At 38.0% G+C, this 144,179-nt stretch overlaps 2 protein-coding genes across 3 annotated transcripts; both read left to right on the top strand.

Moving 5' to 3' along the window:
* The first annotated feature begins 10,281 nt into the window (after positions 1-10,281).
* Positions 10,282-11,044, top strand: TPD52L3 (TPD52 like 3). The gene has a single exon (XM_043891101.1). The coding sequence runs from the start codon at positions 10,433-10,435 to the stop codon at positions 10,997-10,999; it is 567 nt and encodes a 188-aa protein (XP_043747036.1). The 5' UTR covers positions 10,282-10,432; the 3' UTR covers positions 11,000-11,044.
* A 50,356-nt stretch (positions 11,045-61,400) lies between these two features.
* On the top strand, positions 61,401-132,768 carry UHRF2 (ubiquitin like with PHD and ring finger domains 2). Of its 2 annotated transcripts, XM_043890727.1 has the most exons (16): positions 61,401-61,910; positions 68,239-68,472; positions 76,710-76,969; positions 96,721-96,939; positions 107,064-107,173; positions 109,031-109,217; positions 114,494-114,617; positions 115,017-115,124; positions 117,348-117,452; positions 119,301-119,407; positions 122,818-122,980; positions 123,661-123,801; positions 125,591-125,684; positions 126,012-126,169; positions 130,649-130,747; positions 131,747-132,768. In XM_043890727.1, exons 1-16 carry the CDS (start codon positions 61,758-61,760, stop codon positions 131,891-131,893), a joined length of 2,409 nt encoding a protein of 802 aa, XP_043746662.1. In that variant the 5' UTR covers positions 61,401-61,757; the 3' UTR covers positions 131,894-132,768. The 2 variants fall into 2 exon arrangements, with proteins under 2 accessions (XP_043746662.1, XP_043746664.1); XM_043890729.1 differs by lacking the exon at positions 96,721-96,939.
* The last annotated feature ends 11,411 nt before the right edge of the window (positions 132,769-144,179 follow it).

The raw sequence follows: 144,179 nt of genomic DNA, 5'->3' as shown, positions 1-144,179 counted from the left end.
CAGTCTTCAGACTCTAATACTGACGCGCTCACCACTCAGTCATTTAACTCGATATTGAAAAGTATGTTAAGTCAGTAATGTCATGTTGATAGTATCCTTGATATAATGTGATGAGAATGACACTCTCCTTTTATCCTCTCCCAAACATCAGACAACCTTAAACTGATAGACTTCTACAAAACACTTGACTAACACTACTCAAAATAGTCAATAGCCTCAAAAACAAGTCCAAAAAATTGTCACAGGTCAAAGGAAGCTAAAATGGCACTAGGACTAAATGTAATGTGGTACAAATTGTGGATGAAATTCTGGAATAGAAAATGGACATCAGGGAATAATTAGAGGATTCAAATTGTGGAATTTACTTAACAGAAATATGCCAGTGTTGGTTCCTTGGATGTGGCAAATGTAGCACAGTAATATAAGACACTAATAAGAGAAAACTGAGTAAGTGAATATAGGAATGCTCTGAACTATTTCTGCAACTTTAATGTAAATCTAAAAAAATATATATACAAACAGCTTATTCAGCTCAATATTAAAAAAACAAATAACCCAATTTAAAAGTGGGTAGAAGATCTTCTTTCTCCAAAGAAGACATATAGATGGCTAAAAAGCACATGAAAAGATAGTCAACACCACTAATTATTAGGGAAATGCAAGTCAAAACTATAATGAGGTATCATCTCACCCCAGTCAGAATTGTCATCATCAAAAATATACAAACAATAAATTCTGAAGAGGGTATGAAGAAAGGGGAACCCCTCTAGCACTGTTGGTGGGAATGTAAATTGGTGCAGCCACTCTGGAGAACAGCATGGAGATTCCTTTAAAAACCAAAAACAGAGCTATCATCTGACACAATAATCCCACTCTTGAGCATGTATCTGGAGAAAACCTTGGTTCAAAAAGAATAGCCAGGACATGGAAGCAACCTAAATGTTCATCAACAGAGGAATGAATAAAGAAGATGTGGCACAGGGACTTTCCTGGTGGTTCTGTGATTAAGACTCGGTGCTTCCACTGCAGGGGGAACAGGTTTGACCCCTGGTCAGGGAACTGAGATCCCACATGCTGCACAACACGGCCAAAAAACAAAAGAAGAAGATACAGTACATATATACAATTAAATAATACTCAGACCGAAAACAGAACAAAGTAACGCCATTTTCAACAATATGGATAGACCCTGAGATGGTCATACTCAGTGAAGTCAGACAGAGAAAGACAAATACCATATGCTATTGCTTATATGTGGAGTCTATTTTTTTAAGAAAAGGATACAAATAAATTTATCTACAAACCAGAAATAGAGTTAAAGATGTAGAAACCAAGCTTAATGGTTACCAAGGGAGTAAGGGGAAGAGGGATAAATCTGGGAGATTGGGGTTGACATATACATACTACTATATATAAAATAGATAACTAATAAGAAACTATTGTATAGCACAGAGAACTCTATTCATCACTCTTATTGGTTTACACGGGAAAAAAAATCTAAGTAAGAGTGGGCAAATGTATAATTGATTCACTCTGCTATACACCTGAAACTAACACAACATTGTAAATCAACCATATTTCAATAAAATTTTTAATTACAAAAACATTTTTAAAATGTGTGTTACAAATAAAAATGACCTGCATAAACTCCTTTTTTTAAAAATGTAAATCTAAAACTATTCAAAAACCAAAGGCTATTTCTTTTAAAATATATAACCAAATGTATGATTTTTTACTTGCCATCTCCACTCATCTTTTGAGGTACTTCTTGGTGAGATATCCAACAGATAAGCAGCTAGCATCAGAAAAACACAAAGAGGGAAACAAATGAGAGATTTTCTTTCCATGCCAGGAAAAAACTCCTGGAAAAGAAAGTGGGTTTTATCTTGTTGGTCTTAGGGAAAGTACTCTGGAATCTAGCCAAAAGACCTGAAGGCAAATGAAAATAATCTGTATTTTTCCATATCTCTTTTACCAACAAGGATATGATTCGTGCCCTACCCCCAACCTAGTTCAGTTCAGTTCAGTTCAGTCGCTCAGTCATGTCCAACTCTTTGCGACCCCATGAATTGCAGCACGCCAGGCTTCCCTGTCCATCACCAACTCCCGGAGTTTACTCAAACTCATGCCCATCGAGTTGGTGTGCCATCCAGCCATCTCATCCTCTGTCGTCCCCTTCTCCTCCTGCCCCCAATCCCTCCCAGCATCAGGGTCTTTTCCAATGAGTCAACTCTTCGCATGAGGTGGTCAAAGTATTGGAGTTTCAGCTTCAGCATCAGTCCAATGAACACCCAGGACTGATCTCCTTCAGGATGGACTGGTTGGATCTCCTTGCAGTCCAAGGGACTCTCAACAGTCTTCTCCAACACCACACTTCACAAGCATCAATTTTTCAGCACTCAGCTTTCCTCACAGTCCAGCTCTCACATCCATACATGACCACTGGAGAAACCATAGCCTTGACTAGATAGACATTTGTTGGCAAAGTAATGTCTCTGCTTTTTGATATGCTATCTAGGTTGGCCATAACTTTCCTTCCAAGGAGTAAGCGTCTTTTAATTTCATGGCTGCAATCACCATCTTCGGTGATTTTGGAGCCCCAAAAAATAAAGTCTGACACTGTTTCCACTGTCTCCCCATCTATTTCCCATGAAGTGATGGGACCAGATGCCATGATCTTAGTTTTCTGAATGTTGAGCTTTAAGCCAACTTTTTCACTCTCCTCTTTCACTTTCATCAAGAGGCTTTTTAGTCCATCTTCACTTTCTGCCATAAGGGTGGTGTCATCTGCATATCTGAGGTTATTGATATTTCTCCCAGCAATCTTGATTCCAGAAAGGACATTTTTTAACAATGGAATTCCCATATTTCCTGTTTATTAGAGTTACTAGTATACAAAACAGACCTTTCATACAATCTTTACAGGCACCAAGTATAACTATGCAGTTTTATTCAATAGTATTTTGGATACTCCAGAAAACCAATTCTGACTAAACCCTGAGATGACAGCAGGAAGTCCCCTCTGTTAATTCAAGGAGAAATTCCAAACCAGAAGGTAGTGGAAGATAGGTGGGCAAGAGTTGACCAGGAAATAACCATTCCAGGCAGAAAGAGTGACATGTGTCAAGGCCTATAGGCAAGATGATACAGTAAACTTGAAATTTTCAGAACTGCAATAATTTAGCCCTGGAGTATAAAGTGTATGATGGAAAGTGAAAGAAATGAGGCTGGAAAGATAACACCTCAAATATGTTTCAGGATACATTTCAGGAAAGAAGAGTCTACTATGAACAAATGCAGTCACGTGTGCAAGAAAACATTAAATGTATATGCAGGAAGAGACGGGATAGGCCTCTGATCTGGGGGTGGTATACCAGAAAAACTCACCTTCTAGTCACTCAGTATCTTGGTAAAGAACTTTCATAAATAAAATGTTCAAATACAATGTGTTATAGGCATACCAAGGACTACTATACAGCAGTGAAAAATGAATAAATTATAGCAATAACACCAAAGTGAATGAATCTTAAAAACAGTGGACAAGTCACAGAAGAATACATAAGGTATGATTCCATTTATATAACATTCAAAAATGGTGACAGATGTTAACTAGACTTATTATAGTGATCATTTCACAATAAAGTTGCTTCTTGAACAACATGGAGGTTAGCGATGCCAATCCCCACACAGTTGAATATCTACATACAGTTTACAGTTGGCCCTACGTATCTGTGGTTCTACAACTATCAATTTTTCGGTGCTCAGCTTTCTTTACAGTCCAGCTCCCACATCCATACATGACCACTGGAAAAGCCATAGCCTTGACAAGACGGACCTTTGTTGGCAAAGTAATGTCTCTGCTTTTTAATATGCTATCTAGGTTGGTCATAATTTTCCTTCCAAGGAGTAAGAGTCTTTTAATTTCATGGCTGCAATCACCATCTGCAATGATTTTGGAGCCCCCAAAAAATAAAGTCTGACACTGCTTCCGCTGTCTCCCCATCTATTTCCCATGAAGTGATGGGACCAGATGCCATGATCTTAGTTTTCTGAATGTTGAACTTTAAGCCAAAATTTTCACTCTCTTTCATCAAGAGGCTTTTTAGTTCCTCTTCACTTTCTGCATATGGTGTCATCTGCATATCTGAGGTTATTGATATTTCTCCCGGCAATCTTGATTCCAGCTTGTGCTTCTTCCAGCCCAGTGTTTCTCATGATGTCCTCTGCATATAAGTTAAATAAGCAGGGTGCTGTAGCAGGTATTTAATAAATGCTAACTTCCTCTGTCCCTTCTTTCAGAAAGAGAAGAGGAATCAGTGCAAATGAAGGTCCATTTGGAATTCCAATAGAAGAATCAAGCACAGCCGTTAGTGTTTATACTTTGCTTCATTACTACTGTATTTCTTCACTTCTAATAGTCACATTTTGTGACATTTTAATGTTTCTAAAATTGGGATTGAATGATTTAATCAGCAGGATTTAATACAGGTTTTTCCTCCTAGAAACCTCTTATTAAAATGAAGATGTGTCTTACAATTGATTGTGTCTCAGAATCAAGGAAATAAGGTAATTAAGCTGTTGCTATAGAAAGCATGACAATTTTAAGACAAGAATAGCTAAGCAACTATGGAGTAGAGTCCAGGCCTTAGGCTTTTTGTGTTATAACAAATTCACCACAATAGCCATAACCTTTAAAAGACTGAATTTTCTATTGGTTGTAGCCTGATTGTTTCCAGGCCTCTGCAGCCTATGGATACAAGTGAGTCAAACTGCTTTGGCTCCCATGTTTCACTAGTTCTAAATCCTCAGGGCCAAGCTTCAGGACTTAAGCACATCTTCCACTGCCAAGTCTCCCCAGTTATTTCTTGAAGTCCTCTATGCTCAGGATCAGCCTTTACATGAGATTCTAATCTGTTCTCCCTGTAGATGTCCAGTCTTCAAAATCTCAACATCCTCCAGACAAATTTTCCTGCTTAGTTAAAGTGTCAAGTAATCTGGGTCCCTTATACACATTTTAACAGCAGTCTGTGCCTTTGTTGAAACTGCATGTACTTCAGGAAGTGTGTTACTTGGGGAAGAGGGTGATAGTGAGAAGCAAGTGTGTCAAAATGTCTTTCAATAATCCCCTGCTTCCTCTTTAAGGAATCCTCCTAGTTCTTAGATCCTGACTGCTGCTGCTGCTAAGTCGCTTCAGTCGTGTTCGACTATGTGCGACCCCATAACGGCAGCCCACTAGGCTCCACTGTCCCTGGGATTCTCCAGGCAAGAACACTGGAATGGGTTGCCATTTCCTTCTCCAATGCATGAAAGTGAAAAGTGAAAGTGAAGTCGCTCAGTTGTGTCCGACTCTTCGTGACCCCGTGGACTGCAGCCTACCCGGCTCCTCCGTCCATGGGATTTTCCAGGCAAGAGTACTGGAGTGGGTTGCCATTACCTTCTCCTAGATCCAGACTAGAGAAACACAAAAATCCCTGGGTTCCTTGGCAGAGCACAGACAACCTATTTCTCTCAGCCCATAACTAATCAAGTCTTTTCTGGCTCATATACCAGCTTCACATACATTCTTCTCTTGGATGACTCCCTGTTGTCACTCCCAGGACTTACCATCCAACATACTATCTTTCATCATGTAAGAAGAAAATAAAATAAAATAAAAACTTCTGGAAAGGGAGAATCTGTTCCCTACACTTTCCTCATCCAACTGGAAAAAAAAAAAAAACAAATGAGAACATATTCTGTTGTGAAAATCCCCCTAAAGTCTGCTCATATTGCCCTTTATTTAGCTTACTTTTGGGGTTGCTTTGTCTTTTATCTTCAGCATTAAGAGGAGAGTTTCTCATTTAGAATCTGGGAAAATGCCTGAAAACGCTAATGTTTCTGCAAGTATCAAAACAAAAGTCCATTCTCTGGAACAAAATAGTGGTTAAAGAGCCCTTACTATTCTTTGTTGTTGTTTAGTCACTAAGTCATATCTGACTCTTGTGACCCCAGGGACTGTAGCCCACCAGGCTCCTCTGTCCATGGGATTTCCCAGGCAAGAATACTGGTGAGGGTTGCCATTTCCTTCTCCAAGGGATCTTCCAAACCCAGGGACTGAACCTGAGTCTCCTACATTGACAGGTGAATTCTTTACTATTGAGTGACCAGGGAAGTCCAACTACCCTTTGTAGGTCTTTATATAGCCTTCACATTCCCAACAAGAAAAATATTCATTTTTAATCTAGGGAAGTTCCTATATCTATTTTTAAATTAATTTATTTAATTGGAGAAGTTCCTATATCTTTTGATCATTTTCCTTTCCCTTCTTTCCACCCTTCCACCTCCCTGTCAATTCCTCTTCTTCTCCTTCTGAGGAGCCACACACAAAATTCCTCCTAATAAGCCACTTCATCTCATACATATCATCTATTGCAAAATGGAAGAGGGAGAACACTAGTTCTTCAGATTCAACCAGATTCTGAATTTCAATTTGATTCCTCCAAGGATTCTTGCTACAATTATATACACCACCAAAGACAGTGAATAACTCTCCAAATAAAATAAGCTCCTATTTAATTCCTGAGAGTATGTTTGGGCTTCAGAGAGGAAAATCCTACTCTATAATATACCTCATTATTTTTTTAGTTAATTAGTCCATGTAGAAGGGATACTGAAAGGAAATGCCATCCTGGTTCTAAATGAAGACCAACTCAACTGCTGAACTGTGAGGATTATTACCAATAACTCAAGCAGCTGTGAACTGCGGCAAATAAATCAGTTCATGCTGGAGAATATCTATGCAGAGGGTGACTCACTGCATACATTACTGATGGAGCTGGGCTGTGATGTGAGATAGTTATGAAAATAACTTACAAACTGAAATCAAATATAATATTATGGCTTTCCACAGAAAAGCCTAACTACCAATTTTCTCCTCCTACTCTTGAAACATTCTGACTGGATTAGGCTTTCAACTATATGTCTTATTTTAAGGCCCAATTAAATATTTGAACATTTTTCTGGTATTCAGCTAAAATGAACAAAATATTCATGATAGTATTATAGTTCTGTCATCATAGAAATAAAACCCTAGGGAAATCACTATGGTTAAATCTAGCAGTGCAAACGATCAGACTACAGGGTGAGTTATCACTTCTTTAGAAGCAATCTTAACCACCGTTGTGGATTATTTTACGAGTTGATATAATCAGGAAGCTCTATATTGACCTTTCATAACAAAAGAAGTTATGAAAGGGGTTTCCCAGGTGGCACTTCCAACCTGCCAATGCCGGAGATTTAAGAGATGTGGGTTCAGTTCCTGGGTGGGGAAGATCCCCTGGAGAAGGAAATGGCAACCCACTCTAGTATTCTGGCCTGGAGAATCCCATGAACAGGGAAGGCTACAGTCCACAGGGTCACAAAGATTCGGGCAGGACTGAAGCGACTTAGTCTGTAACACAGTGCAACAAAAGAAGTAGTGAAAATCGCTGACACTGGTGCAAGTCCCGAACCATTTCTAGACTCAAGTATCAATTAATACAATATCACTCCTTCCATCCCCAAAACAACCCAGACCTGGTGAGTGGTATAACTCTGCTTTTACATTCAAGTTTTACTAACTCATTTCTAAAAGATAACATATAGGCTTCTAAACGGTAAAAGAAAAACAATCATTTTGTTGTATCATTTACCTTTACAAAGGATTGGTATAAATCCACCACTCTTACTAGAGAAATAATTCAAATTTTTATTTTCACTAAAAATGGGTCAATAATGTCTTCCTTGGCAACAAAAGATAGCAAACCACTGTAGGAATAAAAATAATTTTCAAGATCTCTTTTCAGAGGTTACTGAATCAAATATTTCGACTGGTTTTAGTACATGTGTGTGCATACTGAGTTGCTTCAGTCGTGTCTGACTCTTTGCAACCCTATGGACTGTAGCCTGCCAAGCTCCTCTGTCCATGGGATTCTCCATGCAGCAATGCTGCAGTGGCAAGAATAGTGAAGTGGGTAGTCATTCCCTTCTTCAGGGGATGCTCCCGACCCAGGGATTGAACCCAGCTCTCCCATATTGCAGGCAGGTTCTTTACCATCTGAGCCATCAGGGAAGCCCCTTTTAGTGCATAAATAGCATCAGAAAGCTTTCAGTTTCAGATGAACAGTTTTGTGAGCCCTGCTGTATAATACAGATTTTTTCATTGTCTAATCTAGAGATGTGAGCTTCTAAAGCCATGAGGCAGTAGCTCAGCATTTTACATCTTAAAAAAACAGTTTATTCAAACAGTTTGTTAGAATCACTATAAATCAATTGAAATTTCATTTGATAGATCTATGTTTCCAAAATACATGAGTTTTTTGTATGTGGTTATGCATAAGCATAATAACATGGATTATTTCATTGTGTTACCTATTTTTCCAGGTCTACTCAGGTCAGAACATTACTAGTTAGGAGGCCCCCTTCCAGAGGCTATATTTTGATACGGAATCTGGAAACAAAGTTGCTCAGAGAGGTCAGGTCAATTTTGTATGAGAGAAACCATTACTCTACAAAAAGAATCAAACTTAACAAAAGATTTCATACACTAAACTAAAGGGCGAGGAAACAGAAAAATAAGAAAATAGGCAGTGAGGTTGGTGGCTGCAACAATTCAGAGGATAATCAAGTGCAAGCTCAAATGCAGTGATTTGAAATAGACAAATGTGTGCTCCACATTATTTAGCTTAATTCGGAGGTTTCTTTGCCCTTCACCTTCAGTTTTGAAAGAAAAGTACTGGTTCAGAGTCAGAACATTCCTGAAACCACTAGTGTTTCTGCAGGCAATGAAGGAAGAGTCTACCCTATGGAATAAAACAGTTTTTAAGCAGTCCTTACTGCCCTTTTCAGGCCTTTATACATACAGGAAAATCCCTTATCAGCCTTCATGTTTCCACAAGGGCAATCCTCATTTTTTTAAATCTAGGGAGGCACATGCTTCAAGGTAAGCCAATAATAAACATTACTGAACTATATGAAAGGATTATTAAATATAAAGCCAAAGGTTTGTGGTTGGTTTGGATGCCCAGCTAGATGCTTCATTGTAGCTATATAGACATGAGTATGGCAAATCGCTGAAATCTGCTGAGGATCAATCATATCACCTTCCACAAGATCATGCTTATAAGAATTACCAGAATATCCAACAAAACCACTAGAAACTAAGACCTGCCTCAAGGCTATCCTCTGGGAACGGGCAGTCAGGTAATGAGCTAAGTGATACCTAGCCACCTGCCCTCACTGGACTGAAGTCCTGATTTTTCCACTCTATAAGTTACCAGCTCTGATTGAAGTAGGGGATATACTACTACTACTTTTCTTTGCAGACCACCTCCCACAACTGATAACTGTGTATGTGGACAGACATGCCTTCAGAAATGTAAGGGGATGCTTGGAAAAGAAAAAAAAATTGAAAACCCATGCATATATCTGCATATATCATATTTCTTCTGTCTTAAATTCTCATAATACAGTAACCTTTTCTTTTCTTAAGCTTAAACTTGACACAAATATTATAAATTTACTAATTCTCACTCCCTTTCCTTCCTCAAAATAACAGACAGCTGTGACTGGTCAGGATCATTTTCTAAGCTCTACCACCCCAAGCCTCTGGCACTGTTGATACTCCATGCCATGGGGGCACTGTTAAATTTAAGAGCTTTGAGGGGCCTTCAAATACACTTTATAAGTGGTGCCAGAAGTTTCTCAGGCCTCGTTGGGAACTTGGGAAGGGAAAATTGGGAGGGTACCAACTGGAGTTCTAGACTCCCTGTCCCACTTTGAGGCGGTTTTCATTTATTTCATGTATGAGGCTTTGTTATAAATCTGTTAGCACAAAAAAGTTCAACTGATTTTCAGAGTTTTTAAAATGGCTGCTGTGATGGAAAGAGGTCCGTACACGGAGTCAGATTTGGTTTGAAGGCCAGAACCAGTCACCTACTGAGGTAGGAGGGAAAGTTCCTCTCCCTGACAACTGCTGCAGTATCTACCTCACAGGGACGTTGTGATGTCGAAACCACTATGAATACTGGAGGCGCAGGTACTGAGCCTAAGTTCCGCCCTCCGCCACCTTCAGGCCAGAAGTCCGACCTCCACCACCCCAACCCAACTACCCTACCCTCCGGCCACCCCCCTACCCCCACCCCCACCCCCACCCCACAACCCTAGCCGGAAGTGGACCCTATAAACCAAGGCATCTACTCCGCAGCCAGGACATTCACTCATTGGCCAAGGCGTCCGTTCTACCAGCCAAGACATGGATCCTTCCTGCCTAGAGTCCCACCCCACCCTAGAGTCTGACCCGGAAGGCCTAGACTTCAACTCTGCTGGCCAAGACTGTTTCTCCTCTGGTCACGAGTTCGACTCTCTCTACCAAGAACTGGACCTGGACTCTCTTAATGAAGATCTTTCTCAGTCTATGCCAGACGCCTTGACAGAGACCTCTGCAGGCCCTTATGAATCCCACTCGACTGCCAAACCAGAGGATCTTACTGAGGCAGAGCAGAAGGAGCTCAAATCTGAGCTCGCTAAACTGGAGGCAGAAATTGTAACACTACGCCAGGCGCTGGCAGCCAAAGAAAGACGCTGCGTGGAGCTCAAGAGGAAGCTGGGCCTTACAGCCTTAGTGGGGCTGAGGCAGAATCTGTCCAAGAGCTGGCACGACGTTCAGGTCTCCAACGCCTACGTGAAACAAAAGACGTCAGCTGCCCTGTCCACCATGAGCTCTGCCATCTGCAGGAAGCTTGGAGACATGAAGAAATCAGTCACATTCAGATCCTTTGAAGGTCTTATGGGGACAATCAGGTCCAGAGTCGCGGGTAGCAGAGAGCTTGGCCGTGACTGTCTTCCTTCTTCAGCGGGGAGTGGGGATGATCCACTCCCAGTTTCTGGGAGTAGGGATGATCCGCTCCCGGTGTCAGGGAGTGGGAATGATCCAGTTCTGGCAAGTAGGGATGACCTACTTCCCTTTCTGGAGCCAGAATGAACTCCTTGGTTAACTTGCCTGGTCACCTAACCAGTGCAAGAACTCCCTTCCATGATCCCAACTGCAATTCTGCCCATCAAAAACAAGTAACCAAACCACAATGGTAAAGTGAATTTAGGAAATGGAGAGAGTCCGGTTTTGAGAAAAGCAATCCCCGTTTGTACATAGATATTTGCTACTGTTGAGATAAAAAAGTCCAACGTTTTGTACCCAGTTGTTTTACACTGAAGTTTGTAGATGAAATGTATCACTATACTAGCCTTCCCGGGGTTGCATTTAAATGGACAGGAGTATGGTTCCAGAGGGATTTTAGGCCAAAGCCAAAACTTTTTTTTTTTGAAAAAACTAGTGCACAAAAAGGGCAAAATAGGCTTCTGTTTAGATCTAGGAACAAAGTATGAAAGAACTGCAAGTTTCTTTCCTCCTTTCTCTAAATCTTAGAAAGAACTTTGAAAGGTCTGCCTGGCCTATGATTTTTATTTTTTAAAGGTGATAAAACTGTTGTTTTTCTCTGAGACCCTCAGAAAGGGGGAAAATACTAGTAGACTAACTGGTACAGGATACTATGACTTTTATAAAATGATTTTTTTTAATTGCTAATTAAGCAAAGTAGCTTCAATTTAGGGATTGTCAACTACTTTGGACTCAAGCTGAAATTGCAACTTTATTCTGCTTTGTGCTTTGTTTATAATCTTTTTATATATGAAAATGAGGGCCTTATAATTTAATCATTGTGGCTATGTGTCTCTGCCACAGCATGCTACCTATAAAAAAAGAATATTGTTTCTTTGTTCTGCAGCAATTCCTAGTTATCATTTTCAGTTGAGAGACTGAGGGAAAAGAGCATTGCCAAATTCAAGAAAGGTAAACCTCTGTCTTAAGTGACATTTAAGACAGACTGTCTTTCCCCTGAAATTCTGGCCATTATACCTTTGAATGGACCTAACTGATTGTACATCACTGGTCATTTTGACTCCAAGTTTGTACTTGTTTATAAGCACTTGTTTGTACTAATCCCGAATGAGAAGGAAACAAAAACCCAACTCTCAGGGGATATCAAGATAATAGGACCCTGTAGGACCTGGTTTGGGTTTATTTGAACTTTCTCATATCTGATTTTCATAGGAGCTACTTTTTTTTTTTTTTCTATTTTCAACTGTCAGGATCTGGCAGCTTCTTTCACTCCTCCTGTAACACTGCCTGGATTAAAAGCTTATGTTTTATATTGGCTTTTAGCAGGGGTCTAGAGTCTTTATTTTCTTGGATATATATATTGATAACGTCTCATCGCCTAAAAGTAGTCCCTACAATGTAATAAAGTGATCCTGTTTTGTTGATTTTTGACTGCTTCACCTATATTCTTTTGGTTTGACTATAAGCAAAACAAAATACCACTATAAATACAAAAGCATTTGGTAAACTATAAAGTCACTGATACAAAGTCCACTTATTCCTGAAAACAAAGTTTTGCTTGGATTAAAACAAGATGTTCAACTTGTCTTACAAGTTGTGTTTTAATTTGTTGTAGTTTTTAAAATTTGGGGCTTATTTATTTTCGGCTGTGCTCAGTCTTCGTTGCTCTCTGCAGGCTTTCTCTAGTTGAAGTGAGTAGGGGCTACTCTGTTGTGCACAGGCTTCTCATCATGGTGGCTTCTCTTTTTGTGGAGCATGAGCTCCAGAGCACCTGGGCTTCAGTAATTGCATTGCATGGGCTCAGTAGTTGCAACTCATGGGCTCCAGAGTGCAGGCTAAGTAGTTGTGGTACATTGCCCTGAAGCATGTGGAATCTTCCTGGACCAGGGATTGAACCTGTGTCCCCTGCATTGACAGGCAAATTCTTTACCACCAGACCACTGGGGAAGTCCAATTTGTTGTAATTTTATGAGTTGAAGAACTAGAGAGAAACTTGCAGAATTCATGAAGCCAAAGTAGCCCAACAGGCAAAGTCTTTGACCCCATATTACAGAAAGCCTTGTGTTAGAGAAAATCTCCAGCTAACATGATGGGCCAAACCCAGAATATGTTCTGTTTTATTTAGTAATTTATACAATTGCTATAATAGTTTCCCCCAATAAATCCTCAACTCCTGAAAGTAGTGAAGAACACAACTATTTTTGTTTATCATTGTATTCCCATGCCAGGCTTAGGGTAGATGTTCAATAAATACTTGTTGCATAAATGAAGGAATCAATATCACATACTTCAGATATAAAATCTTGAATCCAAGAGATTATCAACAACATGAACTCGTTGACAAGTTCCTCCTGCTTTTAAAGCATTTTACTTCCCTATCCAGAGATAATTTGAGATCCTACTATGTGTCAGGCACTGTGCCAAGCTCTGAAGGCACAGAAATTTATTAGTCATGGACCCTGCTCTCATAAAACATTTTCAAATCATTGCAACTCATTGCAGTAGATGCTAAAATAGAAGATACCTATAAAGAAAGAATGTTCAACTCTGCCTTGGTAGATCAGAAAAGAATTCAGAGTCAAAGTCTTAGAGGACTAGTAGGAATTTGTAAGATATAAAAGAGTAGAACATTCCAGACAATATCCAGAGGAACTAAGTCATGAAGGAATGTAATAGAATAGTATGTTCCAGGAAATACCAATAGGTCATTGTGGCTAGAGAGAGGGGGGAAGTGGTGAGAGATGAGGATGGAGAAATAAGCAAAGGGCAAGATCATAAATAGTCTTATATACTGACATTAGTATTTAATTCTGTAGGAAATGAGGAGTTGAAGGTGTTTAAGTCAAATTCATGTTTTAGATGTACCACTCTGGTCACCATAGAAATAGATTAAGTATTTAAGAGATATTAGAAAGATGGTAACGACAACCCTATGTGCAAAACAGAAAAAGAGACACAGAAGTACAGAACAGACTTTTGAACTCTGTGGGAGAAGGTGAGGGTGGGATGTTTCAAAAGAACAGCATGTATATTATCTATGGTGAAACAGATCACCAGCCCAGGTGATATGCATGAGACAAGTGCTCGGGCCTGGTGCACCGGGAAGACCCAGAGGAATCGGGTGGAGAGGGAGGTGGGAGGGGGGATCGGGATGGGGAATACGTGTAACTCTATGGCTGATTCATATCAATGTATGACAAAACCCACTGAAAAAATAAATAAATAAATAAAGGGAAAAAAAAAGATATAATCTCTAAAACTTAGGAAGAAACTGCATAGGAGAGAGGGACAGATAGATTTGCAAGTTGATAAAGATGTAGAATTGAAAAGACTTGATACTGATAATGCTGGAGCTGAACATTCATTTTGCTTTGACTCTTTTATTGGATTTCAGCATACCTGCATCAACAGCCACAGACACCAAACAAAATGCCTCCATGAGCTTGCGGACTCTGGATCAAAAGTTTCCTCCAGATTTTCTTTCTTCCACTTGCCTCTACCCTTCCGATACATTGCCGACCTTCATTTTCTAGCCTGTTCACCTTTATAATTTGATCACTTCTGCTCATCTAGCCATATCTGGATTTTGTAGCCTAGCATCAGTCTGTTTCAGTTTAGGGCACTTCAGGATGCAATTTGCAATAGTGCTCAATATATGAACCCTCAAAGATAACCCATCTGACTCAATTTCTGAGAACCTTTGGTTGGGAGTGATATTGGAACAAAAGTCCCTGAGTTTCTTGGTTTTCTTGGTCTTCCACTGCTCACATAAGTGAAGGGCTGGAGTGGAAGATAGAGACAAGGTTGAAAGTTCTAACTCCCACAGATGGCACTCTCCATGCAGTTAGCAAGGATGGGAGTATAGTACCAAACCCTTGTTCATTAGCATCATACATACACCAGCATATTGCAAGCATCACTTCCAGAGAAATTCACTTGCACTTATGGAGTCTACTTTATTCTTATCTTCATATTTGAGAGAAAATATATCACATACCTACTCTCATGAATTGCATGAACTGCAGAGAGGTCAGCGGTAATCTAGAACTGTGTAGGTCTTCTGACAGTGCTAGCCAATGTGCTTGATGGCCCTCCCCATTAAAGGGACAATGATGCCATTTGTTGATTCTGCTAAGGAATGAGATCAGTTGCCTCTGGGACATGTAATTTCAGTTCTTGTCCATGAATTCCAACATAAGAAATACTGATGATTGCCACGCTATCAAAATTACTGGGGCTTCCCAGCAGCTATTAATATCTGAGACTATGTCCCACTCCTTTTGACCAGATCTATTGCTGGGAGGCTCAGTGATGCCATACCTTCCAGTGCCTAGAGCCTCATTCACATAAGGCAAGTGAAAAGTGGAAGAATGCCCTCAAAATGATGCACCTTGGCCAGCTACTATGACACATTATCATGGCACTTGGTCATCTCTCAGAAATTACTAAGCAGATCCCTAGAACAGTCAAAAATATCTGGAGATTCCTGAGAATTCACCAGGTAATTTAAAAGTTCTTTCCCTGTGTAACTACACAACAACCCAAATAAATGATTACCTCAAGAAAAGAAATGGGTTCTTCTGGAAGTTGTAGGTTTCCATCACCTCTACCCCAATACTGACTACCTTATCTCAGGCCCATGGCACTAAAACTTTCAGCTAATTGGATAAAAAATGCTTACCTAAGTTAGAGGAACAATTCACAGACTTAGCTGAGCCAAACTTTCATTCTAGAACATTAGAACTAAGAAATTAAAAGATTCAATTACATTGAAACTGGTCCATACAGTCACATAGATTTTTCGTATTTAATTTCATAGTATGACTTCAAATAGCCTAATATTGACCTGGAAACTTGTATTGTAACCCAGGCCACCCACCCTTGTGACCAACTGGCTACAAACCTTCAGGGATTTCTTAGTACTCCTTGAAATACCATAATTAATTGGAATAACTCACCGAACTCAGGGAAGCCCTGTGCTTGTGATTAAAGTTTTATTATAAAGGATATAAATTGGGATTGACCAAGTGAAGAAGCACCAGAATGAGACCTTAGAGGAAGCCTGACGCTTCCATGTCTTTAGGATGCATCATCCTGACAGCACATAAATATATGATTACCAATCTGGCAGGTTCACTTGTACAGCTTCAGGTGACCAGAGTTCTTATTGGGGTTTCATTACATGGGTATGATTGATTGAATTATTGGCCACATGATGGAACTCAATCTTCAGTCCTCTTCTCTCTCCAGAGATTGGGAGGTCAGGCTGATATAATGTGACTCAACTCTCCAAACCTTAATCACATGGTTGGGTCTTTCCAGCACTGCTGCTGCTGCTGCTAAGTCACGTCAGTTGTGTCCAACTCTGTGTGATCCCATAGATGGCAGCCCAACAGGCTCCTCTCTCCCTGGGATTCTCCAGGCAAGAACACTGGAGTGGGTTGCCATTTCCTTCTCCAATGCATGAAAGTGAAAAGTGAAAGTGAAGTAGCTCAGTCATGTCCGACTCTTAGTGACCCCATGGACTGTAGCCTACCAGGCTCCTCGGTCCATGGGATTCTCCAGGCAAGAGTACTGGAGTGGGTTGCCATTGCCTACTCCACCAGCACTGCTAGCCCCCGTCTTGAACCTATTGAGGGACCTATCACGAATAACGACAATAGTCCTTTCACTTGGACTCGGGAAATTCCAAGGATTTAGAGGCTCCTTACTAGGAATCAGAGACAAAGACCAGCCAATATTTTTTTATTATACAGAAAAACAAGCAATAGGAGGCTGCTCTACAAAATGGTCCCTCAATCTCCACAAACACAAGCAAAAGTCATTGTGCCTCCATGCTAGCCCGTAAACACTTCTTAGAAATAATTTAGCTGGTCAATGTTTCTTACTGCCACAAAAATCTCATATAATTCACAGCATTGCTTCACCATACAGATTTCCATTACAATTTTTTTTTTCTGGCTCCATAAAATCCCCATGGTATTAAGTACCATAGAAGAGGGAGCCAAGGTACCAATCAACAGGTGTTTAATATTTCTATGTGCCCTGGCTTCCCAGCCCAAGTTTTTAGGACTAGGAGATAATATTTAAGAGTAGGTAAAGATTTAGATTGACTTGGCTCAGCAAGGATTCATGGAAGGCAGGATGAATATGAGGAGATGGGAATAATTAAATGTCTTCTTCCATAGGATAGATAAAGGTAGATAAATATGCTAAGGAAAACATATTTAAGTTTTATGCAGGAATGAGTGGGGTAGAGGTCTCCTCTCTAGTAAAGCCTCAACCCAATGGTCACTGGTGCCTTTGAAGGTATTTTATACATGTCCACTGTAGTCTGTGTCTTTTCTAGGTGCTGATCATTGGGTTTGTTTCTAATGATCAGGAATTTGGGGTAAATAAGTCTGGAAATCAGTCTCCCACTGTAGAATTATCCTAGACCCTGGCCAGGGACTTTCATGAGGCTCTCCTGATGGGGTTGGGTGGGGAATCTAGGGGAGTGGGATGAAGATTTGCAGCAGCCATCCTGAACACCATCTCAATTTGTTTCTAGCACGCTGTCATACTGAACTCTCCTCCTTCCTCTGTGCTCTTCCCCGCCTCTGTCTGACTCCCAACTTTTGATTCTATACCCCCAACTTTAAGCCTACCTTTGGCTATATGGATTTGTTATTCAAATCAGGTGTTCTCATCAAATGGCCCTTATCTTTTCCCAGTGGACTTAGTTTACCTTTCAATCTGTGACTTTGTGTTGCTGCCTATGAAAGCCTGATAAGCCCACCTGAACTTTATAGGAGAGGAGATCGGCACACATTTGGAGGCATGAGATTGGCTAGTTTGTAATGTATATAGTTGCCAGGAAGGCAAACATTTATAACAGTAACATACTATTTACTATGGACCATAAGTTTTCCCAATTTCATTTCATTTTATTCATTTAATCCTTAAATGAATAATAATTCATTTAATTATCTGTGAGGTAGATTATTATTCCAATTTTACAAATTATGAAACCAAAATGCAAAGAAGTAAAGCAACTTTCCAAAAAATATACAGCTAGTAAATGGCAGAGCCACATGCATGCCAGGAAGAGAAGTCTCCTCAGAAACCAACCCTAACAGCATCCTGCTGTTAGATATCCAGCCTCCAGACCTATGAGAAAACAAATGTCCACAATTTGAGCCATCCAGTCTATGCTATCCTTTTATGACAGCCCTACCAGACTAACCTTCAAATTTTTACTCAAAAACAACCCCTTTGGCCACCCTATATGTACAGTTTTAACCACTATATCCCTGTTTCTGGGTTTAGCATCATATGTCACAGATTATATTTTTGCAATCTGTTTATTGTCTGCCTCTTCCACTAGAACGTGAACTTCATAAGTGCAAGATTTTTGTCATATTGTTCACTAATATATTCCCTGTGTATAATGAAGTGTCTGGCACAAATTAAGTGTTTAGTAAATAAATGAAAGGAGGAAAGAGAATCCAGGAACTGACTGGCTCCATTCTCCTCATATCTCACCAAACTCCACAGGACAGAAAGGAGGCAGGGCTGGGACAATAAATGAAACCTTGTCTGTATGTAGAATGGTTTCAGCATGATGACAAATACCAACCTCTACAAACAATCAGAGTAGCCAGAGTCAGAAAAGCAAACCAAAGAGACATCTAAAATCACTAAAAACTTAAGGGCATCTAGGCAACCAATGACTAACTCTACCCTATACCTGCTTGTTAAGGCTCATGACTGGGAGCTTCCCTGGTGGCTCAGATGGTAAAGCATCTGCCTACAATGTGGGAGACCCCGGTTCAATCCCTGGGTCAGGAAGCTCTCCTGGAGAAGGAAAGGGCAGCCCATTCCAGTATTCTTGCCTGGAAAACCCATGGATGGAGGAACCTGGTAGGCTCCAGTCCACGGGGTCGCAGAGAGTCGGACACAACTGAGCAACTTCACTTTCAATGCTTGTGACTTTTACTTCTGCTTATTTTACCTACTCAGATGTCTGTCTTCAGAATGCTTCTGCCTCCAGAAGCCTTCTCACTCTTACTTTAGCACTTTTGTCCTTAGCTAAGGCAAGATTGGTGGTGATTTGAGGAATGATATGCAAGTTTACCCAGGGTCTTCAAAAATTTCCTTCCCTTAAAAGCTCGAGAGTCCTAGAAAAATAAATGCTTATAATGTTCACTCAGGTAGCAGCTAGGAGTCTCTCCAGGCTCTACCAGGAATCCCTTGCTTCCGCCTAGCTTCCACTACTGTCTATAGCTCATTCCTGGCAACCTGATTTTCACCTCTCTCCCCGTTCTCTTTTGATGGCATCTTAGTTTTGGTTTCATCCCTGGATGCTTCTCTTGAATTACCTTAAGCACTTTACTCAGAAGTCTCTTAGCATATGAATCCAGCATCCTGGAATTCTGCTCCTGAAGAAGTGGATTCAAAGCAGCAATAAAGAGAAGGGGCTTCCCAGATGGTACTAGTGGTGAAGAACCCACCTGCCAATGCAGGAGACACAAGAGATGTAGGTTCAATCCAAGGGTCACAAAGATCCCCTGGAGTAGGAAATGACAACCCACTCCAGTATCCTTGCCTGGAAAATTCCATGGACAGAGGAATCTGGCGGGCTATAGTCCATTGGGCCATAAAGAGTCGGACGTGACTGAGAGACTTAGCACCAACAAAGAGAAATTCTGTAACACCCCTATCTCTCAGCCACCTCCCCTCTACTCATAGCTTTCCTTCAACACTAGGGGGTGCTAGTCACACTGTCATTTTACCCTGTTAAACCTCCAACCATCAGTTACATTTCTTAATATGTTTATGGCTAAAGACTAAATCCATGGCCCTTCTTGAAATATGGATAAATCTTGCACCTGTTCCTTATGTGATAGAAGAGAACTTACCATTAACTAGGGTTTTGACCTTAACCTGTAGAACCTACTTGAAATACTGAGAATAAGGTCAGGGGGGAATTTCTTTTGCTAACTCCATAGAGTATCTGATTCTATGTGTTCTGTGTATTCATTTCAGGACTAGGCAAGGAGAGGGGACTGCTTGTTCTGATGCAAAATGAGAAGAGAGAAACCCTTCTTTGAAGAAAGAGGTTGTTTGTGGCAGTGGAGGGAGAAGGAACAGGATCAATTATTGGGGTTGGTGGATGGAAAGAAAGGAAAAGAGGAGGGGCACACAGGCTGAGGACTGGGGGGTGGATGGAGTGCAGGCACAGTGGGATCCGAGGGCCACCTGTGCCTGGGAGCCTTGGACATGTATCGCCAGTTGGCTGGGGTGCTGTGGGACAGGAGTGTCACATGCTATTTTGAGGTGGTGGTGGTTATGGAAAGGAGGGAGGAGAAGCAACCTAAAAGTTCATTGTCAGAGGAAGGGATAAAGAAGATGTAGTACATATATCAATGTAATACTCAGTTCAGTTCAGTCACTCAGTCGTGTCCGACTCTTTGCGACCCCATGAATCGCAGCACACCAAGCCTCCCTGTCCATCACCAACTCCCGGAGTTTACTCAAACTCATGCCCATCAAGTCGGTGTGCCATCCAGCCATCTCATCCTCTGTCGTCCCCTTCTCCTCCTGCCCCCAATCCCTCCCAGCATCAGGGTCTTTTCCAGTGAGTCAACTCTTCGCATGAGGTGGCCAAAGTATTGGAGTTTCAGCTTCAGCATTAGTCCTTCCAATGAACACCCAGGACTGATCTCCTTCAGGATGGACTGGTTGGATCTCCTTGCAGTCCAAGGGACTCTCAAGGGTCTTCTCCAACACCATGGTTCAAAAGCATCAATTTTTCGGCGCTCAGCTTTCTTCACAGTCCAACTCTCACATCCATACATGACCACTGGAAAAACCATAGCCTTGACCAGATGGACCTTTGTTGGCAAAGTAATGTCTCTGCTTTTTAATATGCTATCTAGGTTGGTCATAACTTTCCTTCCAAGGAGTAAGCGTCTTTTCATTTCATGGCTGAAATCACCATCTGCAGTTATTTTGGAGCCCAAAAATAAAAAGTCTGACACTGTTTCCACTGTCTCCCCATCTATTTCCCATGAAGTGATGGGACCAGATGCCATGATCTTAGTTTTCTGAATGTTAAGCTTTAAGCCACCTTTTTCACTCTCCTCTTTCACTTTCATCAAGAGGCTTTTTAGTTCCTCTTCACTTTCTGCCATGAGGGTGGTGTCATCTGCATATCTGAGGTGATTGATATTTCTCCCGGCAATCTTGATTCCAGCTTGTGCTTCTTCCAGCCCAGCGTTTCTCATGATGTACTCTGCATATAAGGTAAATAAGCAGGGTGACAATATACAGCCTTGACATACTCCTTTTCCTATTTGGAACCAGTGTGTTGTTCCATGTCCAGTTCTAACTGTTGCTTCCTGACCTGCATACAGGTTTCTCAAGGGGCAGGTCAGGTGGTCTGGTATTCCCATCTCTTTCAGAATTTTCCACAGTTTATTGTGATCCACACAAAGGCTTTGGCATAGTCAATAAAGCAGAAATAGATGTTTTTCTGGAACTCTCTTGCTTTTTCGTAATACTACTCAGCCATTAAAAAGAATGAAATAATTTCATTTGCAGCAACATGGATGAATCTAGAGATTACCATACTAAGTCAGACAGAGAAAGTCAAATACCATATAATATTGTTTATATGCAGAATCTAAAAAAAAAAAGAAAAACATTTCCCAGGTGGAACTAGTGGTAAAGAACCTGCCTGCCAATGCAGGAGAAGTAAGAGACGTGAGTTCAATCCCTGGGTCGGGAGGATCCCCTGGAGAGGGCATGGCAACCCACTCCAGTATTCTTGCCTGAAGAATCCCATGGATAGAGGAGCCTGGCAGGCTATAGTCCATAGCGTTGCAAAGAGTTGGACATGACTGAAGTGACTTAGCATGCACACACATACGCAGAATCTAAAAAAATGATACAAATGAACTTACACTTAGAAAACAACCTCATGGTTACCAAAGGGGAAAGAAAGAGAAGAGGAATAAACTAGGAGTCTGAGACTGACATATACACATGACTCTATTTAAAATAGATAACCAGCAATGACATATTGTACAGCACAGGGAACTCTGCTAAATATTCTGTAATAATGTAAATAGGAAAATAATTTGAAAAAGAACAGGCACATGTGTATGTATAACTCAATCACTTTGCTGTACACTTGGAACTAACACAGCATTGTTAATAAACTATAGTTCAATATAAAATAAAAATGTTTTTAAAAGGAAAGTTAAAAAAAGAAAGTATATCAGGAACTACTCCGAAGCTAAGCAAGGGAGAATTCTCACAACACATCATCCTCTGGTCCCCAGACTCTGAGAGCCTCCAGCTCCACACCTCATTACCCTCCTTTCAATCATCTCTTAGGGAAATTCTTTGCCGTAGGCAACAGAGGCTCAGAAATGGAGGATGGGAAGGACAGAAGAGGCTCCATTCCTGGCATCCATAGTTAGATCCCTGAACATATTTCCCTGTAAAAATACTGCTCATTGAATGGCCACATAATATAGTTCTGTTGGAACTTTACTTCAAAGTATTATGGGTTAAATATAACTAACCACCATGTATAATATGGTTTCTATGGAGAATGCATTTTGAGTTCCACATAACTCACTTCTACAAACAAACCACTGGAATTCTGGCATTCCAACAGGACTGACTGTGCAACTCTCAAATGAGAGAGGAAGATAAATTAATGTGTTTTGGGACTGTTGACTTCATCAGACAAGGAAAGACTTTGTGTCCTTTTTGCTTGAGAGCTTTCTTATATTGCCTCCTGATCATTCTAGAGATAAAGAAATACAAGAGAACAAGTAAAATATAAGAGAATGAGTAAAAATCAGAAGGAAATCTAATTTTAGCTTCTTTGGGTATTCTGATAATGAAAACTACTAAAGTATACCAAATAAAAGTGAGATCAGTAAATTAAGTTTATCTAAATTCAGATTATTAAACTGTACTTTAACCACTTTAGTATAATTGTATGTGTGCATGCACATACACACAGATTAGGGAGAAACGGAGAAAATTATTCGTGCAGTTATTCTTAGTGAAACTGAAAGTTTAGTTAACCTTGAAAAGATGCCATTATTAAGTGAGCTATAGCTCATTGTTTATGTGCAAGTTAGCCACCAGATCACATGTATCCTTTTTGGGGGCCCTTAGCAAAATTAAACATTTAACTTCTAGTACACGGAAATATTTTTACATTTTTTTCTGGTAAAAGAAACCCCATGCTTTGAAAATGCAAGAGATGAAACAGACTTTTAAAAATTATTCTTCAGTAATTAACATTTTTACATAAAAGAAATGTCCTGCAAATATTTAAAGAACATTCATAAGTGTCAGGACAGAGATGAAAAAAAAAAAAAGTCCAGTAAACCTTGATATCACACATTTGAGCACTTCCTATGTGCTAAGGGATTTACTTCTATTACGTTCTTTAATCCTCACTAAAGGAAGAAATTAACTCCCACATTTCATCAATGAGAAACTTAAGGCAGAGAGACTAAAGAACTTGCCCAAGTCTTCGAAGTCTGCAAATAACAGAATGGACACTTGAATCCAGGTGCAGATAACTCACAGCCAGGTTCTCAGCTACTCTGCTGCCTCACAAATGGCAGAAGTCCAAGTGCCACTATTAAACATTAGCCATTATTACCAAGAATTGCCCACGGGGATCTTTGTAGTGCAAGTATCATGTGCAAAACACTCCCAAAGGGTTTCTCTTTAGAAAAGAGTACACTTGCCAGAGGAAGGTGTTTCTGAATATCATTACCAGTAACAAATCCTTAAACTTAATCTATACTTTTTGGGCAATAAACAATCTAAACAAGTACCATTTTTAGAAATAAGCCATGACTAATGCAATCTGCATAAAAATAAGCATAATGTCTTGGAGGGACATAGATGCCCTGCTTGGGGGAGCTGGCAAACAGAGGTGGACAGGCAAACACAGGGGCACAAGAGTGTTTACATGTGTGTGCACCTTGAGGCACAGTTCTGTTATCATCCAAGAGAAAAAGGGAGTCATGGTCTGTTCCATCTCTAGCCTTATACAGAAGCTTGTTAATATTGGGAGCTTCAAGTCTAGTAACCTGAACTAGTTCATTGCATAACCCACTCTTGAGGCTCTGGCTAAACTGTGGTGGAAGTTTGGATCCTTTCCCCCAAGAGAGTCCATAAAGCTTAAGAGCTGTCAATTCTTTCTCCTGGCAGCTGATCAATGTCTATCAGTTCTTGTGGGTAGACCTTCATTGCTTCCTCTTCCCTCCTGGGAAATGACTGCTAGGCTTCTAAAGCTATCACCCTCCATGTCTCCTAAAATGTAGTATTTCAGAATTGCAATCAGTGTGCACCCAACAGTATTACCCACCCCAACTCCCCACCAGTTCCCAACCAAAGCTCTGGATATTCATGAATTATTATGACTACTTAATCCCAGTGAGCTCTACTGAATTGCCTCTAAATTTCTCTGGATGTGTGAATAAGGAAAGGCTTAGCTGCTCAGAACAGTTGCTAGACTCAATATCCGTGAAAGCAGGGTCTGAATCTGCATCTCAGCCTCCACTGACTGGATGGATCCAGCAGAAATCTGTCCTCAGGATTTTGAATTTTCCTTTTGTAGCGTCATAGTCCCCACACCTAGGGACAGAGGAGCCTGGTGGGCTACAGTCCATGGGATCATAAAAGAGCTGGACATGACTTAGTGACTAAACAATAAGGGAGTAAAGAAAAGCAGAGACATTGCCTTCTTGCCAGGGCGAACAAACAGGTGCTCTGAATCCAGTGGTTCATAACAAAATGCTCAATTTCTCCTTGCTTGGAGGCAGAAGTTGTTCTAGCTAGGATAGAAGTTAGATTCCAAGTGGTCAGAACTGGAACAGTGTTTGCCATGTGACATCAGGAGGTCAGTTGGGCCAGTTAAGTCACAATCCAGTAGGGAAATCTTACATTTGAAAGCTGGCAAGACAAATAGCTAATATATAACCCAAAGGCCAGAAATTAGTATTTCAAAACAAAGACTTGAGAATCAGACAAACTGTGATTCAGTTTGTTACACAGGAAGGTAGAGAGCAAAGAAAGGTATCTAAGGGCACTGTTGTAAAGAACCTTAGAGTGTTTGTAAGTGAAAAAGAAAGTGAAAGTGAAGTTGCTCAGTCATGTCTGACTCTTTGCGACCGCATGGACTGTAGCCTAACAGGCTCCTCCGTCCATGGGATTTTCCAGGCAAGAATGCTGTAGTGGGTTGCCATTTCCTTCTCCAGGACATCTTCCTGACCCAGGGATTGAACCCAGGTCTCCCTCATTGTAGGCAGATGCTTTACCATCTGAGCCAAACGATATACAGGCAGGTTTGTCAGGTTTACGGCAAAGTATGCATACTTCTTGCTCCTGCCCAGCCTTCACATGAGTTGGAACAGTTTCAGGCCCAGGAGTATGCATCAGTGGGTTACACTATAGAAAACTCCTTCCTCAGAGCTGTGATATTACCTTGGCTCCTTCTGAATATTTTTGTCTACTTTTACCTATATTTGACCACAGACCAGCTGAAATCTCAAGTTCCTTCTTTCAGATGTTCTGCCTAAAAGCTTTGCAGATAAGTCTCAAGGTCCCAATCAACTCTCACTTAAAGCTTTGCAGACCTAACTGCAGGCTGACTGGCAAAGAAGATATGATAGAACAAAAATCTGAAAGCCTTTTTATGGTCTTCAAAGCTTAGATCATCAGTCTCAACTTATTATAGCTTCCCATGCTTACCTCCTTCTAGCTTCACTAGTCTTTTTGTCCCCTGATCATTCCAAGCTCCCCTTCCACTCCTAGACCCAGGCCCTGCCTCAAGTCCTGTACTCTATAGGGTTCCATCTACCTTTCCTTCATTCATGTCCTTCCCTGTAGGGTGAGGTCACAAGACAATGGAGATGCCACTGAGACCCAGTGCCTCCCATCCTTTCAGATCACACTTGGGATTCCTAGGACCACAGAAGGCTCTGGCCAAACAGCCTTCAACCTGCCCCTAGAACCTGCAAGGAGGTTTTCCCTACCTTCATCCTCCTGAGAGAACCATCCCCACCTCTAGATTCTCTGTTATGTAGCATATCTTGGAATATAGTGACACAATGTAGTTATTGAACAAACAAATATAATTATTCAACATATTTGGTTAGAAATATGAAGAGTTAAATTAAAAGCAGTGCCTTCAGCTGTGCCCTGCCTGAACATCAACTCACTAAAACTTCATTAAACCAGAAAGTCAGGGAAACTCAGAGCTCAAGTTACTCCTAAGACAACTTTAGTTTTTGTCTCTTTTGATGAAAACCCAGGAACTTGCTCCTAGTCTTTCAATATATGCAGTGCTTCAAGGTTTGAGGATTAAACCCAGCATTTCACAAGTTCATTGCCAAATCAGTGCTACAACACAAACTTTATCATTGACAGTAAAGACTGTCTTTTTAAAATATTTTCCAAGTCAGAATGTCAATCATATTTGGACTGTGGTACAGAGATGAGAATATTTAGTATCTGCAATCTTAAAATAATTGCTCATGGACACTGGCTTGCTGATACAAACTAAATGATAAATGTAAATTAAAATGACCAGATGCTATATGGCTATTCAGAAGGTCTGTAAGGAGAAGTGCAGCTCTCTTTCAAAACTTACCTCTGCTTATCTACATATTTATGTTTTCTAGGTTAAACCACTTGGAGTGTGTGGAGATCCATTTTCTTAACTCAAATTTATTAGAAAAGAGCATGAAGTAAAACTTTCTCCTAACCCTTCATTGAGGATTCAGTCCCAGGGTGGCAAGAATGAAGGGAAAAAGCAAAGACGGCAAAGAAGAAAAAGGTAATAGACTCTTTCTCGTATTTACTGAGCTCACTAGACCTTTAAAAGAGACTTCACAAGTTGTTTGGTAACGTAGGATATCTCCAGGAAGGCATTTTTGGAATTATTGCATTTTGGAATCTTTGAAGGGCAAGAAATTTATCTTTCAGCTCTTTTTCCTTGTCCGGTTTCCCATAGGACATTAACTCAGTGCTGTTCTTGCCATGTAAAGACAAAGAGATTTTGATACTTCCTATTGGGGACTGGAAGAAAAGCATTTATTAACCAATACTTGCATGGCAAATGCCAGAGGATAAATTGATATGATTTTGTAAAGATAACCATATCCTGCCCACTAGCCATTACTGGGACTGTCACCAGACTGGATGAATGGGGACCCACCATCATCCACCATGATCCATATGGTTTTGAGAGGACATAGAAGTGAACTGAAAGGGAATATGATGGGTACCACCATCCCTGCATCCTTCCAGTCCAATAGTAGCACTAATTACTGCAATCTTTCCTCAGGTGAGACATTTGTTTCTAATTTACATTCTTGAATGGGAGGGTGGGAATGGTCAGTTTCTGGAACTTCCACTTAGCTGTTCTAAAAATAATGGTCCTTAATCTACATAGTGGAGGGAAGATATCTGATATAAGAGTTCTGATATCTATTCCAGCTGACACCTACTCCATTTATATATTCAAGGACTAGGGAAATAACCACAGACTACAGGGCCAGTCTGCTGACTCAGTTGTCCTACTGAATTGGACTTGGGCTAATACCCGGTTTATCATCTGGCTACAGTAACTTCTGCTCTAACTAGAAGGCCAGGATAGCATTTTGGGTCTCCTAATATCAGTGTCGGGCTTCCCTAGTGGCTCAGATGGTAAGAATCCACCTGCAACGTGAGAGACCTGGGTTCGACCCCTGGGTTGGGAAGATCCCTGGAGGAGGGCATGGCAACCCATTCCAGTATTCTTGCCTGGAGAATACCATGGACAGAGGAGCCTGGAGGGCTACAGTCCATGGGGTTGCAAAGAGTCGGACACGACTGAGTGACTAAGCACAGCACAGCACAATAGCAGTGTCAGTGCCAGCTCAAACCCCATATCTAACAGATTTGAAAAGCCTGAGTAGTTGCCCTTTCCTCTGGAACAGTTACTCCAATAAATGACCAAAGGTCCCCTTAGGGAAGAATCAGAAAAGACATTTATCATATATATCTACGGTGACACTGACAGACTCTTCCTCATGGGGACAGGTCTCCCTTTCAGTAAATGAACTCTAGGTCTATAATCCTATTTAGTTCTAGAAACTGGATGAGTTTTTCACTGTGGCACTGACGTCAGCTTTCCAGCTCTCAATTTTCTATTACACAAATCAAACAATGCCCAGGTCAGTTCTCCATCTATCTTACCCCTAAAATCACCATAGATCCATGTAGGCCAAGTCACTCTGATTTCTACTCTGACTTTGATGCCCGTTGTTGTAATTGTGTCCATTGTGACTCTGAGAATTAAGTCCTGCCACTGGTCTCTGTCATTCTGAAATCCCACCAGCCTCATTAATATCAGGCAGCTTAACTTCTATGCAATTACAGTCATGGCCAGCAGAGAACAGGCACCACCAAGCTTCCTAAAGAAACTGAAATACCTAGCACTAGTATATTTCTTATTGCTGTAGAGATGGGAGTGAGCTCTGCACCCTTCCAGGGGATATAATCAGTGATAAGCTCTCCAGCTGTACATAGTAAATCCATTCTAATGTTCCTTGTCTGGAGCTGCCAATGAGGTGTAGTAGAGGCAGTTTTTGAGAACAAGCATCACCTTGTTAGGCACCTTTTGGTGAGATCATTGCACAGCCTCTAGGAAAGGAAAGAGGAGGCTGGTTCCCTTTGGCAAAGAAAGCAGGTAGATTCCACTGGCCCAGAAACATTCCAGGAAATTTTTTTTAGTTCTTTCTTAGGTATATCCACTCAAATATCTTCACTACAGACAAGTCTTCCTGCCCTCTTTCCCACCTGGGTCCTGAGATTTTCATATAGCATATTCATGGATGCTACAAATTTAATTTCCCTTTACCTCTCTACTGTCTTTATAATTATAATCTGTATCTGATTTTCAACTCATTCTACTCTGAGACCAGACTGCTATTGACACCTTTGGTTTTCAGAGGATCCTTTAAGTTAGCAAGGAGCTGCCCTGAGTCTATCATTTTCTTTTAATAAGACTTGCACTGCCACCAAAAGCAGCCACCCCACATAACAAATCTCATAATTACCATTTACCACATTATGATCTCATAGTGCCTTGCCTTCTGCCTTGCATCTCCTTCCAACTAATCATGGGTGAAATTTCATTAATTGTGACCTCACTGCCAGGGGTTATTATTACCCTTACTACCACTGAGCAGTGGGGTCTCTATTGCCTTTAGTCAAGTAGGCAATTCAACTCCAAAATTCCATCCTGAGAGTTTGCTTCTTAGGACTAATCCTGGAATCTGTTGGGGCATCCCAGGTGGCACTAGTGGTAAAGAACCCACCTGCCAACACAGGGTGTCATAAGAGACACAGATTTGACCCCTGGGTCAGGAAGATCCCTTGGAGAAGGGCGGGGCAACTACTCCAGTATTCTTGCCTGGAGAATCCCATGGACAGAGCAGCCTGGTGGGCAGTAGTCCATAGAGTCACAAAGAGTCCAACTTGACTGAAACAACTTGGCACACACATATGCACACACTGGAATCTGTTTTCTTCGCCTCAGTTCCAACTGAGTCTAGGCTTTTGTGCAATTGTTTTATTGGGAGTGCAATTCTACAGAAGCAAGAGGAAAAAAGAGAAGTCAGCCAGGGAAGGAGAGGAGGTAAATACAAAGTAGAGCATTAATAAGTTGACCATAGCTCCATAAGGCATACAATGAAATGTCCAGTCATCATGGGACCTCTCTAGAAAAACCGTAAGAGCTACAGTGTCTTGAAATTACCTGTTAGGGAAAAGAAAGGTGGGCAATTTATCTACTGATTGCTTTCTGTTTCCTACTCTCTTCAGACAAGATTGCCTCATATAGCATTAATGCCCCTTCTTCCACATTCCCTCTAAACATCTACTGGTTCCAGATCGATCAAACAGGTCATAGAGTTACTGTGATAAGCAGTGAAGAACCTTGGAACATAATGGATCTATGAAGACAGATATATAGTCTAGGTCTTGCATAGCCATAGCACAAGTAGGGAGAAATGTTCTCTCACAATTTTGAGCCATTCAAAATTATTGTTAAAACTCTCAAAGAGGAACAAAGTTGGATATGAATTAAAGGCAGTAAAAACAGATTTACTCAGTACCTACTGCTATAGTTAAGAGAGACCAATGTAAACCAAGCTCAACTTTGATCCATGTAGAGGTGACTGGGCATTTTAAAGGGAGAAAGATGAAGTGGAGAGAGGGAGAAAGTAAGTAGAAGCTCAACAAAGTCAGGGAAGAGGAAAATTATATTTTAAAAATGGGTAGCGAGGTTGGTCTATAGGATCACAAAAAGTCAGACACTACAGAAGCAACTTAGCATGCACAAACACATGTACATTTAGTCCCACACTCCTCTAAGAAGCCTGGAGGCTTTAACAGTTCCTGCCTGACTTACAGATGGAAACCTCAGCCACCTTAAAATAAGACCCCTACTTTAGCCTTCTAGAGCCACATGTAGTCTCTTCAGTTTTCAACTCTGTCCAGACCTCTAGCCATTCTCTTCTGACTCCACTGACTCCAGCAGGCCAGTCCTGACTCACCAAGCTAGTTCAGTGTCCCAGAGCCCCAGTTGGGAAAAAAAAGTTCAGAAATCCCAGTAAGAAGATTATCTTCCTTTGCAATTGAGTACCATCTCCTCAATCCTGAAAAAAAGCACCATCTCCTCAACCCTGAAAAAAACAGCAAGAAAAACTGTAAAACATCTCCTCAACTCCTGACTCTTCTCTGAAAGACACTGCAATTAACTTTAATTAAGCTTCTAAACCTCCAAAGGTGTGAAATAACTCTGGTTTCTTATTGTTCAAAGAGAAATTGGTATTTTGTTGCTGTTGTTGCTGCTGCTGTTTGGGGGGATATCAGGCATTGCCACCTACTTATTATAAATTCATGTTTTAGTCTCACTGACTTCATTTAACTGGCTGCTGGTTTATTTAAAGTCAGTTTAACAGCAAAGCAACTTATGTAAAAACTGAGAAGCTGCCCCTCTGAAATTGTTTAATACAGATATAGAGCCAGCAATCGGAGTTACCTCTGAATCCTAATTCAACTCTGTGAAAAACTTACCTGGTGTGGCTTCAGAGGCTCTACTCCCTACTGCAAAGATGCATTTGGACTTTTCAAACATCTAGCTTCAAATTTTTTAAATAAATCTGAATATTAGATTGTCAAAAATCTCTATCATAGGAAACCTGAACTGAGAGAATTCTTTTCCAAAGAGTTATTTCTCTAGTAATACTCTATTGGATCAAGGAGGGTAAATGACCTGGATAGGTTATATCTTATCTCAACCAAATTTTGTTAGAAGACTGTGGGCAAATGAGAAATTTTGCCCATTTGCTCATATTTAACTCATCCTTGAGTTAAACATTTTGACTCATCCTTGAGTTAAATATTTGGACTAATTGCCCACCTAAGAAATGGTTGGTTGGTATTTTACACACACACACACACACACACCACACACACACATATATATATGACATTTTCTTCAACCAATTGCCTGTCAAAGGGCATTTGTGTTTCCGTGTATTGGCTTGTAAACAGCATTGCTGCATCTTTTCAAATTAGAACTTTTGTCTTTTTGCATATGTACTCGGGAATGGGATTGCTTGATATGACAGCTCTATTTTTAGTTTTTTAAGGAACCTACTATACTATTCTCCAGAGTGGCTGTACCAATTTACATTCTTACCAACAGCATAGATAGATTCCCTTTTCTCAACACCCTCTATGGCATTTATTATTTGTAAACTTTTTGATGACAGCCATTCTGATAGGTGTGAGGTGATAGCTCATTGTGGTTCTGGTTTGCATTTCTCTAATAATTAGAGGTACTGAGAATATTTTTATGTGCCCATTGGTCACCTCGATGTCTTCTTTGGAAAAAATATCTGTTTAGGTCTTCTGCCCATTTTTTGATCAGCTTATTTGTTTTTTCAATGTTGAGTTATATGAGTTGTTTGTATATTTTGGATATTAACCCTTTGTCATTGTATTGTTTACAATATTTTTTCCCAATGCATTTTTGTTTGTAGTTTCCTTTACTATGCAAAAGCTTTTAAGTTTGCTTAAGTCTCATTTCTTAAAATTTATTATACCTTAGAGACTGATCTAAGAATACATTGCTATGATTTATGTCCGATAATGTTATGTCTATGTTCTCCTCTAGGATTATATGGTTTTAGGTCTTATGTTTAGGTCTTAAACCACTTTGAGTTTCTTTTTTTATATGGTGTGAGGGAGTGCTCTAATTTCACTGATTTACATGTAGTTGTCCAACTTTTCCAAGGGCTTCCCAGGTGGCTTAGTGGTGAAGAATCAGCCTGCCAATGCAGGAGACACAGGAGACATAGGTTTGATCCCTAGGTCAGGAAGATCCCTTGGAGGAGGAAATGGCAACCCATCCCAGCATTCTTGCTTGGAGAATCCCATGGACAGAGGAACCTAGTTGGCTACAGTCCATGGGGTTGCAAAGAGTCAGACATGACTGAACAACTGAACATGCACACATGTCCAGCTTTTCCAACAACACCTGTTGAAGAGACTGTCCTTTCTCCATTGTATTGTATCTTCTTGCCTCCTTTGTCATAGATTAACTGGCCATAGGTGTATGGGTTTATTTCTGGACTCTATTCTGCTCCATTGACTTCATGTCTATGGAAGGGTTACGCCTCCAGCTTTGCTCTTTTTCCCCAAGATTGCTTTGGCAATTCTGAGTCTTTTGTGGTTCCATATAAATTTTAGCATGATTTGTTCTAGTTCTGTGAAAAATGTTGTGAGTATTTGATAGGGATTGTATTAAATCTGTAGATTGCTTTGGGTAGCATGGTCATTTTAATAATACTAATTCTTCCAATCCAAGAGCATGGATAATCTTTCCATTTCTCTGAATTATCTTCAATTTTCTTTATTAGCGTTTCACAGTTCTCAGCATATAGGTATTTCATCTCCTAGGTTAAGTTTATTCCTAGGTATTTTTTTATGTGACTTTAAACTGGATTTTTTTTTAAATTTCTCTTTCTGATATTTCTTAATTAGTGTAAAGAAATGGACAAATTTATGCTTTTAATCTTGTATGCTGCTACATTGCTGAGTTCATTAGTTCTAATACTTTTTGTGTGGAGACCTTGCGGTTCTGAGTATCATGTCATCTACAAATAGTGTTCTGGACAGAGGCATAGCAATCCACTCCAGTATTCTTGTCTGGAGAATCCCCATAGACAGAAGAGCTTGGCGGGCTACAGTCTATGGGGTCACAAAGAACTGGACACAACTGAGTGACTAAACACAAATAGTGTCCATTACCTCTTCTTTTCTAATTTGGCTAACTTTTACTTCCTTTTCTTGTCTGACTGCTATGGCTAAAACTTCCAATACTGTGTTGGATAGAAGTGGTGAAAGTAGAGCATCTTTTCATGTGTTTGTTAGCCATCTGTATGTCTTCTTTGGAGAAATGTCTGTTTAGTTCTTTGGCCCACTTTTTGATTGGGTCTTTTATTTTTCTGGAATTGAGCTGCAGGAGTTGCTTGTATATTTTTGAGATTAATTCTTTGTCCATTGCTTCATTTGCTATTATTTTCTCCCATTCTGAAGGCTGTCTTTTCACTTTGCTTATAGTTTCCTTTGTTGTGCAGAAGCTTTTAATTTTAATTAGGTCCCATTTGTTTATTTTTGCTTTTATTTCCAATATTCTGGGAGGTGGGTCATAGAGGATCCTGCTGTGGTTTATGTTGGAGAGTGTTTTGCCTATGTATTCCTCTAGGAGTTTTATCATTTCTGGTCTTACATTTAGATCTTTAATCCATTTTGAGTTTATTTTTGTGTATGGTGTTAGAAAGTGTTCTAGTTTCATTCTTTTACAAGTGGTTGACCAGTTTTCCCAGCACCACTTGTTAAAGAGATTGTCTTTTCTCCATTGTATATTCTTGCCTCCTTCGTCAAAGATAAGGTGTCCATAGGTGCATGGACTTATCTCTGGGCTTTCTATTTTGTTCCATTGATTTTTATTTCTGTCTTTGTGCCAGCACCACACTGTCCTGATGACTGTGGCTTTGTAGTAGAGACTGAAGTCGGGCAGGTTGATTCCTCCAGTTCCATTCTTCTTTCTCAAGATTACTTTGGCTATTCGAGGTTTTTTGTATTTCCATACATACAGATGACTAACAAACACATGAAAAGATGCTCAACATCACTCATTAGCAGAGAAATGCAAATCAAAACCACAATGAGGTACCATTACACGTCAGTCAGGATGGCTGCTATCCAAAAGTCTATAAGCAATAAATGCTGGAAAGGGTGTGGAGAAAAGGGAACCCTCTTACACTGTTGGTGGGAATGCAAACTAGTACAACCACTATGGAGAACAGTGTGGAGAGTCCTTAAAAACTGGAAATAGAACTGCCATATGACCCAGCAATCCCACTTCTGGGCATACACACTGAGGAAACCAGAATTGAAAGAGACATGTGTAGCCCAATGTTCATCACAGTGCTATTTATAATAGCCAGGACATGGAAGCAACCTAGATGCCCATCAGCAGATGAATGGATAAGAAAGCTGTGGTACATATACACAATGGAGTATTACTCAGCCATTAAAAAGAATACATTTGAATGAGTTCTAATGAGATGGATGAAACTGGAGCCCATTATACAGAGTGAAGTAAGCCAGAAAGAAAAACACCAATACAGTATACTAATGCATATATTTGGAATTTAGAAAGATGGTAATGATAACCCTGTATGTGAGACAGCAAGAGAGACACAGATGTATTGAACAGTCTTTTGGACTCTGTGGGAGAGGGTGAGGGTGGGATGATATGGGAGAATGGCATATGTGAAACGAAGCAGCAGTCCAGGTTCAATGCATGATACAGGATGCTTGGTGCTGGTGCACTGGGATGACCCAGAAGGATGGGATGGGGAGGGAGTTGGGAGGGGGGTTCAGGATGGGGAACACATGTACACCCATGGCAGATTCAAGTCAGTGTATGGCAAAACCAATACAATGTTGTAAAGTAAAATAAAGAAATAATTTAAATAAAATTTTTAAAAGAAAGTGGTGAAAGTAGGCATCCTTGTCTTGTTTCTGAATTTAACAGGAAGACTTTTAGTTTTTCACCAGTAAGTATTAAGTTGCCTGTAAGTTTGTCATAAATGGCTTTTATTGTATTGAGATAGATATGTTCCCTCTAAACCCACTTAAAGGAGAGTTTTTGTTATGAATATATGTTGAATTTTGTCAAAGTCTTTTTTTGCTTCTATTGAGATGATCATGTGCTTGTCTTTCCTTTTGTTAATGTGTTGTATCACACTGATTTGCATATGTTGAAGCATCCTTGTGACTCTGGAATAAATCTTGATGATGGTGATGATCACGGTGATCATGACTTGATCATGGTGTATGATACTTTTTTGTAGTGTTGGATTATGTTTGCTAATATTTTGTTTAGAATTTTTGCATTTATAGTCACCAAAGATATTGGCCCGTAATTCCCTTTTTTTAGTGTCTTTGGTTTTGGTATCAGGGTGACAGTGGTTTCATAGAAGGAATTTGGGATTGTTTTCTCCTTGTAAGTCTTTCAGAATTGTTTGAGAGGGATAGGTATAAGTTCTTTTTTATATGTTTCATAGAGTTCTCCATTGAAGCCATTCAGTCCTGAACTTTCATTTGCAGATTTTTTTTTTTTTTTACAGGTTCTATTTCACTTCTGGTGATCAATCTGTTCAAATTATCTGTTCTTCATGGTTTGGCTTTAACAGGCTGTATGTTTCTAGAAACTTCTTCTAGGTTGTCCAATTCTTTGGTTTAAAACTGCTCATAATATTCTCCTTTATTTTTGTATTTCTGTATCTTTATGTTGTTGTTTTTCTGTAGTATCAGTTGTTATTTTTCTTCTCTCATTTTGTTTATTTGGGTCCTCTCTCTTGGTGAGTCTGACTAAAGGCTTTTATAAAAATAAGCTTTTATTTATCTTTTCAGAAACCAGTTCTTGGTTTTATTGACCTTTCCTATTGTTTTTGATCTCTAATTAAGTTATTTTCTCACATGATTATTATTTCCATCCTGCTGCTGGTTTTTGCTCTTCTTTTTTCTAATTCTTTTAAGTGATAGATTATTTTCTTGTTGTTTTTTTTTTTTTGAGAAAGACCTGTATCACTATGAACTTCCCTCTTAGAACCAATTTTGCTGCATCCCATAGATTTTGCAAGATTGTGTTTTCATTTTCATTTGTCTTGAGATATTTTGTCATTTCTTCTTTGATTTCATCATTGACCCATTGGTTTTTTACTAGCATGTTGTTCGTCTCCATATGTTCATTCTTTTCCTGTTTTTCTTTCTCTGCTTGATTTCTAGTTTCACACAGTTGTGGTCAGAAAAAAATCTTGAAATGATTTCTATCCTTAAAGTTTGTTGAGGTTTACTTTATGATCTAATATGTGGTCTATCCTAGAGAACATCCCATGAGCACTTGAAAAGAATGTGTATTCTGGTTGTTTTCCTTTTTTTTTTTGAAGGGGGTGGCTGTGGTGTCCAGTAGAAATTGATTAGATCTAGTTGGTCTATTGTGTCATTTAGGACCTCTGTTACTTTATTTATTTTCTTTATGAGTGATCTGCCCATTGATGTCACAGAGGTATTAACATCTTCTACTCTTATACTATTGTCGATTCCTCCCTTTATGTTTTTTGGCGTTTATTTTATATATTTAGATGTACCTATATTTTTGTTGTTGTTTAGTTGCCAAGTTGTGTCCAACTCTTTGCATCCCCATGAACTGTAGCCGGCTAGGCTCATCTGTCCGTGGGATTTTCCAGGCAAGAATACTGGAGTGGGTTGCCATTTCTGGTACATACATATTAACAAATGTAATATTCTCTTCTTGTACTGGTCCCTTTATCATTATATAATGCCCTTCTTTGTCTTTCTTCACAGCCTTTGTTTTAACTCTCATTTGTCTGATATGAGTATTGCTATCCCTGCTTTCTTGTAATTTCTATTTGTATGAAAAATCTTTTTCCATCCCCTCACCTTCAGTCTGTGTGTCTTTCACCCTGAAGTGAGTCTCTTGTAGGCAGTATATTGTAGGTCCTTGGTTTAAAAAAAAAAAAAATCCAACCTGCCATTTACGTCTTTTGATTGGAATATTAAGTTCATTGACATTTAAAATAATTATTGATAAGTATATTCTCATTGCCATTTTAATCCTTGTTTTCCAGTTCTTCTTTGCTCATTCCCTTTTTTGTTTTTCCTTTTGTGGTTTGATGGGGTTTTTTGTAGTATACTTGAATTCCTTTCTTTTTTATTTATGTGAATCTATTGCATATTTTTGAACTCCCATAGTATAGAGTTCAAGTGTGTTGTGACTCAATACTATATCCACTCCCTTTAAACTGATAATCATTCAAGTTCAAACATTCTAAAATATCTACACTTTTACCCTCCCCTCCCCCATACTTCATGATTTTGGTGTCATATTTTTACATCTTCATGCTTATTTTTCACTGCTAATTGTAGTTGTAATTTGCTTTTACAATTTATTTATTTAATATGTGTAAAGGCTTATTTAAATGATCTTCAGTCCTCTTATATATGTGTCTTTCCCATTATGATTTTCCCTTTCCTATGGAATCTTGCTTCTTTTTTATTTCGCAAAGATCCTTCAATAGTTCTCTTAGGGTAGGATTAGTGTTGCTGAGTTCTTTCAGTTTTTTCCTTGTCTGAGAAATTATTTCTCTCTCCTTCTATTCTAAATGATAATCTTTTAGGATAGAGCACGCTGGTTTGTAGGTTTTCCCTTTTCAGGACTTTGACATATCATGCTACTCCCTGCAATAGGTTTTTTATTATTGCTTTATAGGCTTTTGAAGTGCATTTATTTACCAGAGTCAGAGTGGGAAAAAATGAAATGGGAATGACTTTCTCCTGATTTTCATAAGCCATTCTAGAAGCTATTACAGTGAAGCATATGGGTATATAACCATTTCCTTTGCCTCAGAAAACATCATTGAGCAGTAATAGCAAAAATATCTTTCCTGGATGATTTTCAACAAAATTACAATATTTACAGTAGATAATATCTGTGGTTATAGCTGCTGGGAGAAAAGGAATAGATTGTAAATTTTTCTAACCTGAATTTTTAAAAGCAAATTAAAAACTTCTTTTATATCTGTAACTTTATGTGATCAAGATATCATATTTTAAACCTCAATGAAAGGTTTGGATTTTCAAAATAGGGAGAATTTCTGAGAACAAGCACACCAAAACTTGCCAACACACAGGAGCCACTCCAGATTTGTGGACAAACCAGCCAAGCAACCACAGGCTTCTTTGCTTGTATGCACATCATGAAGGCCAAATAAGAACAATTATTTTTCAAAGAGATTCAGTATACTCTTCCTTATTTCTCTAAAGCCAGTATCTATTCTTAAGATAAAATATACATATAGATTCTATCTCTTTAGGTTATGTATACAAAACTCTGTCTTTTCTTACCACCTATTTTTGGAAATTATTAATTTGAATTATTGAGTTTTGTGTTTTTTAAGGAAAACATTTCATCTTAACTATCTAGCTTTAGAAAGCAAAGTTCTTTATTTAAGCTATTTTAGGATTTAATCTGATTTATTAAAAAGAAAAGGAACTCTGAGAATAATCTCATCTAGAGTTTTTTTTGCAAAGTAAAAAGGACAAGACCATTGTATTATTTCTCACAGTGTTTTCTCTAGGCAGTGTTTTTTTTTGTTGTTGTTATCTATTTGCCAGTGTGCTAACATTTTTAGATAATTGTGTTTTCTAAGATTAATATTGATTCAGTTCAGTTCAGTTGCTCAGTCGTGTCCGACTCTTTGCAACCCCATGAATCACAGAACGCCAGGCCTCCCTGTCCATCACCAACTCCCGGAGTCTACCCAAACCCATGCCCATTGAGTCGGTGATGCCATCCAGCCATCTCATCCTCTGTCATCCCCTTCTCCTCCTGCCCCCAATCTGTCCCAGATTCAGGGTCTTTTCCAATGAGTCAACTCTTCGCATGAGGTGGTGGTTATACTTCATTCAGCTGTTAGCAATCTGAAGTTCTACCTGGCTGAAGCAAATGTTAAATTCCTAAATTAGTTCTGGATTGGTTTGTCTGTTTTTTAAATAGCAATTCACCCTTTATTTAAGGTATTTTACTGCTTGTGATTAGTAGTAAGTTGTAATATTAAAAGGAAAGTGGATAACAAGACAATTTTAAGTTCATGGTATAGCATCATCCCATAGACTCACTGTATCCCCCTCCCCAGAATTTATCTGCTGAAGTCCTAATCCCCAGGGTGATGGTATTTGGAGATAAGCCTTTAAAGAGGTAACTAGGTTAAATAGGTCAAGAGGGTAAGATTCTAATCCAACATGATATCCTTATAAGAAAAGAAGGAAACACCAGGAATGCACCTAAACAGAAAAAAAGACCATGTGAACATACAGTGAGAAGGCAGCTATTAGAAAGCCAGGGAGAGAGGGAGAAACCAAACCTTGGACACCTTGATCTTAGACTGCCATCCTCCTAACTGTAAGAAAATAAATTTCTTTTGTTTAAGTAACCCAAGTTTGTGGTGTTTTGTCATGACAACGTTAGAAAACTAATACAACATCTGAGGCATTTAAATCACCAAGTACTTTTAAGTCATAGATAAATGTCTACAAATGATAATAAAAAAAAAAAACCCACAGGAATCTTGCAAATAATTTAACAGAAAAATAATAAATTGGTTCTATACACAATAGCAAATAGAAAGACCATGTGTCTAGATGCTTTAATGACTATACCATGGTTAAACTGATTGCTCCAAAGCTAGGCTACATTCAGAGTAACCAACTTAATCACCATATATGGGTTGGGACTCAGCCCAGAAAAGATACAGAGAAATCATACTTCCTCTGTGAACCACTACTACCTCTCTTATTGTTTTGATTGGACTTCTTTCTTCAAAGGAGACATGCAGGGGCATCTATTCTATTTCTACTTAGCTTCCCAAACTATGGGACATATAAAAACCCTCAAGCAATATTTTAAGGGTTGATTTGCTAAAGTTACTGAATATAAAATCTGACAAGGCCATGACCCTATCTCAATTACATCCACTGTCCTTGAGTTTCTTTTGACCTCTTTGACAATTATAATTCATTCAGCATATATGCTGACTTTGGATAAAGTAGTTGAAGATAATTTCAATGCAATGATTTCAGTCACATTCATTCCTAATCCATTATTTTCCACCACCGATCTATGATTAATTCAGAATAGCTGAAAAACCTCAAGGAATATATTTTTAATATGATCCTACTTTTAAAAATTCACACTTTTCTTCAGTTTGTCCCCATAATTATGATATCAGGAAGCTAAATGCAAATGTATTTTGGCTTTTAATTTTTGACTTTTTAAAACTATATGCATGGGCTATCTCAACACATGGAAAAAATAAAAATCCAGTAGCTCTTATTCTTTCATATCTTCTCATTCACATGTCATCCCAGTCTCTTTATCAAAGATCCTATACCACACTGTGAGCCAAGTGTCTGCTCATTCTCCCCCAGCTTTTTCACTCCTGCCTCACCTCAGGAGATTGTCTCTCATCCCCTCCTGCATTTGTCCATGCTATAGCAGCTTCTCTGTGGTCACATAACTCCTAACCACCACCTCCATAGTGAGGTTTGTTTCACTTCACTACTGGTGGCTTTGTGAAGTCTAGGATCACCATCCTCCCTCACTACATCCTGTTTATCTAGTTACATTGGTCCCAGGGAGAAGTGAGGTGGTAAGGCTACTCTTCTGTTTACTGCCTTGTCTTCTTAATTCCCTGCCCACTGTCCCCACAACACCAAGCACGTAAGGCTGCAGAATGAGTACTATGCTTTCCTGAAAAATTGTGGGAAATATAGAGTGAATTACAATATAGGAAAAAACATAGAACTGGATGATATAGGTCTAAAGGAACAGAAATAAGGGTCCCCTTGGACCAGCACTTTAGTTCTAGACTTGCTTTGACTAACCTCCTTCATAGTTCACTTTTACCCTTGTTTCCTCTTCACAATGTGGTATTAACCCACTTTAGAAATATTCTAGTCCCTAACACACAAGTGACTTCCTAGTCCTAGGCTCTCTGCCTTGTATCTCACCTCCATCTAGGGAAATTCATCTGAAGCTGAACATTTCCCCAAATCTGCATTGTTATCCAGAATAATAGCCCTTGGGATCTTCAGCAGAATTTTGGGACTCAAAGCCTACACCCTTTCATGAAACTTCTGCTGTTTTAGAGAACAGTTATGCCTCCTCACTCTTACTAAGGGAGTTTAGTAGAAAACACACATGCATACATGTACACATTAGTGTGAACAGAGCATATGAACACACATGGTTACACAAATGCATACATATTCATACATGTGTATATGTGCCATACCTTTCCCAACAAATAGAACAACCAATCTCTCATCAATATTCTTAATTCATGAAACTGTAGAACACTTAGGAAGCTTTTATTTATTTTGTATGTGTGCTATTTTTTGGTGTGTTTTTGTCTTTTAAGAAGCTTTTAAATTTAGTTTGTCTTATAATTTTGACTAGATCAAATTCTTATACTGGACTTCCTCCTAATTAATCTCTGAAAGAGGAGGAGGAATAGCAGAAAACTTTAATTTCGATAAACAGATCAACCTGAGGCCATGAGTAAGATTTATATTTTCATTTATAACACCACTAGATAGAATTTTAAAAACCACTTTTTCTAAAAAGAACATCTATATAAGTATGTGTATAATTTATATGTATGGTAAAGTGAATACATCATGAGTATATAGTTCACTAAATTTTTACATATCTAAACCCTGCTGTGGCTCCTACCCAGATCAAAACACAGAATATTACCAAAACCCAGAAGTTTCACTTTTACTGTTAACAATTAACATTACAAATTCTTTTACTCCCCAAAGGTTTGACATCTAACAATATGGACTAAATTTGCATCTTCTTGAGCTTTATATGATCTAATATCCATTGGATCATAGATAAAGCAAGAGAGTTCCAGAAAAACATCTATTTCTGCTTTAATTCTTAAAAAGATGGGAATACCAGACCACCTGATCTGCCTCTTGAGAAATCTGTATGCAGGTCAAGAAGCAACAGTTAGAACTGGACATGGAACAACAGACTGGTTCCAAATCGGGAAAGGCTGTATATTGCCACCCTGCTTATTTAACTTATATGCAGAGTACATCATAGGAAACACTGCGGGGATGAAGCACAAGCTGGAATCAAAATTGCCAGGAGAAATATCAATAACCTCAAATATGCAGATGACACCACCCTTATGGCAGAAAGTGAAGAAGAACTAAAGAGCCTCTTTAGTGAGGCTAAAGTGAAAGTGAAAGAGGAGAGTGAAAAAGTAGGCTTAAAACTCAACATTCAGAAAACTAAGATCATGGCATCTGGTTCCATCACTTCATGACAAATAGATGGGGAAACAGTAGAAGCAGTGTCAGACTTTATTTTTTGGGGCTCCAAAATCACTGCAGAGGGTGACTTCAGCCATGAAATTAAAAGATGTTTGCTCCTTGGAAAAAAAGTTATGACCAACTTAGACAGCATATTAAAAAGCAGAGGCATTACTTTGCCAACAAAGGTTCATCTAGTCAAAGCTATCGTTTTTCCAGTAGTCATGTATGGATGTGAGAGTTGGACTATAAAGAAAGCTGAGCACTGAAGAATTGATGCTTTTGAACTGTGGTGTTGGAGAAGACTCTTGAAAGTCCCCTGAACAGCAAGGAGATCCAACCAGTCCATCCTAAAGGAAATCAGTCCTGAATATTCATTGGAAGGACTGATGCTGAAGCTGAAACTCCAATACTTTGGCTACCTGATGTGAAGAACTGACTCATTGGAAGAGACCCTGATGCTGGAAAAGACTGAGGGCAGGAGGAGAAGGGGACGACACTACAATTTTTTTCATCCATTCTCCTATTTATAGACATTCAGGCAATTTACAATCTGACGCTATTATAACTAAAGCTACTATAAACATTCTTATATACATTTTTTAAAACATATACACTAATTTCTATGCTCAGGTTTCAAATTTGATTGAATTAATTTGTACTCTCACTAGCAATGTGTTAAAATCCAGTGGCTCTATATTCTGGCTAACACTCAGCATTTTTAATCTTTTTATCTTGAGTCCATTCTACTGAGACTTGTGATAAGTTTTAAGAAACTAAATATTGTGATATTCTTAAAAGTAGTTTTTATTTTTATGGATAAAAACAAAAAAAATTTTTCTGAAGTCTTTCAGATTTTATCATAATATATTCTGAGAGGTCACTCAATAAATTATCTAATTTCATCTTACAATTAGATGAAATGATACTTGATCACAAATTTCAGATAGATCAGTTTAGGAGCATCACCCAGTAATGTGACAAAAAATTTCAGCCTGTACCAGCACATATATGTGCACACTTATAGCAATAATCTGTGCTAGACTGAAATACTGGAAGATTATGAGAAGCAGAGTAACAAAATTACTAAAGCCATAAAATATTATTAATGGGTAATCTATTTTGACTAGGATTGGTAGGAGATGGTGTTTCAGATTAATTTTAAAATGGCCATAATTATTTCCCTCTCTATCCCTTTGCAATGAGTCGTTGCAGCGCCTCCTTTTAAGAGAAGGAGTCAATTTTCCCTTTCCTTTAGCTTGGGCTGATATGACTTGCTTTGGTCAATAAAACTGATGAACTGACCCTGTGCCAACTACAAGTCTAGATCTCAAGAGGCCTTGGTGGCTTTCACTGTTTCTTCTAGAACCCTGCACATCCACCATGTGAACAAGCCCAGGCTAGACCCATATGGTGCAGTGACAGATCATCCCAGGTGAGGCCATTCTAGATCCAGCCAGCTGTCATCTGAGAGTTGAATAACTGCTCAACTGGCCTAGACCAAATTGTTACCACATAGAATAATGAATTAAATATTAATAAATGGCTTTTGCTTTAAGCCCAAAGTTTTGAGATGGTCTCTTAGGCAGCAAAATATAACAAATACAAGAGATATACAAGAAGTATATCTCAAGTACTCGATGGGAAAGGAATTCTTAATTATTATTAAGTATTATTCCAAGAAACTCACACTTCTGAACCCTGCCAACAGCTGCTGCTGACAGTGACAGTCAACATTCACTAAATGGTAATGTTAAGTATTATATGTATCTTATTTATTACATGATATCTTATTTATTCTTACCACAGATCTACTAGGTATCTAATCAGCTATAGTTGAGGAAACTGAAATTTGCTTCACAGTTGACTCCAAAACTGAACCCAAAGCTTAAGTTCTGAACCATTGTATCATCAGCTGAGAGCAAGTAGTTTAACCCAATACTACCTTTCCTGCTCATCTTGATTTACATATAGAAAATTGATAGCCAAGAAAAGTTATGATTTGCCCAAAGCAGTTCCTTCTAACTCCCAGTATAATATAGTCTTTTGCTAAAATTCTTTGTAGTCTATAAATTGCATTAATGCTTATGATAAAAAAACATTGTGGTAGTTTGTAAACAAAATATGTAAGCTAAATATTCTAGAAAAATTCTCTTCAAAAACCTACAAGAAATAACAAAATTTCTTCCCTGTGTGGAAACTTTATAAAATGTGATTTTAATAGTATGTTTTGGGAAGGGGTTGCTAGAGGTATCTGGTTTACTCACATTGTATAAATAGCATTTTAGAAGTTTGTTTTGTTTAGTTGCTTAGTTGTGTCTGACACTTTTGCCACCCCATGGACTGTAGCCTGCCAGGCTCCTCTGTCTCTGGGATTTCCCAGGCAAGAATACTGTAGTGCATTGCCATTTCCTTCTCCAGGATATCTTCCTGACCTGGGGATTGAACCCACATCTGCATTGGCAGGTGGATTCTTTACCACTGAGCCACTCAGGAAGCATGAGTGGGATTATGATACCCTTTTCAGATACAGAAATCAAAGCTCAGGGAAATTAAGTAAGTCACCCAATGCCATAATACTGGTAATGAGCTGAACCCAGATTCAAATTCAGGTCTATGTAATTCTAAAGTACCTGTTGTTTCCATCATGCTACATAACTTCATTAAATCTGTATTAAACAAATAATTACTAAATGGATATAGATAAGTTATACAGTATTTCTTACTTATGCAAATCTGCAAAATAAATTTAACATGTATTTTTAACTGGAAATGAGAAGGGGACATATTTTTCTATAGGAAGTATCAATATTTTAAGGTCAATAACTTTTCTTCTTCACAGGCAATAATCCTTATAACAAGCTAAATATTATATTAGTGAGACTGAAACACTATTATTTTTTGTCCAAAATAGTCTAGGAAATAAAATCCATTTTTTATTATCCCAATTTTCTTGTCCTTCATAAATAGTAATAGTTTTGAGGGTGTTCAATACCTTAGAACCTAGGAATTAAGACCATGAGAAAATGTACAGGCAAGTTTTTTCTATGCAAAAATTATAACCACATAAAGGACACAATTTATCTGCCTCCCCGCAAAGAGGAAGTGAGAGGGCATGAAGAAATACTCTCAGGTGAGGTGGGGTAGAATGATGAAGAGAGGTGTCTACTTTTAGAGAATTGCATATTAAGCGAGCTTGCTTTTTTCCAAGCAGACACCTAAATACTAGTTCCTTCCTCCCTCCCTTCCATCTTGCAACAACCACTTGTTAAGTACAACTAGGTACCAAGCACTGAATTCTGTGTTGGAAACAAAGATAAATAGAATAAGTCTCTGTTGTCTCAGTGGAGAAGACAATCATGTAAACAAATAATTACAGCTCTGAATTTAGTGTTAGATGTATGAACTAAGTATGGGAACACAGAAGCAGTCTTTCCTTCAGCTGGGAGGTATCAAGAAAGGCATACTAGGGCAAGTGGCATTTGTGGAAAATCTTAATATATGAATTAAATATATTCATATAGGCAGAGAAGGCATGGTAGGAAGAAGCCAGTCTGAGTTCAAAAGAGGGTGACTAGAGGGGTCTAAAGGTAGATGTTCATTGACCTTTACTCTCAAGAATAAATGATGAAAAGTGGAGTCCAGTGTGGCTTTTCATAAATCAAAACTTTAGTAAATCTGTCAATTTTATTCCTAAATTAGTGTGTCTCAAAATTTCTTCTTAAGGCAAAGAAGCATGATAAGGATGGGGTTGGGAATAGCTTTCAGTGAACACAAGATATCTAAAGTGTCATAAATTGCATACTAGAGCATAGTATGCAAACTATGATCCACAGGCCAAATTCTGTACTGTGTCATCTATTTTTATAACTAAAGAATCAGAACACAGGTACACCATACATCTACATATTGAGTAGAGCTGCTTTTGTACTACAACTGCAGAATAAGTAGTTGAAACAGAGATTGTCTGCCCACAAAATCTAACATATTTACCATCTGAGCCTTTAAAAAACTTTGTATTAAAGCTACATATCTTACATCATGAGTAAGTCTCAGAAAAATAATACTGAGTTTAAAAATAAGTTTCAATGCTATAAAGAATCATTTTGTATAAAGCTGTGTGTGTGTGTGTGTGTGTGTGTTCGTGTGGTTAAGTCATGTCCAACTCTTTTTGACCTCATGGACTGTAGCCTGCCAGGCTTCTCTGTCCATGGGATTTTCCAGGCAAAAATACTGGAGTGTAAAGACAGGCATAACAATAATAAATAAGATAATGTTTATCTCTTTGGAAAATGGAAAGAGGACTGTAAACAGAGAGGGATTTTAACTATTTTAAATGTTTTATTTCAAAAGCAAGGTGCTGAATATGAAAGTGTCTATTATATTATTCTCTGTACTTTTCTTATATGACTGATGCATTTCATAATTTAAAAACTCTTGGTCATACAAAAAAAAAAAAAAAAAGGGGAAAAATCAGATGGAGGAGTTGTGTTCCAGATTCTATCACCCCCAAATGGCTGCAACATCTTTCCTCCTGTATACTCTTACAATGTAGCTTTGACACCCTTCCCATTGAGAGGCAAGGTCTCTATCCCCACCCCCTGAAACTGAATGGGATTTTGTGAATGTTCTGGTCAATATAATATGGTAGAAGTGACACTGGATTAACAGGCAAGTTTGGCCTTGGAGTACAGAATGAAGTACAGCAAGGGCTAACAGTTCTGCCAAGAGAACGCACTGGTCATAGCACACACCCTCTTCCAACAACACAAGAGACGACTCTACACATATACATCACCAGATGGTCAATACCAAAATCAGACTGATCCTATTCTGTGCAGCTGAAGATGGAGAAGATCTATAAAGTCAGCAAAAACAAGACTCGAAGCTGACTGTGGCTCAGATCATGAGCTCCTTATTGCAAAATTGAGACTTAAGTTGAAGAAAGTAAGGAAAAGCATGAGGCCATGAAGGTACGACCTAAATCAAATCCCTTATGATTATACAGTGGAGGTGATGAATAGATTCAAGGGATAAACCTGGTAGACAGAATGCCTGAAGAACTATGGACAGAGATTCATAACATTGCACAGGAGGCAGTGACCAAAACCATCCCAAAGAAAAAGAAATGCAAGAAGGCAAAGTGGTTTTCTGTTGAGGCCTTACAAATAGCTAAGAAGAGAAGCAAAAGGCAAAGGAAACAGGGAAAGATATACCCAACTAAAGGCAGAGTTCCAGAGAATAGCAAGGAGAGATAAGAAAGCCTTCTTAATGAACAGTGTAAATAAATGGAGGAAACAGTAGAATGGGGGAAGACTAGAGATCTCTTCAAGAAAATTAGGGACACCAATGGAACTTTTCATGCAAAGATGGGCACTATACAGGACAAAAATGGCAAGGACCTAACAGAAGAAGAGATTAAGAAGAGGTGCCAAAAATACACAGAAGAACTCTACAAAAAAATGTCTTAATGACCTGGAAAATCACAATGATGTGGTCATTAACCTAGAGCCAGACGTCTTCAACTGTGAATTCAAGGGTGCCTTAGTAAGCATTACTATGAACAAGTCTAGTGGAGGTGATGGAATTCCAGCAGAGCTATTTAAAATTCTAAAAGATGATTCTGTAAAAGTGCTGTACTTAATATGCTAGCAAATATGGAAAACTCAGCAGTGGCCACAGGACTGGAAAGAGTCAGTTTTTCATTCCAATCCCAAAGAAAGGCAATGCCAAAAATGTCCAAACTACCATACAATTGCACTCATTTTACATGCTAACAAGGTAATACTCAAAATCCTTCAAGCTAGGCTTCAACAGTATGTGAATTGAGAACTTCCAGATGTACAAGCTGGATTTAGAAAAGGCAGAGGAACCAGACATCAAGTTGCCAACACCCATTGGATCATATAAAAAGCAAGGGAATTCTAGAAAAACATTTCCTTCTGCTTCATTGACTATGTTAAAGTCTTTGTGTGGATCACAAAAAACTGTGGAAAATTCTTAAAGAGATGGGAATATCAGACCACCTTACCTGTGTCCTAAGAAACATGTTTATAGGTCAAGAAGCAACAGTTAGGACCAGAGGTGGAACAGTGGACTGGCTAAAAACTGGGAAAGGGGTATGACAAGGCTGTATATTGTCAGCCTGCTTATTTAACTTATATGCAGAGTACATCATGAGAAATGAAGGGCTGGATGAATCACAAGCTGGAATCAAGATTATCTGGTCTTGGAAAATTCAAAAAAATTGAAATCATTCCAGTCATCTTTTCTGACCACAGTGCAGTAAGATTAGATCTCAATTACAGGAAAAAAATTGTTAAAAATTCAAACATATGGAGGCTAAATAACACGCTTCTGAATAACCAACAAATCATAGAAGAAATCAAAAAAGAAATCAAAATATGCATAGAAATGAATGAAAATGAAAACACAACAACCCAAAACCTATGGGACACTGTAAAAGCAGTGCTAAGGGGAAGGTTCATAGCATTACAGGCTCACATCAAGAAACAAGAAAAAAGCCAAATAAATAACCTAACTCTACACCTAAAGCAATTAGAGAAGGAAGAAATGAAGAACCCCAGGGTTAGCAGAAGGAAAGAAATCTTAAAAATTAGGGCAGAAATAAATGCAAAAGAAACTAAAGAGACCATAGCAAAAATCAACAAAGCTAAAAGCTGGTTTTTTGAAAAAATAAACAAAATTGACAAACCATTAGCAAGACTCATTAAGAAGCAAAGAGAGAAGAACCAAATTAACAAAATTAGAAATGAAAATGGAGAGATCACAACAGACAACACTGAAATACAAAGGATCATAAGAGACTACTACCAGCAGCTCTATGCCAATAAAATGGACAACTTGGATGAAATGGACAAATTCTTAGAAAAGTATAACCTTCCAAAACTGAACCAGGAAGAAATAGAAGATCTTAACAAACCCATCACAAGCAAGGAAATCGAAACTGTAATCAAAAATCTTCCAGCAAACAAAAGCCCAGGACCAGATGGCTTCACAGCTGAATTCTACCAAAAATTTAGAGAAGAGCTAACACCTATCTTACTCAAACGCTTCCAGAAAATTGCAGAGGAAGGTAAACTTCCAAACTCATTCTATGAGGCCACCATCACCCTAATTCCAAAACCAGACAAAGATGCCACAAAAAAAGAAAACTACAGGCCAATATCACTGATGAACATAGATGCAAAAATCCTTAACAAAATTCTAGCAAACAGAATCCAACAACATATTAAAAAAATCATACACCACGACCAAGTGGGCTTTATCCCAGGAATGCAAGGATTCTTTAATATCCGCAAATCAATCAATGTAATACACCACATTAACAAATTGAAAGATAAAAACCATATGATTATCTCAATAGATGCAGAGAAAGCCTTTGACAAAATTCAACACCCATTCATGATTAAAACTCTCCAGAAAGCAGGAATAGAAGGAACATACCTCAACATAATAAAAGCTATATATGACAAACCCACAGCAAGTATCACCCTCAATGGTGAAAAATTGAAAGCATTTCCCCTGAAATCAGGAACAAGACAAGGATGCCCACTCTCACCACTACTATTCAACATAGTGTTGGAAGTTTTGGCCACAGCAATCAGAGCAGAAAAAGAAGTAAAAGGAATCCAGATAGGAAAAGAAGTAGTGAAATTCTAGCTGTTTGCAGATGACATGATCCTCTACATAGAAAACCCTAAAGACTCTTCCAGAAAATTACTAGAGCTAATCAATGAATATAGTAAAGTTGCAGGATATAAAATTAACACACAAAAATCCCTTGCATTCCTATATACTAACAATGAAAAAACAGAAAAAGAAATTAAGGAAACAATACCATTCACCATTGCAACAAAAAGAATAAAATACTTAGGAATATATCTACCTAAAGAAACAAAAGACCTATACATAGAAAACTATAAAACACTGATGAAAGAAATCAAAGAGGACACAAACAGATGGAGAAACATACCATGCTCATGGATTGGAAGAATCAATATTGTCAAAATGGCTATTCTACCCAAAGCAATCTACAGATTCAATGCAATCCCTATCAAGCTACCAACGGTATTTTTCACAGAACTAGAACAAATAATTTCACAATTTGTATGGAAATACAAAAAACCTCGAATAGCCAAAGTAATCTTGAGAAAGAAGAATGGAACTGGAGGAATCAACCTGCCTGACTTCAGACTATACTACAAAGCCACAGTCATCAAGACAGTATGGTACTGGCACAAAGACAGAAATATAGACCAATGGAACAGAATAGAAAGCCCAGAGATAAATCCACGAACCTATGGACACCTTATCTTTGACAAAGGAGGCAAGGATATACAATGGAAAAAAGACAACCTCTTTAACAAGTGGTGCTGGGAAAACTGGTCAACCACTTGTAAAAGAATGAAACTAGAACACTTTCTAACACCACACACAAAAATAAACTCAAAATGGATTAAAGATCTAAATGTAAGACCAGAAACTATAAAACTCCTAGAGGAGAACATAGGCAAAACACTCTCTGACATAAATCACAGCAAGATCCTCTATGACCCACCTCCCAGAATATTGGAAATAAAAGCACAAATAAACAAATGGGACCTAATGAAACTTAAAAGCTTTTGCACAACAAAGGAAACTATAAGTAAGGTGAAAAGACAGCCCTCAGATTGGGAGAAAATAATAGCAAATGAAGAAACAAACAAAGGATTAATCTCAAAAATATACAAGCAACTCTTGAAGCTCAATTCCAGAAAAATAAATGACCCAATCAAAAAATGGGCCAAAGAACTAAACAGACATTTCTCCAAAGAAGACATACAGATGGCTAACAAACACATGAAAAGATGCTCAACATCACTCATTATCAGAGAAATGCAAGTCAAAACCACAATGAGGTACCATTACACGCCAGTCAGGATGGCTGCTATCCAAAAGTCTACAAGCAATAAATGCTGGAGAGGGTGTGGAGAAAAGGGAACCCTCTTACACTGTTGGTGTGAATGCAAACTAGTACAGCCGCTATGGAGAACAGTGTGGAGATTTCTTAAAAAACTGGAAATAGAACTGCCATATGACCCAGCAATCCCACTTCTGGGCATACACACTGAGGAAACCAGATCTGAAAGAGACACGTGCAGCCCAATGTTCATCGCAGCACTGTTTATAATAGCCAGGACATGGAAGCAACCTAGATGCCCATCAGCAGATGAATGGATAAGGAAGCTGTGGTACATATACACCATGGAATATTACTCAGCCGTTAAAAAGAATACATTTGAATCAGTTCTAATGAGATGGATGAAACTGGAGCCCATTATACAGAGTGAAGTAAGCCAGAAAGATAAAGAACATTACAGCATACTAACACATATATATGGAATTTAGAAAGATGGTAACGACAACCCTATATGCAAAACAGAAAAAGAGACACAGAAGTACAGAACAGACTTTTGAACTCTGTGGGAGAAGGTGAGGGTGGGATGTTGTGGAAGAACAGCATGTATATTATCTATGGTGAAACAGGTCACCAGCCCAGGTGGGATGCATGAGACAAGTGCTCGAGCCTGGTGCACTGGGAAGACCCAGAGGAATCGGGTGGAAAGGGAGGTGGGAGGGGGGATCGGGATGGGGAATACGTGTAAATCTATTGCTGATTCATGTCAATGTATGACAAAACCCACTGAAAAAATAAAAAAATTAAAAAAAAAAAGATTATCAAGAAAGATATCAACAATCTCAGATATGCAGGTGATACCACTTTAACGGAAGAAAATGAAGAGGAACTAAAGAGTCTCTTGATGACAATGAAAGTGAAAGTCACTCAGTCCTGTCCCTCTCTTTGCGACCTGATGGACTATACAGTCCATGGAATTCTCCAGGCCAGAATACTGGAGAGGGTAGCCTTTCCATTCTCCAGGGGATCTTCCCAACCCATGGATCAAACCCAGGTCTCCCACATTGCAGGTGGGTTCTTTACCAGATGAGCTACCAAGGAAGCCCTGAGGGCGAAAGAGGAGAGTGAAAAAATTTGCTTAAAACTCAACATTCAAAAACCAAGATCACAGCATCTGGTCCCATCACTTAATGACAAATAGATGGGGAAAAAGTAGAAGCAGTGACAGATTTTATTCACTTGTGCTCCAAAATCACTGTGGATGGTGACTACAGCATGAAATTAAAAGATGCTTGCTCCTTGGAAGAAAAGCTATGACAAACCTACACAATGTATTAAAATGCAGAGAAGTCACCTTATTGACAAAGGTCCATATAGTCAAAGCTATGGTTTTTCCAGTAGTCATGTATGGGTGTGAGAGTTGGACCATAAAGAAGGCTGAGTGCTGAAGAATTGATGCTTTTGAACTGTGGTGCTGGAGAAGACTCTTGAGAGTCCCTTGGACAGCAAGGAGATGAAACCAGTCAATCCTAAAGGAAATCAACCTTGAATATTCATTAGAAGGACTGAGGCTGGTATTCTCACTGTTAGAATATAATTTGAACCCCTCATCAGGAAGTTGAATGCTAACAGTCTTCAGTGGAGAAATCCAAGCAGATTGACCCAAAACTCTCAGAGAGGTTGAACAATAAGAAGGACCAATCTCACAAGACAAGAGAAGGAATGTGACTGAAAACAGAATAAGTTGCAAGTGTTTAATGAGAATCTCAGGTCCTCACTCCTATTTGAACCATCAGGTATTCCAAAGAACCAGAGAACTCACTTCAAGAAAAATGAGGATTATTCTCTGGACAAAGTGAATGGGAAGGCCTCCAGAGAAACAAGAGGGACAGCTGAAGGGTAAAGAACTCTGACTAAGAGGAAGGATATGGGAAATTTAGGGTCCTAACACTGTCAGTCATTGATTCATGTCCTTGTCCAAGTCATTTTCTTGTTTGTTAAAGAGCTTAGAGCAAAATGACCTATGAAATATATTTCCATAGTAAAAATCTGTGATTCTATTAAAAATAGAAAAAAATTCTAGTACAAATAAGTGATTCTTTAAAATATGGCTAACTTAAGTAATGAATCACAATATGAAGTGTTTTTTAGTCAATGGAAATTCTAGTTCAATTCTTGTACCATGTAGTTCTTTTTAAAATAGCATTAAGACACAAACCACCAGACTAACCTTCAGTTCAGTCGCTCAGTCGTGTCCAACTCTTTGCGACCCCATGAATCGCACCATGCCAGGTTTCCCTGTCCATCACCAACTCCTGGAGTTTACTCAAACCCATGTCCATCGAGTCGGTGATGCCATCCAGCCATCTCATCCTCTGTCATCCCCTTCTCCTCCTGCCCCCAATCCCTCCCAGCATCACGGTCTTTTCCAATGAGTCAACTCTTCACATGAGGTGGCCAAAGTACTGGAGTTTCAGCTTCAGCATCAGTCCTTCCAATGAACACCCACGACTGATCTCCCTTAGGATGGGTTGGTTGGATCTCCTTGCAATCCAAGGAACTCTCAAGAGTTCTCCAACACCACAGTTCAAAAGTATCAATTTTTTGGTGCTCAGCTTTCTTTATAGTCCAACTCTCACATCCATACATGACCACTGGAAAAACCATAGTCTTGACCAGATGGACCTTTGTTGGCAAAGTAATGTCTCTGCTTTTTAATATGCTATCCAGGTTGGTCATAACTTTCCTTCCAAGGAATAAGTGTCTTTTAATTTTATGGCTGCAGTCACCATCTGCAGTGATTTTGGAGCCCAAAAAAATAAAGTCTGACACTGTTTCCACTGTCTCCCCATCTATTTCCCATGAGGTGATGGGACCAGATGCCATGATCTTAGTTTTCTGAATGTTAAGCTTTAAGCCAACTTTTTCACTCTCCTCTTTCACTTTCATCAAGAGGCTCTTTAGTTCCTCTTCACTTTCTGCCATAAGGGTGGTGTCATCTGCATATCTGAGGTTATTGATATATTTCCCGGCAATCTTAATTCCAGCTTGTGCTTCCTCCAGCCCAGCGTTTCTCATGATGTACTCTGCATATAAGTTAAATAAGCAGGGTGACAATATACAGCCTTGACATACTCCTTTTCCTATTTGGAACCAGTCGGCAGGCAGAAACCAAAAGGAAGAAAGAATTCAACCTTGAAGCCTGGGAAAAGGAGACCTCAAACACAAGAAGTTTAAAAAAAATAATGAAAAGGCAGGGAAATACTACACAAATAAAGGAACAAATTAGAAATACAGAAGTCCCAGTAAATGAAAAGGAAATAGGCAAACTACCTGAAAAAGAATTCCGAATAATAATAGTAAAGATGATCAAAAACCTTGAAAACAAAATGGAGAAAATGCAAGAATCAATAACAAAGACCTAGAAGAATTAAAGAATAAACATACAGAGACAAACAATATAATTACTGAAATTAAAAATACTCTGGAAGGAATCAATAGAATATCTGAAGCAGAAGAATGAATCAGTGAGCTGGAAGATAAAATTGTGGAAATAATTTCTGAAGAGCAGAATAAAGTAAAAAGAATGAAAAGAACTGAGGATAGTCTGAGACCTGTGGGACAATATCAAATGCACCAACATTCGAATTATAGGGGTCCCAGAAGAAGAAAAGAGAAAGAAAAGGTATGAGAAAATTTTTGAAGAGATTATAGTTGAAAATTTCCCCAACGAGGAAAAGGAAATAGTCAGTCAAGTCCAAGAGGCACAAAGAGTCCCATACAGGATAAAATAGCATTAGGAATTATAACAGAAAATCTCCCCTTGAGGTACTTTAAATGTTTATTTCCTCCACAAGGAACTAATTAGTGTGGGCCTGTGGAAAACAGTATGGAAGTTCCTCAAAAACTTAAAAATAGAACAAATGTGTAGTTGTTGTTGTTGTTTAGTTGCTAAGTTGTATCTGACTCATGACCCCATGGACTGTAGACTGCCAGGCTCCTCTGTCCAAAGGTTTTCTCAGGCAAGAATACTGGAGAGGGTTGCCATTTCCTTCTCCAGGAGATCTTCCCAACCCAGGGATCGAACCCACATTGGCAGGTGGATTCTCTACCACTGAGCGATCAGGGAAGCCCAGAACTACCATATGACCCAGCAATTCCACTCTTAGATTTTTTTTTCCTTAAAACAAAACACTAATTCAAAAAGATACATGCATCTCAACAATGTTCATAGCAGCATTATATACAATTGCCAAGATATGGAAGCAACCTAAGTGTCCCTCAACGGATGAATGGATAAAGAAGATGTGAGTGATATATCTGTGTGTGTGTGTATATATATGTGTATGTATATATATATATATATACATACATACATATACGCAATGGAAGATTACTCAGCCATAAAAAGGAATGAAATTTTGCCATTTGCAACAAAATGGATGAACTTGGTAGGTATTGTGCTAGTGAAATAAGTAAGACAGAGAAACACAATTACAGTTCAGTTCAGCTCAGTCATGTCCAGCTCTTTGTGACTCCATGGACTGCAGGAAGCCATGCTTCCCTGTCCATAACCAACTCCTGGAGCCTACTCAAACTCATGTCCATCATGTCGGTGATGCCATCCAACTATGTCACGCTCTGTCGTCCCCTTCTCCTCCCGCCTTCAATCTTTCCCAGCATCAGGGTCTTTCCCAATGAGTCAGTTCTTCGCCTCAGGTTGCCAAAGTATTGGAGTTTCAGCTTCAGCATCAGTCCTTCCAATGAATATTCAGGACTGATTTCCTTTAGGATGGACTGGCTGGATCTCCTTGCTGTTCAAGGGACTCTCAAGAGTCTTCTCCAACACCACAGTTCAAAAGCATCAATTCTTTGGCACTCAGCTTTCTTTATAGTCCAACTCTCACATCCATACATGATCACTGGAAAACCATAGCCTTGACTACATGGACCTTTGTTGGCAAGGTAATGTCTCTGCTTTGCAATGCTGTCCAGGCTGGTCATAGCTTTTCTTCCATTTCGCATGATGTACTCTGTATATAAGTTAAATAAGCAGGGTGACAATATACAGCCTCGATGTACTCCTTTCCCGATTTGGAACCAGTCTGTTGTTCCATGTCCAGTTCTAACTGTTGCTACTTCACCTGCATATAGATTTCTCAGGAGGCAGGTCAGGTGGTCCGGTATTCCCATCTTTTTAAGAATTTTCCAGTTTGTTGTGATTCACATAGTCAAAGGCTTTGGCGCAGTCAATATAGCAGAAGTAAATGTTTTTCTGGAACTCTCTTGCTTTTTTGATGATCCAGTGGATGTTGGCAATTTGATCTCTGGTTCCTCTGCCTTTTCTAATGTGGAATCTAAAAAAATAAAACAAACTAGTAAGTATAACAAAACAGATAAAGAGAACAAGCTAGTGGTTACTGCTGGGGAGAGGGTAGGAAGGAGAGGCAAATAGAGGTAGGGGATTAAGAGATACAAACTACTAAAACCAGGGGTGATAAGATTCTAGAATAATTAGTTTTACAATCAATTTTTTTTTCTGTTTTTGCCTCTTTTGATTTGAACGAATATTGAATCATGACTGATGGCATAAACTTTAGTATTTGCTTCTCATCCATGTAAATAATTCCTCTTTTCTTTTCTTGTTCACATCCAGGTTGTTTCAGCTACACATCTGATAATAAGGCGTGGTATGTCAGAACTGTCTCATATTATGATTTTTGTCAGAGAACTTCTATCTTGTTTTTAAAATGGGGCAACTTCCTAAGTAGACAACAGCATTGCAAGGGAAGAGAGAAAATCTTAGTTACAACACGTACTGTGTGAATAAACACAAAAGGATGTATTTTGTTACACATAAAATCATTGTTTGTGGTTATTTATAGGCTAAGAAACTTAGTATACATAAAATCTATGTTTCCAGATGTAATTCATTTGATCTACACAGGACAAATAATACCTTTTCTGGGTCTTTCATCTCTAAGCCCTGTCCTGTCAATCATTTGGGATCTATACTAACTAGATTAACACATATCCTATATAATCCCAGTAGATAACCAGTTTTGACAGTAAATTTCCTCCTCTCCCCACCCCCACCAAGAGATCTCCATGGAAGACCCAGCACATTAAGAAGCACAAATTGTATCATGGAAGTGAGTACCAGAGGTCTTGACCAGTTCTTCCTTCAGAACTTTTTTCAGTTCAGTGCAGTTGCTCAGTCATGTCCGACTCTTTGTGACCCCATGAATCACACCACACCAGGCCTCCCTGTCCATCACCAACTCCCAGAGTTTACTCAAACCCATGTCCATTGAGTTGGTGATGCCATCCAGCCATCTCTTCCTCTGTCCCCCTCTTCTCCTCCTGCCCCCAATCCCTCCCAGCATCAGGGTCTTTTCCAATGAGTCCGCTCTTCACATCAGATGGCCAAAGTACTGGAGTTTCAGCTTCAGCATCAGTCCTTCCAATGAACACCCAGGACTGACCTCCTTTAGGATGGACTGGTTGGATCTCCTTGCTGTTCAAGGGACTCTCAAGAGTCTTCTCCAACACCACAGTTCAAAAGCATCAATTCTTTGGTGTTCAGCTTTCTTTATAGTCCAACTCTCACATCCATACATGACCACTGGAAAAACCATAGTCTTGACCAGATGGACCTTTGTTGGCAAAGTAATGTCTCTGCTTTTTAATGGAATAAGCATCTTTTAATTTCATGGCTGCAGTCACCATCTGCAGTGATTTTGGAGCCCAAAAAAATAAAGTCCACTGTCTCCCCATCTACTTCCCAAGAGGTGATGGGACCAAATGCCATGATCTTAGTTTTCTGAATGTTAAGCTTTAAGCCACCTTTTTCACTCTCCTCTTTCACTTTCATCAAGAGGCTCTTTAGTTCTTCATTTTCTGCCATAAGGGTGGTGTCATCTGCATATCCGAGGTTATTGATATTTCTCCTGGCAATCTTGATTCCAGCTGTGCTTCTTCCAGCCCAGCATTTCTCATGATGTACTCTGCATATAAGTTAAATAAGCAGGGTGACAATATACAGCCTTGACATACTCCTTTTCCTATTTGGAACCAGTCTGTTGTTCCATGTCTAGTTCTAACTGCTGCTTCCTGATCTGCCTACAGGTTTCTTAAGAGGCAGGTCAGGTGGTCTGGTATTCCCATCTCTTTATGAATTTTCCACAGTTTATTGTGATCCACACAGTCGAAGGCTTTTGCGTGGTCAATAAACCAGAAATAGATGTTTTTCTGGAATTCTCTTGCTTTTTCAATGATCCAGCGGATGTTGGCAATTTGATCTCTGGTTCCTCTGCCTTTTCTAAAACCAGCTTGAACATCTGGAAGTTCTCGGTTCACGTATTGCTGAAGCCTGGCTTGGAGAATTTTGAGCATTACTTTACTAGCGTGTGAAATGAGTGCAATTGTGTGGTAGTTTGAGCATTCTTTGGGATTGCCTTTCTTTGGGACTGGAAAACTGACCTTTTCCAGTCCTGTGGCCACTGCTGAGTTTTCCAAATTTGCTGGCATATTGAGTGCAACACTTTCACAGTATCATCTTTCAGGATTTGAAATAGCTCAACTGGAATTCCATCACATCCACTAGCTTTGTTCATAGTGATGCTTTTTTACTTCCCTTCAAAAGTGTGGCCTTGTATTTCCAACTGTCACATAGATATCTCCATCTAGGTATATTTTAGATGCATTTCAAATGCTATACAGTGCAAACAGAACTCACCCTATTTTCCCTATTTGCTTTCTCTTCTAGTCATGAGCATTACCATCTACCAAAACCATCAATTATGTCTCCCAAACTAGAAATGAGCATTATTCTTAGCATTTTCCTCATTCCTCATATCTGCACATTCTGCAAGCCTGATAGGCTTGATTTTCTAGAATACTCTAGAATCTACCCTTTCCTCTCTCACCCACTGCCATAAGTTTCACCAAAACTGACACAATTACCTCTTCAGTAAGCTTTCCGACAGCATTCCACCCCCTGCCCCCCACTTACTTTTTCCCTAAGGCATCCTTCCACATTCCTTCTACTGTCTTTCCAAAGGCCTATTTAATCACATCAGTGAACTCCTGTAAAAACCTTAATTTCTCCCCGGGGTCCACAAAATCTACTGCTTTGAATGCTAAGCTTCACACTCTGCTCTTCTCCGTTTAGTCAAACTTTCTCTTACATGCAATTCCTACTGGACTGAAAAATGCGTACCTTCAGTCTTTGCTTAAGCACTCTCTCCTCTGAGGGCATTCTGTACTTAACTAAATCTTCTCCATAATAAGAGCACAAAAATAATTGATTGTGTGCCAGCTGGGATAGGCACTATGCTGAACTCTCTACACTCTTTAGACATCACAAGCACCATTTTGCATTGAAGAAACTGAAGTAAACAGTCTCTCCAAGATCATATTTTAAGTAAAGAGCAAAACTGAGTTTACAATTCAGGCCTATCTCAATCTTTGAACTGATCATTTAAATACCATCTTCCTTATAGTATACTATTTAATTCAGGTCAAGTTGTACCGCTGTCTTTAAGCTCACAGATTATTCTAGTCCCTCATCTCTAGTCCCTCTAGTCTCTCATGTCTAATTGTTGCTTTAATCAAAAGCAGACTATTTAGTACTAAATTATTCTTTAATATTTTCATGCTTTCTAAATCTTATCTCAATGGGATTGTAAATGCTTTGTAAGCAGAGAATTAGGAAAAAAATGTCTTAATATGCTTCCACAATGGCATAGAATATCCTATAATAGCAAATAGCTATCCCTTATTGAGACAGGTTATAAGCGTGCTTAATAGTTACACATGTAATGAATACTCAGTATTTGCTTTACTTAGGAGGAGACAACATGAATTATATCTAAAAGATACAGCGAATGTAAAATTTCCAACAAGAGCAGAGACCAAGTCTGTATAGGTATTCCATTTTTTTCTGTCCCTCCCCTGTTGGGCCATCTTTTTTTTTTTTTCATATTACTGGCTCTCCATACTGGCAATTATTTCAAGTGGTTATAACAAAAATGCTGCTCTGCCTTTATGCTAATAATTTGCACCAGTCTGAACAGTCAAGTTATGGATTTTGGCAAATATTAAGTTCAAATCTTTTATGTATGTATAATTTTTTCTACCTTTATATGCTCTCTTCCTTCTTATTTGAAGTAAGCACAGTTTGATGTCTTGGGTAACGTGCTTTGGGCCTATTTCTGATATTTATTCCTAGTAGGATCTCTGGACTTCTTCAGAGGTGTGTAATTTTGCATCCTTTAAAAGCATTATCCATGACCCAAATGCTCGCTAACTCAGGTCCACAATCGGTAACCACAAAGGGCCCTCCGGGCGGCGGCACCAACACTTCCGAGGTCTGAGGTCCGGTTGCGAGCGCAGCGGGCCCCAAGAGGACGATCCCAGCAGGCCCTTAGCCTGCCCGCCTAGGGCCGCCACCTCAGCTCAGCGGCGGGAAACCCCAGGATGCGGGTTTCCGCGCGAAGGCAGCATTCGGGCCTGGCGGGAAACGACTTCGCGAAGCAAGGGTCCCCAGGGTCTTTCCTGGGTGGCCTGCCCAGCCAGGCCGCGTGGCTGACAGGGTCTGGCAAAGAGCGGGTTCATTTCCTGACGTGATTTCTCACAAATTTAGGCTGCACCCGCACGCACTCCCCTTTTTCTTGATCACACAAGTGCACGTCAGAATTTCTTATCTTTGGTGTGTTTTTGAGACCACAGAACCGAATCCGCTAAGCCTGAGGAGTCGCTGGCGCCCTGGGTAGCGAAACCTGGACCAAAGCGGGAACCCGTGTGGGCGGCCTTGTAACGGCCAGACACCCGAAGGCTAGAGGGCGTGTCCAAGGCCCAGGTGCAGGCGGAGGCGCAAGTAACGGCTCTCGGCGGCCCCGCCCCTCTGTCCCGTCCTCCCTGCACCCTCCCATTTTAGTTCCCTCTGGTCTACAGCCACTTCCCTAGTCGCTACCTCTTTAAGGCGGAGCCCGGCGTAGATCTCGCGAGATCCGGGTTGGCGCCGTGACCTCCATGTGGGAGCTAGAGCTCTATAAGTAAACACTCCGCGCAGCGCAGACAAGGCTGCTTCCTATTTGTGAGGCGGGGGCTGCAATAGCAACCGAGCTTCCGACTGGTTTCGGTTTCCTTCCCTCTCCAGCTCTGTTGGGTGGGCGCACTGTCTAGGATTCACCGCCGCCTGTCGGGCCCGGCGCCTGGTCAGTCTTCCTCCCTTGTGCGCGCGCTCGCCGGCTAGCCGCTGAGAGCCAGAGCCTCCGGGGAAGCGGCGCGGGCCGGGCGGGGCGCGGCGCCCGGAGCGCAGGGGGAGACAAAGCGGAGCCGGCCCCTTCTCCCGGCGCCGAGATGTGGATCCAGGTTCGCACCATCGACGGCTCGCAGACGCGCACCATTGAGGACGTGTCTCGGAAAGCCACAATTGAGGAACTGCGCGAGCGGGTGTGGGCGCTGTTCGACGTACGGCCCGAGTGCCAGCGCCTCTTCTACCGGGGCAAGCAGGTAAGGCGCGCCCGACGCACTTCTCTGGAAGCCCCAGCAAGGGCAGCGGGATGCTTGGGCTGGGCGGGCCGGAGGGCTTGGTGTACCGCGCGCACAGAGCGCATCTGGCTCCACTTCGGATGGGCAGCCCGCGAGGCTCAGAGTGCGGCCCTGGGCCCGCCTGTGGGGCGCAGCGGGGGCCCGGCCACTCGAGTTGCAGGTGCGCTCGGCGGGGTCGGAGGCGGGGGCGCCCCGAGCGCCGAGACCTACCGCCCTTGCCAAGCCGGTCAGCAGCCGGAGGCACAGCCCGCCTGGGGTCCCTCCTTTCCCGCGCTTGGTGGGGTCCGTGGCCCCTGGAGGGCGGGGAGGGCAGCGGGCTCTGGCGGCCATGCCGAAGTGCGGGTGGGGAGGGCAGGAGGTCCGGCGCCCGGCCGTGCTGACCCGGCTAACGGCTCGTATCGCTTCCGTACCTCAGCCACGCTGCCGACTCCCAAGTGGGAGGGGAAACTTACATATTGCTCCTTATGGGGCACAAGATTCTAAGCCCGCCTCCTCACTGTGGAAGGGATTTGTATACACTGAAGATTCGAAGGGTTTCCAGAACTTCTGCTTCCTCACCCCACCTCCTTTCCTAGAATCGAATCTGTCGTAGGGGAGATTAGAGACCTGCTGAAGAAGCTGTTGGTGTAACCCAGGACCAGGCTTAAACCGCCCAGTTTGGGCCAAGGGGGTGGGTTCGAAGAGTACTGCTTTTCAAAGCAGTACAAAAGATTTGTTTTGCTCTTACCCTTCACCTTCTAATAGAACCCTCACTCAAGCTTTTGATACAGTAATTGGAGCATAGCCAGCGGTACACACTTGAAGGCTGAAAGTGTTTTTTGGCGGTGAGGTTGCCTGTGGGCGTCGCAGGTAGTTGAACCCTATGGCCTTGGTCTGGCCCATTGAAGATTTTTCCTACTCACGTGGTCTGTATCAAGAGACTCAGACCCGTCCTATCTTTATCTTTTTCTTTTTTAAAAAATGTTAATCAACTAAAGAAGTTGGCTTCCTCCAGCTGATCATAGTTTGGCTCCAATCCTGTTGTTTGAAATAAGTGTAACTCTCTTTGATTTGGTAGAAGTAGCCTTTTTTCCCTACAACTTAGTGTTTGAAAGGAATATTTTTCTCCCCTTCGTAGGCTTACCGTTTGAAACTGTCCAGAAACTTTAGAGTAATGAGATTACACTCCGAGAGAGAAAGAGCCACGGATTGTTTTAAGTAAGAAATATCATGGGCTTCCCAGGTGCCTGGGAATGCAGGGTACACGGTTTGATCCTGGGTGGAGAAGATCCCCTGGAGGAGGAAATGGCAACCCACTCCACTATTCTTGCCTGGGAAATCCCATGGACAGAGGAGGCTGGCAGTCCATTGGGTCACAAAGAATGGGACACGACATAGCGACTAAACAACAACAGAAAGAGATGGCATCTTTGATAGTAGTTAGTTTTATATTGATCATCTAGTGTTTGACTTACAAAAACAACTGTTCGGTTTAGTTTAAACTTGGCTTTAAAAATAAATGTATGTGTATTAAACGCTATGCAACTTTATATCACTGTGCCTCCTGTGGCTAATACCTTTTTTATCTTTTGATCAAAAGTGAAAAGCATGTAATCAAGTCTATTGAATTTTATTTTCTAGCTAGGGACAATAGTACATAAATTCCCAGGATACTTTTAACTTCACCAGAGATAGAAATGAAGCATGAAAATGTATTCCCAGGCAACACCTCTTACCATCTAATAATAAAAATACGATAAAAAGAAAATGTGCACCTGGCTGTCTTGAGGGAAAGGAAGGGATTGTGTTAACCTTATGTACCTCTTAGCCCAGGACAGTTGATAACTCTCTGCTTTCTCTATAACGGTAGACAAGTAGGAATTAGGAATGGACCATGGGTTACTACTTAGTTGGAGACAGAAGAAAGATAGTGCTCCAGGTGTTTATTTACAAGCGGACAAGTAGCCATGGGAGTGATTATTATCTCTATTCTCCTTTAGAAATACAATCTACAGTCCTTGGACAGGATAGTTTGTCTGTAGTAGGCTTCTATTGGATTGGTGTCACAGAGCTGCCTTATCCTGTAAAATGCTCTTTTGAGAGTCAAAATGAGAGAGGGCAAAATAGATCGATGCTACCTTTGAGAGTCAAAATGGAGAGAGATCAAGGCTGTAAATTCCAGGTAAAGTAGGGTAACCTCATTTGGATATGCTTCTCTGAGAAGCTGAATTTGCACCCTGGAGGTCGGAATTTTTTTAAGGAAGAGTTATATTGGTGAATCTCTAAATCTTTGAGAAAGAGTTTTGTGCTTATTAGGAAAACACACTACTTCCTCAAGATACCTTACTGCCACACAATGAAAAATATCATAAATAAAAAAACATTTACAGTGTCCATGATGTAAATTACCTCCCCTTCCATCTTTGTATGTTAGGTCTCCTGCTTTTAATCTCTGATAAACAGCAGAATCACTTGGTGGATATTTGTTATAGATGCTCACCTCACCCTAAAACTACGAGTGGTTGAATTTAACAAGACCCCATGGGAAATACTGATGAACACCAGAGTTTGAAAATGCATTTTGTAGGAACTCAGCCTCATACTAGTTTCTTACTGTTCATAGGATGGTCCTGGATCAGTAGGACCAGCAGCATTAGCTTCACCTGACCAGCCGCACTGAACTAGAATCTGTATTTTAACAAGGTCCCCAGGTGGTCGGTATGCAAATGAAGCTTGAGCAGCACTGTAATTGTGTGATTGACTCTACTTTTGAGAGTCAAAATGGAGAGAGAGCAGCAATCTAGGGCTGTAAGTTCCAGTTAAAGTAGGGTAACCTCATTTAGATATTCTTTGAGAGGTTGAGTTTGCTCCCTGGGGGTTTGTTTAAGAAAGAGTTGTATTGGTGGATCTCTAAATCTTTGAGAATCCAGAGCTTTTCCTACTCCGAAAGGATTCTCTTCCCTCTTCTCTTCCCTGTACCACTGTAGGAACTCCTAGAGTAGATTGTAGATGTGAAGCATGAACCAGGAGAAAGACAGTTTCTTTTGCCTCTGTACTGTTTTCACATGCAGTACAAAGTAAAAGTGTTTGCCTACTTGAAGGAGTGGGTGTGTGTGTGTGTATTTGTAGTATATATGCTGTGAAAGATGGATGAAAGTTAGTAATGGTCTCTACCTGCAGCCCTCATTAGTAGCCTCTTGGGAATGACTTCTCTGCCTTCTGAGCCACTGCCATTTGGTGTTTGCCTCCTAGTTTTCCCTTGGATCACAGTTGTAATTCTTACTGTTACCTATAATTTCTTGACTTCAACCTAATTCAAAGAAAAAAATTCTAGGACCATCCCCGCCTCTCTAATATTATAAGTTCTTCAGCCACATCTTCTGGAATGGCAGTTCTCAAACATTTTCTTCTATGAGACATTCATTAGTTAAATGCCTGAAACTCCTAAGTGTAAGTTTCAAATTACCAATCTGTTTCTCCCCTACTCAACATAATTCAAGTGCAGGTAATTTTCAGTCTATACTTTTGTTAAATTTGGGAGGACTTCAGTACTTTTATTATTCATTTGGCTACATGGCTCCTGGAGAAGGGAATGGCTACCCACTCCAATATTCTTGCCTGGAGAATCCCATGGACAGAGGAGCCTCGTGGGCTACAGTCCGTGGAGTGCTGAAGAATCAGACTTGGCCGAATGACTTTCACTTTCAGAATCTTAGTTCCCCAACCAGGGAGAGAACTGCCCATGTCGGTAGAGTCCTAACCACCGGACCACCAGGGAATTCTTGGTGCTTTTAAAATAACAAATCATTCCAACAGTCTTCACAACTCTGCACAATAGCAAAACTCTGTGGAACTTGCTATGCAGTGAATGGATAATCACTATTTCAGGAAAACTTCTGAGAGTGCCTATGAATTAGGAAAGAACTCATCATCTGGGTAAAAGTGGCTATCCTAGCAAGCATAACTGATTGAAGAAAAGTGGTTACAGGTTACTGTGGGCCTGATTTCTACTATATGGTTTCGTGCAGGTATCTTCATTTTGGGGAATGCCCTACCCGTTAATTTTCATGTTCTGTGCTGTTAGTTTTGTGTGGGGGGCGGGGGGGGGGTTGATGAGGTGGGGATGCTGTTGGAGACAGGCAAAATGAAGGTGTGAACGTGTAGTTTTTTGCTTATTGAGGTTTTCCAGTAGTTGAGGATTAGGAGTTCTTATTTTTCTAATTAGATAAGCCATGTTAACATCCTATCCTGATAAGGGCCTATCTGCTTACTGACTTGGGAGATTCCTTAGACTTACTTGAAAGAAGAGTATTAGCTAATCTGTTAGATAATGTACCATTTAATTTCACTACTGGGAAATTTTAATTTCTCAATCCCTTGTTCTGTTTAACAGTTGTGACCACCTGTGATGTGTTCAGTTCAGTCGCTTAGTTGTGTCCGACTCTTTGAGAGCCCATGCACTACTGCACACCAGGCTTCCCTGTCTGTCACCAACTCTCAGAGTCTGCTCAAACTTATGTCCATTGAGTCGGTGATGCCATGCAACCATCTCCCACCCAACCATCTCATCTTCTGTCGTCCCCTTCTCCTCCTGCCTTCAATCTTTCCCAGCATCAGGGTCTTTCCAGTAAGTCAGTTCTTTGCATCAGGTGGCCAAAGTATTGAAGTTTCTGCTTCAGCATCAGTCCTTCCAATGAATATTCAGGACTAATTTCCTTTAGGATTGACTGATTTGATCTCTTTGCAGTCCTGTAATGTGTTGGATTGTTCTAAGTATGTTTTGGGTTGCTTGAATTAAAGGTACCTATTTAATACACTAGTAAGTTTGTCATTCAAAGACAGATTTTTGTTCTGGTTTCTTTGGTTGACTTCTCACATATGGCCTTATTGTGTTAGAGCTGTGGATGGTGACAGATATTACATACAAAGGGGAAAATGACTAGGGATTAAATTGGTTGTGTTTCCTGGGAAATGATAGTTCTGAGCTTTAAGGAGTTTAGTGAAATGGCCAACTGAATTGTATAAAGAAACAAAATGGAGACCTAGTTTCCTAGGGCTTCCATAACAAAGTATCAAACCCTAGGTGGCTTAGGAGGGCAAATTTTGTCCCACAGTTCTGTTAGCTGTAACCCCAAAGTCAACTTGTCAGCAGGGCCATGCTGTACTCTAGGGGAGAATCCTTTCTTGCTTCCTTCAAACAGCTTCTTGATGTTTTGATAGCAATCCTTGGTGTTCTTGGCTTGTAGATACATCATTCCAGTCATGTTACTGTTTTCTCCCCATGTTTGTCTGTCCAAGTTTCAACTTCTTATAAGGACACTAATCATAATGAATTAGGGTCCACCCTTATCTAGTTTTAACTTGATGACCGCTGTTAAGATCCTATTTCCAGATAAATATGTTCACATTCTGAGTTACTTGGGATTAGAACTTCTACATGTTTGGGAGGCATTAGGGTGGGAATGGTGGATGCAATTCAGTCCTTTATAGAAACCTTGCCAAAATATGGATAAGTTACAAAATAATTTATTCACTAGTCATCCTGGAATACCTTGCATAATTCAACTTGATCACCTTTACAGAAAACTTTGAGCAGGTTTGAGTAGCATGAGAAAGCATTGTAATCATTCCTGCTTGAATTTTTTTCTACTTGGTTTTTAAAGTTACTGCTTCAGAAAGATAAAATGGTTAAGTAAATGTGTTTATGAACACCAAGTTATAAAACAATTCACTTTGAAAATTCACGTTTTGTTTCTTCTAGTGGATTCATTAAAATACATAAAACTTGTTGAAGATGAGTTTTTCTGCTTAGATGATGAGATCACAGCAGCAATGATGATATTTCGTTTCAGTGGCTGTCAGTTTTCCCTATAGTTGACATAGAATGATTCCTAAGAGTTTATTGAGGCTCTGAGAAGATGCTTCCCAGGTGGCGCAGTGGTAAAGAATTTGCCTGCCAGTGCAGGAGACACAGGAGATGCGGGTTCAATCCCTGGGTTGGGACAATCCCCTGGAATAGGAAATGGCAATCCAGTCCAGTATTCTTGCCTGGAAAATTCCATGGACGAAGGGACCTGTCAGGTCCATGGGGTCACAAAGAGTCAGACATGACTGACTGCACATACAGACAAACTGAGAAGATGCTGACATCAGAGGCCATAGGAATGGCTTCAAGATCACTAAATTGTAATGCTGGGAATTTTATATTAATAATTTGACTAGGGCATTTGGGTAACTAAGGATGTAAAAAGATCGAGTTTTGAGAGAAGCATTTTAATCTTTTTCTGTCCTTTTTTTTTTTTTTTTCCAGTTGGAAAATGGATATACTTTATTTGACTATGATGTTGGACTTAATGATATAATTCAGCTACTAGTTCGCCCAGACCCTGATCTTCCTAGCACATCAAAACAGACTGATGTACAGGCCAAACCCTGTTCTAATAGTCCACCTAAAGTAAAGAAAACCCCAAGGGTGGGACCTTCCAGTCAGCCATCTACATCAACTCGTGATTTTCTTATTGATCCTGGCATTGGACTATATAAGGTATGTTGTCTTCCTCAGACTTCTTGTTAATTGTGGGAATATAGATGTCTTCTCTTCAGGATGTTGTGAATAAGTAAACATTGATTGCCATTTGAAAGTAGAGATTGGGGTTGTTAATGCTTTAACTTTTAAAAGTAATATTGAAAAAACAGTGAAAGTTGTGTAGACAGACTATACTCAGTGGTTCAGAGCATAAAAGCAAACACCTGTGTAATTCCACCAAAGTTAAGTAGTTGCTTTCTGAAGTCTCTTGTATGTCCCTACCAGAGTACATCTAACTCTCTCCCCCTCAGAAGTAAACTACTTGTTCTGACGTCCATGATCGTTTCATTTTTCTTTAGTGTTACTAGTTATGTATCTCTAAACAACATTTTGTTTTGCCTATATTTGAAATTTTTCACATGTGGCTATATTTTTTCACTGTTTGTATTATTCCATATTATTAACATGCCATAATACATTTATCTAACCCATGATGAATAGATATTTGGGTTGTTTCCAGTTTTAGCTGTTACAAACAGTGCTGTTTTGAGCCAACTATGTGTATCTTGGTACACATGTTCAAGAATTTCTTTAGGAATTTTTCCCTAGAAATAAAAGTACTCATGGAATTTCAATGGAAACCATATCTGTAGACCAGCTTGAAGAATTGACGTCTTTACAATGTTGAGTCCTTCATTATTGAGATGATAGATGTCTCCATTAATTTAGATCTTTGACATCTTTCTCAATTACTTTCCTCTTTACATACCTTTGATTTATTTCTAGTAGCTTTGTTTTTGATGCTATTATAAATGGTTACCTTCTAAAATTTGTTTGTTTGCTATATAGAAATGTGATTGATTTATTGACCTTTGTTATCTAGTAACTTCTTCAAATTCTAATAAATTTTGTAGAAATAACTGACACTTTTGCCTCATCTTTATCCTTACATTTTTTCATAATTCTTAATGGTTGAGGTAAACTGGGACCCAAACTTAATTTTTCAGAGCTTTTTCAAGACTAAAAATTAAAGATTGGTAGACAAAATGAATTACTTAAGAAATGCAAATTGAGATCTGTGAAAAAATGCAAACAGATCCATAAAAACAGAAAGAATCAAAACTGGTGAAGAGATGTATCAAAGCACCTGGTCTGGCTACACTACACTGAATTGCTTTAAACCCATAAAGAATAATAATGATACCTAAATTGAGCCACAAGATTTTAAAAAAGGAAAGCTTTCATTTGTCCTATAAATTTAGTATAACACTGATACTGAAAACATGATTATAAAAGCACATTAGTATCACTACATATTGATGTAAAATCTAAGTTACAGTTTGCAAATAAAATAATAACTATATATTAGAGGAACATACATTGACCAAGTGTGGTTTGTCAGGAAGTGGGATAGTTTATTGTTAGGAAACATCTTAATATAATTCATCATATTAATATAACCAAAGAAAACAAATGATCTAATCTGTTTTCTGCATCTAAATAAAAATTTGAATTTATTTCTGATTAAAAAAAAAAAAATCCTTGATAAGAGGAACAGATGGAATAGATGAATATTTTAAACCATACCCAGCATCATGCTTAATGGTGGGGAAAAACCACAAGCATTCCCGTTAAAGACAGAACCAGACAAAGAAGCCTGTTAATGCTATTGTTTAACATCTTTCTAGAAGTTCTAGATAATACAGATAAGCAAAAAAGAAAATATTGTAAATCTTGGAGAAGGCAGTCAATACTTAGGAATTACCTGGTAAGCTGAGAAAATACATAAGAGCATTATGAGCCATCAGCAAAGTGGCTGTTTAAATATCAATGGCTTTCCTTACTATGGTCATTTAATAAAAGAAAAAAATTATAGTAACAAAGCAAAAGTTGGGAATAAACTTACCTGATATATACAAAACATATAAATTAGTGCCTTATATAATGCTCACAGTTCAGATCAAATTGTTAATATTGAAAGTGTACTTGCCAAATTGTCTATTTCACTCATTGGTTTCATCCCTCTTTCAGTTACCAAAACTTCCTAGTTGATGATTTTTCACATTATTTTAAGAATAAAGTTGTTATTTTAGAACAGTTTTAGATTTACAGCATAGTAGGGAAGATACTGCAGAGTTCCCATATATCCCACACCCAGTTTGCCCTGTTAATATCTTACATTAGTGTGGCACATTTGTTACAATTAATGAACCATATCTCCTTAGCATTTATCTAGTGTCTTTTATGTTCCAGAATCCCATCTAGGTTACCACATTACATTTACATTAGTTTTATACTAAACAGTAGTCTCCTTAGGCTCCTCTTGGCTGTGGCAGTTTCTCAGACTTTTGTTTTGATGACTTTGACAGTTTTGAGGAGTATTGGTCAGATAGTTGTAAAAGGCAACATTAGAATATGTTTTCTTCATCTTTAGACTGAATTTACATACTTGGGGAGGAAGAACACAGAGGTAAAGTGCTATTTTCAATGACGTGTCTAGGGCACTATACCGTTGACATTCTATTTTGTCATTATTTAAGTTTTAAATGAATAGTAACTTACCATTGTGAACCTTAATTATCTGGCTAAGATAGTATTTGTCATGCTTCTTCACTGTCAAGTTACTCTCCCCCATCCCCTTTTGCATACTGTATTCTTTGAGATTAAGTCACTATATGTAGCCAACTCTTAACACATTACTGACTGGGGGATTTTTGCAGCGACTAAGGCCTGTGGCCAGCAATTTGTTATGCAAGTGAATATTGAAACATCCCTGCTGTGATCAGTAACCGTTCAGGTAACAAAAAACATATTCTGCATCTGTGTTTAATAAGTTGTTAAGGAATGGAGAGTTAAGACTCTCCATTGTTAAGGTCGATTATCTGCAAAAGTTATTAGGAATTCTTCTACATGGGAGACTTGTCTCTCCTTCATTTTTTTCGGTCATATATTTACACTAGTATGTATATTTTTTCTCCTGTGTCCTTTCCATGTGCCCCCATTTGGGGTTTCTTTGATTTTTGTTTTGTTAAAACCTTTCTTTCTGGCACTAGAAGGTGCCCCGGGCTCATCTTGTATGTTTTCTGCCCCAGTCCTGCAGTCAACCATTTCTCTAAGGAGGCTTAGTTCCTTTAATTAGAGAATGATATTGGAAGCTAATACTTAGGCTTTAGATATGCTCCTTGCTTCTGGCATGTCCTTATTTTTAGGGCCCTCAGCTGACAGCAAGGAAGTACATGTGTGTATGTGTAATAACTTCTGTATATCCACATATCTATAAATATTTATGTAACCATCTTTGTATATATTATGCTTACATCATTACATTTTAACTTTTTGTAATGTAATGTAACAGTTTAGAAGCTGCTATGTTTGACCTGGTTTGTTTTGGGCCATGTAAGTATAAATGTGTTTTCATAGGAGGACCAGCTTATATATCTGCAAGCCTGAGATTAATCAAAGTTAAACTGTTATGGTCAATTTAAATTCTCTATTTAGCACACTTCTCAATACCCAACTGTGTCCGTTCCCCCAATCTAATTTAGAAGAGCATCATGAGAAACTACTACTCTTAGCAGATCTTTGTGTTTTATTTTCAGTGTTAGCACTTTGCTGTCAACTACTCCAAGTACTTGTTTTTTTTTAAAACATCTCTTATATTTCATATTAGTACATAGCATAGATGTTAAGGACTTGAGCTTTCAACTTTCATCAGACTTGGTTTCAGATTTCAACTGGGCCATATTCTGAGTTGGACAAATTTGGCAAGTAAGTACATTGTCTCCCTTTCCTCATTTAGAAATACACCTGGGGTCAGGCACTTAAACTCTCAAAGGCTAGTTATTTGTAAAGTAATATGTTTAGTCAAAGCCACATTTAACCTTTCTTGTTAGTTAAAGAGTGCCAGTACAGATTTACTTGGTTATTTTTGGATGAAGCTCAGTAATTATTATAGGTATTTGAAATTTTGACTAGTGACTTTCATATAAAAGGAATTATTTCTGGATAATTCAGTCATTGAATATGAAGATATTTAGTATGTATTTGTACTAGGTACTAGAAATGATGGGTAAACAGATGATATTGCCGTTGCATGGAATTCATGGAGTTATACTAAATCTTAACTTCTTTTTGGGCTAGCTTGAAAATGCTTAGAGGCTGCTACTTTTGATTTATTTTAAGTTTGCTTTGAATTTTGTCTGTTTTCCTTAGAGCAAGTCTCTGAATAGTAAGTATATCAAAATTTCATTGTTGTGTCTGAATTATTTAAAATTTAGGAAATTTTTTTTTTCTCTTTTCATGAATTCTTACCTATGTAATTTTTGGTTTATAAAGATTTTGCTTTATGGATGAGCAAACAGATTTAGAGGCTTTCCCTTTGCCTAAAAATATTTTTGGACCTCATGATTAGCAGGCACAAAAAGTATATTAAATATTTTCAGGTAAGCATACATAAAACAGACTGTAACATTTAAACCTTAATATGCAATTTTAATTTGAAGTTATTATCCAATATCAGTCTTGTTTTGCCTTATTTGGTAACTTTGAGCAGTATTTGGTCAGTTGTAGCTATCTTTTCATGTGTAGTAAGAAACTAGATATCACTATCGTGTTTGAAGAGCCTTTGGAAAGTAGTGCAGAGGGCGGGGGTCCTTTTATTCCCATTGTACAACACATTGAATTACTGACTCTAGGAAGTAGTTTATTTTCTGAAACCAGGTGGACTTCTGATGCCTGAATTGGTGTTCTGGTTTTTGTGGAAGCTTTGTATGACTCACATCAGGTCTCACTGTTGAAACGATTCATTATGGCTTAAATAATGACTGTTTAGCATGCTGATAGTAAGCTTTTGGGGTTTGCTTAAGTGTGTGGCACTATTAAACTTTTTTATGTGTCTATGCTCATTTTAGCAAATAAAGGAAAAGGAAAATTATCAGTAATTACTAAGTAAACATCATGGATTTCTTAGTATTTCCTGTCTTTTGTCTAAAGTATTATGCTGCTTTTTTAAATCTTTTTGGTCATGAAATGTAATAGACAATACAAATACAAGTAGAACTTAACAACCTATTATAAAGTCATTGTCCATAAATACCACTCAAATTAAGCAATAGAATAATAGTACCCCAGGAACTTCTCATGTGCCCCCTCTTGATTAAACTCCCTCCTCCCTAGTTACCACTACTACCCAAACTTCTATGGTAATCATTTCTTTGCTTTTTATTAACTTTATCCTATTATTACCATTAAACAACCTGATAATAGCTTTTAACCTGTCTCCATCCCTAATTTTTCTCCATCTGAATTTTATGTAAATAGAACCATGTTGTGTTTTGATTTGTAACTCTGAAGAAACATGGTGTAAAGAGGAATCCTGTTCAGAGTTAGAGAAACCTTTGTTAGCTCCCACTCCTAACTGTATTGGAGAAGGAAATGGTAACCCACTCCAGGATTCTTGCCTGGAAAATCCCATGGACAGAGGAGCCTGGCAGGCTATAGTCCATGGGGTGGCAGAGTCAGACATGGCTGAAGCAACTTCACTCACTTCACTTCACTTCACTTCTAGCTGTATATCTCCTGAGGGCAAATGTTTTTCACTTCTGAACCTAATTAGGAAATAAGAATGACTTTGTATTGTAATTTTTAAAGGAGGTAATGTATATAGCATTAAATGGCTAAGCATGGTATAATAAGACTGAACTATGAGCTTTAATAAGTCTTAACTTTGAACATATATTGGTAATTAGTGGAAGGAGAGTTTTTTCATTTGTTGCTACTGTATGGTTGCTAAGTTAGCACATTATACAAATTGTCACCTAATCTCAATACACTGCAAAGTATGTTACTTTGTAAAAGAAGCTGAGGCTGGAACAGGTTAAGGAATTTGTTCAAGGTTACATTTACTAGGTGATAAGCAAGGACTTAAACCTAGGTTTATGTGCAGAGCTTGTATGTTTTCCACAGACTATACAAAACTATAGCTCACTAAGGTAAATCCTCAAGTATTTGCTGTTGGTGCTATTTTATTTTTTAATAATTTTTCCTTTCCTCTCATGTGTGGAGCTTTTGTTTGGGGTGTTTTTTTTTAATCAAATACTTGAGACATGAAAGACTCTTTTCTAAATGTGGCTATCTGTATATCTCAAAGACAGTAGGAGTTTGGTTCCAAATGACTGCAAAAAAGAGAATACCCCACTAAAGCAAGTAACACAAGTTTTTGGTTTTCCAGTATATAAGAAAATTACATTTACACTATTCTGTAGTCTGTTAAGTGTACAATAGCATAATTTCTTTAAAAAATGTTCATACCTTAATGTAAAAATGCTTTATTGCTAAAAAAAAATAGCCATCATCTGAGCCTTCAGTAAGTCATGATCTTTTTGCAGGTAGAGAGGGTCTTGTGTCCATGTTAATGGCTGCTGACTAATTAAGGTGGTCATGGCTGTGGTAGTTTCTTAAATAAGACAGCAATGAAGTTTGGCCACATTGATTGACTCTTCCTCTCACAAACAAGTTTTCTGTAGCATGCAAGGCTTTGAATAACATTTTACACACTTCTTTCAAAATTGGAGTTAACCCCCTCAAACCCTGCCACTGCTTTATCAACTAAGTTTTATAGTATTCTAAATCCTCTGTCATTTCAACAGTGTTCACCACATCTTCACCAGGAATAGATTCCATCTCAAGACACCACTTTCTTTGTTCATTAATAAGGAGCAACCCCTTATCTATTTGCTTCACTGTGGGATTATAGCAGTTCACCCACATCCTCAGGATCCATTTCTAATTCTAGTTCTCTTGCTATTTCCATCACATCTGCAGTTACTCCCTCTACTGAAGTCCTGGACTCCTCCAAGTTCATCCATGAGGGTTGGAATCAACTTTTTCTAAATCCTGTTAATGTTGATAGATTGGCCTCTTCCCATACATTGCAAATGTCCTTAATGGCATCTAGAATGGTCAGTCCTTCCCAGAAGGTTTTCAGTTAACTTTGCTGAGATCCATAGATGGAATCACTATGGTAGTTATATCCTTAAATAATGTATAGCAATGTGCAGTAATAAGAACATAAGCTTTAAGGTTAAGGTGTCTTCAGATCCTAGTTTTGCATTTTATTAACTTCCATTTGGAGCAGGTTAACTTGTCCGAGCTTTTTGTTTCCTTATCCTGTAAAATACGATTTATTAAGATTGTTAAACCTAACTGAAGTAGCCTTGCATAATATCTAGTATATAGGTATTAACTTTTACTATATACTCACCCCCACCCCACCCTATATGATACCTTAAAGTGATCTTAGCTCTCAGAAAAAGCTAGCTTGATTAGGTGATGATCTTGTATTAGTCATGTCATTTTTTTGTTTTTTGTTTTTTCTTGTTTTTTTGTTTTTAAAGACTTGAAGTTGAAGGAACTTCTCTTGATTATTGCTCCTGAAAGGGCCTTAACCTTTAGACCAGTTCCTTTAGCTTTTTTGATGACATAATTTTTTTTTTTTTGGATGACATAATTTTTTAAAAAAACCAGCTTCTTTAGGTAAATCTGAATTTCTCTGGTGTACCTGTTTTCTGACACCTTGTTTTATACCTTTTGTTAGATTGTATGATTTAGTTCTGGATCATCCACTAGAGTTGACTACATATATTTTGCATCTTTATTGCTCTGTTCTCTTTATATTTGTCCTTTGAGGTAGTAAATAATGCATTTGCTAGTGAATTACTGTTGGTGAAACTTAACCCCATTTTGTATAGGTAGGTTCATTAAATTCTTTCCTTTGTACATGTGCACAAGTCCCTCTTTTATTTTTTGCTTAATACACTGTTTTCCGGTAGGTCTGACTGTAAGTTATCTGAAGGATTCTGAAGAAATTAATGGAACAAATTAGTTTCACAGTCACAATACTCTAAAGTTCTGGCTTTTTGTTAGTGACATTCTTAATGAATAACATGCCAGGATGACTCTTGGGTACACAAGAATTCTATTTTAAAAGTCTAATATAGATAAGGATAAGGGATAGTTAAAGAAAATTCCTATTTCACTGAAGGATATTGGGAGGAAAGTTAATTTTCATATTAGTAAATAACAGATTTGACAGTACAATCCAAAAGAATAGTTTTGTTCTAATCTTTGAAATTACTTTAAACTTTTGTATCTGCAAATATTAACCGTGATAACTCTCAAAATAACTTGAGTTATATTAAGGTTTTTGAAGCAATAGATGAAATTACGCTTCATTAACTGATTTTAAACTTTTTTAGGTAAATGAATTGGTGGATGCCAGAGATGTCGCCCTTGGTGCTTGGTTTGAAGCACGTATACGTAGTGTTACTAGAGCTTCTGATGGACACTCACGTGGCAAAACTCCACTGAAGAATGGCAGTTCTTGTAAAAGGACTAATGGAAGTGTAAATCATAATTCCAAAGAGAACACAAAAAAATTGGACAATGTACCCTCTACATCTAATTCAGATTCTGTTGCTGCTGATGAAGACGTTATTTATCATATCGAGTATGATGAGTAAGTGCTCATGATATTGAGGACTTCATTCATGTTTTTGTTTGCAGAAGCAAAATCTCCCATTTCAAGATTGTTTTCAAATAAGTCTTTCTGAAGAGATCATCTAGGAGTCATGTTTGGTCCAGTACCATTTGTTTTGTTTCTGTTTAGTGGTTATAATATAATAAGAGCTCCTTAACATTCAGCATTTGGCTCATAAGTAGTTTGTTTTTGGTATCCTAATACCTGGCTTAATTTAATATGTAAGGTTTCTCTCTCTGGTCCTCTGGTATGTTAGGGCTTTTGCTATGCATTTTAAGAATATTTTAGAAAATATATAATAACATGGAATGTAATAGTCTTTAGAATGGAGTTGAAATATTTTCTGAAAGCTATTGCTGAGTTAATTCACATAATTCATATAAAGGGTACAATTCACTGTCTTTAATATAGTCACAGAATTGAGCATTATTGCAAACTAATCTTAGAATACTTTTATTTTCCCTCCAAAAAACTATATCAGCAGCAATTACTTCCCAATCTCCGTCTCCCAACCAAACGTTTTTAAATGTTCATGTGAAAACAGTATTAAGAACTTGCTTTGAGGGCCTAGAGGCCCTAGAGGCCTAAGGGCCTAAGGGCCTCTAACACTGAATTATCATCTTCCTTACCTATTTTTAAAATCCTACAATAAAATTTACTATGGTGAAAGATGTAGTATTTATTCAACACTACATAAACTTTTAAGTCTTCACTCAAGTGACATCTTCATATGTGTAGAAAATACGCAACCAAATATTTTATCATATGTGAGTTCAGGATTCTAAAATGGTTGTGATTTTTCTTACAAAAATAGTATAAAAGACATTGATGTTGACACATATTTCCAGGATACCTGGAAAGGACTTGAAAGTGGATCCCTTTTATCTTTTCTGATTCTTCTTATGGCTCTAAGTTGCCAACATGGCTTATTTCAAATGGGCCATCATACTCTTTTTTTTTTTTTTTTTTACCATAGTAGATGATAATAGAACTGGCAGTTAAATGAGTATTAAAATGTGGGATTGGCCAGGACTTGCAATGTTGGTAAATCAAGGCTGGGATAGGAAGGGATTGAAGTTGGTAGGTTAACAGTAACCAGTCTCTGGGTTTATGAGTACCATGGCAAAGAGGCAAGATACCGCATTAGTGGGGGACTTCAGCTATCTATGTATCTGTTGTCAACAAGGAGAGTTCTTGATTTGTTTTGAGTGTTTATTTCTTAGAGAAAAGAACTCAGAAACCAGCTACTTGGGATCTGATTCTGACCCATAAAGGAGTTATTATTTGGCCAAAAATTAATAATTGTATAGAATGGCACAGTGTCGAAATAGGGTGAGTTTTAAACACTAAGTGAACTAAGGCTTACTAAATTTTTACAGGTTTAGGGGCTCTTACTTGGTTTTGGAATAAGACTTTCCAAGGGCTAAGCCTGAGTTTGGTATAATATTAAAGCATAAATCACAGTATCTTAGCATTTATTTGACTATTTATTTATTTGGTTGCACCAGGCTGTGGTATGTGGGGTCTAGTTCCCTGACCAGAGATGGAACCTGGGCCCACTGCCTTGGTAGCGTAAGCCATGGACCACCAGGGAAGTCCCTAGCTATGTTTTAATGTAGGAGAAATTCATCTTGAATAGAGTGAATGTTAGTAAAAGGGAGTGTAAACCCAGAATGCATGAGAAGACTAAAATTATATGTTCAAAATAATTTCACAGGATGGAATTATTTCAGTACTGGCAACTTAAGGAAAACAGTATCTGAACTTTCTTTGAGAAATAAAGTATCAGGAGCTTAGTGGTAAATATCACTTACATCTTCAAAAAGAACAAAGGACTATATGAAATAAAGTCTGAAATAAAATAGATGAGTTTCTGGATAAGAGTCCCAAATAACAAAAGGCTGGTGTAAGCACCTAGAAAGACCCATGACCCCATATGGATGTGATGACAAATCTTGTTAAAATTTCATTCTTCATGGTTACCAGAATAGTTAAAAACTATAGTCAAGTTCATGTTAATTTCAGTAACTTATTAAACAAGTTCTTACTTTCTTGGATGGAGGATGCATTGACAAGAGACTGGCATATATGGCTTAGCAGTAGTAATACAGATTCTTACCGAGTAGTAAGCTCCAACTTAGTCAATAGAATGTAGCTGTCAAATAGTTACACTGTAGGGTGTTTAATTAGAAACAAGATACCTAGATTAAGACTGGTGGTGTTCCTGTTGTACTGGGCTGATTATTCTCTATTTGGATATTTTTAGAACTCAAAATGTAAAATGTAAAACCATCATGAAGAATAGCTGAAAGAACAAAGTATTTAGCTTGAAAAGACTAGGATCGAGATAGCTTTTGTATTTTAAAAGCTCTGGGAGGAAGTCTGTACCACACAGAAAGTAGGTTTCAGGATAACAGGCTTCCCAGGTGGCGCAGTGGTAAAGAATCTACCTGCCAGTGCAAGAGACACGAGAGACATAGGTTCAGTCCGTGGGTCAAGAAGATTCCCTGGAGGAGGAAATGGCAATCCACTCCTGTATTCTTGCCTGGAAAACTCATGGATAGAGGAGCCTGGTGGGCTACAGTCCATGGGGTCACAGAGAGTTGGACACGGCTGAGCATGCACACAGTACACTTTAGGATATAACAGAAGCTTCCTGCCAGCCAGATCTCTAAAGATAGAGAATGGTCTGTCCTGAGAAGCAGACAAAAACAAGCATTGACCATCTTCAATCTTAGATGGGGCATTACTAAATATGTTACATTGCAAACAGAAATAATCCAGTCATTCTAACTTTAATTTTCACTTTCAAAACAGTATTTATCAGACAATTTTTTTGGACTTAATAGATTCTAAGTACATACAAGCTGCATTTATGATTCTGATCTAGTACTATCATTTCTCAATGAATTAATTTCATTTTTTTTCATAGAATAAGTTGAGATTAATCTGCTTGATTATTTCCAAACTCTGAGTGCGGCAGTGCATTTTGAACAACTTGTCATTTAGCCATAGCAGAGGGATGTGGTACTTGGGACCAAGAAATCTGTCAGAAGAATTCTTTGGGAATATGCAGTATTTGTCAGTTTAAAATGGTAGTGTTGAGAATTTAGTTTTATGGTGACCTACAGGTCCTAACATGTTAACCAGACCAGAGTTTAAAACAATTTTTAATCTATGAGAAGTGACAGGCATTACAGATTTATGATATAACTTATAAGGTCCACCAGTCTAGCCCCCAAAGCCAGATCTAATGGTTAACATTGTTATAGAATCTAAATGAAGTCATTTGTTTCCTAATCTTACTTCATTTTTCCTCAAAATTATAGCTACAAATATTCTAAGTTCATAAAAAGCAGGTTATAGTAAGAGATGTATTTGAAATGTTTTAAGGTTTAAAAGTTTTACTGTTTGTAAGAGTCCGTTTTCTATAGATTTTTCGATGAACATAGACTGAATTTAGAGCTTCTTACTACAAATAATGTAAAGCAAAATCATGGAGTTAACATCAGAGTGCCTGATTCAAAAAACTTATTTGTGGTTTTTTTTTTTAATGATTGTTGTTCTGACTCCTCTAGCATCACCCTTGTCTGAGCAAGGGTTTTTAAGAGTTAAACCAACCCATTAAGTACTTTGGGAGAAAGAGTTGGCAGTATAAATATTAAATCTAGACTTTAGAGATTTAGTCCAAAGGATTCTTAAATCTTTTGTAAAGTTTTTTAAATTCTTAAAAGCAGCTATGTTAAGACAAATCACATAACATTCACTTTGCCCATTTAAGTGTAAAATTCAATTTTTTTTTAGTATATTAACAGGATTGTACAACAGTCACCACAGTCTAACAGAGAATATTTTCATCTTCCAAAAACCTCATACCCGTTAGCAGTCGCTCTCCATTCCCCTACTCCTGCCCCCGCCTCCACCAGCCCTTTTCTCAACCCCCATCAGCATAGGCAATCAGGAATCTTCTGACTCTGGATGTGTGTATTCTGGACATTGCATATAAATGGAACCATCTAATATGTGGTCTTTTGTGACTGGCTTTTTTTATTTAGTAAACGTAAAAAGGTTCATCCATATTGGAGCTTGTGTATCAGTACTTTATTCCTTTTTATTGCCAAATAATTTATTGCCAAACCACAGTTTACTTACCCATTTTTCAGTTTATGGGCACTGGTGTTTTCTACTTTTTGCTGCTATGAACCTTCATGTACTATTTTTTGTGGGGGCATTTTAATTTTTTGGTTTGTATGTGGCAGAGGGATTGCTGGGCTGTATGGCAGTTATGTTTCACCTTGGGAAGAAGTGCCAGATTTATTTCCAGATGGCTGCACCATTTTATATTCCCATGAGTTATGTATGGAAGTTCCATTTTCTCCGTATCCTCACCCAAAGCTTAACCACTTCTCGATTAGAGCCATCCTGTAGTGTTGGAGTATAACTGTATTATATGTATATATTTATATATATTTGCATATTTTATATATATATATATATATTTGTCATGTTATAGTATTGTAGGTATAATTGACCTACAACGCTGTATCAGCTACAGGTGTTGAATATAGTGATTCAGTATTTCTATACATCACAAAATGATCTTACTCCTAAAGTGTGTTTGTTGGAGAAGAATTATGCCTGATCGAAACTTTTTTTTCCCTGGTGATATTTTGGCAGAAAATAAAAGGAAGGTAATACAGGAAATTAAAAATGCATGAAGTCATTATGGTCAAAGAAAGAGAACATGAAAATTTCCTTTATTTCCTAGTAATATTGTGCTGTATATTTTGATAGCTTTCTAAAAGTTGTGTTTATTCCCATTAGTTACTCTGTAGTTATTTAAGGTTTAAAATTTTTAAGGGTCCTAAACATTTAAATTCACAAAGCTATAACTGCAGTCTTGTGAGAATAGAGATCCCAAAGCTGTTGTGATGAAGAGCCACGATCTTGACTGATGTGGAAGTAGACTTGAAAAGGGGCAGTCCCTTAGCGTTTCTAGTAGTTTAATATGTCTATAGTGTAGCTTACAGGTATTTACTTAGATTAGCTCTTTTTTAAATTTAGGTTTACTTAATTACACTAACTCTTATGTACCAGACTCTGAGCTAACTTCTTACTTGAATGTTCATGTAATCTTTAACATAATGATAATGTTACATTAACTCCCATATGAAGAGACCAAGACTTATGTAACTTGCCAGAGGTCACATATGTTAAATGGTCTGACTCCAGAGCTTAAGCATTAACCAATATGCATTATTGCTACTGTGCCTAAACATGGTATATGTAGTTGGTAGTAGCCTACGTGACTTCAAAGGTCAACCATTCTGTATGACCTAAAGACTTGCTTTCGACTTTGCCAGGGTTTTAAAGCAGACAGCACTCATACAACTTTGAGTTCAATCCTGGGTATATAAGCAACTGAGGGCGCACTACTGAGTTTAATCTATACTCATCACTTGGCTGCTTTATCATCAGGTAAAGGCTTAAATCCTTACCCTGCTTTTGTTTTAAGAAACATCTGTTCCTTGTGGATTTGGTTTAGATTCATTTTAATTAGGCTAGTGGTTCTCAACCTTACTTCCATGTTGTCTAAGAAGCTTTAAAAATATCAATGCCTAGGACCTACTCCCAGGACTTCCTGTATGACTGATCTTTGGGACTTGCAGGCATCGGTGTCTAAAAAGTTCCTCTGGGATTCTAATATGTAGCCATAGTGAGAACTATGGCCTTAGAACAGTGGTTCTCAAAGTGTAGACCTGGCTGGGAATGTCAGCATTATACTTACTAGAAATTCAGTTCCTTGTACTTACTCCAGATATAATAAATTGATCTCTGTAGATGGCCCTACAATCTGGGTTTTAATATGTCCTCTGGGTGGTTCATATGTATTACTCAAATTTAAGAACCACTCACTCATTGCCTTTTGTCCAGCCTTATCAGTTGCTATCACACACCTGCCTCTAAAGACCAATATGAGGGAAAGGGGTTGATATGACAGTTTAAATATAGTAAATATATTAAAGACTCGAGATGATATACAATACCTGAGGAACCTGAGTGTTCATCTTTTAGTACCTATATAGGTGGCATATGGCTTGTTGATTTTTCCATTTTTGTTTTCATGTAGATAAAATTATTAGTTGTCTTTTTTCTATTAATAAAAGAATTGGATTTCATTCAAGCTAAATGATCTATATCATTTAAATGAGGACCCATATTCCACTATGCAGTCTTTATCTGTGCCAACTTGGCTAACATAGGGAAGCAATGTCCATAATATGTTTGTGGAGAATTTATCTTCTATGATATATTGGTAATTATTTTGTTTGTTCTTTATATATTTTTATATATATATATATTTATATATATATATTTTTATATATATATATATTTATATATATATATATATATATATTTTTTTTTTTAACCGAAGGATAATTGCTTTACAGAATTTTGTTGTCTTCTGTCAAACCTCAACATGAATCAGCCATAGGTACACATACATCCCCTCCGTTTTGAACCTCCCTCCCATCTCCCTCCCCACCCCACCCCTCTAGGTTGATTCAGAGCCCCTATTTGAGTTTCCTGAGCCACACAGCAAATTCCTGCTGGCTATCTATTTTACATATGGTAGTGTAAGTTTCCCTGTTACTCTCTCCATACATCTCACCCTCTCCTCCCCTCTCGCCATGTCTGTAAGTCTATTCTCGATGTCTTTTTCTCCACTGGTAATTTTTTTTAGCCAGTTAATGTTTTATTTTGAGTTTTGTGGCAATTTTAGTATGTTAACATCATTCACATACTGTTTCTTTTGACTTGATAATTTCTCTGAATTCCCCAAACTTCCACTTCCTTAGGGACTCAACCCAGATAAAAGGAACATGGTAGTAGTATTTGCAGAATTAGCTCCAGAACGACTGTTTAAAAGTATACTTTATTTCTTCTCTCTGTTCCATCAACCATTAAGTATTGGTAAATTCTGGAGTGAGGGACAACACTCTATAGTAGTTGAATATTTGCTCTGAGATCTAGTCCTGGCTTTCCTTTTGAATTACACTCTAAAATGCATCTGTGGTTTTAAGACAAGTTTCCTGAATTTGGCTTCACGTTGAATTAGATCTCAGAATCTTCCCATATATTTTCCTGCTTGTAAGGATTCAACATGTACCTTTATAGCTCATTTGAAAAGGTGAATTTGGGACTACTAGTCATGTTACTGGTTTTTTTTTAATTGCTCTGTTAAATTTAGTGGTCTAATTTAGAGATCTTGGTTTATAAATTGGAGCTGATTTCTATAAAGAGAAATGTAAGTTAGAAACCTCTAGTAGTTTGAACTAGGAAGTATATATCTAAAGAGGGAAAATGTTTATGAAAGTTACTTTATTTCTATATCTTAATAATTGTCTGTGGCTAGGCAAAGTTGAAATCTTGAAACATGAGTGTTAAGAGTTTTCATAATGATGTGAAAATTACCGTATAAGCTTTCATGTTCCATAGTGTTCACATTTAGAATAGAAATGTCGGTTTACCTCGGAAACAAACTTCTCATTTTGAATTTTTAGTAAATTATTCTGAAATACCCTTTTTAAAGTATAGTTTAATAATTCTCTTTTTAAAACAATGCTATGTGCCAGGTACTGTATAAGTCCTTTACTTGGATTATTTCATGTAATCCTCGTTAAACTATCAATGGAGTAGATACTTTTCTAAGTGTAAAGAGGGAATAACTGAGATTTAGATAAGTTAGCTAACATACCCAGTATTGAATAGTTGATAAGAGGTAGACTGAGATTTGGAAAAGCACATACTTAGAACCACGCTACCAGACTACCTCTCACTTTGAGAGAAGCCTGCTTATAAAATATTTTAATATATAAATAAATATATAATACTATAAAGCAGTTATGTTTACATATTTAAAATTTTTCTGTCAGTCTCTCCAGTTATACTTTCACAGAGCAGAAACCTTAAATCAATAAACAAATACCTGTGTGCTTTCTTTTTTTCTGTAAGGAAAAATAGATTATTAAACTGCTGTTTTTAACACAGTCTCAAGGCTCTACCCATGGGAATGAGATCAAATGGAACTGTTAAGAGCATCACTTAGGACTTGGAGGGTAACTTATGCTAGGCTACAATTAAAAACCCATCTGGTGAAATGTCTTAGAATAATGTTGTCATTGCCACCAGCAGTCTTTTTAAGATTTTTTTTTTTTTAGTTATTCTGAGCTTGTGGTGCATGCTTTTGAGTAGCCTTAATTATGGCTACTACAAATAGAAGCCAGTGAGCCAATTTTGAATAAAATCAAGTGGTATTTTTAAGTAAAAATTGTTCTATAAAGTAACAAAACTTATTTTCTTGAATGTACTGATGTGATCTGTTTCTAAAAGAGTGTCAAAAATGTTTGAATGATTTCTGGGTTTTCACAGAAGGAAAGGAGTATGATTTTTAAAAATCAGGTCAGAGTGTCATGTTGATCTTGAGTAGGGAGCTATAAATGAGAAGTTAAGTTTCAGAACCTTGGTGCAGTGACAAGTCTGCTTCATTGTTTCTTGGTTGTTGCTGACATGTTTGCCAAAAACTTAGAATATTTCCTCTATGACTTGAAGTGTTCTGAATGGATAAAAATCAAAAGGAGGGCAGAAGTTAGATCTTTAACCTTATTGTTGTTCTTCTCTTGTGTTAAAAGATAACTTAGTGCTTAGAAAAATAACTACAAATATTAGTTAAAATGACTACAGATATCAGTTGATTTCACTTTTTCAAATTTATACATCATTCCTTTATAGTAGTATTTCTCAAAGATGGTCAGCAAAACTGTGGCTTCACCCAGGTAAGGTGTCTGTAGTGCAGTTTCCTGAGGGCTATCAAAGCCCCACGCCCTGCATTGGGTTGGCCTGGAGTAGAGCCCAGGAATCTGCTTTTCAAACAGGCAGCCGGGGCCTTATTAAGTATATAGATCATTGGTTCTGTTATAGGCTGCATAGTTTTCAGGCATTAGGATCAGAAATTTGGTTTGAATTCTAGGTCTTTGGTTACGTTTTTTGCTTTGCTTGGTTTAAACTTTGAGCTTTAATTTCTTCATTTGTAAATATCTACTTGACCGTGTTCTCTTTTTCCCCAACAACCTTGAAAAGTATCCAGTAATAATAGTCAAACTTTCTGCTTTTAATTTATTAATAAGACCAAGTTATTTTGGTAAGTACTCTTAAATAATTTACCTTTGGCATAGGTATTTTTTAACCTAATTACATTGTTCTAACAATTAAAAGTTATACACCATTGTTAACATGTTGCACAAATGAGTTTTATTTCCATGTATGTATTTAAGTCCTACTGTAAGCAGTTTTAAGTAAGTTATTTTTGTCTGTGAGTAAGCTTTACATTTAAGGTGTGAAAGTTAGCAGTGCTACTTATTAGATTAAAAAACGCTCTCTTTTTGCATGTAGTATGACATTAAAGGTTTGCTAAACTAGAACATGCCTCCAGATGAATGTTGTCCTTATTTAAACATTTTAACCCCAGGAAGTCATGTTTTGAAAGAAGGTTGCGGTGATAGTACTTTGCTTAATACAGTTTGAATCTTATAAAATGATTAGTTAGCTTACAAGTCACCTAAGGAAATGTACTTTTACTTTCTTACAACAAACCTGTTGTAAAAATTGTGCTTAATCAATTTCCTTGTAGTTTAATTCCCCAGGTTTTATTCAATGATTTGCTAATTGAGAACACAGTTGGATTTTGTTAAAATGTCACATAGTTCAGGATCATCAAAAGCATATAGTGAAGGATAGCTCTAAAAGATACCTGAAGAGTATGTAGAGCAATGAAAATGTTACTGGGAAGAAATACTTAGGGATATTTAAGGTTTATCTGAGAATATAGCCTGTATAACACCAAAGTGTTTCTCTACTCTCAAAGATGCAAAGTAGCTACCTAGAGTAGTCTGTCTTACATCTCTGTTAGGGTGATAACTTGACTTCAGGTTCTGAGAACAGGAGGGCATGAAGTGTAAGAGAAAAAAAGGACCCTAGTCTCATCTTTACATATCTGTATGTAGGCTTATGGCACAGTCTAGATAAAGTCAGCTTTAATATGTTCCTACCTCTCTGCTTCAGATTTTGAGGGATATCTTGAGCCCTGTTTTAGAATTTTTTTTTAAGCTTCCAGCACTTTCCAGAATATTTCATGCAGTCTCCTCCAGTCTTCCTCAGTGCCAATGCTGGAAGAAGCCAGTGCTTGGACCAATTTGTAGTGCTTATCTTCAGCCCTTTGATGCCATGGGAGGCAGGGAATGCTTTGTTAGACATTGCTTTTTAAGAACACCAAAAACATAATCTTTGAAGTACCTTTTCCTTATCTCTGTATAGAGTTCTTCATTGCCACTTAACTATCCTAAAACACAATGGTCATAGTTGATTTATTACATTTTTTCAAGAGCTTTAGTTATATAAAAGATTTTTTTATTTAATGAGTTGCATGTTTCCAAACATTTGTCAGCCTGTTACATCCCAAACACACCAAAGTTTGAACATAGTACCTGCTTCTTAATGAAAACTTGGTATTTTACAGGTGTAAGTTGTGATAGAAGTATGCACACCTAACTTTCAGAATACCTTAAGTTCTGAGAATATAAGGTAGGGAAGATAATTCTGTATTCCTGAAGGAGGAGAATGCTAGGATACCAGGATAAGTAGGTAGAAAATATGGTGTTACCTGAGGGTAGACTAGTATGGGTGGACTGTAGAAAATACCTGGTCAAAAAAAAAAAAAAAGAAAATACCTGGTCAGTAATAAGAAACCACACTAAAGGTGAATAAAGATTTCCAGTTAAATGTGGCAGATTAAGATGCATGTTTGTCTCCACTCCTTCTTAAACCCTCCTAGAAGACAGTAAAAGAATAAAGGCATAAGCCCCTGAGGACAAAAAACAAATGTGGTAGAAGTAAGACACAGAAGAGAAAACAACAAACTTTTGAAAGGTAAGAAGCTAATGGGTAAATGATGCCTAACTTATCAGGCCATGAAGAGCTGAAACCTGAGTGTAAGCCAACAACAAGCAAGTACATTGGTGTTGAAGAACCTTAGGAAGGTTCAGATCTTGGATTTACCAGGTACTTCGGAGATAACAAAGAGTCGGACACGACTGACCGACTTTGCTTTGCTTTGGAGGTAGGCATATCCAGGGGGCGCAAAGAGTTGGACACAAGCGATAGAGCGCACAGACAAACACACATATGGAAAAAACAGAGAACAAAAAGATTTATTTATATGAAAGAGCATTCTAATCACTTCTACCACATTCAAGGCTTAAACCAAGAAAGAGGAAAACATGGTATTTGGGAAATAGGATTCAACACAGGAAGTAATGATAGGAGATCCCAGTGTGATATCAATGAGGAGCAAGCTGTCCACATAAGAATAGGACAGAGGTATCTAGAAAAAGTTTTGCAACCCAGAAGGTTAGTAGAATACCTGAAATGTCTGAACACAGTGGAGTTTTAACAGCTGTGGCAGAATGGGGATAATTCATGGTGAAAGTGAGAGTGTTAGTCAGTTAGTTGTATCTGACTCTTTGTGACCCCGTGGACTATAGCCTACCAGGCTCCTCTGTCCAAGGAATTCTCCAGGCAAGAATACTGGAGTGGGTTGCCATTTCCTTCTCCAGGGGATCTTACCGGCCTCGAGATCAAACTTGGGTCTTCTGCATTGCAGGCAGATTCTTTACCATATGTAAATAGGAAACTAAGCAACTAGCAACCAAAAAGAAAACTTAAGCACGCAATAGAAGACAAAAGCTGTGGAAGAGCGGATGTATAATTAAAGCATACTTCATTAGTTAGCTGTGAACACTTATTAATATTTAGTCAAGATATATAGAAAAAAATACTGATATGTACAAACAACTCAGTTTGTTTAATGTGCTTAAGAGCAGGCAAGTTCATCAATCCTTGCAAGAGTCTAGAGCCAGGTGATCAGTTTAAGTCATGCTCTGCTGCTTCTTTCCAAATAACCTCTCTGCCTTGTCTGTAAAATGGGGATAGAATAATATCTATCTCTATCCTAAGAGGTAAATAATGTTAACATTTAGAGCAATGCCTTGTGTTAGTAAAGTTTAAGGAAGAGGAGGATGGAGGCAAATGAGCTGTACATGAGGGGTGGGTAGAATAAGTTTGAAGTAAAAAGCAGTGTCAGCATGTTGCTTAAATGTAAATGTGGAGGTGAACAAAAATAGCTAAAAGTTAAACAGTTGCATCTGGGGAATAGAAATCAGAAATGTGATGGCTTGGAACTGGAGGCTGCTTGTCCTCATTGTAAGCCTTGAGTGTTAACTTTGAGTTTCGTACACCTGTGGGAAAACTTCAAAAAAGTAGGAAGATCCTTTTGTTTGAACTTGAAGCCCAAAGCATTTTATTTTTTATAGTAGAAATCTTTGAACTTATGCAGAGGTTGAGAGAAAGTATAATGAACTCATCACCTATCTTCACTCATTATGACCTCCTAGCCAATCTTGTTCAATCCCTGCCAGCATCCCCAGGCACCACCACTGGATTATTTTGGAGCAAGTCCCAAATTTTAAGTGTTTTCAACCAGAAATAGCCTTAGCAGCTATGGTGGGCACACTGCTCAGATCTTCAAGATAGAACTTGTTGACCCACAGGGAATGACTGCAGTTAACTTGACAACTTTTAATCACAGCACTTTTAAGATCTGTTACAGTGTCTGAGCCAAGGCCACACTCTTTCCTAGTTCATCTTGTTGTTGACATCTTAAGAGCATTCAACTGAGAAAATAGCTAAATGGATTCTTTTTAAAGTGTGCAGAAGAGAGCTAATGTCAAGCCAGAGATTTACTACTCTTTGAAAGGTCGGTGTATGGTTTACCTTTGGCTGGTGTTGGGGAGCTAACTTTCAGGAGGATTCTCATTCCTTGATAAAAATGGTATACTGTGCATAAGCTCTACAAAAGAAATATGGATTATGCTGAATACCTGCTTCTGAGAGTCTGGAATTTTGGTATGTGCTAGATATTGAGTGCTGATGTGATCAATTCCTAATAAAACTCTTGAGCATTCTTTACTGCACATCCCTGGTAGACAACATTATAGCACATATGTTGTCAGAATTTCTTGCTGAAGGAATTAAGCACATTTTATGTGACTACTGGGAATGGACTGCTTGAGCTTGTACCTGCATTCCTCTGGACTTAACCTTATTTTTTTTTTTCCTTTGCTGAATTTGCTTTGTATCCTTTCATTATAGTAAATCATAGCCATGGGAAGAACTGTGTGCTCTTCTGTGAGAATGAGACCTGTGAGTTCCCCCAACAAATCACTGAACCTGACGAGGGGACCCCAACACATTAAAAAAAAAAAAAAAAATCCCACCTGAAATTTACAATGGTTCCTTAAAATCAAATAACCAGTCAATGTTCAGACTTATTTGTTTTTAAAACATATTCTTGGAATGTACAAATAAGGATAAAATTAAGTTCATCCATTGCATGTTAAGTCTCAACCTACAGATCCCCCCTACTTTTTTTTTTCCTTACTATTTGTTTATGCAGGTGACAGTTTATTCAGTTTTCCCACAGTTGGGAGTTTACATTTCTGTTAATGTTAGTTTCCTGAAAGCTTATACGGTCATCCCTTGGTATCCATAGGGCATTGGTTCCAGGACCCCAGTGCATACCAAAATCCATGGATGCTCAAGTTTCTTATAAAAAATGACTTTTTGGGGTATAACCTATACACATCCTCTTGTTTAAATCATGTCTAGATGACTTGTAATACCTAATATAATGTTGATATTCTGTAAATAGTTGTAAATACTATATAGTGAAAGTGCTCAGTTGTGTCTGACTCTTACCCCATGGACTATATCCCACCAGGCTCCTCTGTCCATGGAATTCTCCAGGCCAGAATACTGGAGTGGGTAGCCGTTTCCTTCTCCAGGGGAATCTTCCCAACCCAGGGATCGAACTCACATGTCCTGCATTTCAGGCAGATTCTTTACTGTCTGAGCCACCAGGAAGCCCAAATACAATGTAAATGCTGTATCGGGACTTCCCTGATGGTCCAGTGGTTAAGACTCTGAGCTCCTGATGGAGGGAGTTGGTTTGATCCCTGGTTGGGGAACTAAGATCCCACATGCTGTGTGTCCAATAAATAAAACATTTGGGAAAAAATGCTGTATAAATAGTTGTTGGAACCTGGCAAATTGAACTGCTTTTTGGAACTTTCTGGAATTTTTTTCTGGTTATTTTCCAACAGTGATTGGTTGACTCTATGGATGCAGAACCATCCATATATATGTACCTAGAGGTTTGATAGGTTTTAAATTTCATCATTTGATAAGGCTGGTTTAGAGATGGTATTTATTTACCTATTGCATGACACTGAGAAACGTATAATACCTGCTTCCCCGTTCTTTTCTTGTGGTAAGATTTAAGTGTTGTCAGTCTGATAAGTACATTGTGAAATTTCCTGCCAGCTTTTAATGGTTTTAGTAGCCATTAACCTTTACCTTCCCAGGTGGTGCAGTGGAAGAGAATCTGCCTGCCAATGCAGGAGATGCAGGTTTGATCACTGGGCCAGGAAAGACCCCCTGGGAGTAGGAAATGGCAACCTACTCCAGGATTCTTGCCTGGAAAATCCCATGGACAGAGGAACCTGAGGGGCTGTAGTCCATGGGGTTACAAAGAGCTGGACACAACTGAGTGACTGAGCACCCACACAGCCTTTACCTATAGTTGCTATGTAATGAAATGTAAAAATGGTAATATTTCATTCTCTTTCCTTCATACCTATAGCTCTTTCATAAAGGACTTTCCTTAACAGTTGATTCATATACGAAGGGTAGAATAAACTATCAATTGTTGAACTTTTTCAGTGTTCAGAGTGAGTAAATTCCCTAGCATTCTCCAAAGGATCCTCCAGGGTCAGTGAGATTTTTACTAAGTATCATGTGAACTAATGGATTTTAATACTTGCTTTAACCTAACTCAGCTCTTTGTGGTGCCCAAGTTGTCTCATCTCTGGCCTGTGGAAGCTCCTTCAAGTCGAACCTGACTTAATGAGGATTTCTTTACATTCAGGTACAACAGGATGTCCCAAGCTCTCCTGTTTCCTGCCCAGGACTGGATTCAGCCATTTCTTTTTTTTTTTAATTAATTAATTTATTTATTTTACTTTACAACATTGTATTGGTTTTGCCGTACAACATTGTATTGGTTTTGCCGTACATTGACTTGACTCCGCCATGGGTGTACATGTGTTCCCCATCCTGAACCCCCCTCCCACCTACCTCCTCATCCCATCCCTCTGGGTCATCCCAGTGCACCAGCCCCAAGCACCCTGTATCAGCCATTTCTTTAAGGATCTTTGGCTGTTTAGAGTGTATAGTTGGATGTTCATTGATACTTTTTGATCGTGTTTCTAGGTCTTCACATTGGAAACAGCTAGGAAGTTTGTACTGATACTTCCAATTAATTTTAGAGTTGAAAGGCTATCATTTAATCTTTTATTTCTTCTCTTACCCAAGAATCATAGTTATGATAATGTCAGCATTACCCTGCTTTGTTCTACTCATATGATGGTTTCAGATTAATAGTGCTACTATTATTGCAAACAATATTAGTGAAAAGTTGGTGTATTTTTTACTTTGTCCTTAGTAGATAAGTATAACTCCACTAGGAATATAGAGTTAATCTAGTGTATTTTCAAGTCACTTAAGAGTTTGTATTTAAGTCACTTTTTTCATTTTGCTTTTGATCTTTAGCTATTTATCACATTTTGTAAATTTATGATCATGTGAAACATTACGTGGTTCTAAAGGAAAAACGTTGAAATAAGTACATTAAGAAAAGCAGTGTCCATTTTGGTTCCTGCTAGCCTATTTCTTGTCTCTCTTTGTGGTAAATGAGTTTTGGTTTATCCTTTTATCTCAAAATATAAGTATTTGTGTGTGTGATTACATATATACTCACACACATATACACACTTACATATGTACACATATAAGTCAGTCGTGTCTGACTCTTTTGCAACCCCATGGACTGTAGCCCACCAGCCTCCTCTGTCCATGAAATTTTCCAGGCAAGAATACTGAAATGGGTTGCCATTTCCTCCTCCAGGGGATCTTCCCAATCCTGGGATCAAACTCGTGTCTCCCGCATTGGCAGGTGGACTCTTTACCACAGAGCCACCTGGGAAGCTATTCTTCGGGCACAAATACTGGAATGGGTTGTCATGCCCTCCTCCATGGAATTTTCCTGACCCAGGGATTCAACCCAAGTCTCCTCTTTCTCCTGCATTGGCAGGCAGATTCTTTACCACTAGCACTGCATGGAAAGTCCATATACAAATATATTTATTTCAACACATACTTAATTGGTAGAAGATAAATATTGTTTGCATCTTGGGTTTTATGAGTTAATATATCTCTCCGTATATATGTATCACTCCAGCAAATGTCATATTCCTTTCCATTATATAACTGTATCTTGTAGTAAGTAGTTTCCTATTGTGGACATTTGGTTACTTCTAGTCCTGCTGTTACAGATAGTGCAGCTATAAATAGCCTTGTGTATGTGTCTTTTCATGGGGTGTTTTGTTTCTTAATGTTTGGGACAGATTCCTAGAGTAGAATTCCTGGATCAAAAGGTAAATACATAGGCAGTTTTGCTGGGTATTGCCGAATTCCCCTCTTCAAGGAGACCGTACCAGTTTGTATTCCCATCAGCAGTGTTTGAGAATGCCTGTTTTCCTACAGCCTATGAACACATTGTTATCAGGCTTCACAAAATGTTTTAAGTAGATCTGTGTTTTAGAGTCTTTGGCAAAAGTATGGTGGAGTCTAAGGAGTCTAATAAAACAGTGAGATGAATTGGCCTTGACAGCCTCAGAGAAATGCAGGCCTTTACTGAGGATATAGAGTTACATTAAAGAAGTGTTGACAGTACGTGTAAGGAGGACTTAGTAATGATGGGGAAACTGGGGATAACTTCAATTTCTGGGAGTATGGAAAATTTACTGTAAAGAATATTGAGCATCAGCAGATTAGAGGATGGGGGAATTTCTTGAATTTGAGGCGCTCCTGAAATACATGTTAGAGATGTAGTTGGATATATGAATCCGAAGAGAAATTTGGGTTAGAGCATTTTAGTCATCCCTGTGTGATGTTAAGATATGTGTAAATGAAGATGCTGAGGAAAAGAATAAAAATGATAATTGAGCCTCAGCATGTTCTTGACTTTGGTAAAAATAGTTTTATGGGTCCTTTCTATGTCTTCTTACTTAGCAGCTGACTTAACATCTCTGGCGATACTTCATTTTCATGACTTTACGCACTATACATAAGGACTGTGTATTTGTATGTTCTACAATGTAATTCTGTTCTGAAGTCATACAAACTTAGTTTCAGGGCAAACATAGCTTAAATTCCTTTGATGTAGGGAATGGTTTATTTTGACTCATCTCCAGTAAACATGATTTTATATATGGTTTTAAAACTTTTATTTAAAATATTTCCATTCTTGGTATCTAACTTTGGCAATCATAGGCAAATGGAGAGTTCTTGCCAGTGAAATACCCTTTTTTTCCTATATTAATCATACAGGAGTATATGATAATGTCAGGATGTAAAAGTCATGTTACAGCTGAGAAAAGGATCTCCCATAAAAGAATAGTTTTCTATTCTATCATTTATGGCCTTAAGAATATTGAGTCAGGAAACACATTCACTACTTTAGAATTAGAAAAGCCCTGAAATAGCTAGTTAAAATTCTTCACCATTTTAGTTTTCAAAACAACCATATGGGCTAGTTAGTTAACCATTAGGTATGTTTTACACATGAGAGATAGTCATGTGTAAAGTAAATACAGGTAAAACTAAAACAGCGAAGTATGGTAACTTTCCCAAGGATACACAGTAGTAGGAAGCTAAAATGGAATTTAAACCCAGGCAGGTTGAAAATAGAACATATTTTGAGTGAAGAGACAGGATGATAAAGGATTCAAAACCTTATGTAAGTTGAAGGAAATTCATTTATAATATTTTATACTTAAAGGGTGGCAGGGTGACCAACTTAGACTGTCAAGGATTAGGTCTTTAGTGGAGACAGTGTGTAGATTTCTTCCTGGCACTTCAGCTGTGGAACTCATTGTGTTTATCTTTGGTCTAGTATCAAGTATATTCTCTTTCCTATGTCAGAGCTATGTGAAAACAAAGTGACTTTTTTTAGAGTTAGAGCTGCCCTCTTCTCACTTACTGTCCAAGCAGAGGTTGCTTGGAGGCCTGTGGTAAAAGGGAATTGTAGCACTGAGGGTAAATGGACCAGATCCTTTTTAAGTCCCCTTGCTAGTCTGAGGATTTTTTTCTTTTTCTTCTCTGCTTAACTAAAATTTGAAGAAGTTTGATTAAACTGAGTGATTAACTAAAATCCCACCAGGATTAATATCCATTTATTATAAATAAGTTAGACATACTGTGAGAGTCCTAGGCCTGCATAGTACTTGTTTGATTTGGAAGAACCGAGACAAGCTGCTAGAGCTGTTTCCAACTTCAGGCTCACTTACATTTTGAATAGGTCACTCAATTGGTTAAGGGTTAATGGTCTCTTCCCTTAGTTACTACCTTGTTAATGCCGTCAAAAAACGCTGTGATACTGAACAATTCTTGTGTTTCTATATAGCACAGTAGCTTATCAAAGTTGAGTGTGCTTGAGAATTGCTGAGAGGATTTGTGAAAATAGACCACTGGGCCTCACTCCCAGAGTTTGAGTCAGATCAGAAGTGGAGTTAGAAGTTTGCATTTATAACATGTTCCCAAATGGAACCACTGGTTTGAGAACCACTGCTACAGTAGTTTGACCTACCCCAGGAGACTGAGTTTTCCAAGGGCACAAACCAGAAATTACTTGTTTCCTTATCCCTCTATTAGCAAGCAATACATAAAGACAACAGATCTTATTAATGTTATAGAAACCACTGTGGACTGTTACATTGCTATTTTTGCCTGTGGATACCAGATGATAGGCCCCAAATGGAGGAACCTTGTTTTAAGTTCAAGTCAGGTTTAGGTTTGTTAAACCTTTAGAAATTCAAGTAAGATCAAGATTCTACTGGAATTCTTTCGCATGGGCTTCCCAGGTGGCGCTAATGGTAAAGAACCTGCCTGCCAGTGCAGGAGACTTTGAGACGCGGGTTTGATCCCTGGGTCAGGCAGATCCCTGGAGGAGGGCATGTCTCTCCAGTATTCTTGCATGGAGAATCCCATGGACAGAGGAGCCTGATGGGCTACAGTCTAGAGGGTCGCACAGAGTCAGACATGACTGAAGCAACTTAGCACTCACGCATGTTCTTATTATGCATAAAGCAAATGGCAGAGCTGGATCAACTAGTTCCACGTTCAGGAAGAGATCAGCATCTAGTCTTACTGAAGTAATTTTTAAATGTGGGTTAAGAAAATGTAGAAAAGAAGAACTTGGTTTTTTTACCTACCCCTATTCATCATTTCTCACCAACTCCCTCCTCAAGCTAGTTAAGAATGACTTACTAAGATTTTAACAAGACTTGTTTATTCTGGCATTTAAAATCATAAATATCATTTACTTAAGTGCCATGAAGAATAAAAGTATTAGGCTTTTATACATATTGCATGTAATTTTAGTCTTCCATGCTGATAATCATAATCATAAGCAGTATTCTGTGATTCTTTCTCCTCAGATATCCAGAAAGTGGTACTGTAGAAATAAATGTCAAGGATCTTCGACCACGAGCTAGAACCACTTTGAGATGGAATGAACTAAATATTGGTGATGTGGTAATGGTTAATTACAATGTAGAAAGTCCTAGTAATAGAGGATTTTGGTTTGATGCAGAAATCACTACATTGAAGACAATCTCAAGGACCAAAAAAGAACTTCGTGTGACTGTTTTCTTGGGGTAAGATTCTCTTCACTGATGCCATTTAATTACTGAATTAAGGAATGTAATTTTTAAGTGTTAAGCACATGTTCTTTAATTTAAAAAAAAAGATGGAATCCATGAAAGATGGAAATTTCCATACTAGAGGAAAACTTTTTAATAAATTTCTTGAATTTTTTATTAAGAATGACCCTTAAATCTCCATTGCTACTTTAAGGCTGGAGGTATTATTTAAAAGCACCTTGGAAATAATTGAACAGGTTATTAGAGAAATTTTTGCCTACTGTACAGGATTCTACTAGGCTAAACCAATAATATACAGAAGTGTTTCAATAGCTATGTTTGCTGTGAAGATCTGTTGATACAATAGAAATGAATGTCTACCTAGCCACCTGTCTGCTGTACTTGCAAGACTAGCAAAAATTTTCCTTTATAGTAATTTTATTTAACTTAGGAACTTAAAACCTCCTTTGAGAAGAATTTAAAAGGTAAAATGTCACCCAAGATTTCATATCACTCAGATACTTCCATTGTTAATTCTTTAAGAAATACTTTTAGATATTTCCTTCAAGTGATACAAGTACTACGCATTGTTTCAAAGCTACCTTTTTACACTCCGAAAAATGTTGTCAACACTGTTTTGTGTTCAGTTCTTCTGAATAAAATGTATTGGATAAATAGTCACTAATTTACTTTTAAAAAAAAGTCTGCTAAAGTATTTCCAATTCTTTATCATGATGCTTAAGTAAAAACCTTGTGTGTGCGTTTTTGTGCATTTTTCTTTAGAGTGAATTTTAAAAGTACATCTGTTGTGTTGAGCATTGCAGATACTAGAATGACCCTGACAGTTTTCTTTTACTTAAGAGAAGCAGCCAAACTAACATACTTGTTAAATTCTGGTTAAAATTCTGGTTAAATGCATTGTACATATATATGAGGGATACATATATATCTAGTTTAACATTGAGGTGACAAAGCTAAGATTAAGCATCTGCTTATGATGAGTAATATAATGCAGAGGTTGGTAAACTATGGCCCATTGGCTACCTGTTTTATGAAAAGAAATTTTTATTGGAACACAGCAGTGCCCATTTATGTTTTAGCTAAGACTGGCTTTTTTATCTGTGTGCTCAACAGCATTGTTGAATGACTGCAAACATGAAACTTACAGAATTTTAAACTACTTACTCTCTGACCCTTCATGGAAAAAGTCTGCTGACTCCTAAGATAAAAAGATTGTGAGCTTTTATTTTAGAAAACCATTTGAGAACTTTGTGGAAACCTAAATGTGATTCTGTTGTCAGGCTAAGGATGTAATAACTCAATTAACAGATTTCTAAGTAGCTTGAAATTCTGACATGGATACAAATCATGAAGGAAAGGAGAAAGCATCTACATAAATTAGTTATATAGAGATACATAGGTGTAGGAAGTGAAAAAAAAGCATGTATACACAGCAATACTCATAACATTGAGCTAAAAAAGCTTGCTATTTAAAATGTTTTCCTGAGTAATTCTGAGGTAAATTAAAGAGTGGAGCACTCTGGCTTTAGGGACTAGAGATAAGATTGAATGGAAATTATAGATAGGCAAGTATTGACTCATGAGAAAAGGGTGGTATTTGAGGGCTGTCCCAAAATAAAACACACTGTCCTATAAAGGCTTATGTTTGCTGTCATTTAGGTTTTTACTAGACTTGTTAAGGATACAGGAGCCAAATAAGGAGTCACTTTGGCTTGTGGATGGGAAGTTTTTTTCATTGTTAGAAATCTTTTCCCTTCACTGGAAAGAGTTTGGTGCTGTTACAGACAGTGCTTCCATGACATTATACTTCTGTCCTGGTGCTTATGTGTGTAGTTTCTGTTGGGTGGGTCTTGTCTAGAAGTAGAATCACTTGATTGTAGAACTTGTGCATCTCTAATTTTAGTAGATAGAACCAAATATTTAAGTGGTTGTACCAGATTCCACTTTGACCATGGTGAGTTCAAATTGCTCTGCGTTCTTAACCACACTTAATTTTGTCAGACTTGAGTTTTTGGTACTCAGGTGAGTTTCTAATAATATACTGTTGTGGCATTAATTTACGTTTCCCTGACTATTAATGAGATTGAGAACCATATGTTTATTGGCTATTTGGATATCTCTTGTAAGAATCCTGTTTCAAGCATTAAGGATCCTGTTTCAAGCATTGGTGTATGTTGTAGTTAATTAGGTAGTCTCTCATTGAAATTTTAGGAGTTCTAGTTATGGTGACTTGACCATTTCAGTTATATGTGGAGAAAATACCTACTTCAGTTCTGTGGCTTATCTTTTTTTCCCTATGTTTGAATAGTAGTCTTAATTTTAAGTGGTTGAATACTTTCTGTGTCTTGATTTAAGAAACCTTCTGAGGGCTGGTCAGGGTGGGAGATGAGTGAGAGTGGTTAAAAGGTACAAACTTCCAGTTATATGATATATAGGTTCTAGGGATATAATGTACAGCATGGTGACTATAGTTAATAATGTACTGTATATTTGAAAGCTGCTTAGAGAGTAGATCTTAAAAGTTTTCATCACAAGGAAAAAATTTGTAACTGTGGGGTGATGGATGTTAACTAATCTTTTTGCGGTAATCACTTTTCTGTATATCAAGTCATATTGTACACCTTCAGTTCAGTTCAGTTGTTCAGTTGTGGCTGACTCTTTGTGATCCCATGGACTGCAGCACACCAGGCCTCCCTGTCCGTCACCAACTGTTGGAGTCCACCCAAACCCATGTTCATCGAGTCAGTGATGAGCCATCCAACCATCTCATCCTCTGTCATCCCCTTCTCCCACCTTCATTCTTTCTCAGCATCAGGGTCTTTTCAAATGAATCAGTTCTTTGCATCAGATGGCCAAAGTGTTGGAGTTTCAGCTTCAACATCAGTCCTTCCAATGAATATTCAGGACTGATGTCCTTTAGGATGGACTGGTTGGATCTATTTGCTGTCCAAGGGACTCTCGAGTCTTCTCCAACACCACAGTTCAAAAGCATCAATTCTTCAGCACTTAGCTTTCTTAATAGTCCAGTTCTCACATCTGTACATGACTACTGGAAAAACCATAGCTTTGACTAGACAGACCTTTGTTGATAAAGTAATATGTCTGCTTTTTAATAAGCTATCTAGGTTGGTCATAACTTTTCTTCCAAGGAGCAAGCATCTTTTAATTTCATGGCTGCAGTCACCATCAGCAGTGATTTTGGAGCCCCCCAAAATAAGTCTGTCACTGTTCCCATTGTTTCCCCATCTCTTTGCCATGAAGTGATGGGACCAGATGCCATGATCTTAGTTTTCTGAGTGTTAAGCTTTAAGCCAACTTTTTCACTCTCCTCTTTCACTTTCATCAAGAGGCTCTTTAGTTCTTCTTCACTTTCTGCCACAAGGGTGGTGTCATCTGCATATGTGAGGTTATTGATATTTCTCCCAGCAATCTTGATTCCAGCTTGTGTTTCATCCAGCCCAGCGTTTCTCATGGTGTACTCTGTATATAAGTTAAATAAGCAGGGTGGCAATATACAGCCTTGACATACTCTTCCCTATTTGGAACCAGTCTGTCTTTCCATGTCCAGTTATAACTGTTGCTTCTTGACCTGCATACACATTTCTCAGGAGGCAGGTCAGGTGGTCTGGTACACCTTAGACTGAGACAGTTGTATGTCAGTTATATCTCAGTAAAACATGGAGTGGAGCAGAGGGGAGAAACTTCTCCCTACTCGTAGAACATAAAGATATCCTCCATTATTACCTTATAAAAGCTTAATACCACTTTTCTTTAGCTCTTTAATCCACTTGAAGTAGGTTTTTTGGTACAATGTGAAGTAAATATTAGACTTGCCTTAATACATGTGAATAATCATTTTTCCAGGCATCATTCATTTAAAAGGCCATTTTCCCTGTATTGATTTTCAGTATCACCTCACTGAGTGTCTATGTTTGATTCATCCATTCATCCATCTGATCTCTATTTTGTATCATTGGTTTGTTTTGTATATCCTTACATAAGTTTCATACTTTCATAATATGACTGAGCATTCTAGTCATCTTGGTAACGTCTACATAAAACCATTAGGAATTTGATAGGTACAGGATTAAATCTAATCTATGAGTGTGATTTCTTTGCATTTATTTAGGTCTTTAATATGATTTTGTCATGTTTTTATTAGATAAGGCATGTGCACTCAGTAGTGTCTGACTCTGTTATCCCATGGACTGTAGCCACCCCCAGGCTCCTCTGTCCATGAGATTTTCTGGGTAAGAATAATGGAATAGGTTGCCATTTCCTTCTCAAGGAGATTTTCCCAACCCAGGGATTGAACTCATATCCCTGTGTCTTCTGCATTGGTAGGTGGATTTTTTACCCCGATGCCACCTGGGAAGCCCTTTTTATTAGATTGGACCATATGAAATGTTTTTATAGATTCAAAATATTTGAATGTAGACAATTATATGACTCGGCCTGGTAGAATTCTCTCCAGAGGTCTAATCTTATGTGTCTTTTATTCTTATTTAGCTTCAGGTACCACTTGTTGTTATAAATAAATCCTTTTAAATTTCTTTTTTCTTTCTTACTGGTATGTAAATAACCTTTGATTTTGGATCCATTAGCTTTACTATAGTTATTAATTTTAATTTCCATGTAGATTGTTTTGTGGTTTTTATGATTGTAATCATAATCTGTGAATTATGTTTGTGTTATCACTCAGTTGTGTCCAACTCTTTGTAATCCAATGGACTATAGCCCGCCAGGCTCCTCTGTCCATGGAATTTCCCAGGCAAGAATACTGGAGTGATTTGCCATTCCCTTCTCCATGAATTACATTTATGTGTTCTTTTTCCTTTGATCTTTAACTTTTGTCTTCATTAACCAGTTGCCACTTAGTATGTTGTTAGAAGGAGGTGGTGAGAATAGGTATCTTTTTTTTTCCCACCCTGATCACCAAGAAGAAACTTTGTTGAACATTTTACCAGTACTTAACAATGTTTGACAGGTATTTTGTAGGTATGCTTTCCTGGATTTGGCTTGCCAGTATTTTGTGTAGGATTTTTCCATTTGGGTTAGTGAGTGAAATCTGCATTATCTTTCCTATCTAGCTATCCTTTACAAATTATGTTGATTTTATAAAAAATAGTGTGCTGTAATATTTTTCTATTTTATGGTAAAATTTTGTGTCCTTTTCTTGAATGTTTATTAGAACTTCTCAGTTAAGGTCTTTAGGGCTGAGATTTCTTTGTACAAAGTTTTTTTTTTTCCCCCTGTAATGATTATATAGAACTATAAGGTGCAAAGGAAGAAGGACATGATTTTTAATCTGCCTTGGAGATTTGATAAGGGAACTTGGAGTTAAAGTTTATTATTGTTTCTAATTTTTAATATGTGAGTACCAAAAAGTGAATATGCTTAAATTATCTAATTCTAGTTAACATATTCTATTTTTCACTTGTCATTTCTGTTTCTGTTTGAGCTTTGAAGAAAATAAAAGTCTAGGGTTTAAATCCATTTTTCAAAATTTTATTCGCTTACTCTTATATACTTAATACTACATAAAATTATACTAGATTAGTTTCGTAAGTAGAATTTGAATCCTATAGCAAAAAAAAAATATTTAACCTCACTCAAACTATGAATATACTTACCATATTTTGCATCTATTTTATAGGGTTTCATTTACCAAATTTTATCTATACTTGTTTATCATAACATCTGTAGTGATGATCTTATTATTGAATGTACCATTTTTACAGAATATAAACTTGATGTCCATATCAAGTTATAAATCAAAGTTCACTGTATTCCAACCGTATTGGCCTCCTTGTGTTGCTTAATCATACAGACATGCTCCTGTTTCAGAGCCTTTGCCCTTGACCGTTTCCTCTTACTGGTCTACACCACACCAGTATTCATTTGACTGGCTTTGTCTTTTATTTCTTTATTCACATATCACTTTGAAAGACAACTTTTCTTGATCGTGCTATGTAAAATCATACACACCCGGCATGGGTTACTTAAATTCTCCTTTAGTGTAACTTAATTTCTTTATGATACTGATTATCATCTGACATTTGTTATTCTCTCTTGCCCTACTTGTATTAGTTTCCTATTATTGCTGTAACAAATTACCACAGACTTAGTGGCTTAAATTGGAGAAGGCAATGGCAACCCACTCCAGTGCTCTTGCCTGGAAAATCCCATGGACAGAGGAGCCTGGCAGGCTGCAGTCCATGGGGTCGCGACGAGTCGGACACGACTGAGTGACTCCAGTGTTGTTGCCTGGAGAATCCCAGGGACGGCGGAGCCTGGTAGGCTGCCGTCTGTGGGTTCACACAGAGTCAGACATGACTGAAGCGACTTAGCAGCAGCAGCTTAAATAATACAACTTATTATTTTACAGCTCTGTAAGGCAGAAGACTTACAAATTTCACTGGGCTAAAAGTATCAGCAGGGTTGTGTTCCATTTTGGAAACTCTGAAAAAAAAATTTACTTCCTTGCCTTTTTCAGATTCTAGGGATCTCCCAGTTCTTTGGCCTATGGCCTACTTCCTCCATTTTTAAAGCCAACAAAGTTGTATCTTTGACTATTTGTTTTTAGTCACATCTTCCTTCAGGCTCTTTCTTCCCTCTTCTACTTTTCAAGATCCCCCATGATTACCTTTGGTCTATCTAGGTAATCCTATTTAAAGGTTATTAACTTCATAATGTCTGCAAAGTCCGTTTGCCATGTAAGGTAATATATTCATAGGTTCCTGGGCTGATGACAGATATCTTTGGGGCCTGTTATTTTGCCAATCATACCACTAGAATGTTAATGCTTTGATTTTTGTTTTTGTTGCTGTTTGCTGCTGTGTGTCAGACCCTGTTCTAAGAACTAGTTAGAATAGATATTCAGGAAATACAGTATTTCATAGAATCTGAAAGTAACTTTTCTGTATTTTAACGTCTATGAAATTAGGGTGTATCTTAAAATTGCTATTGGACTGACTAAAGTTGGGTTCTTTGAGATACTTGATTTTACTTCTGCTAGTTACCTTGGAGTGCCATCTAACTTGAAGTTAAATTTTCTATATCTAGAAATAGGACTAAAGGAGGTACATAAAGGAGAAAATATAATATGTAACAGCTTTATGGTCTGACACTATAGTTATAACTGTAATACATGGAAGAAATACACAAAGAAATTTTAAAGTATTTTCTATAATCCTGATGACAACTGGTGAAAATGTCTTATGTGTAATGTGGAGTAAAGCAAAGAAGTACTTGTAGCATTCTCATTTAGGCATCCCTGGTGTCTTTGAGAACTAGGATCGTGAAAGAAAGATTCTAGTTTTCTGATCGTGAAGGAAAAGAGAAACATAAATAATTGCTTTGTCAAAAGCAAACTTGCCCTTCAGTCCTGAATTTGAACAGAAAGTGTTTGCATGATCTCATGAGGTATGTTGTATATGTATTAATGTGTACGTCTCAATTTTGTAGCTTTGTCCACTAAAAATGCCTGAAAATAGCAATCAGTCCAGTTGCAGTAAGCTTTTTAGGGCCTAAATTCTGGTCTTGAAATAACCATTTCCACCTAAAAGAAGGCTTCCCAGATAGCTCAGCTGGTAAAGAATCTACCTGCAATGCAGGAGACCCTGGTTTGATTCCTGGGTTGGGAAGTTCCCCTGCGAAGGGATAGGCTTACCCATTCCAACATTCTTCAGCTTCCCTGGTGGCTCAGACAGTAAAGAATCTGCCTGCAATGTGGGAGACCTGGATTCAATCCCTGGGTTGGGAAGATCCCATGGAGGAGGGCATGGCAACCCACTTCAGTATTCTTTTTTTGTTTTTTTGTTTTTGGAGGTGAAGGGATTGTTGAGCAAAAACCACTACAATATTGTAAAGTAATTAGCCTCCAACTAATAAAAATAAATAAATAAATAAAATAAAAATTCACTTCAGTATTCTTAACTGGAGAATCCCCATGGACAAAGGAGCCTGACAGGCTACAGTCCATGAGGTCACAGTCAGTCAGACACGACTGAGCGACTAAGCACACACACACACACACACACACACACACACACACACACACACACACACACACACACACACACACACACACACACACACACACACACACACACACACACACACACACACACACACACACACACACACACACACACACACACACACACACACACACACACACACACACACACACACACACACACACACACACACACACACACACACACACACACACACACACACACACACACACACACACACCTAAAAAACCTGGCTTCCTTGGAGATAGGATGACAGGCCAGAGGCAGAAATGTACAAGAAGAACTAGGAACATCATGTCTCGCAGTTAACAAGGAAGCCCACAAAGACTGCTAAACTCTTGTCAGAAAGATTTGAGAGTCAATTGGAAGATTCCATTGACAGAAGATGAGACAATTTGACCATCTATAAGGCAAATAATAACGAAAGTGGATTGAAACACCTCAAACGTGTAAACTCCTAGTAATATAGAAGCTGACTGGTCACCTACATAGAACGTTTGAGAGCTATTTTTTTTTTAAACTGCTAAAGAAAGCATTCCATTTGTATTTGTTATATGCGTTATACCACTGAGTTACCAAATAATTGATGTGGTCATGTTTCTCTTTATGGAATTATTTCAGCAAATAAGTGAAAAGGGAGTGAAAGAACTAGAATATCAACATTATCCAGTCCCCAGTGAATTAATCTAGTCATTGAGCGTCTGTGGCTGCTATCATCATAGGAAAAGACAACTAAATAATTAGGTGCTTACTGATGAAAATAGACCTGTAGATGATTTTACTCAAAAAATGAACCTATTTGAGTAAACATTGAGAGAAGGGTCAGCAGTTTTATTCTGTAAAGAGCCAGATAGTGAATAGTTTAACCTTTGGCCACCAGATGGTCTCTGTCACAACTGAACTCTGCTGCTGTAGCATGAAACCGGCCATAGAGAATACATAAACGAGTAGGCATTGCTGTGTCCAGTAAAACTTTATTTTTAAAAACATGCCTCAAAGCAACGGTTTTTGACCTTTTCACCAGACCAACTACTGATTTACTGGAAACATAAATGACAGAAAAAACTGAAATAAACTTAGGGAATGTGGATATCAAAATCAAAACCATGAGAAACTGTAGGACAAATGGTGGGGGTTCGTCAACAAGTTATAAGGGAAAAGATTGGGAATTTAGTTTTTGAAACTCAGAACTATATCATATACTTAGGGAGGAAGACAGGTGAGAAGATTGAAGAAAATTAAGGTAAATATGGCTCTTGGGAGGGAGTGAAGAGGTTTTGACTTGGGAGGGAGGATGTGAAGTGCTGAGGGAGTTGATAGTGCTGTCTCTTGTCATGGTTGATTACAAGGATATGTGCCTTTTAATTGGCTAAACTATACATATATCTATAAATTTTCTGCAATTGTTTGCATTCGACATTAAAAGTTTTAAAAGAAAGGTGAAATATTTGAAAAAGTCACCAAGCAAATAGTAACCAAAAAAACCAAAGGTACACTTGTGATACAAAATGCGTTACTAGAGATAGAAAGACATTTCATAAGAACAATTAAGTATTCTTAGTCTGTATGTACCCAATAATATATCTTAAAATATAAAACAAAAGTTGATAGATTAAAAGGAGAATTATATCAATCTATAGTTACAGCAAGAAACTTTGAAGAAGTATATGCAAATAGCTATAAATATGTCTGTGAAAAATGTGACTTAGTATTTGAAAGACTTTTCTTTGTAATGAGGTCATCTGTTTACTCAGAAAAGTGCATGTTTATTGGAAATATGTTTAAATCTTTTGTTTTAATTTGGAGTATCATTTTACCTTATCTTTAAATTTACAAGATAGGTGTCTTCTCACCAAATGGTCTAAGTCTTGATTTTTTTTTTTTCCTAATATTAAACTAAAGTTACATTTTAACTTCAAATATTAATCACTGGACTTTTCCTACTGCTGGAAACAATAATTCAGTGATTAGCTACTACCCCATTTTTAGTAGTGTTCAGTGAGTTTTGAAACTGACTTTTAATTACTATTTGCATATGGTTTAGATTTTGCTGACCTTTCTTCCTTTTTTAAACAGGGGTTCTGAAGGAAAATTAAATGACTGTCAGATAAGATTCATAAATGAAATCTTCAAGATCGAGAAACCTGGAGCCCATCCTCTTTCATTGGCAGATGGAAAGTTTTTAAGTATGGATCTTTCTTACGGGCCGAGACTGCATGTATTGTTCAGGATTGCCATTTTGACTGGCCGGGGAATGACTTTTGAGGAAGCACAAAACTAAAGACCATACAAATTTATTTTCAAGACAGCCATTTTGATATAAGATCAGTTTGGTTTAATGGATTTTTCTCAAATGATAAAATTTGTTTTCAAAGACTATTTTCTCATCTTGGGATTTTATTGCCATTTTCTTGCTGTTTCCTTTATTATAGAGTCTGTCCAGATAAAAAAACCCACTTTGGTAATGTGGCCATTTAAGATTAATATTTAATAATGAGGCTTATTTTTATACTAGTAGAGCCTGAGAAGAATAATGCTGGTTGAGCCCTAAATTTCTGGGAGGTAATGGATGGTTTATGTAATGTTTATGGAATGTAGCCTCATCTCCTCATTGTGTGTAACGTAATTTCATGCAGCTAGTTGGTAACAAAGGTAGGACTGAATTCTAAGTCTTTTCCTTCATAGTTCAGTTGCTATCTTTCCAAATAGGTTACAGTGTTTCATACTCTGTTAATTCTGATTTGTGTGTGTGTGGAGAACAATTCATTGAGCTTTTGCCAGTGTCTCATATATCCTGGCAAAAGACATATTCAAGATTAAAGAGTCCTGCCTATCCTCTTCTTAACCACAGTTTTGCAGAATTAGAACAAGACAAGTCCTTTAACAGATTAATTATTAGACTTCCATGTTACTGGTTTAAGCCATACTCATTTTTTGAGACTGCAGTGCTAATACATCTAGACTTGAATTAAGAACTTTCAGGCATACTGTGTATGATTGTATGGTTATATTCTAGGAATAAGGGTACCTTGTTGAGTAAACTTATTTAATGTGACTTGCTGTCAGTAAAACACAAAAGAAAAATTGACTAGGTTTTTCTTGTGTTTTCTCTCTCAGTATATCTGCATATATATGTTCTTTGCCCAATGCTACTCATGTTCTAGCTACAACTTTGAACTCATGTGTAAGGAAACCATTTCAGAGCCACGGCCAGACTGCCATTGATCTCTCTAAACCAGAAATCTAAACATACCTTCGGCAACATGTCATTCTAGACATCTTTCTTTATCTATATAATTCATCTTGGTGTGTTTATACAGTTTTGTCTAAAAAATTTACTCTGTAGTTCCATTTTGGCTATCTCTATATTATAGTTCTTATAAATTTACCTCATTTTTCATAAAATTTATCCAACTGTTACTCTTTTGATACTTAAATTTAACTTTTGCTGTTAGCATTACTATAGACTTTTGTGTATATGTGTTCATTTTATAATTTCAAATGAATATTTTGGCAAAAAGTACTTTGGATTTAGATGGGAGAGACTGGCAGAGGACGGGTGGGCAATAAGTGGAACCTGTTAGTTGCCAGAATTCTGAACCAACTGATAAGCAAGATTAAAAAAAAGTCAACTGTTAGGTACTGTATTTACTAATAAAGAGTATGTTGGGGGCATAGCAAAACCAAAATGGATTTGCTGACTTCTAATAGGTGCACCCCTCCTAGTTTAGTCCACCTAGGGAAAGGTTTGGATCCGCAGAACAGATGTTACCTAACACTTCCATTTCGGAACAACTTTGTTCAGTTATTTCACTGGAAATTTTAATCTCTCTTATGATGCCCCATGAGTTCACTGTATAACCCCTATGCATCTTGATGCACATTTGGGGAATATTAAAGTCTTGAACTGAATTATTCTATATGGTTCTTTTTGTTTAAAAAAAAAAAAAGCTGTGTGCTATTCTCATGGGTTTTTCTTTATAAAATTCATAGACATAAAAATGATTTTAAGATTGGGCTTGCTATAATTTTGTTCTTAATAGGGAAAAATGACCCTGAATGTGACTCTTGTGGTGGAGACCCAAATAAGAAATGCCGTTCTTGCTCCTGTCATGTATGTGGTGGAAAACAGGAACCCAACATGCAAGTTCTATGTGATGAATGTAACATGGCCTATCATATTTACTGCCTGAATCCTCCCTTGGATAAGGTCCCTGAAGAGGAATACTGGTATGATTATCAGGGGATTTTTGTTGTTACTATGTAAGAACTGAATGTGCAATATGTATTTGAAGCCCCAAAAGTAGATTTCTAAAGATACAAATGTGTAAGGGGTGGATTTATTGAGAGAGATACATGTCTTCTCCTGGCAGAGATGCGGTCCATCTCAGAAGACGAGTGGCCTACATAGTATATACTGAAGTGCTTAAAATTGTATAACTAATGGTTATTTGGCATTGGTACCTTTATTCAGTTACTACAACAGCTTCTGAACTGATCTCTCACTCTGTTTTTTAATCCCTCCAGTCCTTTCTCCAATATGAGTCTGTGTTCTTTCAAAATGTGTTCTTTCAAAAATGCAAATTTGATAATTACTCCTTTGCTTCAGATGCTTTACATTACTGTAGAGAGCCTTACACAGTGTTTTTTAGTTGATTTTTCCCACTGTATCTCTTACCACTTTCCTCTTTTATTTTCCAAAGTGCTCACTAGATGACTTCATGCAATGATGAGACTTTAAATACCGAGCAAATGGCTCAGAATTTATATTTTCAGACCCAGCCTTACCTGAACTTGATGTTCCTATATTCAACTGCTTGCTTGACTAGTATTACAAAATTAGTGACTCCAAGTGGAGATCTTGATTTCCACAAACATGTCCACTGAAATCTTCCTCCTCACTCAGTCATCAGTAAATACTACCATTGTTTCATCCACCTGTTGAGGAAAAAGCTGAATTTCATTTCAATTCTCTCTTCTCCTTCGTCACATACTCTAAGATTTGCTAATATTATTGGATGTACAGTTCTACTCTCATTACCCACTTCAACCACCATCTGTACCCTGGCTCAGTTGTGTCTGATTCTACGACCCCATGGACTGTAGCCTGCCAGGCTCCTTTGTCCATGGAATTTTCCAGGCAAGAATACTGGAGTAGGTTGCCGTTTCCTTCTCTGGGATCTTTGCAACCCAAGAATTGAACCTGAGTCTCTGGCATCTCCTGCATTGACAAGTGGATTCTTGACCAGCTGGGTCACTAGGAACTCTATAGTAAATGCACAGCTAGTCTTCTTGCTTTCACATTATCTACCAGCTATCCTTCTTGCCATAGCAGCAGAATGATCTAAATCCTGAATCAGAACACTCACCTGTTTAAGACCCCTAATGTCTTCCTGTTGAATTTAGGATAAAATCTAAACCCTTGCTGTCTATGAACCAACCTCTGCCTACTTTCAGTATTCTTCAGAACATACCATTCCTTATTATGCCTCAGGACCTTTACACTTATCTCTTTGTTTGGACTCTTGATAGGTTTGGCTCTTCTAATCTCATCTGGAATAGCACTAACCATGATGTATTTCCTTTATCAGTCAGTTCAGTTCAGTTGCTCAATCATGTCCAACTCTTTGCAACCCCATGGACTGCAGCACACCAGGCCTCCCTGTCCATCACCAACTCCCGGAGTTTACTCAGACTCATGTCCATTGACTTGATGATGCCATCCAACCATTTCATCCTCTCTTGTCCCCTTCTCCTGCCTTCAGTCTTTCCCTGCATGAGGGTCTTTTCAAATGAGTCAGTTCTTCACATCAGGTGGCCAAAGTATTGGAGTTTCAGCTTCAGTTTCACTCTTTCCAATGAATATTCAAGACTGATTTCCATTAGAATGGACTGGTTGGATCTCCTTACAGTCCAAGGGACTCTCAAGAGTCTTTTCCAATATCACAGTTCAAAAGTATCAATTCTTCAGAGCTCAGCTTTCTTTCTAGTCCAACTCTCACATCCATACGTGACTGTTGGAAAAACCAAAGCTTTGACTCGATGGACCTTTGTTGGCAAAGTAATGTCTCTGCTTTTTAATAAGCTGTCTAGTTTGGTCTTAACTTACTTCCAAGGAGTAAGCGTCTTCTAATTTCATGGCTGCAGTCACCATCTGCAGTGATGTTGGAGCCCCCAAAAATAAAGTCAGCCACTGTTTCCCCATCTATTTGCCATGAAATGATGGGACCGGATGCCATGATCTTAGTTTTCTGAATGTTGAGTTTCAGCCAACTTTTTCACTCTCCTCTTCCACTTTCATCAAGAGTCTCTTTTGTTCTTCGTTTTCTGCCATAAGGGTGGTGTCATCTGCATATCTGAGGTTATTGATATTTCTCCCAGAAATCCTGATTCTAGCTTGTGCTTCATCCAGCCCAGCGTTTCCAATGATGTACTCTGCATATAAGTTAAATAAGCAGGGTGACAATACACAACCTTGACGTTCTCCTTTCCGGATTTGGAACCAATCTGTTGTTCCATATCCAGTACTAACTGTTGCTTCCTGACCTGCATACCAGTTCTCAAGAGGCAGGTCAGGTGGTCTGGTATTCCCATCTCTTTCAGAATTTTCCATGGTTTGTTGTGGTCAACACAGTCAAAGGCTTTGGCGTAGTCAATAAAGCAGAAGTAGATGTTTTTCTGGAACTCTTGCTTATTCAATGATCCATCGGATGTTGGCAATTTGATCTCTGGTTCCTCTGCCTTTTCTAAATCCAGCTTGAACATCTGGAAGTTCACAGTTCACTTGCTGTTGAAGCCTGGCTTGGAGAATTTTCAGCAATACTTTACTAGCATCTGAGATGAGTGCAATTGTGTGGTAGTTTGAACATTCTTTGGCATTGTCTTTCTTTGGGATTGGAATGAAAACTGACCTTTTCCAGTCCTGTAGCCACTGCTAAGTTTTCCAAATTTGCTGGCATATTGAGAGCAGCACTTTCACAGCATCATCTTCTAGGATTTGAAATAGCTCAACTGGAATTCCATCACCTCCACTAGCTTTGTTCATAGTGTTGCTTCCTAAGGCCCACTTGACTTTGCATTCCAGGATGTCTGGCTGTAGGTGAGTGGTCACACCATCGTGATTATCTGGGTCATGAAGATCTTTTTTGTATAGTTCTTCTGTGTATTCTTGCCACCTCTTCTTAATATCTTCTGCTTCTGTTAGGTCCATACCGCTTCTGTCCTTTATTGAGCCCATCTTTGCATGAAATATTCCCTTGGTATCTCTAATTTTTTTGAAGAGATCTCTAGACTTTCCCATTCTGTTGTTTTCCTCTATTTCTTTGCATTCATCACTGAGGAAGGCTTTCTCATCTCTTCTTGCTATTCTTTGGAACTCTGCATTCAAATGGGTATATCTTTCCTTTTCTCCTTTGCCTTTCACTTCTCTTTTCACAACTATTTGTAAGGCTCCTCAGACAACCATTTTGCTTTTATGCATTTCTTTTTATTAGGGATCGTCTTGCTCCCTGTCTCCTGTACAGTGTCACACACCTGCATCCATAGTTCTTCAGTCATTCTATCAGATCTAATCCATTGAATCTATTTGTCACTTCCAGAGTATAATCATAAGGGAGTTGATGTAGGTCATACCTGAATGGTCTAGTGGTTTTCCCTACTTTCTTCAATTTAACTGAATTTGGCAATAAGGAGTCTATGGTATGCTCCCAGTCTTGTTTTTGCTGACTATATAGAACTTCTCCATCATTGGCTGCAAAGAATATAATCAGTCTGATTTCGGTGTTGACCATCTGGTTATGTCCCTGTGTAGAGTCTTCTCTTGTGTTGTTGGAAGAGGGTGTTTGCTCTGACTAGTGCGTTCTCTCAGCAAAACTCTATTAACCTTTGCCCTGCTTCATTCTGTACTCCAAGGCCAAATTTGCCTGTTACTCCAGGTATTTCTTTTATACCATTATATTTCCCTTATAGCACGTAACCATTTTCTGAAATTGATTCCTTTTGTGTACTAGTTTTCCTTAACTATTTACAAATATTTTAATCACAAGCATTTATCCCTACCCAGTGCCAAAGTAGTGCCTGGACAAACCTGATGAAGAGATTGATCCCGGGGATGACTACAATTAGAGGAGTCTTAGATTACTCTGTGAAGTATTTATACATTCATGTTGAGGTCCTTCACTTCATCTGAAATTCCTTAACCTTACATCTTTTCTACTTTTCCAAATCACATTGTCTGAATATTTAGTCTCTGAACTCATTTTCTCATTAGAGATGATACCTGCTTTCATCATAAGATCTTTGATAAAATTATAGTTAGAAGGTTAGCATATCAGGTAAAACAGTCTTTCTTAAAACAAATTAATTTTTGGAAGTGTTTCTGCTTTCCAGATTAGTAGGGATTTTACTTGATAATATTCATTGCCTTATCATACATAATTTTGCCTTGAATTTATTTATATATCTCACTGCCCAGCTAATTTTCTCAAAGTCTGAATTGTCTACATATCTTGTCTATAGTACCAAATATAACATCTCATAATTAGGTATTCAAAATTAACTAGTGGGTATAGATGTCATCATCTTTGTGAAAATACAGAAAAAGAAATATAAGATTAATGGGTGGAATGGCAAGTTGATCTTTGGATATACCCAAAGTTTCCATTTCTTTGTGACTCAAAAATAGCCCCATTTCATTCTATATATATACTTATGCTTTGCTTTTCAGAAATGATAACAAGGCAGCTTATAATGATGTATACGTTACAGTGGCTTCCCTGGTGGCTCAGTGGTAAAGAGTCTGCCTGCCAGTGCAGGGGACACAGGTTTGATTCCTGGGTCAGGAAGATGCCCTGGAGAAGGCAATGGCAACCCACCCTGGTGTTCTTGCCTGGGAAATCCCATGGACAGAGGAACCTGGCGGGCTCTAGTCATGGGGTTTCAGAGTGGGACACAACTTAGTGACTAAACAACAACAAACAACTCAAGTTATAGTAGCATAACAACCACAAATAGGCTAAAGGATAAACAACTGTAGAGAATTAAAGTTGAGCTAGAGACAAACATCCTTGAATCTGGTATACTTGTTATAATTGGCTATAGATTCTTTACTTTGAAAATTCTAATAACCAGTTCAGATGGGGAGATATATCAGTTGCCATCATTCATTGTTCAGTCTGGAATCATCTATTCTTACCATTTTTGTTTTAATGGTAAAAAGTTCAGATGAATGATGTCTACTCTGAGAATTAGTGATAAGATCAGAGTTTATGGTGCCATTTGGATTGGACAGCCTTGTTTGGCTTGTGCACTGAATTTGATAATAAAATATTAAGTTCTCTAAAAGAATGGCAGACTTAATCATGTAAATATTTTGGAAAGTTTAGTACTGAAATGCCCACTGAAACTCTAATATACACCAAGTATTACACATCTTAAAAATTAAACTAGAAAGGCCATATTTGTTATTGACGTTACTATAATATTATCAAAATTCTCTTTTTTTAAAGGTATTGTCCTTCCTGTAAAACTGATTCTAGTGAAGTTGTAAAGGCTGGTGAAAGGCTCAAGATGAGTAAAAAGAAAGCCAAGATGCCATCAGCTAGTACTGAAAGCCGAAGAGATTGGGGCAGGGTAAAGAAGGAAGTCTTTCTCTTCCTAGCTATAATGTTTATAACTATAATGCAAGTTATAATGTTTCGATTCCAGTAGTAGTAATGGTATAAGTGATAATCTGAAATGCTAACAAATGACAATATTGATTAATCATATATATTGTTAGGATGTGCCTGATGGCCCAGTGGTTAAGACTCTGCTCTTCCACTGCAGAGGGTGTGAATTCGATCCCTGGTTGGGGAACTAAGATCCTGCATGCTGAGCAGTGTGGCCCCCAAAAAAGGAAAAAAAAAAAAAGTTAAATATTAATCACATAAATTGTAGGGTTTTATTTTATCTGCATTTTATGGGGATTAAGGGCTTTCTTTAAGATTTAAAATAACTGATTTCTCAAACAACTTGTTTGGTACCTTGCAGGGAATGGCCTGTGTTGGTCGCACTAGAGAATGTACTATTGTTCCTTCCAATCATTATGGACCTATTCCTGGAGTTCCTGTTGGATCAACTTGGAGATTTAGAGTTCAGGTATGTTTTAGATTGGCTTAGTCAAAAGAGTAAAATTGGGTATACCTCACATTATAGCGGTGTTAATGTCAGTTGATTCTAAGTGAACTGATGTAGGTAGTATCATATGGCATTCACTTGTTAAAATGAACGATTTCCTGTAGGATGATTAGGCACTTCCTCATAACTTAGCAGACAGAGGAACATGACATCATGGACTTGGGCATTATCTAAGCCTTTGTATCACTTTGTTTTATTTTTCTGTTATTGTTATAGTAGTTAAAGTTATTATTCATTATTCTGAAAAATAGGCATTTAGTTTAACAAGTACTGTGTTTTTTACAAATGGAAAGTTTTTGGCAACACTTTGTCCAACAGGTCTATTGGTGCCATTTTTCTGATAGCATTTTTAAATTAAGATATGTACATTTTTTGGACATAATGCTATCAAGCACTTAAGACTACAATATAGTATAAATAGTAAATATATGTACTGGGAACCCAGAAAATTCGTGTGGCTTGTTCTGTTGTGATATTCACTTTACTACAGTGATCTGGAACCAGACCTGAAATATCTCTGAGGTATGCCTGTACAATCATATTTATTTTTTATACTATGCATTATTGATAATATTTATATATAAAATAAGTTATAAAATACACTTGACTTCAGTCACTCAGTTGAGTCCGACTCTTTGCAACCCCATGGACTGCAGCATGCCAGGCTTCCCTGTCCATTGTTCTTTGGTTATTTTTTTTGTTTTTAATTTTTTTCCTTTTTGTATACCTATCATTCGTTCCCCAATTCTAAAATCCTCATTAATATGGTCTAAGATGACTTTGAAGCCGTTGACTTGAGTAACTAGAAGGATAGATTTGCAGTTTAGGAAATAGGGACGATTCAGCACAGATTTATTTTGGGGGTTGTTCGTGAAGCTGAGAATCAGATGGTCCTTGCTTCTAAAATACTTGGTGTTTCCAAGGCCTAAATCCAGGTTCTGTTGTTTTTTATCAACTTCTCATTGACTTATAATATACCTCTTTACCCAGCCCACTGTACAGTCTTGGATTTCAGTTTGCTTTACTCTGAGAACAGTTGTGTAATAAACAAATGAATCAGAATACTTCTTTTGGGGAGTTTGAAGTACATGAAGAAGTGACACTTAGTTTAAGTGAGCCAGAATTAAAGGTATATGGGGAAATGTAGTAAGCCCATTGTAATAAACTAAAAATGAGTGCTATGTTTGAGTATTACGGAGTAATTGGACTCAGATGTATAAACTCCATAAAGAAGAAACTGGATATAAGGATGAGAAAGTAGGTAGGAGCCCATTTGAGAGAAGGTAACATATAATACTTAACTTGGGCTTGATCTACTATTACGACCATTTAATACATGTTAAGCAGTTGAAAATTAAAAGCAGATTTGTTCTTAAAAGGGTTATTCTGTTTGTGACGGGTAGCAGGAATTTGAAGGAACAAAGCTGGAGGCAGTAAAAAAGGGTATGTTTTAAGTATTTATGACTCAAATTAGAATTATATCAGTGACTGTGGAAAATGATGGATTTGAGAAGATTAGGAAATCAAATCAGCAATGTTTACAACCAGATGGGTTTGAAGAATACAGACAAATGAGGCTGAAATGACTGTTGTCTGTCTGACTTGACTGGGCTTCCCTGGTGGTTCAAATGGTAAAGAATCTGCCTGCAATGCAGGAGACGTGGGTTCAATCCCTGGGTCGGGAAGATCCCCTGGAGAAGGGAATGGCAACCTACTCCAGTATTCTTGGCTGGAGGATTCTATGGACTGAAGAGCCTGGTGGGCTACAGTCCATGGGTCGCAGAGTCAGACATGACTGAGCGACTAACAATTTCTCTTTGATTTGACTAGGGAACAGTACCATAATGAAGGATGAGAAATGAGAAGAGGAGTTCTGGAAAACTGATAGTAAATTATTTTTCACCTAAATTGAGCTGGAATTACCAATAGCACAGGATGATGATTATTTTAATAGTTACTTTGAAACTCAAAATTCTAGGCCTGAGCAGTTTTACGAGTCATTACTTAAGTACCTGAGGAATATATAGTTGGGGAGAAGTAAAGTCTGAGCAAAACGTAGAATTCTGGGTGACATTCGGTTCTTAGTTGGAAGCTTTTAGGATACAGTAACATATGTGAAACCATTTTGTAAGTGTAACTTAATGAACTGTTTGAAGGTATTTTGAGTCTCATTTGATGTTATAGGTGAGCGAAGCGGGTGTCCATAGACCCCATGTTGGTGGAATTCATGGTCGGAGTAATGATGGTGCTTACTCTCTTGTCCTGGCTGGTGGATTTGCGGATGAAGTAGTAAGTCATGATGCAACCTTGTTCTTTAGAACCTGTCTTAATTATTCAGTAAAATACAGAAGCTTTGTCCAGGATAAATCCCATCTCTTTTAGCATCACTTTTGTGTTGAAGTGGTCAGTTCTATACAAGTAACATAGTCAATCAGTCAGCGTCTTTAATCATTGCATGTGCTGATTACTGCAGTGAAAATAGTCACATTTTCTTTAGAGCTCATTTTAATTTGGGCATAATTGTAGATTGACATGTAGCATTAGAAATAATACAGAAATGTCTGTGCTCAATTTCAGCCAACGATAACATCTTGCAAAACTATAGCCCAATATCATAACCAGGATACTGACACTGCTACACATTCAGGACACTGAACATTTTCCTTACTTCAAGGGTCCCTCACATTGCCCTTTTTTAGCCACCATACTATTTCTGCGTTCCCAATACCCCTTAACTCTAGACAACCACTAATTTGTTGTCCATTTCTATAATTTTGTCACTTAAAAATTTTTTATAAATGGAATCATATAGTGTATAATCTTTGGGATTGGCTTTATTCAGTCAGCCTAATCCTCACTGTGGCATGTGTCAATAGTTCATTCCTTTCTGTTGCTCAGTAGTGTTCCATTGATAATAGGTGTATCACAGTGTAACCATTCACCCACTGCAGCAAGTGAACATTTGTGTACAGGGGGTTTTGTGTGTATAAATATGAGTGTTTGTTTCTTTGGGATAAATCCCCAGAAGTATAATTGCTGGGTTGTATGGTAGTTGCATGATTAGTTATTTAAGAAACTGCTCGCCCCTCAAAAAAATGGTGAGGAAAAAAAAAACTGCCAAACTGCCATTGTGAAGTCAAAACAGATACCATCTGGAAGACCGTATCTGATCAATTTAAGAAGTATTCTGGAATTTTTAATATGTACTTTTTATTAGACTTTCTTCAAATGATGTATACACTGAAGATGAATTCCTTAATGCCTTATTCCTTAAAATATAAACCTCAGTGTTGAATCAACAAAGTGTTTAACCCAAACCTCAGTTTGGATATGCAAAGGGTCCCTAAAGTTTTGGGACATATAAAAACACTTAAAATCATGAAATTTTAGTTCTGATTCTTAGTCCAAAGGAAAAATTAGATGAAAAACTTTTATTACAAGCAAGAATGAAGTAAAAATAGTCATCATATTCAGTCTGAATTAATTAAAATAATCTTGCATTGAAGAACCACTATTAAGATAGAGTTAGTAGAAGTAATTTACATACTGATGGTTTTCTTCGTTTAAGTACTGAATCAGGTAGAAACTTAACAATAGCAATATAAATTTGTAGTTAAATTCTTTTCTAACTTTCTTCTTAATTATATGCAGTTGTCTTACCCAAATATAACCTGGGTAAACGCATAGATTTTGAAATGTGAGGAACTTACAGTGCTATTAGGATTGTGGTGTAGATTGCTGTTGAGAAATCAGTTTTGGAATATTTATTAAAATGATGCCCTGTAAAGAACCTACATAGTATTGATAAATTTATTTTAATAACATTGAATTAAATTAATATTCCCAACCTATAAGACCTTATTTTGTAACATTCTATAGATTATTTGTATATCACAAGAATAGTTATATCTGGAGGCGTTGGAAGCTATAATATTGAAATGAAATCTTTAGATCAAGTGATACAGCTTGAAGGTATATTACACACAAGACTATATTTGAATTTTCCCTTATTTTGGTAGATACATTGAGAGAACATGTCAGCTTATAATATCCTAACCAAAGTTCTGGCTATGAAATAGGAATTGGTAAAATCATACCTGGATTTAGATGTTTAATGCCAAAAATGTTCTTCTGCAGGACCGAGGTGATGAATTCACATACACTGGGAGTGGTGGTAAAAATCTTGCTGGTAATAAAAGAATTGGTGCACCATCGGCTGATCAAACATTAACAAACATGAACAGGTACTCTTTATTGTTGGAGTTTATAAAAACTGTTTAGAATTTGGGCTTTGTATTAACAGTTGGACTATAGGACTATAATTTATAACTTACACTGTAGAGAAGAATCCTAAAGTGTAAGTTAATATAGCTAAAATAAGAATCTTATTACCTGATTAATATAAATTAATTATAAATAAGTATTATATAAATACTTATAAGCTTTCTAACTTATTTTTAGTATTATTCTTTTTTAAATGACATAATTCCCAGTCTTAATACATGTGCTTTGCACTTGGAAACATGTTGAAAACTTTGAAGAAAAGAAACCCATATAATTTAAGTGAAATTAAGGGCAAGGTGGCTTGCCTACTATCGCATAGGTCAGAGTTTTGTTCTATTAAACACAAATTTATCTTTTAAAGTGACAAACTTCTTATTAGAAGAGACTAATGTGATTAGGGTTATGTTTAGGAGCCACATTTATGTGCATGAAACATCAGATAACTTAATCAGAACTACACAAGGTGCTTTTAGAATTTATAATGTCTTTTAAGTGTTTAAAAAAAAAAAGAATCATTATGAAAGAGCCGCCTTGTGCCAGCTTTATCCTATAGAAGAATTTATGATGGTCCAGCTTCCATGGGAATAGAAAGTTTAACTTCAAATGTTTTATTTTGTAAATGCATGCTAGCACCAGAAATAGATTAAGTGACCCAAACCATCAGATAGCAGTGACCATGTTGTAACTTGTCATAGTGAAAATTTTGCAATGATAAAGTTGAAGTTTTTGTATTTTATTATTAAGAATATTTTGTGGGATATTAAATAAAAGTGAGTTTCAAAAAAAAAAAAAGTGAGTTTCGCTTTCCTGAGTCTAAATCACTCAGTTTTAAGTAGTGTGCCCTTAATTTCTGATTACTGTGTAAAGAATATACTTTGTGGTTTCAAGACTTTTGTTGTGTACCAAGTTATATAGAATCTGTTTTTATGTCTTCCTTCTATATTATTTCTGACAGTAGGATTATTATATTGAACCAGCAGAGGAGACAGGTCAGATTTGCTGGTGAAAACATTGTTGAGGTAGAAGTCTAGTACCTATGCAGTCTTTCTCTAATGAGGAAGCAATTCTTTAGGAGGAATGATCTTAAAAAGAATTAGAAATATTTTGATGTGTATTGTCAGTGTATCTTGAATTTGCAAAAGGGCTTTTTTTAATAATAAGGTTATTTGACTTAAATGAAACTTCCTTTGTAACTACCTGCACTTGTACATGAGATTTTCTTTTCAAGCTTGGAAGAATCTAATAAGTATACCCTGTTTATCTTGTGTTACAATCTCAGAAAATAATTGATAGACAGTAAAAATGTCTATATTAATAAGGAAGGTAGTGAAAATGAAATAGTAACTCAGAACAATTCAGGATTAACTTATCACAGAGATGCTAACATTTCTTCAGTTAATTTATACACTAAGCTGTGCTTATGCCTTGTGATTGTAAAGACCTCTTAGGCAAAGATACCTATGTGTCTTAACTATAAACATGAAAAGTGAAGTAAAAGACCCTTAGCTTTAACCCATAGTATATTCTTTCCTGGAGGGTATATGGTCTAATTCCTTTTTGCTTCTCTACTGAGAGGTAGTTTGATACCTGCTCCTTGCTTTTAAGAAGTTTGTTGCTATTTCTTCTCAGCTCTTCCTCTTTATGAAACTGAAAAGGGCAGCAGGTAACCTGACCATCCTCTATCTGGACGATTAGGGGCAACCGATTGAGCTGTGGACAGAGTAATGGAAAGCCTTTTGTTTTGCCTAGTTTCATCCTCTTGGACTCTTTACACAGACATGAACAGACTACACACTTACATGAAACTGGAAGTGAGTTAATAATGCCAGTTAGTGGTGGCATTCATTATGACGGAAGGTACCTGTGGCACCAAAGCATTCTACTCATTAACAGGAAGATAGTACATATCTCTATCTCAGTTCTTTTAGGGGATGAAGTATGTGTATCTCAGTAGATATTCCATAAATAATACCAACGCTGGAGTTGATGGCTACAGTTTCTTCTACCTGACAGAGTTTTAATGCATTTCCCATTTGAGATTGTAACCAAAAAAAAAAAACTTGATGAGCTTTAATGACACCTAAAAAAATTTTTTTAACAAAACACTTAAGTTCATTTACTTTAACTATGATAGAGATTATAATTAGTCATTTAGTCTTAAAATTTTTTTTTTGAGCCTGCATAAAAAGAACTATACCCTGGAAAAAAGTATTTTGTTCATATCTGATTTTACCAGATTTCAGGGGAGGGTGTCTGTATATATTTTTTTAACCTTAAGTGTTCTCAGTGGATTCTTTACACTTAAGTTAGAATACACGTGTCTTACAGAAGGAATCCTCAACCTCACGGATCTCATGCCTGATGATCTGAAGGTGGAGCTGATGTGATAATAATAGAAATAAAGTGTGCAATAAATGGAATGTGCTTGAATCATCCTGAAACTATCCTCCCCCAACCCCATTCCATGGGAAAATTGTGTCCCATGAAATGGGTCTCTAGTGCCAAAGAGGTTGGCTACCACTATCTTAGAGAAAAAATACTAACTTTAAATAGTTCTAGTTTGTCTTTTGAAGGGCAGGACTATATTTCCCCAAGAAAGATCTTCTAACATCTAATAACCTTACTGATTAGTTACTACTAGATGAGTACATATTAAGGAAGGTTCAGCTAAATCAAGTGCCGCTTCCAGCTCAGTGTTCCTCCTCGTTCATGTGTCATCAGTAAAATGTAGTGATCTTGAGCAGCCAAAAATCTTTATTGTCATGATTGAGCACAGGTATTTGAATGCTTCAGTTTTATTTAAACTTATCTTTTTACTGGAAATCTTTAAAGGATATCTTCATATTAAATTTGTTCTTTATTATCTTCTAAACTTTAAGGAATCTCTGTCTAGAATATGGAAAGTAGACCAAGAAAGGTCATTTGTACCTTGCAGACAAATTTATTTTTCTGGATTTCTTTCTACATTATTCCAACAGTTTACCTTATTCCCTTATCAAAAATAATGATTACAGCAGTCAACTTGCTTTAGTTTTCCAACTTTCTCCCTCCCCTCAACAACGTTATTTAAAGAAAATTCCATGTATTTCTAGTTGTTTTCTATTATACGTGGCACAGATGTTATTACTTTCAGAAGAACCCTACAGGCTATCTGAGAACCAATCCCCTGGCTTGGGGGTGACATCAGAAAACTGATTTGTCTTCTCTGCTGGTGGGGGAAAGCATAATCCTATTATCTGGAATAATATGGAAAGAATCATAGAATCTTAACCATCAGGTAAGGCATAATTCACCTTTTAAGTTAGCTAATGATGTGATTATATACTTGAAGAAAGATTACTTGGTATAAAGACTTTGTTTTATTTTTTAGGGCATTGGCCCTAAACTGTGATGCTCCATTGGATGATAAAATTGGAGCAGAGTCTCGGAATTGGAGAGCTGGTAAGCCAGTCAGAGTGATACGCAGTTTTAAAGGGAGGAAGATCAGCAAATATGCTCCTGAAGAAGGCAACAGATATGATGGCATTTATAAGGTGCTCTATCTGGCATGACATCTTGCTAGTCATTCTTCCTGGGCTTTCAAGACAGGGTTGCCACAGGGAACCGCTCTACTGTGGGTGGGCTAAAGGAAACAATAGACCTTCTTAGTTGGTCTTTCTCCTTTTTCTAGAAATAAAACATGCACAAAACGAGCTCTTAATTTTGATGCTTGTCTTTTAAGACTTACCTGAAGTACCTAAAGGCAGAGTTATATTTGGGGTTAAGCTTTTTATAAGTGATACACTCTTATGATAAAACTGTTCAAATAATTTGGCCGTTGTAAATATTGGATTCTTATATCGTCCAGAATGATTCTAACTGTAATAGATTTTTCAAAGTAGAGCACATTATAATTTTAAAATAGGGTGCATTCTTTGTTTTAAAAATGAAGGTATCTACTGCCACCATTTTAATCTACTATGTAAAATTATATTGATGAGCATAATCTTGCTACAACTTGAAATTTATAGCAGTCTGCCCTTATGGGAATTATCATAATTAGGAAATAAAGTCAAAACAATATTTTAGTGCATACTTTTTACTTAATATTCCAGCAAAGCCAGTATCTTTCAAAGTTGCATTTAGTTCTGCCAAGTTTACTTAAAACACTAACATGACATTATGAATAAGTCTAAACTGTACATCTCAAACTAGCTGAAATATTATGATTTAGGTGGTGAAATACTGGCCAGAGATTTCATCAAGCCATGGATTCTTGGTTTGGCGCTATCTTTTAAGGAGAGATGATGTTGAGCCTGCTCCGTGGACCTCAGAAGGAATAGAACGGTCAAGGAGACTATGTCTACGTTTACAGGTTAGATTACGTTTGTCTAGGCTACATGTATATTCATTAAAACGTATGCCTGTGTACTATCTGTGTGCCTTAACACTGGATATAACCCACAGCAGTTGGTCAGTGGACTGTAAGGGGTGAGGAATGAGATCACACAAGTATAGGAAAGGAAAAGAAGTAAAAAAGCAGCCTCCTAGGTATCAGACTGCCCTAAGACCAAGAATTGTGCTTGGGGAAAACTGGGCTTGACAATGAAAAGGAAAATACATTTGACCCTTGAACACCACAGGCTTGACCTACCTGGGTCCACTTACACACAGATTTTTTTCAGTAGCAAATATTGTAGTACATTTCTGCTGTTGGTTAAATCCCCAGATGCAGAGGGCCAACCATAAGGTACACAGGAATTTTTGACTTCTGTACAATTGGCCCAACCCTAACTTCCTGCATTGTTTAAGGGTCAACTGTATTTCCAATTCACTCTGGACTTTAAGCATGAGGGAAAGGGATACCTGAAATTGAGGTATAGGAGGCTTGAGAAGGGAAGTTTTATCCTAGAGGGCACAGGGGGTGTGTCTCTGGTAGGGGAAGGGGGGAGGTGGCTTATAAGAGTGGTCTGCTTTCTACCCTTCTCACTTTTCCTCACCCCTTTTCTCTCTTCCCCCTCCAAGCTGCTTCCTTGTCCTGTCACCACCTTTAGTGCTTTGCCTTTTTTTTTCTCTTTGCCCATGCTCAGCTGTTAACCCATGTAAGACTTTGTTAGTTTTGTGTGCATAATGGATGGTATGGCTACATTCCCCCTCCACTGCCTATACACCCTAGACTCTGTCCCTGACACTGACTTCAGAGCATGGTTTGAGTTTATCCTCCATCATTGCCCATCACTGTGCTTCTCGTAAAGACTACCAGCTTTGTCATTTCCCCTGGCTCTGCCCACACTGCATGTGTAGGGGCTGAACTATGGGCAAGTGTCTGACCACCCAGGCAGGTGAGTGTGTCTCTTCTAGTGCAAGTCTGTTTTTTTGTTGTGTTTTTTTCTTTTTAAACTCATGGAATTGTTTAAATGAGATCCGTCAGCTGCTAAAATAACTGGCAAAATCATTCCTTTTATAACTAAATATTTTTAAAACCTATTGTTAAATCCATTTTCAGAAGATTTTTTTTCAGGTCTACTGTTCAGCAGAGCAGTATTCTAGATAGGTTAACTGTGAAACAGTTGAACAGAAAGAAGCATGTAAGCCAGTCAGCTATGATAAGTTAATATCATTGAGATTTGTAACATTTTGAGCTTTAAATATGAGTGTTATCACAAAGCATGTCCAAAAAAGTGTATAGCCAATAAAACACAAGGGTAATTGGGTAGAATTTATTCCTTAAAGTCTTACCTTTTAGTTGATAAAGAGTTTGGTAATGTAGTGGCTTTAGGTCTTCTAAAAGCTCTCCTGCCTCACCCTATCTGCCTGTTAATTTTAGGAGACAGAAACTTACCTTTCTATCTAATTCTACATTTTTCCTCAAACTTTTTAAGCCCCTTAGTCACAACTTGTAAACTGTTCTTTTCTCTTTTCAGTCTGAAACTAAAATCATGACGTTATAAAATGGAATATCTTAACAGTCAAAACTATATAGTCTTACACTGAATTGGGGGATTTTTAATAATCTTTTGTCCTTTGAATTCTGTTTCTTTCGATGTCTGTGCCATTTATATAAATCCTTTTAACTTAGGGAAAGTATAGATCCCTCCCCATTTTTCTTTAACCTCTCTTCTCTATGAAGGTTAAATCTACATTGCACTTTTTCCCCTCATCAGTATCCAGTAGGTTACCCTTCTGATAAGGAAGGGAAGAAGACTAAAGGACAGTCAAAGAAGGCCAGAGGAACCTCAAAAAGGCCATCTGCAGATGGTAGGTAATGATCTAAGGACTTAAATACAAATAACTTAGTTTTTTATAAAGGGAAATATTAAGAGTAAGTTGAAAACTCATAAGAAATGAAAAGAAAAAGGGTTTGTGTGTGTGTGTGTGTATGGTGGGGGTGGAGTGGGGTGGAGTGGGGTGGGATATTTGTGTATTTGAAAAATGTCAGAGCCTAAACTGCAAAGTATCCTAAACTATGGGAAAGTTAGATGCTGCTTTATGCTTGTTATCTTCATGCTAAGCATAATTGGTGCCAATTAACTCTTCTGCTTAGAACCACTTGTAGTCTGCTGATATATTTTTAAATAAATCTAGATGATTGTCCAAGTGCCTCCAAAGTCCTCAAACCATCAGATTCAGCAGAAGCAGTTGAGGCTTTCCAACTAACACCTCAACAGCAACATCTAATCAGAGAAGATCATCAAAACCAGAAGCTATGGGATGAAGTTCTTGCATCTCTTGTGGAAGGACCAGTATGTAAAGATTTTTTAAAAGAGTTTCTAATATTAACAAATGATGAGAAATAATTTCCCTATGAATTATCATTTTCACAAGGCAGTTAAAACTTGATCATTTTATCCAGGCTTCTCACTCAGTGCTCCTTTCAGAAATGCGGCAACACTAAAATGCTTTTAAGTTGATTTTAGGCCTCTTAGATGTTGGTTTTTTGACCATTTTGTGCTTAAACTGTGTGAGGTACTGTTCATAGGTAGAACTTTCAGTTGTGGAACACATTCAGTTTAATCTAAAACGCATCAGGAAAGTTTTTTTCAAAGTTACCTAATAGAATAAGTCTTAAGCAGTTCAGCACAATTTTCAGTGCTCATATGTTCAGCCTAGGAGTAAGATAAAAAGCAGCATTTAAGTATTTCCTATGTTTTTGATTTTTTTGTTTTCTTTGATAATCATAACATTTTAAAGTGAAAAGGAATTTCAAGTTTAACTGATGTTTGGGTTTTGTGTTAAGCTGTATTTTGCAATGAATTTTTATTATCAAATCCCAGAAGGTAAAGGTTCCAAATGTAAATTGTCTCTTCATTCTTGGCTCACTGCTTTTGTCTGTCAGTTTGCTTATAAATTTGATTCTTCAACTTTCTTAGTTATTAGCCCTTTGTCAGGTGTAGTACATTACTCTTCTGTTTCCTTTCCTTCAAAGTATGTGATGTGTGGGTGTTGTGGGTGAACTCTAGTAACCTCTCTTGAAATTCCATTTGATCACGTTTTAGTAGTTTCTTCCTGCCTATGTTTTCTTCATTTTCTGAGGGCATTGGCCAGAACTTCTGTGTGTTTGAAACAGGGTTAATGCATATCTTATATGTGCCTTTTATGTGGATTTAGAGGAAACTCTCATATTTTTTGTGTTGCTTTTATTTATGGAAAAATCTTCCTGGTAACTATTTTTAGGCTAAGGAATAAATCAGTTCAGTTCAGTTTCATCGCTCAGTCGTGTCCGACTTTTTGCGACCCCATGAACTACAGCACTCCAGGCCTCCCTGTCCATCACCAACCCCCAGAACCTACCCAAACTCATGTCCATTGAGTCGGTGATGCCATCAACCATCTCATCCTCTGTCATCCCCTTCTCTTCCTGCCCTCAATCTTTCCCAGCATCAGGGTCTTTTCAGATGAGTCTGCTCTTCATATCAGATGGCCAAGGTATTGGAATTTCAGCTTCAACATCAGTCCTTCCAGTGAACACCCAGGACCGATCTCCTTTAGGATGGACTGGTTGGATCTCCTTGCAGTCCAAGGGACTCTCAAGAGTCTTCTCCAACACCACAGTTCAAAAGCATCAATTCTTCAGTGCTCAGCTTTCTTTACAGTCCAACTCTCACATCCATACATGACCACTGGAAAAACCATAGCCTTGACTAGACGGACCTATGTTGGCAAAGTAATGTCTCTGCTTTTTAATATGCTGTCTAGGTTGGTCATAACTTTTCTTCCAAGGAATAAGCATCTTTTAATTTCATGGCTGCAGTCACCATCTGCAGTGATTTTGGAGCCCCCCCAAAAATAAAGTCAGCCACTGTTTCCACTGTTTCCCCATCTATTTGCCATGAATTGATGGGACCGGATGCCATGATCTTAGTTTTCTGAATGTTGAGTTTTAAGCCAACTTTTTCACTCTCCTCTTTCACTTTCATCAAGAGATTCTTTAGTTCTTCTTCACTTTCTGCCATAAGGGTGGTGTCATCTGTATATCTGAAGTTTTTGATATTTCTCCCGGCAATCTTGGTTCCAGCTTGTGCTTCTTCCAGCCCAGCATTTCTCATGATGTACTCTGCATATAAGTTAAATAAGCAGGGTGACAATATACAGCCCTGATGTACTCCTTTTCCTATTTGGAACCAGTCTGTTGTTCCATGCCCAGTTCTAACTGTTGCTTCCTGACCTGCATATATATTTAGGTTTCTCAAGAGGCAGGTCAGGTTGTCTGGTTCTCCCATCTCTTTCAGAATTTTCCATAGTTTATTGTGACCCACACAGTCAAATGCTTTGGCATAGTCAATAAAACAGAAATGGATGTCTTTCTGGAACTCTCTTGCTTTTTCGATGATCCAGTGGATGTTGGCAATTTGATCTCTGGTTCCTCTGCCTTTTCTAAAACCAGCTTGAACATCTGGAAGTTCACAGTTTGGAATGAATGGGGTTTATGAAATACCCTTAGGATTGATATTGGAGAGTTTTTTTCTTTGTTTATTTCATCTATAAATGTAATATTTTGCATTGTCCTTGGGTAGAATGAGACTTACATGTTTGGAGGACAGAGAAAAGTGAGTTAGCTCTGAGAAGTGTTAACTTGCTTTTTAGCCTAGAGACTCAGGCATATAGAGTCTTGACTCTGGTACATAAGAGTCATTTTCACTTAGAGCAAGTAAGAAACAACAAGCAGTTGTTGATTATGGTCTAATTTTCTGGTTGGAGAGGATACAGCTGGGTTAGTGATAACTCAGGTGAGTCCCAGCTGGGAATGGGCAGAAGACAAAGTAGCAGATACAGGTGAAGGATAATGACCTCTGGGTGCACACAAAAGTTCTGTTTTGCACATTTGTTGTCTGGGTGGAACATATGTATTAGGCCTCAATCTGAGGCTTTTGATATATCCTGTTTATCAATTTAAAAAAATAATCAAAGTTGTCAAATCCTGCAAGACTTCACAGATATGTGCAAATCAAGTATGCTTTTCAATCTCTGCCTTCAGAGTAACTTTTATGTGAGTCACCACTTGACAGTTCTCAAACAATAAAAACCCTGCCCTCTGGTGGCAGGACCGTACATACCTAGGTCAGGTGACTGTAACCTTGCTGCTAGTGGTTGCCCTGCATAGGCTTCATGCCTATTCTTTTCAGATAAACCAAGAACAACAAATCAGATTTTAGCCAGATGTGACTTTTAAATAAGTGCATATGTTACATATGTATGTTTATATCCAAACACCTTCCCAAGGCCTTACCAGATCTGACATCCCTACCAACCTCTGCATTCCCCTCTTGCCACTCTTTCCCTCCAAGCTGCTTCAGCCACAGTGGCATTTGTGCTATTTAAACACACTGAACCTGTTCCTGTTCCTGGACCATCACACACACACCGTCTCTCTGACTGGCATTCTCCTCTCTGTTTCTTCATGAAGCTCATTCCTTCATCTCCTGTAAGTCTCTACAAAGTACTACACGCCCCAAAGAGGGCTTCCCTAGCTATCTTTTCTAAAATAGATCCTCCTTACTCTGTTGCTTTAATTTGCATTGTTTCCTCAGTTATGACTATCTGAAATTGAAGTCTTAAAAATCTGCTCTCCTAAAGTAATATAAAGTTCTATGAGAACAGAGACTTGGTCTTTTCATTACTCTTTGTAGATGAGTACCTAGCACGTTGTAGGAACTCAGAATGTTGATACTACATATGCTTATATTACACTATGAAGGTACTGGGGAAATAAAGTCGTTTGACAGAGAGGGGGACTTGGTATTAAAGTTTTTTCCACATCTCCCTGGAACTGGTATATTCTTCTAGTGTGTTGGATAATACTTTATTGATAATTCACTTGACCTTTATAATTCAGGTTTATAAATAAGTTAGTATCAAGATATAAATATGAAATGTAATCTTTTTTTTTTGTTTTTACCTGAAATTCTTGTAGATTCTACTTTTTCTACTAATGGAAAGAACAAATATAAAATACACTCCCCTACTACCAAAAAATAACTGAGTGGAGGATTATCTTGGTGACTATTCAAAAAACTACTTTTCCTTCTAGGTTAAACAGCTTGGGTAAAATAGAACCCAGTAATGGCTTTTGAAGATTATAGAGTACTCATTTGATCATGTTTGCTTCAGAAAGCTTGACCTTCTATAATTTAGTCCCAGTTTGAGTAAATGTTAGCATTAGAAAAATAGGGGATTTTAGGATTTGGGCAAAATATCACAGAAAATTATCCTAGGAATATAAATACATTGATTCTTTGGGGTTTTCTGTGCTAGAGTATTATCGCCAAGTAGTTTCATCTTTTTCAGCATAAAAAATAAGTATTGAAGGTTTATAAGAGAGAAGGGTGAATAGATATTTTAGAATATATATAGATATATTAGAATACCATGGAGCTTTTTGAAAATAGATCTGTATGTAATGACCTTGAAACAAGTTGTTCATGATTTTTTCAAGTGAAAAATAGTAATCTCTGAAATATAAGGTTGTCTTTGCAAAGTCATATCTTGACTTTGCAACTGAATCCTAAGATTTAAAACTAATATGTTTATCTTATGGATGAGATTTCTGCAGTTTCCTATTACACATTTGCTTGTAGTTACAACCACTACTTGATTTTTTTTTTTCCTTGATAGAAAGCATATATACTAAACGCGGTTAACACTTTTCCCCCCAATTATTTGGAATTCTATTAATATATTATGAAATGCTAACCTTTTTTTCTTCCGCTTGGGTACCATTTTAGAATTTTCTGAAAAAATTGGAACAATCTTTTATGTGTGTATGCTGCCAGGAGCTAGTTTACCAGCCTGTGACAACAGATTGCCTCCACAACGTCTGTAAAGTAAGTAGAATTCTTTCTCATTTTCCCATATTAGGCAAGGAGGCACACTAACCTCCAAACCTGTTTTTAGCTCATGATAAAGCAGTTTTTTTCATGAAGCAGAATAGATAAGGAACCTTGCTGGATAGGAAGCATTTAATTTCATCTCGGTGGTGAAAGCATATTTTAATTCTACAGCAATTCAAATCTATATAGTCTCCATATTCTATCACATCTGAAATTATTGAAGATGAGTAGAAATGGAAAAGAAAGTAAGGTGTTGCTGGTGTCTTCTATTACAACTTATGTATGTCTCATATATTATAGTGCAAACTGAAATAATTCTATGTACTTAACAGAATCTAGAACAAATTATGTCTGGCAGCATGCTCAGAGGAGTTGTGTATTGTCTTATCAGTGTGGTATAAAAGGAATTTGAATTTCAGTCAAACCAAGGTTGGAATCTTGTTCAACTGCTTGGTGTTTTTATGTCCTGACCTAACTTCTGAGGTTTAGTTTCTTTTGTAAAATGGAAACAGACTTTCCACATAAGTGTTTGTATCTGACCTTGAGTCAGTTAAATAGTATTTTTTTGGAAAACACATTATATAAAATAGATAATGTAGTTTTAAGGAGGGAATTCCTGAGTTTTGTTTTTTTTTTTCTTTAGTGCCCCATCAGGAAAGATAAGGATTAAAATCCAACTAGGTGAGGCTAGTGGGAACCATGCAGAATTCTAACACTCATTTCACTGAATGAGGAAATTTATATAAAAATTGTCATTTGCCTGAAGTCTCACAGCATGTATTAGAGGTGGAACTGAAGCCTTGTCTGTAAGTTCATTTTCATACTGCAGGTTCAGGCCTTGCCAGTTGTTCATCTTTTATGTTTCTCTTGTTTCCAAACAGTAAGTTTCTAGTTCTATTCAAAAGCCTAAATTGTTGAGTATTTTCTATATGCTTTACCCTCAGATGAAATCAGATGTGTTTACTTTTCATTTTGTTTTTGGTTTTGCCTTAGGATTGCTTGCAGCGCTCCTTTAAGGCTCAGGTGTTCTCCTGTCCTGCTTGCCGGCATGATCTTGGCCAGAATTACATCATGATTCCCAATGCTGTTCTGCAGACTCTACTTGACCTTTTCTTCCCTGGCTACAGCAAAGGACGATGATCTATCCACTACTGTGTTGCTCCCCGTGGCTTTTTGGACAATAAGGAATCTAAAATGGTTGGGGGTGGTTGGGAGGGGTGGAAGCAATGGTGGACCATATCTCACGTTCTGAAGCAGCTAATCCTCTTTCCTACATAGCCATCATCTTGTGTGTGTAGTAAGAGGCCCATTTCTCAACTGTCTTTTAAATATCAAAAGGTAGTTCTTGTCAGTTAACAACTAGTTTTAATGAGTAAGAAGACAAAGCCTCAGCTCTAGTTGATATCCAAGTTATGATTTATTTTGCAACTACCTCAGGACAGAAAAGATTTATGGGGATTTTTTAAATCATTGAGAAATTAGTTAAATGAAATTTTAGCTACACACTGCCTCCCAAATATTAGTTGTGCCTGGTTCATGTAATTTGATTTTAGAAAAGGAAGTGACACTTGAGATTGTTGGAATGAACGCAGCTTCTGTAGTGTGCATAATACATTTTTAATGTCTTCTTCCATTACAGTGTGTGTTTTGCAAGAACAGGTTCATTTTTTAGCCCATTTTGTGAGCTCCATTGTGCTTTTTTCTGGTGTTTTATGCAAGTTGACTACTAATGAAAACAATATGAATGCATTGTTGCTGCATTAGTGTAATGTGGTGTGGTTTTGCACTTAAAAGAGGTATTCAGATGATCTAGTTGTAAATTTCATGAAAAGCCTCTTCTGTACTAGTCAAACTGCTTTTAGTGAGTCTCACCAGTGGTTTTACATCTGCAGAGCACTGAGGACTGGGCTGAGTTTTTGAGAGGATTGAAATTGCTTCATATTGTGATCCTAAATTTTATATTCACTATATTCCCTAAAGTATACCTTAATAAATATTTTATGATCAGAAAAAAATAGCTCATCTTGCTTCACTTTTTTACATTTGTCTGGCTTATATTTGTAGGTATCTTTAAGAATCAGTCACTTCCAGAGTATTTCAGTGTGTGTTTTTACTGAAACAGACATTATGCACAATTTTTCACTCTTGATTTTTGGTATTGAGAACTAGTATGAAATCTTAAGTACTAAAGGACAGATTTCACCTTGAATTTGATCTTTTTTTTTCCCCCAATTATTTTTATTAGTTGGAGGCTAATTACTTTACAATATTGTAGTGGTTTTTGCCGTACATTGACATGAATCAGCCATGGATTTACATGTGTTCCTCATCCTGAACCCCCCTCCCACCTCCTTCCCCGTCCCATCCCTCTGGGTCATGATCTTTTTTTTTTTAACTAATTGGGGGGGAATTTTCAAATTAAGAACCTAGTGACTATTTTATCTATAACAACTCAGTCTTATGTTCAGTTTTAGCATAATTAGTGCTACTTGTTTCACAGATATGAGAATATTCTAAAACAGTTCTAGTTTCTGAAACTAAATTTTCACAAAAGTTTTAATATTATTAAATCAGTTTTCCTACCCTTGAATACAGAGTCATAAATATAGCCGGTATTTATTGAATATTTGCTTTGCATTTGTTCCTTTTCATGTGTACTCACTTAATCCTATTGACAGTCCTAATAGGCAGAACTTCTTATCCCCTTCTTATGGATGAATATTAAAGGCACAGAAAGGTTAAGAAACTGGCCAAAGTTCATTGGGACAGGGGAGTGACAGAGCTGTGCTATACACAGGCCATCTGAGTCTAAACCTGGCGATCTACTTTTGGGCTACATAGGCTCACGCTTGAATATAAGCCAAACTGGTTTCAGAACTTTTTCTGCATTCAGTTAAGCTCAAACACGGTGATTGGAGCTACTGTCAGTGAGGGCTAGTTTTAAACATTGGAGTCATTTTTATTTTGAATAAATTAGGTTGAAAATGAATCATTAAATTGCATCATCTGGTGTTGGTCATATTGATGCATGAAGAGTGGGGAATACCTTCCAGTTTCAACTACTTGATCTGGTTTTACTACTTTTATTAGGAAAATAAAGGATTCCCACATTTATGGTATCTATTTATTTAACTTTGCTATAGAATGATAGACTGAATAAAAAAATGATTACAGTTTAACATGTTCAGAAGTGTCAAGAATGTCTCAAAGCTAAACAATTTTATGTTGCTCAAGCTTTTTTTTGAAGACTTCAAGTTTTTTTTAACATAAAGTATAGGAAGTTTAAAAAATTTAATGGTAATTATATCCTCAAATCTAGTAAGTATTTGTTCAGATTTCTCTTGTCTCAAATATCATGCATGGATATTTAAGTTTGTTTGAATCAGGACCCAAATAGACTTTAAATTGTTATTTAGTATCTTTAATTTGTGTTTAAATTGTGCTATCTTAGTATCTTTAATTTGTGTTTATCTCCTGAATCTTTTTTTTTTCTTTGCCTTTTACAGTTTGCATTTTGAAATGTCAAAAGCCTTTCAAACAGAATAGATTTTGCCAGTAGTAACCATGTGGTACAGTTAACCTATTTCTCTCTATTTTCTATAAGTTAGTAGTTAGAATTCAAGAGTGACCAGATTTAGACTTAAAAGTGTGGCTGGGTAGGCAGCAAGACTTCTTCATAAGTGTTGTAGTTGTCCATCAGGAAGGTGGAACATAATATTTGGTTGTCTCTTAGGCTTAAGTTTGAATAATGAGATTTTTAGTGGATTCCGTTACATTTAGTAAGTTACAGCGACTGCTAAGCCACGTTCTTAGGGGCAAGAGTTCAGGAATTTTCTCTTTTCTAATTAGAGTAGGCAGAGCCTCTAGTTTTAGAACTTACTTCAGTGACCAGAATGACTGTGGTGACCACCAGCTATACTTTCCACCAGCTGTTTCCGGCTCAACTGCATATGTTAGGATTATATGTCCCAGCCTCCTCGTGGTTGGCTAGGACTATGTGACCAGTTAGTTGGACATAAGTGCTGTGTCACTTCTGGACAGACCATTTAATTGCCCTCCAGAGCTTTTTCTCCCTTCCATGGAGGCAAGTAGCATTCAGATAAATGTTTTGTATCAAAGTGGGGTCCCCAGCCAACTTGTGATATACATGCAACACAAGTGTGAAGTACAGTTTAAGAGCCTAAGGTTTTTGAGTTTCTAACACGTGACCCAGCCTTTGCTGACTAATACCATTCTTAAACTCCTCAGGTAACCAGAAGATAGGAGATTGAATTTAACTGATCTTTTTAATATTTTTGAACTACAACTTCTACTGTTTTTAAACTAAATTCCTAAATATCCAAATTAGTTGATAAAGCTATTGATAAATTGGTTGGTAGTGTGGTAGGCAACCTCTAAGATGGTCCCTAGTGATCTCTACCTCCTGGGCTTCATGCCCTTTGTAATCTCCCCTCTGTGAGTGTGGGCTGGAATGCTTTCATCTTGTTCATGTAAGGTAATGAACAAAGGGATGTTACTTCCAAAGATAGGTACTGTGGCTTCCTCTTGGGCACCCTCTCTTGCTCATTCTGGGAGAAGCCAGCTGGCGTGCTTTAAACTACCTTACAGAGAGGCTTATGTGGCCAGAAACGGATGTCTCCAACCAACAGCCAGCAAGGAGGTGAGCGTGGAAATGGCTTCTCCTCCACTCGAGGCTTGAGCCTCTATGACTCAAGTATATGCTTGATAAATATGCTGTTTTTCACATTGTTCATCCCCTGTTGGTAATTATTTTTCTCTACCCTCTTTCAAGATTTATCTCTGTCTTTTAAATTTTCAGAAATTCAATTATGATCTGACTGAGCTTGGGTTTCTTTAGGTTTATCTTGTTTGAGGTTCTTTCAGCTTCTTGAATCTAGATTTTATCTTCTGTCAGATCTGGAAACTTTCCAGCCATTATTTCTTCAAGTGTGATTTCAGTCTGGAACTTTTTTTTCCTCTCCTTTAGAACTTTAATGACATGAATGTTGGTTTTGTTATTGTCCCACAAGTCTCTGCGATTCTGTTTGTTTTTATTCACTTTATAGTTTCTAATTGTTCAAATGAGGTAATTCTTAATGATCTCTTGGTCCACTGATGACTTCCTCTGTCATCTGCATGCTACAGTTGAACCCATTCGGTAAGCTTTTTTTATTTTTTAGTTCCAAACTTCCTGCTTGGGTCTTCCATATATCTCTTACTCAAGTTTATGTGATGAGTAACTTTGCATTGGATCCTACACATTTTGAGTATTATGCAAATCTTGTATTTAAATCTTCTATTTTATAAGGCCAACTGTTCAGGTTCAGTGGGGTTCAGCCCCACTATTGTGGCTTAGTGTCAATTTTCAAGGCCTTTGCAGTGGTATTCTGGTCCTCCTCAACTTGGATGCTACCTGAAGCCAGTTGAAACCTGGGCAGCAGTCCACTCATAGTTCATTTTGCCATGTTGATTATGGTCACTTTCTTGTGTGGTATGGTTGAGGGTGTGCCCAGGACTTCATTAACACATTTAAAGGAACCCTTTCTCTAGCTTCTTTGTCTCTGTAATCCTCCCTCAGTCTCTATAGTTAGGATGGCTGAGATGCTGCCTTTTTGAGGCTGGTCACTCAGTACAGGGCAAGGAAGGTCCACAGGGCTCCTCCTATAGTCTTGCCCACATCCAGTGACTGGGGAATGTGTGTTCACTTGGAGTGGGGCGGGTATAATCAAATTAATAATTTCATACATTTCACCCTTTTCCCACCCTTTGGTTGATAAGAGCAGGCTTTTACTGTTCTTCATCTGCACCCACTGACGTTTTCAGGTTTTAGATGTTTCTTGCACCCAAGTCAAAGGAAAGTAAAAACGTCGCATAAGAAAACACCCAGGAAACTTCCAGGTCATTCCTCAAGTTCCAAAGTGACTACCCAGGTGACCACCTTTTCCCTACCATTCAGGATCTTTAGATAGCTTTATATAATTCATCCATGGTTTTTAGTTATATTTAGCAGCAGGAATAAGGTGAAATATATATACTCCATCTTGTATGGTACTCAGAGTCTACCAACTTCAGTTCAGTCGCTCAATCCTGTCCGACTCTTTGCAGCCTCATTGACTATAGCACGCCAGGCTTCCCTGTCCATCACCAACTCTCAGAGCTTACTCAAACTCATGTCCATTGAGTTGGTGATGCCATCCAACCATCTCATCCTCTGTTGTCCCCTTCTACTCCTGCCTTCATTCAATCCCAGCATCAGGGTCTTCTCCAGTGAGTCAGTTCTTCGCATCAGGTGGCCAAAGTATTGGAGTTTCAGCTTCAGCATCAGTCCTTCCAATGAACACTCAGGACTGGTTTCCTTTAGGATGGACTGGTTGGATGTCCTTGCAGTCCAACGGACTCTCAAGAGTCTTCTCCAGCACCACAGTTCAAAAGAATCAATTCTTCCACTTTCAGCGTTCCTTGTAGTCCAACTCTCACATCCATACATGGCCACTGGAAAAACCAAAGCTTTGACTAGACGGACCTTTGTTGATAAAGTAATGTCTCTGCTTTTTAATATGCTGTCTAGGTTGGTCATAACTTTTCTTCCAAGGAATAAGCATCTTTTAATTTCATGGCTGCAATCACCATCTGCAGTGATTTTGGAGCCCAAGAAATAAAGTCTGTTACTCTTTCCACTGTTTCGCCATCTCTTTGCCATGAAATGATGGGACCAGATGCCATGATCTTAGTTTTCTGAATGTTGAGTTTTAAGCCAACTATTTCACTCTCCTCTTTCACTTTCATCAAGAGGCTCTTTAGTTCTTCTTCACTTTCTGCCATAAGGGTGGGTATCACCTGCATATCTGAGGTTATTGATATTTCTCCCAGAAATCTTGATTCCAGCTGGTGCTTCATCCAGCCCAGTGTTCCTCATGATGTACTTTGTATATAACTTAAATAAGCAGGGTGACAATACACAACCTTGACATACTCCTTTCCCGATTTGGAACCAGTCTGTTTTTCTGTGTCCAATTCTGTTGCTGCTTGACCTGTATACATATTTCTCAGGAGACAGGTCAGGTGGTCTGGTATTCCCATCTCTTTCAGGATTTTCCAGTTTGTTGTGATCCACACAGTCAAAAGCTTTAGCATAGTCAGTAAAGCAGAAATGGATGTTTTCTGGAATTCTCTCACTTTTTTGATGATACCACATTGTTGGCAATTTGATCTCTGGGTCCTCTGCCTTTTCTAAATCCAGCTTAAACATCTGGAAGTTCACGGTTCACATACTGTTGAAGCCTGGCTTACGGAATTTTGGACATTACTTTGCTAGCGTGTGAGACGAGTGCAAATGTGAGGTAGTTTGAACATTCTTCGGCATTGCCCTTCTTTGGATTGAAATGAAAACTGACCTTTTCCAGTCCTGTGGCCACTGCTGAGTTTTCCAAATTTGCTGGCATATTGAGTGCAGCACTTTAACAGCATTAGCTTTTAGGATTTGAAATATCTCAACTGGAATTCCATCACCTCCACTAGCTTTGTTTGCAGTGTTGCTTCCTAAGTTCCATTTGACTTTGCATTCCAGGATGTCTGGCTCTAGCTGAGGGATCACACCATTGTAATTATCTGGATCATGAAGATTTTTTTGTATAGTTCTGTGTATTCCTGCTACCTCTTCTTACTATTTTCTGCTTCTGTTAGGTCCATACCATTTCTGTCCTTTATTGTGCCCATCTTTGCTTGAAATGTTCCCTTGATATCTCTAATTTTCTTGAAGAGATCTCTAGTCTTTCCCATTCTATTATTTTCCTCTGTTTCTTTGCATTCATCACTGAGGAAGGCTTTCTTATCTTTCCTTGCTATTCTTTGGAACTCTGCATTCAAATGAGTGTACCTTTCCTTTTCTCCTTTGTCTTTCGCTTCTCTTCTTTTCACAGCTATTTGAAAGGCCGCCTCAGACAAACATTTTGCCTTTTTGCATTTCTTTTTCTTAGGGATGGTCTTGATCCCTGCCTCTTGTACAGTGTCACAAACCTCCATCCATAGTTCTTCAGGCAGTAGTCTATCAGATCTAATCCCTTGAATTTGTCACTTCCACTGTATAATCATTAGGGATTTGATTTAGGTCATACCTGAAAGGTCTAGTGGTTTTCCCTACTTTCTTCAATTTAACTCTGAATTTGGCAATAAGGAGTTCATGATCGGAGCCACAGTCAGCTCCCAGTCTTGTTTTTGCTGACTGAACGCAGCTTCTCCATCTTTGGCTACAAAGAATATAATCAGTCTGATTTCGGTATTGACCATCTGGTGATGTCCATGTGTAGAGTCTTCTCTTGTGTTGTTGGAAGAAGGTGTTTGCTATGACCAGTGCATTCTCTTGGCAAAACTCCATTAGCCTTTGCCCTGCTTCATTCTGTACTCCAAGGCCAAATTTGCCTGATACTCCAGGTGTTTCTTGACTTCCTACTTCTGCATTCCAGTCCCCTATAATGAAAAGGACATCTTTTTTGGGTGTTAGTTTTAGAAGTCTTGTAGGTCATCATAGAACCGTTCAACTTCAGCTTCTTCAGCGTTACTGGTTGGGGCATAGACTTGGATTACCGTGATATTGAATGGTTTGCCTTGGAAACAAACAGACCGCTCTGCAATTTTTGAGATTGCATCCAAGTACTGCATTTGGGACTCTTTTGTTGACTAGGATGACTACTCCATTTCTTCAAGGGGTTTTTGCCCACAGTAGTAGATACAGTGATCTTCTGAGTTAAATTCGCCCATTCCAGTCAATTTTAGTTCGCTGATTCCTAAAATGTCAATGTTCACTCTTGTCATCTCCTGTTTGACCACTTCCAATTTGCCTTGATTCATGAACCTAACATTCCAGGTTCCTATGCAATATTGCTCTTTACAGAATCAAACTTTACTTCCATCACGAGTCGCATCCACAACTGGGTGTTGTTTTTGCTTTGGCTCCATCTCTTTATTCTTTCTGGAGTTATTTTCTCCACTGATCTCCAGAAGCATACTGGGTACCTATCGACCTGGGGAGTTCATCTTTCAGTGTCTTATCTTTTTGCCTTTTCATATTGTTCATGGGGTTCTCAAGGTAAGAATACTGAAGTGGATTACCATTCCCTTCTCCAGTGGATCATGTTTCATCAGGAATCTCCACCATGACCCATCTGTCTTGGGTGGCCCTACAGTGGCATGGCTCATAGTTTCATTGAGTTTAGACAAGGCTGTGGTCAATGTGATCAGATTGGTTAATTTTCTGTGACTCTGGTTTTCATTCTGTCTGCCCTCTGATGGAGAAGGATAAGAGGCTTTTCAGTTCAGTTCAGTCACTCATTCATGTCCAACTTTTTGCAACCCCATGGACTGCATGCAGCATGCCAGGTCTCCTTGTTCATCACCAACTCCCAGAGTTTACTCAAACTCATGTCCATTGAGTCAGTGATGCCATCAAACCATCTCATCCTCTGTCATCCTCTTCTCTTCCTGTCTTCAATCTTTCCCAGTGAGTCAGTTCTTCACATCAGTTGACCAAAGTATTGGAGTTTCAGCTTCATCATCAATGAATGGTGATGAATCAGCTTCATCCTTCCAATGAATATTCAGGGCTGATTTCCTTTAGGATGTACTGGTTGGATCTCCTTGATGTCCAAGGGACTCTCAAGTGTCTTCTCCAACACCACAGTTCAAAAGCATCAATTCTTCAGCACTCAGCTTTCTTTATAGTCCAACTTTCACATCCATACATGACTACTGGAAAAAAACCATAGCTTTGACTAGACATACCTTTGTTGATAAAGTAATGTCTCTACTTTTTAATATGCTGTCTAGGTTGGTCATAACTTTGCTTCCAAGGAGCAAGCGTCTTTTAGTTTCATGGCTGCAGTCACCATCTGCAGTGATTTTGGAGCCCAAAAGCATAAAGTCTGTCACTGTTTCCATTGTTTCCCCATCTATTTGCAATGAAGTGATGGGACCAGATGCCATGATCTTAGTTTTCTGAATGTTGAGCTTTAAGCCAACTTTTTCACTCTCCTCTTTCACTTTCATCAAGAGGCTCTTTAGTTCTCCTTCGCTTTCTGCCATAGGAGCGGTGTCATCTGTATATCTGAGGTTGCTGCTATTTCTCCCAGCAGTCTTGACTCCAGCTTGTGCTTCCTCCAGTCCAGTGTTTCTCATGATGTGCTCTGCATATACGTTAAATAAGCAGGGTGACAGTATACAGCCTTGATGTACTCCTTTCCAGACTTGGAACCAATCTGTTGTTCCATGTCCAGTTCTAACTGCTGCTTCCTGACCTGCATACAGATGAGGCTATTGGAAGCTTCCTGATGGGAGAGACTGACTGAGGGGGAAACTGGTCTTGTTCTGATGGGTGAGGCCTTGCTCAGTAAATCTGTAATCCAGTCTTCTGTTGATGGGCTGGGCTGTTTTCACTCCCTGTTCCTTGACCTGAGGCCACACTATGGTGGAGGTAATGAAGACTACCTTCTTCAAAAGGTCCCATGGTCTCACTGCTGCACGCAGTGCCCCCAAACCTGCAGGCCACCGCCGACCCACACCTCGGCCGGAGATTCCTGGACACTCATGGACTAGTCTGGGTCAGTCTCTTGTGGGGTCACTGCTCCTTTCTCCTGGGTCCTGGTGCACACAAGGTTTTGTTTGTGCCCTCCAAGACTCTGTTTCCCAGTCTTGTGTAAGTTTTGGCTGCTCTATGGTGGGGTTAATGGTGACCTCCTCCAAGAGGGCTTATGCCATACCAACCAAGAAGCCTTTCAAAAACAGATTATCATCTACTCAGAAAACAAAACAGTTTTAACAATAAAGGAACTCTTGAGAGAAAGCTCACATTTTTAAGCATTTATGTGTCAGACATTATGAGTGATACTGAAACTTTGCAGCAACCCAACAAAGACATTTCCCTTTTATTACAAAGAAACGGGCTCAGGAAATGGAAGGAAAGTAACATCTATGCTATGTTCTATGCCTATTGGGGTTTGTTTGTTTTTGAAGATTTTTTTTGATGTGGAGCATTGTTAGGTCTTTTTTGAATTTGTTAACAATACTGTTTCTGGTTTGGTTTTTTTTTAATGTTTTGGTTTTTTGGCCCTGAGGTATATGGTATCTAAGTTCCCCAACCAGGGATCGCATTTGCACCCCCTGCATTGGAAGGCAAACTCTTAACCACTGGACTGCCATGGAAGTTCCTGTTTGTTTTTAAAGTATGAAAAAGTATAAAACTAGCATATATATAAGCTATCTAGTATTGATCAGTTTAGGATCATTCTTAAGATTTTAAATAAAATACTGTAAACAAAGACATACTTTAATCAATCACCTTGCCCATTCCCCTCCCTAAGAAATTATGAGTTCAGTGTTGCCTTTTCTGTTTATTTTTATACTTAGATATTCATAAACAATATAGTATTTCAGATGTTGAAATCTGACACTTTATTTCATAGGACTTGATGCTTTGGGGTATCTATCTTAATATTATTATTATCTAATATTAATATCTTAATATATTATCTATCTTAATAGATAAACTTAGTATCTCTATGTTTATTATCCTGGCATGTATATTCCTGTCATTGCAGTTGTTGTAATGGAGGATGCAGGAATGATTCTTCTCTTTCCTCCTTATTCTTACATTTAAAGCAGATTTTATCTTCCCCCTGACCCCCCAACACACACACCCACGACAAAAAGGTAATGTTTCTATCATTTTGTGATCATCCTTAATCTTTCAATGTACCTACACACGAGAGCATATTGATACTGATATTTATAAAATGGTCAATAGCTCAGTTTTTTCCTGAATAAAACAAGTATATTTTTGTTTCCCTTCAAATTATCTTTTCTGACCTATTTTCCATGTTAATGTTTAATATTTGTTATAACATTTTTAAAACTCCAGTTATTTTAAATATGACTTACTGATTTACTTGATAAGTTTTGTCTATTTACTCACTGTTTCTTGTTGAATAAAACAAGATGTTTTTGTACCAGACTTTTCAGTGAAAGTCTGTGAACAGTACGTTTTCTCTTTGTGGGTTGAAAGTGTCTGTTTTCCACATTGATTTTAGAAAGATAAATTGTCTTGGTTTAGACTTGTAGGTTCCCAGTTATCTTTCTGTCGCATCCTGTAGGTATTCTGTTGTGTTCTGACATCTTTTATTGCTGAAAAAAGTTGGATGTCATTTTGATTATTTCTTTGAAGGATGTATGTTTTTCTAATAACTTCCGAGTTTCACTAAAATCTATCTAGGTGTGGATTAATTTCTATTTGCTTTGCTTGGGATTCATTGTATTCCTTTAATTGAAAATGCATTTCTGGAATTTTTAATTTTTCCTTTAAAAATAATTGCTCCTCCCATTTTTTCTATCTCCTTCTCAGCCTCCTAGAAGTTCACAGCAGTCTTCCCTCCATACCTTGATATCTCTTACAGCTTCTCTCTCTTTACCCACTCTGTGCTGCCGTCTGGTAATTTCCTTAGATTTTCCAATTTACTGAATTTTCTGAGTCTAGTCCACTGTTTAACTGAACCAGTTGTTAATTTTGTTTCACAATGCAGCTAGTATGAATTTGACTTCCGTGTTCACATGCAGCAAAGCTTCTTGTTAGTGATTTGTTTCCACCCATGGCCTGGGAGGGAAAGCTTGTTTTCCTGCTGTGACCCTGAGCTAGAGATACTAAGTTTTCAGTCCTCCTACTGGGACAGAACTTTCCCGATTCTAAGCATACCCCATCTCTACTTCTTACTATCCATTATACCTGCAGCCTCAACTCCTAACATCTCTCTTCCCTGGCATCTTTGGAACGCCAATTCCTAAGACACATCCAGTCCAGCCACCTCCATTGGCCTCGCAGTGTCAGCTCCTTTCGGTTCCCTCTTCATTTCTGCCACCTGGAGTTTTCCTCTTCTTCCTTGAACCTTTTTTTTTTTTTTAGCAGGGGGAAGAGAAGGTTTTCACTGGCATATCCATGTCTTTGGAGCAGGGATAGCAGCTATTCCCGTGTATGTTCATTCTGTGTCCAAAAAGAATTGAGTACCATTGGTAGTTTTCATTCCAGCTCACTCCTCATAAACACCCTGTGAATGGCATCATCTCCACTTTACTGGAGATGAGAGTTATTCACCCTTAGTCACTAACGGTAGTCAGGAGCAGACTTAGAACTGAAACTCATTGCCGTGTTACTTAACCACTACTTTATCTGCTTCACTGTATTGATTATTAACTCCAGTATTTTTATATTAAATCCTTTTGCTCTTTGAAAACCATGTTTGGACACTAATTTAAAGAGAACCTGTGTGTAAACACCCTGACTGAATTTCATCTGAAAATATCTGAATGGTTGTTGCATGGCACTTGTTTCTTTTTAGAGACTCTTCTCATTTTCATATAAAAGCCTTGGACTTCATTCCTAAATGCA

This window comes from Cervus elaphus, chromosome 29 (assembly GCF_910594005.1).
Source record: "Cervus elaphus chromosome 29, mCerEla1.1, whole genome shotgun sequence".
Classification (NCBI taxonomy): Eukaryota; Metazoa; Chordata; class Mammalia; order Artiodactyla; family Cervidae; genus Cervus; species Cervus elaphus.
Note: the sequence above shows the minus strand (reverse complement) of the source record. Positions and strands in the feature narration are given on the sequence as shown.

What these genes read in the sequence shown, in the direction of transcription:
- TPD52L3 (XM_043891101.1), top strand. Translation starts at nt 10,433, where the DNA reads ATGCCAGACGCCTTGACAGAGACCTCTGCAGGCCCTTATGAATCCCAC.
- UHRF2 (XM_043890727.1), top strand. Translation starts at nt 61,758, where the DNA reads ATGTGGATCCAGGTTCGCACCATCGACGGCTCGCAGACGCGCACCATT. An exon ending in GTCCCTGAAGAGGAATACTG is followed by an intron (nt 109,218 to 114,493) that starts GTATGATTATCA and finishes CTTTTTTTAAAG; the next exon opens with GTATTGTCCTTCCTGTAAAA. An exon ending in GTGGATTTGCGGATGAAGTA is followed by an intron (nt 117,453 to 119,300) that starts GTAAGTCATGAT and finishes GTTCTTCTGCAG; the next exon opens with GACCGAGGTGATGAATTCAC.